Below are 144,179 nucleotides of genomic sequence, written 5' to 3'. Positions count from 1 at the left end.
TCCTCCAGAAACTTGTCCAATCCCCTTTTAAAGGCGTCCAGGCCAGACGCCATCACCACATCCTGCGGCAAGGAGTTCCACAGTCCAACCACATGCTGAGTAAAGAAATATTTTCTTTTGTCAGTCCTAACTCTCCCAACACTCAATTTGAGTGGATGTCCCCTGGTTCTGGTGTTATGTGAGAGTGTAAAGAGCGTCTCCCTATCCACTCTGTCCATCCCCTGCATAATTTTGTATGTCTCAATCATGTCCCCCCTCAGGCATCTCTTTTCTAGGCTGAAGAGGCCCAAACGCCGTAGCCTTTCCTCATAAGGAAGGTGCCTCAGCCCCGTAATCATCTTAGTCGCTCTCTTTTGCACCTTTTCCATTTCCACTATGTCTTTTTGGAGATGTGGGGACCAGATCTGGACACAATACTCCAGGTGTGGCCTTACCATCGATTTGTACAACGGCATTATAATATTAGCCGTTTTGTTCTCAATACCTTTTCTAATGATCCCAAGCATAGAATTGGCCTTCTTCACTGCCACCGCACGTTGGGTCGACACTTTCATAGACCTGTCCACCACCACCCCAAGATCTCTCTCCTGATCTGTCACAGACAGCTCAGAACCCATCAGCCTATATGTAAAGTTTTGATTTTTTGCCCCAATGTGCATGACCTTACACTTACTGACATTGAAGCGCATCTGCCATTGTGCTGCCCATTCTGCCAATCTGGAGAGATCCTTCTTGAGCTCCTCACAATCACTTCTGGTCTTCACCACTCAGAAAAGTTTGGTGTCATCTGCAAACTTTGCCATCTCACTGCTCAACCCTGTCTCCAGGTCATTTATAAAGAGGTTGAAAAGCACCGATCCCAGGACAGATCCTTGGGGCACACCGCTTTTCACTTCTCTCTATTGTGAAAATTGCCCATTGACACCCACTCTCTGTTTCCTGGTCTTCAACCAGTTCTCAATCCATGAGAGGACCTGTCCTCTAATTCCCTGACTGTGGAGTTTTTTCAGTAGCCTTTGGTGAGGGACCGTGTCGAACGCCTTCTGAAAGTCCAGATATATAATGTCCATGGGTTCTCCCACATCCACATGCCTGTTGACCTTTTCAAAGAATTCTAAAAGGTTTGTGAGGCAAAACTTACCCTTACAGAAGCCATGCTGATTCTCCTCAGCAAGGCTTGCTCATCCATGTGTTTTGAGATTCTATCTTTGATGAGGCATTCCACCATCTTACCCGGTATAGATGTTAGGCTGACCGGCCTATAGTTTCCCGGGTCCCCTCTCTTTCCCTTTTTAAAGATGGGCGTGACATTTGCTATCCTCCAATCTTCTGGCACCATGGCCATTTTGAGGGACAAGTTGCATATCTTAGTCAAGAGATCAGCAACTTCATTCTTCAATTCCTTAATAACTCTTGGGTGGATGCCATCAGAGCCTGGTGACTTATTGATCTTTAATTTATCAATGAGGTCTGAAACATCTTCTCTTTTAACCTCTATCTGACTTAATTCCTCTGTCAGGAGGGGCCGTTCGGGCAGCGGTATCTGCCCGAGGTCTTCTGCTGTGAAGACAAATGCAAAGAATTCATTTAATTTCTCTGCCATCTCTAAGTCTCCTCTTATCTCCCCTTTCCCTCCCTCACCATTTAGAGGGCCAACCGCTTCTCTGGCGGGTTTCCTGCTTCTAACATATTTGAAGAAGCTTTTATTATTCCCCTGAATGTTGCTGGCCATGCATTCCTCATAGTCTTGCTTGGCCTCCCGTATCACCTTCTTACATTTCTTTTGCCACAGTTTATGTTCCTTTTTATTCTCCTCATTAGGGCAAGACTTCCATGTACGGAAGGAAGCTCTCTCTTCCATAAATCTCTATTCTAAAACACACCTCTGAGCAGTACAGAACAATAATGTATTGGCAAGTATGATATTCCCTACCCATGGGGCATTGTCCCAAGGGGGCAGATCCATGCAGTAAAGGATTAGGGGCTGACATGTCCTGCTGGATTACCTTAAAGAAACTCTCAAACTTGAGCTTGCAGGTCGTCTTTTATTAAACTTTCAGTCCATAGACCAGGGTTGGCTTCATCTTCAGTCATTAAGGTCACCCTCTTGTCAATCCCACCCCGTTTCATAGAATCATAGAGTTGGAAGGGAAGTACAAGGTTATCTAGTCCAATGCCTTGCCTGTAGCAGGAACTCCTCTTAGAGAATATCCAGCAAGTGCCTTTGCTTGAAGATCTCCAGTGAGAATTCACCACCTCCCTCGACAATCTGATCCACTGCCAAACCACCCTTACTGTCAAGAATTTCTTCCTGATGTCCAACCAGAACCTCCTCTCTTGCTGTTTGTACCTGTTGGATCTATTTTCCACAGTACCCTTATTCTCTACAATGCAACTCGCCTGGCATCTGTTCTTGTCTTTGGGCCCAATCCTATCCAACTTTTCGGCATTGGTGCAGCCACAATGCTGCCCTGATGTAAGGGAACAAATGTTCCCATACCTTGAGGAGGCCTCTGTGACTGTCTCCCCTTCCCAAATGACCTTGGTCCATAGACTGTCATGGGACTTGGTGTACCAAGATCTCAAGACTCGTTCTGAAGTCCCACATGATCTCTCCACCCTGTCCTTCTCTGTTGGCCCTGGGGGACTGGTGCAGACATAGAGGCCACAGCAAGAAATTTACTTTATGGGTGACTAAAGAAATATCTCCCATAACACAGGGTATACATGACCTTAAAGTCAAGCGCAATGTGAAACAGAGCTATAGGAGACCTTCTTAAAGGTTAGAAAAACGATGTTGAGTGGCTCTGCACTTCCCAGAATACACTGCTCCTATTGACTACAATAGTTGTCGATCAGATCAGAACAATGAGCGCTCTCAAGAATCAGTGCTAAAGGAAGCAGTGTTATGGGAGGTATTACTGATATAAAGGACAATTTAATAAGTTATGAATAAGTAGCTTTATTTTGAGACATACATATACAGAATATTTTATTTGCTGGGGTATTTGTAAATCTCTCTTGGAGAAAAACAATTGGTTTCCTTTGAAGGATTTTCTGAAACAGTGGGGCAATACACAACTGTTTTTTAATCCAACATATTAAATCTATGTGACCATTTCTGCCCTAGAAAGTTTTTATCTGTGGTGGAAGTTTTCAGCCAAACAATGTCCTACTAAGGATAGATGGATCTCTCTGTTTCCATTGATGCTTCACTCATTTTCCTTTTATCTGCATTCCACCCTCTTCTGCTACAAATCCTTCATTTTTTTTTCCAATTGCTCAAAATAAATAAATAAATCTCTATATAATAAATATTAAAATGCCTATTTTTCCCAAGTGTTTTTATGTATTTCTTACCCAACTAGCTAGTGTTATCATGTTTCACGGTTTTTAAAGACACGTTGTTTTCTGCAAATGTATAGAATGCAGAGTTCATAGGTATGTGTAAGTATTATACAGTTTGATTCTCTGGGAACGAAATGGAACTGTGCTTTCTCTCATCAGCTTAGGTGAGGGAGTTTCATTCTCTTCTAACCCAAGCTACAAGTCCTGCTTCTAATTAGCTACCTGTTCACTTTCGCTAGCAATTCCATACCCTATAGATTTGTATAGAACTTGAAAGTCGCAAGGCCCTTGACTAAGAAAGCTTTTAAGCTAAAGAGAAAAGACACAGATGAAAAAGTGGTCAGGAACTGAGAAAAACATCAATGAATATGGAGTTGGGGTGTGTCAAGAAATAGCGGAGAGAAGACGAGATTATGGCAAATCAGGAGAGGGGCTGTTTATGAGATTTGATCATGAGCTTGAAACAGATGGAGTGGCTTGATGGATAGAGAGGTGGATTTGAAAAGACTTGCACAAAACCAAGGTTAGACCACAAACAGCCTTGATAGCGCTGGCTGTCACTGTCTGTTCTACGGAGTGGCATGTGATTGTGTTTGCAGGCTGCTAAACAGCTTTGCCAGGTGACACAGCGCTGGATCTGAAGTGTGCCACTTCAGCTGCATACAGGGTGTACTGGAGTTCTTTCTGCACAAAGATGTTTTGGGGGGACAAATACTGCTTTAGGCGACAGCATAATGGCGTGCATTTCGAGGACAAGGGTGGGGAGTACATCTGGGCTTGTCATGTCCTCTGCTGCTGTCTCAACTAGTTCTTCCAGATGGCACAGAGATCGGATGAAACAGTATCACTCATCTTTGTCTCTCCTGCAAAAGTGAGACTTAGATGAATCACTGGTCATTGTTGCATGTGGAAGAACAGTTTTCCCACACTTTTTTCTTCTTCATTCATATTTCCTTACCCAAGATCATAGTGACCATAGAGGGCAAAAACTGGAAATAGACTTTAGGCTCTGCAAACTTGTAGCTGCCAGAATACAGTGAGAGCTCTCACAATGTTTCTAGGCGTACCCTTAGTCAGAGATGACCCACAGCGCACACGTCTGTATTTTTAAAGCATCCTTCCCTTTAAAGGTCACAGCCAAATCCAAAATGTTGTTTTTCACACTACACAGAGCAAAGGAATGAGCCCTCATTTCAAAAACTACTGAACAACATTACTGTAGACCACCAAAACCTGACAGTTGTCTGTCACTTGGAAACATGTTGTCACGGTGTGTACAATGAGCCTTAAGAGACTGGCTTTATCAAGTTGTCTGTTATGTGGCAATAATGGTGGTGGCAACTAGCGTTATGAGTGATGACGTTCCATTTTCCTCTACATAACTCAGCGCTGATTGAATTATTCTCTCATTAACTGTATTGTCTCCTTAGAAGTCTACATTATTATTATTAATTAACAGTATTTATATACCGCTTTTCAACTAAAAGTTCACAAAGCGGTTTACAGAGAAAAATCAAATAACTAAATGGCTCCCTGTCCCAAAAGGGCTCACAATCTAAAAATTCTGACAACAAACTCCCCCACAGTTACCTACAATACGAACACCTTCCAATAATTGACAAAGTCACTGTGAAAGTTATAAAGGGCCTTATAGTTATAAAGGGCCTTAAAGTTATAAAGGGCCTAAAGTTTATAAAGTTATAAAGGGCCTTAAAGTTATAAAGGGTACATTCTGACAACAAACTCCCCCACAATTACCTACAATACGAACACCTTCCAATAATTGACAAAGGCACTGTGAAAGTTATAAAGGGCCAGCATAGAAACAAAAATATGGGGAGCATCATTTCACCGTCCAGGGCAAACATCAAAATGGAATGAAAGGTGTGTGTCCCCACCTTCTAATTGTCAGTAAATGCACAAAAGTGATCACAGGGATTATAAGGCACATCTTATCAACAGTTGCACGCAATGAGCATGACAAGCGCCACCTAAGAGATAGGCTTTATTGAGTAGCCTGTTATGTGGTGATAGAGCACATGGTAATGAGCGTTAATGGTGAGTGACAGTAATGCCCTATTTTTCAGCAGTGATTGAGTTATTGCCCCTTTAGTTGTCGTCTCGCCTTGTGAATTTGAATGCATAAGCGGCTCACACACAAAACAAAAAGAAACAAACCTGCAAACAGGAAAATAGGAATAGATGGGAATACAAAAAGCCAGCAGGTGCTGCATCGTGGCGACAAGATTGCACGGTGAATTAGGAGGTCTCCGACTTTGCCATGGACTCACCAGGTCAGTGGTTGCCAAACTCTCCTGCAGTTCAGGAACCGCAGTAAGACTTTGCGGGGGAGGGGGGGGAATGCAACGACGCAATCTCCAGGATTGCGCCACTGCCAGGGGTGACATTCATGCTACTTACCAGCAGCAACAGCTTCCTCCACAGGGCTCCCCAAAGCTCAGAAAATGTAAAAATAGACACACAAAAAGTGTGTTGTGACCCATTTCCAGTTTTCGATTGTAAAGGTAGCACAAAGCCCCTGTCGTTCCTGGCAGTGGTGCAAAGGGGCAAAGACAGAGCTCCTCAGCTGGGGTGTTGCAATTCCCCTCTGCACTAGATGGACTTGGGCCGACCATGCCCTCCCAGCTCAGACTTATGTCTGCAATATGGGGATGAGATAAGTTACGCTGCAGCCCATTGGGGAATTATGGGCTGTGAAGGCCTCCTCAAGGTACGCCCTTGTTGCCGTGCTGTGTCTATTTGGACCTGTACAGCTATATAGTTGGAACAAGTCCGAATGGCAGATCGCAGTCAGGAAGGTGCTGCTGCTGACAGCATCACCTGTCTTTGATCTGCTCTCTTCCCTGCCCTGATCTCTGCCCATTCCTCTCCCTCCCTGCCCTTCCCCCCCCCCGCCAACTTCTGTTCCAGGACCTCTCAAAAGCTGGAAACATTATTGGGTTATTTGTTGCAAGAAGGGAGGACAACAAATGAGTGAGTGCTCCTACATTCATGAGATATTTAAATGGTATTTCAACATTTTCTTTTGCCAGTGCAGGACCAAGATGTAAAACGCCTCTGACTTGAGCTTTACAAAAAACGGAAACAAATTATAAATGGATTCTATTTGCATAAGGCTTTGTAGTGTGCCATCCTCGGGTCGCATATTCTGTCCTTTAGGTAGGAACTCAAAGGATTAAAAATTCTTCCACATATACTTATACAGAGAAATCTCCACATCTAGAAGTCTAGAGACCTTTTCAAATATGAGTAAACAGAATGTAACGTAAAAGTGTCTGCATGATCAGGATTTTTTTTCCCCCCATGGCTGCTGGTCACATGTATAGAGCATAAATTTGTATATTTTGTGCAGAGATTGAACCTTTTCAGATGCACATTGGGTGCAGCAAGCCTTACTATAGTGAATCCATGCCCCACATCACACATATGTTCAGTATACAGGTCCAACCTTGGTATACACAGATTTTTTATACATGGATTTGTCTCAACATGCATGGCCACTGCAAATGAGAAGGAATGTGCTGATCCCTGGAGAAGGGGAAAATGCATAGGCAAGGGGCCCTTTGCATTTCTAATTGCTGACTGCCTCTCTACAACTGTAAGAAAAACTATTTTTAAATCACAGTTGTAAAGGGACACACTTTTTAATTTTTTTTAATTGCTTTTATTTAACACATTTTATGGTATCAGCAGGGAGCCCCAGAATCAAACCCGTGTGAATGTCAAGACATGACCTTATTAGGAGCAATGGAAGGGCAAGAAACCTGGAAGTGGGTTTTTAAATCTATTTTTCCACTGTGCTTTTTTGTTTGCTTGTTTTTCCACTAGAGGTATATAACATGAATGTCTGAAAAAGGTTCAGTTGTTGTTTCTAGTCTATTTCTCTATCAGAAGGGATTTCTCTCTCTCTCTCTCTCTCTCTCTCTCTCTCTCTTCTATGAAGGAATATTTCATCACATAACCCCCACCTGCGGTCTGAAGTTATGTATATTAAATGTGTTTGTTTATCACTTTTCTCGTAGACTCAAAGTGGTTCACATAGGCAGGCTGAACCCTGTGTTTTTTCTGTGACTAGAGGTGAGAGAAAAGGGTGATAACGAAACAGAAACATAACTTTCTGCACTTCTTATTTTTGTAAAACAATCAAAACAAAAAAAAAAGCACCAAAATCTGCAAAAAAAATTTATTTACTTTTTATTTATTATTTAAAGGGAGAGTGCATGGGTAATGATTGTGACTGCATCTGCTGACACTATACCACCTATAACAAATACCTCATACACTTTTAAAGTGATTGTAATTATAGTGTAAATTTTGAATTAAAACACATCACACTGCTTTCTCTACTTCTAACATTTGGAAAACACCAGTATCCACAAAAAAATAAAATTGCTTTGTCCCACTTCTAACTATGAGGCTTTTACATATATAGTTCCATGGGAAATGTTGTGGAACTCATAATTAAAATCTCTGGGTATATGGGCCTTAAAATTTGAAAGCAACTAATGTTGTTTGATGAATCAAAGAACAATGTTTCATCACACAATCGCTGTAGATGTCATCAGGCATCCAAAGGCAAAGCTCCACCATTCCAAGGTGCATCAACTTCCTGTTCTCTCTTTTTAATTCATCAAACAACATTAGTTGTTTTTGAATTTTGTAGCCGGTATACCCAGAGATTTTAACTATGAGTCCTGTTGTTTCCGGCTACAATAACCTGAGAACCTCTATAATGTCATGGAATCCTCCATTTCCCCAGATGTTTACCTTCATAGTGCAGTCATCATCCTGGCTGCCGATTCTTGCATCCTCCAAGCTCTCACAGGCAGCTGCAAACCAAGCCTCCAACTCCCCCCAAACAGATATGCCAGTGGCTTCTCACATTCTCTCACAGTCTCTTGCTTCATTCCAAGCAGCCAATTCTGCTTAGCTTTTTCAGGCAAGGCAACGTAACCTCCAACCACAGCTAGGTTTTTCAAAGTAGCTAGTTACGTTAAATGTGCTGTTCGGTTGTATCTGTTCGTGTTACACACTACACACTGTGTTTATTATTCAATAGGATGAACCCTGTGTGTGTGCCCATCCTTAGGGTTACTTGTAAGATTTTCATCCAATATCTTACACAATGGCTCAACCCAGTCACAATTTTACCACTTTCAGAAGGAGCCAGGGTCCAGCTCTTTTTCCACCTGGTTAATTACAATCTCTTCAGATCAGACATAGTGGGTCATTTCTTTTCAGTATACTCTAACTGCATCCATTTTCTGCTTTCAGGAGGTGTTGATCTCAAAATTGAAATAAATAAATTATATAGTTTTCATAGAGAACAAATTGAGATAAACTTGAAGATTTTTGCTCAAGTTACAGACCAATCATATTGGGCTGTCCCATTGGTGGAACTAACGTTCCTCCAGTGCTCGCTGACTGCTTTACGGCAGTTGCAAAGCTCATTTCAGCAGCGTCTAAAGACACATGCTGCTGGAGCACTGGCAGAAAATCCAGAGCCTCCCTGGCTGTTCCCCAGAACATGCAGATGGAGGTAGGTTGGCATGGGATTTAGGAGGGGCTGGGGGAGGATGATAAGGGAGCAGGAGAGTGGAACAAGGCAGCAATGCAGCAGGGGAAGGGTGAAATGGGTAAGCAACAGGGCAGGAGATAGTCGGGTTGGGTCCAGGAAGGGGCTGTGTTGTCGGCAGTGGTGGCCGCCCAACCCGCCCCCTTCCCAGACCTGGTCCTGTGGAACAAGTCCACATGGACTTGCACCAGCAAATTTGCTAGCGCAGGTACAAGCAGGCCCCCACCCCATGCCACAGAGGTTTACCCCCATGTAAAGGAATGAGTGTTCCCTTACCCAGAGGATACCTCTGCCACTGTGTCCCATCCCCCCATATAGGATGCACAGTAGCCCTGATACAGGTCACGATTCTACAACTCCACTCTCTCCATCCCTATGGGAGAAAGAACTCTATATTTGCATCACAAATTTTGAATTGATGCCCCTCCACACACATCAGACAACACATCAAAATACAATAAAGGAAATCAGGAGACGTCGGTGACATTTGTTGACATTTTCCATACATGAGAAACAAGTGAACAGTGCAGCTGAATGTTAAAAGTCTTGGAAGTTAATGTTCCTTCTCATCACTGGGCAAGGATGGATGCATAAAAAGAATGTGTTCCCTAACAGGTACCTTCAGACTCCTCCAGGAAAAAAATCAGAAACATCCAATCGACCCTATTTAAAAATACCAAGAAGAGAACAGCACGCTCATTCCCATCAATTTCATGTAACCCAAACTCCAAATGAAGAATATTAGATTTTATTTTAGTCATTTGGTTTGTTGTTTTTTTCCATTTAATAAAAGGAATTCCCTCTCCCTACCTCCAGTTCTGGATCCAATCCTGTGTTTGGAGAATGTGAATGTGCAAGAGGCACTCTAGTAGAAAACAATCTACTGGATCTACTGGTGGATGGAAGGAGTAGACAATTCCTCCTTCATCTTCTCATTCTGTCTGGCAGATGACCTTCCAAAGACCACTCCCCCCCCCCAACACATTCACAGCAGGGCTGGTTTTGAAGCCTAGCTGAGGGCAATAGGTTTTCAGGAAGAGGATTTGCTGAAAAAATATCGGAAGATTCAATATTCCATCACACCCACCAGTTCTCCCTCAATGCCACCTGCCCTTACTTTAGCATTCCAAGGGAAAGATGAGGGTGAGAATACTGTGTTTCCTTATAATATCCCTGAAATTTGTTTGTTTGCTGCCTATGGAAATTTTGAGTACATGGCCTGAGGGTGGCACTTGAATATTTGGCCCACTACAAAGCCTTATACCCCAGGCATATGATTGTCACATCAGTTTGACCCAGTTGTAGCCTTAGGTATCTTGGGTCAAAGCCATCAGCACAATCAAGTAAGAAGTATGGCTAGATAGAGTCTAAACGGGGTGTCAAATGGCCCATGGGCTGGACACAGCCCTCAGAAGCTTTTTATTTGATCCTGATGATAATTGGGCTCTCCCAGCACCACCATCAGCTGCTGATCTGCAAAGGGATGCCTTGGAAGAAGTTGCACTTTGCAAAAGGCAGCCTATGTTATAATTGGAAACCCCCATATCTTGGAAATATGAATAAGATTTGCATATTTTCTCTTCTGTCATTTGTAGCTCATGAGTTGCTAAGTGAGAACAAAGTGCTTATTTCTGATCCTCATCTACTTAATGACATCACTTCCAGCCCTCAGCAGGCACTGTATATTTGGCCTACTGTATGAAATAAGTTTGACACCCCTGGTCTAAGAAGTAGGTCTCAATCAGGCTGGATGAGTAAGAAGAATCTGCTGATGTTCAAACCTGATTTTCAAAAATTGAAATACTTGTCAGGGAAAATTGCATGACTGGCGATGAGTAATGAGGTTTTGAAATGGTAAGTGTTGGGTAGAGCTATTTTGACTTGCTTCTGCCTTCGAATGTTTTAAGGCACTTGCTGCAGTTATTTCGTCTTTCTGTTCCTTCTGCCTGTGTTTTGTCTTCTTGAAGGCTGGACTGAATTTTTCATAAAGCCTGAATTTTTGAAATTTAAAAGGCTGAATTTTTCATGACCTTATCAAAAAATCCAGGAAAATTCCCTCCTGCTTGGAGGCCACATATTATGTACCTCTTTTGTATCCTGTCTGAGTAAGGAAGAACATGCTAAAGCAGAAATGTGTTCAGCCAGATATCTGTTCTAGCAAAAAGGGACTTATTGAAGCTGAAGGTCAAGCTGAAAAGATGGACTGAGCAGAGTAAGAAGAGTAGAAGCCATAGTGGGATGTGTGACTTGCCCCTTCATATGACGTGATCACTGGTGCAATGACAAAGCAGGAGTAGAAGGCAAGGGGTACTCTTCTTCCTGAGAGAATCACCAAGTCTGACAGCAGAACAAAGAATATGGAGTTGCTGTTATGCTCCCTTGCAAATTATTTCTAGCTTGCTCCTAAATTCTACTCAGAGTAGACACCTGTCAAATGTCGGGGTAGTTAAATGTATTTTTGACCATTTGCAGCTCAATTCTGTGCAAATCTACTCAGAAAGTAAGTCCCACTATATTCAGTGGGACTTACTCCCAGGAAGGTGGATATAGGATTGCAGCTTTATTTAGTATATTTGTATCCCTCCTTTCCTCTGAGATGGTGCTTTTCAGTTTGAACACACCTGAAAGTCCAAACCAAAACATGGGATCCACCTTCAAGACTTGGTGGGTGAGGGGGTGGGGGAGTGACAAGCACACAGCTGTGGATCCTCTTCCTTTTCTTCTTCTTTTTTACCCACCCACTGATGGCCAATCAGTGGGTATTGCTGCGATATTATTCGTCCCCTTGGTCCCTTCCAGTTCAATTAGAAGGAAGAGAGAGAGAATGACAAGGCAACAGAATTGTGGAGCTTGGCCGCAGCAAAGTCTTCAAACCCATATTATCAAGTGGGATGTACAGGAGTGCCCCCATATCTGCGGGGGTTCTGTTCTGGAACCCCCCACGGATAGCTGAATCTGTGGATATGGGGGTGTGTGCCCCCCCAGAAGCGGGTTCTGAGCCCCGCAGAGGCCGTGCGTGTCCACCTGACACCGCTGCAGGCCTTAGAATGACTGTTAGAGGGGGGGGGAAATGTTACTTCCAGTTTTATTGTAAAACCGGACATGACTTTTTATTGCCTTATAAGACATTCTGAGGCCTGGGATAGCCCTCTGTGGGGGTGCACAAAGGGGTCCATGAATCCAATTCACAGTCACCTGAAACCACAGATGAAGGATCCACAAATAAGGGGGGCTCCTTGTAATTCACCTAGGACTTCTAGTCCTGACTGTTGTTCAGGCCCTAGCCTCAAAACAAAATGGCAGAAGCAACACTCCTTCAGTTCACTGGAAGTCAGATCAAGACGTGCTTCTGTGGCAGACCTCAGCCCTAAGTTAACTCAGCATGGACCATAGAGTACCTTTCCAGCATTTCATCCACAGAACAACCCTGCAAGACTAACAGTGTAATCCTTACATGCGCTGGAACAGGGAGGCCGGCTGGCCTGCTCCACATCCAGCTTGAGTTTGGGACTGAAAGCGGCTTAGCCTTGGCCAAGGGGAATCACTTCCCCTTACCCTGGGGAGAGCCGCAGCAACCCCAATGGGGCTACTTGAATGTGCGCCACCTAAAGAGGTGCTGCAGAACTGAGCAGCCTGGTGCTGCGCCAGACTGTCCAGGAACAGGGTCAAGATCCGGCACAAGTGACGAGTCCTTGCCCCACCCCCTGCTCTCCTGCCTCCTACCCATAGGACCGCCTGCTGCCCACCCTCCCCTTGCTCTGGAACACCTCCTCCCACCCTCCCCCAGACTCCGCACCGGCTGAGATAGGCCTGCATGGACTTACCTCTGTCCGTCATCGCAGAGTCTGGAAGCAGCCTCTGCAGGCCAGTGCACATCCTTGCGCCAGCCTGGCTGAACCTCGAGGAGGCACAAATGTGCTTTACAGCACGTTTGTGACCCTCCTGGTCTGGCGCAAGGGACTCGCACCTGCCCAGCATAATTTTAGGAATGTGCTCTATTTCAGCTAAGCGACTGGCCGAGGGTCACCCAGTAAGATTCATGGCAGAGTGAGGATTTGAAGCTCGATTTTCTAGTTCAAGCCCAGCCCTCTAATTACTACACCGCATCAAGTGGCTGAGCAAATTGCTCCTTCAGGTTCTGGACATTCCTAATTCTGATTGAATCACAAACCAATTTGTGCTTTAGATGACTCCATTCCTTGCTGCTGAGTTTTGTTTCGTGCTGCATTCTCTTCAGGTATGCATCTGGACCTGAGCAGCTTCTTCCCTTATCTCATCCCCATTGAGTGCTGGCTTCTTATCCAATACAGTCCTCCTGACAGGCTCTTATAAGGCCAGAGTGAGGGGCAAAAGTTGAGGGACCATTGTGAGACAGCAAATTGGCTACACCGATGGGAGGCTGGTTTAGCAGGAAGCTTCCAGAGCTCCTTGAGTGCATTGCCCTGTTGATTAATCTCTAGTGTGCCCTTGACGAGCACTGTGGGACATAAATCCCGCCTACATTCTGTGAAGGATCCCCAGCTGCAGCAAGCCTGAACCGTTGCCATATATTTCATGCTGTGGAAAGCAGTTCTGAAATAATCTGACGCTGTACTGATAAAAAACACAGATCTTTCTTTTACCTTATTTTAATCAAGGGAAGGGGGGGAACCAGCCTTGGCCCCAAAGGCAGCAACAACAACTTATCATAGGAATGTCTATTTCCATGTTATTTCACAGGAAAACAATTGCTGATGTCAAGGCAATGGAGAAAACAGCAGAAATAACAATTTTTCTTGCCTGCGGGTTATGCAGGCACAGCTGGGGCATCTTCCTGAAGCAGATTTTTATCAAATATGTGGCATCCAGTGGCACCTTTACTTGGCACAATTGAGCAAGGTGGCATTATGGAGAGTCCGTCACAGTTTACAAGCCATGATGGGTACATGCAACTTCCTGGTTTTAGAAGCAGGCTACTTTGGAATGCCAAGTGCAAGGGAGTTGTACCAGGATGCGGTGGCGTCATGAGGTTTCATGTCACCTGGTGCGGGATGCCAGCGCGTCACCCCCCATGCAGTGGGCGGGGCAATACCCCAGGTGGTGGACATGGTGATGTACCATCACTCCACCCCCACTGGTTTTTTGGCTGTACCTTTTGATAGAACAAAGACAGAACACATTCTGCATGAAATGATGCATTGATTGATATAACATGATGGTATTATTCCTCCAAACTGTGATTTTGGTCACTAGTGGTACACACACACACACACACACCCCAGGGTGTCAACTTACTAACACCTTACTGGAGCAGTTCTCAAACTTTTAGCACTGGGACTCACTTTTTAGAATGACAATCTGTCCAAGACCCACCAGAAGTGATATCATGGTGGAAGTGACATCATCAGGCCAATTAAAATAAGTATATATAATTAGAGTAAAACAAATAATTAAATAAGCAGAAGCCAGCCCTGGTCCACCAAGTGAACTTCTTCTGTAGCCTACCTGCAATAACACCCCCCCCTTCAAAATCAGTAACGTTTTCAGTCCTACCCAGTGCCCAGTTCAATTTAAGAACTTCTGTTTAAACCAGATCACTGTCAGGATCCACCAGGCTTTGCAAGTCTCAAAAAGGTTCACCTTATCAGCTGAAGCCTGTTTTGATCCTTTTGGGGGGGGGGGGAGACTGCCTTCTGGAGCATTTGTTGAGCTCCAGTTCCATCAGATCAGGACCATTCTGGTGGCTTCACATTCCCCTTTGCCTGCCCTGACCACCAGCCAAGGCATGTCTGCTTACTTGTGAGTAAATGCGACCATGAAGCTTAGTTTCACTTTCCATAGGGCTCAATACATTTGTCTGCTTGGAGGAAAGGACTTCCCTCTCAGGTGTTTTTTGGGGGGTGCATTCATTGGATCAGGACCATTCTGGTGCTGTTGGATTCCTCTCAGGTTCACTTTCCATAGGGCTCCATGCATTTTTTTGTTCTCTAGTTTGGGGCCATAACTTTTGATAGAAAGGAGATATTTCATTCTGGTTTTTTGCATTGCATTACGCTCAACATTCCGCATCCAAGGGTATATAACATGATGGGGTTACTCCTAACCACTGCAATTTTAGTGTGTCACCCCCCAGTGTGCTTCACCCCCCCATGTGCATCACCCAGTGCGGCCTGCACCCCCTGCAACCCCCTAGTGACGCCACTGCCAGAATGCCAGTCTCTTGTTGTCTTGCATGCCCCCTGAGGTAACTGGAGGGCCCCTGTGAGATACAGGAAGCTGCACTAGATGGGCCTTTGGCCTGATTCAGCAGAGCTTATGTTCTTGGTACTGGGGGCATCCTCTTAGCCTGGAAGAGACTGCGTATTTGGCTCAGTGAAAGAATTTAGTAAAGTTGAGTTTAAAAATGACACTGAGGGCACAATCCTAACCAACTTTCCAGCACCAAGGTAAGGGCAATGCAGCTCTGAGGTAAGGGAACAAACATTCTCTTACCTTGAAGAGGCCTCCGTGATGTCACCCAGCTGCAGGATGTGGCACATGCCCCATTGGCACAGCTATGTCAGTGCAGGAAAATTGGTTAGGATTTGGGCGTAAGTTAGAAAAAAAACACCCAAAATAAACATTTCTGGTGGGTTCCACATGCTCAGCAGTGCATTTCAACAGTGACCAAGACTGATGGTCACTACACTGCATTAATATGGCAGAAATTAATTATCAAGGAATATATTGCATTTTGTGTGCTTGTCCATGTTGGCATCCTTCAGTCTCGGAAGACTATGGTGTCGCGCTCTGAATGGTGGTTCTGGAACAGAGTGTCCTCTCCAGTGCGCGAAGCCTGGGGAAAGTAGGTATGGAGGATAGGCTGTTACCCATGCAGCAAATCCCCCCTCTCCATGTCGCTGAAATGGTCCAATGGAAAGGCAGAAGCCAATACGGTTGGTTCCAGAGGCGTCACAGGAGTTGCCAGAGCGTGACTGTATACAGCCGCGAACTGCCTCAGGGACTCCGGCTCCTGATTTTTCCTCGAGGTTTTCTCCTGAAGCCTCTTCCCTAACTGGATGTAGCCACAAGGCAGTGGAGGTTTGGGATCAGAGTTTTCCTTCTCTCAGATGAGCTGCCTTCCCAGGCTGACGAGTCCCATCTACCCGGTGGCTGTTTAGTCGCCTCTTACGACAAGTACAGCCAAACTGAGGGCCTATTCTTATCCCCCAGCCAGATAATTATTAAAAATGTATTTATAAGCCATTTTTCAACAAGTGATGTCAGCTTAACTCACAGTCCAATCAAAGCCCCTGCTGCACCACTGCAGCGGACGCTGGTTCATGTCAGAGGGGGGCAGTCCCAGAGTTCTCCAAATAAGGGAACATTTGTTTCCTTACCTAGAGGTAAGCTTCTGCTGCCATAATGGGTCTAGACCTGTGCCAGCAATTGGAAGTCTATTTGGCAGCCTACCGCATTCACCAGCACCACCATTGCGAGCAATCGGAGTGGTGGAGCTGCAAGAAGAGGCAGCCAGGGTGACCCTGGCTCTCTTCCAAAAGCAAACAGATTGATCAGCCCTGCCTTCTTCTCCTTCTTGCCCACCCAGCAAGAAGGATGATGGGCGAGGAGATAGAGGCAAAGCCCCTCCACTTCCACTTACCTTTCAGGTTGTCAACTGCCATTTCTTCCCCTTTACTTCCGGCCCATTTGGTTTGCTTCTACATGGTGGTGGACGGCGAGAGGGAAGGTGCAGATAAGAGGACACAACTCTGAATGGTAAACTGTGTGTAAGTGGCAGATAGGCTGATGCTGTTCCTGCTTTTGATGCCCCCTGGAAGGGCAGCACATCTGCCACAACTAGATGCATACATAAATGCATGCTAGAGGCATGCTTTCAAACAAAAACACCCTTTGTCATCCTGTTAAAATCACCTCCTCTGAGTTATTAACCCTCCCCCCCCCCACTCACAGAGCTGTGTTTTCTAGATGGAGATGTATTTGTTTGGAAGTAAACCTCATAGCATGTCTTTGTGTGCACATCTTGTTTGATTTTTAATGACTGGTTTTTCTCCTTTTCACTCTAATTTGCATATTTTCTCTTGCCTGTAACTTTCCCTTCCTAAATACTATTGCTGTGGCATGCAGGAGTTATCTGTGTCCCTCAAATCACATGCAGTGAATTTGTGACCTGACCAAAAAAGCCAAAGAAATTAACCCCCCTGAACCTGGTATAAGACTAATCATCATGAAACTGCATTTGACCCCTTGATTTTTTCTGCCAACGTATGCAAAAATACATCTCTCCCGTGAGTTAATAGCCAATACTCTAATAATACCTAATTGCGGCAAGGCTTTGCTATGCTAGATATTGGAAAAATCTTTAATAGCATCTTCAGCTGAATGGAAGAACAAATTACATAATTTGGAAATAATGACTAAGCTAAAGAATTATATTTCAGTAAAGGAAGGTTTTAAGCAACAAGAATGCATTATACAAAATTGGTTACATTTATTAAATATTGGAGAATGAAGCCATGTTTATCGATAGATGTGATGTATAGCTTTAACTTATCATGACAGAAAATAATATGAGCATTTTTTTGTGAAAGATTATCAAGTAAAGTTTATAGCAATTATCAAGTAAAGTTTATAGCAATTCATTAGCCCTTCAGTCTCCATTTTTCTCTAGAGAATAATAGATATTTATCTGGAATATTTTTCTACTATTTTTGCAATAAAAAATAACATTCTGATCTTTCCCGGCCCCTGTACCATCAATATTGTACCATTAGTGCTGTTGTAAAAAGCACAGTTAGTTGTGTGGCCATATGGTGCAAGGGTTGTTATTTTATTTTTTTATTTTTTGGGGGGGGGGGTTGTTTTGTCCTACTCCCACTGCAGTGTTAAACAGGTAAACACTTTTACCAAAGTTTATCTTTTACAAAAGTTTATCAGGATCATGTTTGTAGCGCTTGCTAAAGCCAGACATTTGTTGTGACATTCCTTCCTTCTCAAGAAGCAGAGACTTGTTTCACTGCATATAACACGATTTTGGACCGCTGAGTCTAAGCACATCTGAACCTTGATGCTGCCTGAGTGGGAGACTTGTAGGGATGTACATAATTCCCTTGAGACATTTCTCTTATCAGAACTCATTTGGTTTCCCTTAAAAGTTTTCAAATGTTTCTCCTTGGGAGGAACTCTGAAATTTGCCTTGAATATCACCGTTTTGAAGTGTTGGCACCAACCCTACTGGGTGAGAACTTTATGTAAATGGCTTTGAGCTCTGGGCAGGCCTGATAAAAGCAACAAACGCACTTTTCCGTGAGAGGAATTCTAGGCTTAGTTTGGATCATTACTGAGATAGCAGAACATTGTGGTGACTTCTGAAGCCATTCACTAGTAGGAACTGCCACCTCACCCTTGCCTGTAACCACTGAGAGGTGGTGGTGGATACAGGTGCAATCTACTGCTATCTCTGGGTTTTACAAAAACATGGAGGACAGGTCTATCAATGGCTTCCAGTCATGATGGCTATGAGCTGTTTTCAGGTTCAACAGCATTATGCCTATCTCCTGTATGGGGAGAGTATTCAAAACTACATATTGGCCTGATCCTAACTGTGTCTAGCACCATTGGAACAAGGGTTCTGGCTGCGCTAGGCACTTTCCAGCATTGCAAAGCAGGACAGTCCAGAGTGTGTGGGCTGGCCACTGAAGGAAACAGCAAGTGGCCGGCTCCACACAGCAGTGGACGCTGGACACCCCCACCCCAAGGAGGATCACATAAGCATGGGAGGGAGGCAGGAGGTAGGAGCATGGGACAGTAATGAGGGCAAGAAGGAGGGCAGATCAAGACTGGGAAAGGAGTGGGTTTGGTGGCAGCAGTGTTCACTGAATCCAAGTCCCCATACTGGGCTCAGTCCGCCACGTGGATATCACGATATCACTGTCACAGGTCTGAGTAGACCCACCAGGCCAGCAGGCCAAACAAATGTTCTCTTGCCCCACGGAGGCCTCTGGAGGGCAAAATTTCCCACGAAATGCAGCAGGCACCACACTGGCACAGCTGCATCACCATGTGGGGAGTTACAGTGGATTGGGCTGTGTGGCTTCTAGTTGTGGTGGCGGCGGTGTTGTTATCATTATTATTATCGAGAATACTTATATACCATTTTTCAACAGAGAAAATCAAACTGGAAAAAAGTCATAACTAGAGATATTACCCAGTGGGGATCCTTTTGTCCGATACATCAAATGGATGGATAGATTCTTCTGATATGTGCACAGTCCGTAAAATGTTAAAATATGCCCCTCCTCAAAACAACAACAACAACACAATTCTAACATCCTTCTTGTCCATGGGTATCTGCTTGCATATATGGGGCTGAAATAGGGGACTGACTTAACCTCAATGAAAGAGGCTTCAACTCCCATAATAATAATAATAATCCCTTCACAGTGAGCCTGAATGGTTGCTTCCATACACCTCACACTGTGTCAATGAGCATTTAGATTAGCAAGTCATCTTGGCATGAAGAATGTGGGTGAGTGCACACTCTCTGTCCTCACATTGGCTAAGTGACCTCATCTGAATTTGTCAAGCTTCAATTTCCTGCTGTGGGAGCACAATTGGTTTTTGTCTCAAAAGAAGAAAGGTCAAAGCCCTTGGTTTCATTATCACTTCTGACAATTAACCGGCTGAGAGTTTTCTGAAATGGGAAATACCCCTGCAAGGTTAAAGACTAGAAATTACATGTGCCATCCCCTAGGTCATAAAAAAGCCCCTTTCAGAAGTATTTTTTTCTCTCCCCCTCTGCTCCCCAGGAGCAAATATCAGCTGTAAACCAACATGCCTTTGTCCTAAAAACCAAACACAGGCAAAGAAGCAAGGTGGCCACTCACTTTCATTCATTGCCACTATTCACCCCAATGGCCTAAAAGCACAAGGCTGAAAATCTTTCCCAAATGGACCATCATCAGCCCAAATGTGAGTTTGGCCTTCTGCATCCCTGGCACTGCTTTGATGACAATTGCTTCAAGCCGCTTTTAGAAAAAGAGTGATTTGGGGCATCATAATTCACTAGCAACACAATCTGATACCTCCTCAGAAGTCTTATTGTGTTCTATGGGGCTTACTCCCAGGAAAGTGTGTATAGGATTGCAGCCTAGATTGTGCAATTTCATGTGTCAGGCCTGCAGAAGTGACTTGTCTGCCTTCCTGCCACCATTACATGCCTAGGATTTACTTCTGCTAATCAGCAGGCATAGATCAGAGGAGTCCCATGGCAGCTTTCTCCAGCAGTGGCAGCTTTCTTTGGGGTAAGTGAGCAAACACTCACTTACACCAAGGAGCCTTTTCAATCCTCCACAGTTTGTGGATACTGTGCATACTCTTCAGTATGGCTGCAACCAGTGGCAATAGTAGTATGCAACACACCACTCAAGCGGCCTTGGGGAACCTGTGGTGTGTTGCATACTACTATTGCCACTGGTTCTGAAGGTTCAGGGGTTGTCCCAGCCAGGAGACTCCTTCGGTGGGCATAGAACTTGGCCAGCACCTGACTCAATCAACTCCCTGACATGTAGACTCTTGTTCAACAATCCAAGACACAGAAGTACCTGGGAGAAATGGCATAAAGGCTTGTCATGCAGCCAAATGTTACAAGCTGGAGCAATTTGCACGTTGTGTGTTGCTTTGTAGTCGTACTGAACAAGGGAATGACAAATGTAAAGCCATCATACAATGTGGATGATTTGGATTGCAGACTGTCCTGCTTTCGCAGATGGGCTTGCAGGAAGATGAGCTGAGATCCCCATCGCAACTTCCTGCTTCCGTGGACTGCATGGTAATTGTATAGGGAGTAGATGAGAAACACTGGCAAAGCTGGAAAGGGTGTGTCTGTGCAAGATGACTGGATGTGGATTGCAGCCACGTCACGCATTTCAACAGCAAGTTTGCAATGTCTTTGGTGCGTTCCAGAATTTAACTCGGGCAATGCTCCCAACATTAGAGATGAATACGGCCTTCAGAATTCAGGCCTGAAAAGAGGGGGAAGATTAATAACATTCGTCAGAAGCAAACGGGTGTGAGACAGTTTGGTGAGTGGGCACAACGGATCTATACAAGCAACGGCTGTTCAGTGCAAGGTGAAACTTCCCTCCTACTTGTTCCTGTTGGACTTGCCAAATGGCAACAAAGGCAGGAGATATGCACTGCAAGTACTAGCTGAATATTCACTCAGGAGCAGCAATAATGGTGAAAAAAGGACTCGGGGCCCAATCCTATTCAACTTTCGAGCTCTGTTGCAATTGCAGTGCAGCCGCGAGGTCAGGGAACAAGTAGTTCCATACCTTGAGGAGGCCTCTGACCACAGGATGCAGTGCACGCCCCATTGGCATGACTGCACTGGCACTGGAAAATTGGATAGGATTGGGCTCTCAGTTCACTGATAAGTTGCATTATTTCACATGTTTTTTTGCAGCCACACTGGTGTTTGCCAGAGCGAACACATCAAACATAGAGCCATGAATACCCAACAACTTGGCAAATGACCCTCTCACCTTCCTGCTGTGATGCCTGTACAGCTGTGAGTCAAGCACCAGAGCAAGAAGGGGAAAGAGAGAAGAATCCCTCATTCACAGTGCTATAGGGGAACAATAAGTCAGATAAGTAGGTGAGTGGAAGGGAGAGTGGAAGGGAGGGAGGGCCTTGAAGGTTCACTGGAAGGGGCTGGAGGGTGGATCAGGTCCCACTGAACCTCCTATTGCATGCATGGAAGTTATTTGCTGAGTTCTGAGAAAAACAGTTTGCTTTTCCAAGCCTAATCGCAAGCCTGGCTGGGAGTTCACCCATCAACCATTATTACAGGGCATTCCTGTGAATTCCTAGGGCATTCCTATATACAAGCAACATATTACTGTGAATTCCTAGGGCATGCCTATAGATTGGATTCCTAGGGAATTCCTATAGATTCCTGTGAAGGAATCTGTTCCTTCATCAGATTCAGTGGCAAGATCACTAGTGACTGAAGCCAGTGACTGAATCTGATGCTGAGGAGGTGGGAGCAACAAGGAGGGAGAATCCAATACAGGGCCAGAATCTGAAGGGCAGGGAGAACTGACCAGAAGTCTCCAGAAAGAATACTTTCAGAGCCTGACCCCTCCCCCCCCCCAAAAAAAGAACATCATCTGGACTGAACACACCACCACCTACAGGCAAGGTGGGACTTGATAGACAGGGAGAGATATGCATAACTCGAGGCCAGAAGGTTGCTCCTATTTCACTCTTTGGGCAGAGAGGCAGACTCTAGGAGGTCTGGTCTGAGTGAGTTGGTATTTAAAGCCTCAGCATACCTCTAACCCTTGTTGGAGCAACTCCCACAGTTCAGTGGAACTTGTGGGAAGGAATCTATTGGGAGTCAGCAGTTTTGGGACCAGGATGAGATCAATGAAGGAAATGACTCTGACAAATGGAGACCTTTTAGGTCATCATTCTGAAAAATAGTGAAATGGAGCATCAGCTTGACGGACACGCATTGAAGAAACCCACAGACAAATGGGCAGCAGACACAAAGGAAGGGAAGGCCCCAAAGCAAGAGGAAGAGCCACTGTTGAGAAAAGCCAGCTCCAAAGATGGAGATAGGAGAGGCAGGGTGAATGTGTAGGAATAAACTCCAGGCTGCTTAAAGAGAGGAAAATGAAGTTGGAAAAAAAACTGGAGTGATTCACTGGCGTGTGCTAGAAAACAAATCTTAGATGGGCAAGGGAGGAATAATAAAGCATGGAGAACAACAATATTAGGAATGCGGCGAGAAAATCCTGAGGTAATGGAGCCTGTTGTTTGCAATCTAAATTTAAATGCAGTATACAAAAAGCAGGCTGCTTTTATCTGGTAACAAGCGTCATTCTGTGAGTAGCTAGGAAGCAGGAACTGTGAAGTGAGGCCCAGCTTATTTTCGAAATCTATGAGGTTTGTCTTTACCACTTATTTTCAATTCCCTTTCACTCAAAGAGGTTTAGAGCACCGGCTGATGCATGTCTTCTCTGACATCAGTCCTATTTGACTCTGTGGGACTTACTCCCGTGGAAGTGTGTGTAGGATTGTGGCCTTGGTTTATTGTGGCAGCGGGATTCCACCACCTCCATTGAGTTTGCTGGCACCATGGAAATAGTACTGTCTGATATGGAATGAAGTTTGGGCTGCAGCTATATTTAGGGAGTGATCATTATCAAAGGCTGCAATCCTAACCACACTTTCCTGAGAGTAAGCCCCATTGAACAAAATAGGACTTGCTTCTGAGTAGACCTGGTTAGGATTGTGCCCAAAGTCTGGTCAGAGTATCTAAGGCTTTGTTTGCTTCTTTGTTTCTCAAAGTGTGGGTTGGGACGCACTAGGTGGGTCACAAGCCAATTTCAGGTGGGTTCCCATTCATTTCAATATCTTATTTTTAATATATTAAACTTGATGCTACCATGGTTTTTTCTATTGTTATACCAGACGTAGAGCAAGTCTTATACAGAAATACAGGTGGGACATTGGTATCCATCCGGATCTGTTCTCGGACCCCCTGTGGATACAAAAAAACATGGATAAGCAAATCTGCTATTTTCAGCCCCTTAAACCATCTGCGTGCGGCCTCTGCACACTTCAGAATGTCTTCTAGAGCAGTGTTTCTCAAACTGTGGGTCGGCACCCACTAGGTGGGTCACATGCCAATTTCAGGTGGGTTCCCATTCATTTCAATATCTTATTTTTAATATATTAGACTTGATGCTACCATGGTATGTGACTGCATTTGAGGAAAAGTTTCAAACCTGTACTTTTATCAAGCTACTGTGTAAAATTATTTTAACAATGATGGTCAATGGAACTTACTCCTGGGTAAGTGTAGGTAGGATTGCAGCCTAGGATTGTTAAAAAATTTTCTGATTGATGATGTCACTTCTGGTCATGGCATCACTTCCAGTGGGTCCTGACAGATTCTCATTGGAATGCCTGTGTCTAGACTACTGAAATTCCAATGTCTGTGCTGGAGCAGCTACAGTTGTGCTGAAGATGTGAGGTTTTAAATCACAATGTGCCAGATGCAGGTGTCCATGTTCCTTCTCCCACTTTTGTCTCAGCCCTGTGCAGAACCACAGCTGTGCGTTTTGTAAATGCACAGTTAACTAAATACATCATTTTTTTGTGAAGTACAAATTAAAGTGGATGGTGGTTCATGTAGGTTTTCCTAAAAGGGCCTCTAGTGGGTGAAAAAAAATCACCCACATCAATCAGGAAAGAAAGATGGGCAACCCAATCCTAACCTGTGCTGGTGTGATGGAGCTGCATAGCCTCCACTGTATCCAGCTCAGCTTAGAAGGAGGCTGGAGATCTTACCTCAGGGTACGGGGATATTTTTCTCCTTACCCCAAGTCAGTGATTTTCAACCTTTTTTGTCTCATGGCACTCTGACAAGGTACTAAAATTGTTAAGTTTTTTGACAATTGACAAGGCACATCATGCTGTTGGTGGGGGGCTCACATCCCCCAATGGTTCTTCTAATAAATGACCTTCCCCCAAACTCCTGCAGCACACCTGCAGACCATTTGCACATTGGTTGAAAATGGCTGCCCTAAGTAATGCCCCAGCCTGCCCAATGGGGTTACTTGGATCTGCACCAGCTATTCAGGGCCCAATCCTATCCAACTTTCCAATGCCGGTGTAGCCACAATGCAACCCTGATGAAAGGGAATAAACATCCCCTTACTTGGAGGAATCCTCCATGACTACCCCCCTACTACAGGATGCAGCGCATGCCCATTGGCACGGCTTCACCAGTGTTGGAAAATTGGATAGGATTTGGCCCTTATTTGCCACAAGTCTGAGCAGCCTGTGTTGGGCTTCCAGGCCCAGGAGGGAGGCTAGGATATTGCAGAGGCCTGCTCTGCTGATCCTGCCCCTGGGCCTGATCCAACCTCCCCTGCCCAGAAACACCCCCTTCCCCACCTCCATTCCACCCTTTTGCCACCCCTCCACTGCCTAATACTTCTCTTACCTCCACCAGTGGCTGTTTCTCTGGATGCAGCCTTAGTGGGGTGGCGCAGGCCGCCCTGCTGCTACTGCCTACGCTCTGGGTGTTAAAACATGCTTTACAGCATGTATGCGATACCTTTGACTGGTATGATGTACCATCGGGTTTGGATTGCACTGAGATAGACCCAAGCTTAATAATATCATCTTTTTCACTGTAGCAGTTGGGAAATAGAAGCGCATAGAACTATTTACTTGCATTAGAGCAAGCCTATGATAACAGGCCACCTGAGGAGATGAGCAGCAGGGAATTTGGGCTGGAATGAAGACAGTGGACACTAAATTGCTTGCAAAGGGGGAATCAGGGTCGGCTTGATGAGCAATCTCATGTCACACAGAATGCTTCCCTATTCTGAGGGCGGTCATCGCTTGATCCCATTGTTATTTCTGGGTAATAGAGATGGAAAATTGGTACGGCAACTTTTCAGAGCAGTTTGCTGAGGCAGCAACATTGCAGCCACCTTTAAAGAACTGAATAATATCCTGATTTACAACCTGGTGCTGTTTGGATTTTGAAGCTGATTTATTATCTCTAGTGTCACATGGGGATGGAGAGGAATGGTTCTGGGATAACAACAATGAACCTTGCAGTAGATGCTGTAATGTAAGAGTGGAAACCTGTGTGCATTCCAATGAATTGGGAGTGAGCCACAGAAGGGAAACTTGTGGCTTGTCTTACAGTGGTATGGTGTGAGGGCACTGTGCTATGCTGTGCGATGCTTACTTCGTAATCCATCCTCAGATTAGTTTACTTTATCCCTAATATCCAGATTCTGTGTTGCAGTGGAAGAAGGTTGGAAATCCTAAAGCAACAGTAGCATCACAAAGCAGTGGATTTTCTAATTCATCAGAATTCTTCAGGCTGGCCATTAAGGAAAAAAATGGGGGGGGGGAGAGAGAAAGCATGATGATAGATATGATAGAAACACCCCACTCTGCAACTGGAATAGGGAACTGATTTGCAGACTGATGCCTGTGATCTCAGATCACAGTAAGAAATATTGGGGGAAAAGAACAATGGCTACTCCCCATCAGCAAAATATAAAAGCAGTTCATTATTTGGATCTATCTAGCTAATCAGAACACACCAGTCCCTTGTAAAGCAGAGAGTGGAACTCATGGGTGTTCTCACAATAGCAAGACAAATTCTATTCCAAAATTATTTTTAGGTGGCATACTAAATAAAAAGGCAATAAAAGCCAAATCGGGTCATGTTACCCCCAGCATGTGAAGGGCATATTTTCCCCAAAGTCCCATCACTCAGTGGTAGAAGGTACTCTTCTTCCAGTTCAGGGATCTCTTTCCTAGACTGCTAAATTCAGTATCCTCCAAAGCAGGCAAAAAATGAAGGTAGTAGCTTGTGCTGGCCTATCTGAGGGGAGGGGGGAATCCAAAAGAAGCTGTAATTATGTTGCTTTGGGATTTTTTTTTTTTTTTTAAATACACAAAGCCCTCCACCTGCAGCTGTACTTTGGCTACTTTGATAATCCTATAAATATAGCTTCTGCTCCAGAAAAGACTCTTCCTCCCTCCCTCCCCACCCACCCACTCAGAGAGAGAGAGAGAGAGAGAGAGAGAGAGAGGAGAATGGTCTCTCTTCCCCCTCCTTTTCAGTTCTTGCTCATTTTATTTGTTAATTTCTATCCAGGCCTTTCTTCAAGAAGTCACTGCCTCCCCCACTGCCTCAGAGTGGCAATTTGGCCTCATAATGATTTTGTGAAATAGGTTAGGCTAAGAAATGGTGATTTGCCCAAGGCATCCTATTCAGCTTCATGGCTGGGTTGGGATTCAGAATCTGGGTTTCCCAATATTCTGGTCACTGCAGCAGACTGGCTGTGTTCCAGCACCACTTTCCCTCATGTGCTTGGAGCAGGTCTGAAAAGCAGTCAGGTAGTTCAGCTCTGCCAGTTGGAAGAGAAAATCCAGTTGCATGTCTACAAATGGGTCATGTGGGGATGGAAACCATAGCTGGAATGTTACAAATGACATTGGGTAGTTCAATCCTATGTAATTTCAGACATGGAGATGCAGCAGCACCAACAAGACCTATGAAGGCAGATCAGGTCCGGAAAGGGGGTTACTAATCAGTGGGTACTGCTGAACCCACCCCCTTCCTGGGCGTGATCTGCCTTCTTTCCCATCCTATCGCCACCCTGCTTAGAAATGACCTCTTTTTTATATCTCCTGCTGCACTACCAAGATATTCCACTCCCCTGCATTAAGTGTTAATATGTCTTTCTATACAAAGAACCTCCAGTTCAATGCCCCACTTCTTAATGAATCCTGAATTGTTCCTACACTGAATAAAACATGAGAAATAATAATGCATTTAATAGGGGGGGAAATCAGAATGGCACTAGAAAGCAAAATGAATATAAAGGGTAATATAAACACTCTTGGCAATAATAAAGATAAATAAAACAAGGAAATAGAATGTGAAGAACAGAATGAATTGGGTGACAAAGAAATGAGTGGGTAAACTTATTGGATGGGGTTAAGGAGGTCACTGGCTCTCATGTCTTTTGTTGCAGTGCTTCCTAAAAAGAATGAAAGATCTTTTGTTGTCATATCAATATCGTATATAGCAAAATAAATTTGTGAAGAAGGACATAATGCATTTATTCTACTATTTCTCTAATTATTGGGGCCATAATGTACCCATCTGTTGAGGCCTTGTGCAATGATAATATTTTTTGTGGCATTATTCCCAGTGAGGAATTAGCTTACCTTGCAACTTGCCAGCAACCTCTATATTGGGCTGACTTCAGTTATTCCCTGGTAGATTCTTGATAAAGTAGCATGAATTATCTCTGTAGGCTTGCAGCCATTTAGGAGTGAAATGTATAAGTCCTCTCCATATAACAAGAAAGTAGCCTTGAGTATCTTGGTTTCATCTGGAGGTTCTAGCTTTTGCCAGCTTTCAACTTGCAACTCTTTCCTCTCTTTAAACATTTTAAAGGTCAGATTCTTCAGAATGGCATAGGGAAAGAATCAGGCGCCAATGTGAGGGACAATCATTTGCAGTATTGTTAGAAATACTACAGAATAATATTTGTGCATATAGAATCATTTTTTTGCCCCACCTCCACAGGAGGTTTTTTTTTTACTTTGCCCCACCTCTACAGGAACTTACGACAGTGTATGCAAATGTTGGATTGGGGGGGGGGGCTTGAAACATGAACACCCTTCCTGAAAAGCTTCAGGCAACTTTTCTCAGCTTTCATGAGCAATTGAATTGCATAGGTTCAAACAACTACCTCTCAAATCCCCCTTCCTCCAAAGCAAAGTGCTCACATTTGGGGAAGGCAGTGTCTACAGCAGGGGTGTCCAAACCTTTTGGCAGGAGGGCCACATCATCTCTCTGACACTGTGTCAGGGGCCAGGAATAAAAAAGAATTAATTTACATTTCAAATTTGTATAAATTTGCATACATTTACATAAATGGAGATGGAGCTTATATGAATAGATGAAGGTCTTGCAATAGCTCAAGGCCTATAAAAGTCCTTACACAAAGCAAGACCGTCCTTTCCTTTGCTGCTTCTGCAGCATCACAGACATGAAACAGCAAGCAGTGGAAGGATCTCTCGTTCACAGTTCATGTGAGAGGTAAAACTGTCGCCCTTGCATCAGGCCAGCAAGGGCTCCAACAAGTCTCCGGAGGGCCAGAGGCTCATTGGAGGCTGGGGACTACCTGCGAGCCAGATTGGGAGTCCTCGAGGGCCACAAGTGGCCCCCGGGCTGGGGTTTGGGCACCCCTGGTCTACAGGAACATCTAAGACCACAGTGGCACCTTTTCCCTGATCGACATTCAGATTGGGTCTATTGGTCCAAGAATCCCCAGAGGGAAACTGACAGTATTTGAATCACTTCCACTTGAGGCCCTTCAGGTTGAATTATGAGGAAGCATTTCCTTTCCGCACAAGCATTCTTGGACTGGGACTATCACAGTTCCCAACAGGGCCTGGAAGTGTCCACCACTGCCTCAACAACTCTCAAGGGTAAGCACTTTGAGGGAAGTGGTAGAGGGAGGTGGTGATACCTGTGACAGTGGGTGCTTAGCAATCGAGCCTTTGCCAACTGCTTGATCACTGAAGCATAAACAACTCTAGCGCTGTTCAGACACCCAAGAGCAAGGGTGGGCAAACATTTTGGCAGAAGGGCCACATCCTCTCTCTGACACTGTGCCGGGTGCCAGAAAAAAATAATTAATTTACTCTTCAAATTTGAATAAATTTACATAAATGACTACATTCGAGACGGAACATATAAATGAATGAATTTTACTGAGCTTATTTATAATACACATGAGAACTATAGTAGAGGCATGTAGAACCACACGAGAACTATGAACTATTTGCCACACACCTCTTGCGCAGTGAAAACATATAGACCAAGCCAGAGGCATATGGAGAAATTAGTTGTTCAGAAGTAATGGGGGGGTTGGGGGGGCCTTAGCCCTGGGAAAAGCAGAAAACACATGGAGATTACAAAAGGCCTTGCTCCAACTCAGCCCGCAGCTTGCATCTGGTGATCGCGACCGGCAGTCATGGACCAGCACAGTTCCAATGGGCCAGAAGCTCAATGGAGACTGGGGCTCCCTGTGGGCCATATTGGGGGTCCCTGAGGGCTGCAAACGGCCCCCGGGCCAGGGTGCCCAACCCTGCCCAAGAGCATGGCAGGCAGGGCTTAACCACACAACACGTTCAGTACTGGCCTGTGCTCACACCTTCTGCTGACTCTGCAAAGGTTGAGACCTGCCTCTCTCATCCAGTTCTTCCACCCACATGTTCAGGATAGCCTCCCAATTGACTGAACAGTTTTTGTGCCCTGAGTTGTTCCCATGTCAGACTTGTTTAGAGCACATGTTTGCCAAATCTCAAGAGATAACCTTCATTTATCTAACTATACAGATAATTCCTTGCATGCATGAGGGAGGCTCAAGTGTATTTATATTACAAATAACCTTGATATTTGGTGTTGCTTTGTATCAAGTGAGGCCAATGATCATTTAGCCTAATACTGCTACTATTGACTGCAGACTGCTTTAATGAAGAAATCTGGCTGCTGAGGTCCTCTGACTAAAGAGGCTAGGAGTCTGCATTCATTTCAGGATGAATGAAAACGTGAACCAAGTCGGACCCTTTGGTTCAGTTTTCATCTATTCCAAAAGAAATGTGGGTCCTCTGCTTTGCTCTCACCATCAGGAATGGCTCTGATGGCAAGGGAGAGGTACATTTTGCAGCTGTCCTGCAAAACTTAGTGCTGTGTCCCCCTAGCTATGCTACAGAGTCTCCCCAGCCTTTTTTTATTATGAAAATGAACAGGTTCATGACAGTAGGGTCATAATGAAATTGACATGATTCTAAATGAATGAGAACAAACCCAGCAAGAGGTTTAATAATGATAAATATAATCCCAAAATGGATGGAAGAACAAATCATGTGTGCTGGTAAGAGAAATTCAGAATTGATTCTTGGACTTTGAACATGTAAGACCTGCATTCCTCCATTAAGCTGTGGCTACTTCCTTAATTCTTTGGTGAATTTGAATTAACTTTCAGTAACATCCAGATGTTAAAGGTGAAATTGCACAGTTTACGGAAAGCGATTTGTGAGTCTGCCTTTGGCATTGAAGGTCACTATCATTCCCTGGCAAAGTTTTCTCTTCCTCTCAACTTTATAGAGGACAAGAAAAATCACTGTTTAGAATTTTAAACTTGTACAACCCTTTTGATGTATTTTCTAGGTGTTTACACAAATACAAATATTAAGCTGTTTCCTTCCACAGAATAAAGCTGCTATAAACAACATTAGATGAGGGCAGTGGGGGATTTGATTTGATTATATATAGAAACGAATATAATGTTGGGCAACCTGTCATTACAGTAAAAGCAGGGCTTGTGTTACAAATACAGTGAATGTAGTAGCAACAATGAAAGTTCATAGGAAGGCAATTTAGAAATATACAGAGTGGCCACAATGACCCTACTATGCTATAATTGAAATTTAAATGGTTTCAACCCCAAATCCACACAATCTCATGCATAGGGACTTTGTGGCCACCCTGTACCTGTTGCTCCGTCAATTCAGATGATTACAAATAGACATGAATTTTTCAATAGGTCAGGGCTTACACAATTGAATGACCCTGGGGGCTGGGGATAAGAATAGGCGCTCAGGTTGGCTGTACTTGTCTTAAGGGGCGACTAAGATGGGACTCCTTAGATGGGTAGATGGGACTCCTTAGCCTGGGAAGGCAGCTCATCTGAGAGAAGGAAAACTCTGATCCCAAACCTCCACTGCCTTGTGGCTACATCCACTTAGGGAAGAGGCTTCAGGAGTCAACCTCGAGGCAAAATCTGGAGCCGGAGTCCCTGAGGCAGTTCATGGGTGAACACAGTCACGTTCTGGCAACTCCTGCAACGCCACTGGAACCAACCGTATTGGCCTCTGCCTTTCCACTGGACCATTTCAGCGATGTGGAGAGGAGGGATTTGCTGCATGGGAAACAGCCTATCTTCCATATCTACTTTACCCAGGCTTCGCGCACTAGAGAGGACACTCTGTTCCAGAACCACCATTCAGAGCGCAATACCATAGTCTTCCGAGACTGAAGGATGCCAACAACTCTCGTCCCAACTATTACGAGTCATGTCTTGTTATCCACTGGGGATTCTATTTGTAATCGACTGTTCCAGAACCCCCAGTGGAAAACAAAAAACTGTGGAAACCAAATCAGTGGAAAAATAGCTTTAAAGACCCACTTCCAGGTTTCTTGCTCCTTCATTGTCACCCTGCAATGCATTGGTATAGATGCTATACTGCATTCAGCCACTAGATGGGGTGAATAACGGAATCTAATGGAATGAAATTACCGTATTTGCCGGCGTATAAGACGACTTTTTTGCCCTGAAAAACATGCCTCCAAGTGGGGGGGGGGGTCGTCTTATACGCCAGCAAATACAGTATAATTACAGTGTGAAGGTAGGAAATTGGATTTTGGTGTTTTTTTCTCCTTTTTACAAGGCATTTAAAGGTGGACCTCAGTGGTATCAGTGATGAGTCAAATCAGTGGATGCCAAATCAGGTCCTACCCGTATTACAAAATCCCAGTACATAATTTATGGCCATGTCAAGGAGAAGGCTAGTCTAGCATCCTTTTAAAAAAAAAAACATATCGTTTAGTATACCGTTAATAAGGAAGCCCTGACAAATTACTCTTCCTGTCATCTTTCCCCTATTGATAATCTTTAGAACCTCATGGATGATCAAGGGAGAAGAACTCTCCTTTCATGCCATCTTCTGTCACTGCTATTAGAAAGCAAGTTTTATTTATTCATAGTTATTTATTTCAATAATTACTCTCCCTCCTTTCCACAAGAAAACAATTACACAGCGATCTACAGTCAATAAAGCATCATTTAAAACCATCAACATAAAAACAAAAAACTACACTAAAACCAGTTAAAAAAACCTAGCAATGTAAAACGAATGGTCATTTCACTGATGTGATAAAGTGGCATCCCAGAGGCCTATTGGAAAAAAAGAACACATTGAGCATCTGTTTAAAAACAGAAAGAGAGGAAACCATGTCACATCAGCCTGGGGAGAGAATTTCACATATGGGACCACCCCCAAAAAGTCCCTCTCACTGGCACCTGGAGAAAGGAAAGGGATGAGGTCTTGCAAAGAATGGGAACTTGCAAGACTTTAGGTAGGCCTACAGAACTTATCAAGTTCCTAGTGGGCAACATCATCAACATGTCAAGACCTGGAGTTTAGAATGAGATTTAAATGAGCTAATTCAAGTCTGACTCAAATAGAACCAAGTGGAACCAAATGGACTCAAATGGATCCAAATGGAATTAGTTCAGCAAGAAAAGGAGTACTCATTTCAAATCAAGGCAAGGGGAAACTTGCTCATCACTGCATAAGCTGTTGCTGTCTAGGTCTTTGGAAGGTGTCCTGATATTTCACTCAGGATGTGTGCAGCTTCTAGAGGTTCTATGATGACACTAACATAAATGATCACTGGAAAGAACAATATTACAGTCTTCTGCCTTCCAAATGTTTTATCCTTCAGCAGTACACAGTTGATATGTATGCACTTGGCAAGTCCATGGAATGCAAACCAGGAGAGTTTGTCTGACCAGGAGAAGTTGGCAGTGTTGGGTGGTTCCCTTATGAATTTGCCTCGCAGGATCTATAAGGCCTGCACATTTCTGCCCTGCACTGAACAACACAAACAGCTAAGACCATTTGGCTCTGATTTGCCATGTCCTCAGCACTGGCTCCAAGTCATGCAGCTGAGCATTGCTTAATTTTGCATCTTGCATCTGGGCACATCTCTGCACCACTTCAGGTCCAACTCTCTGGAATAAAAGAAGACTCGAGCACTTGCACTTAGATCTGGTTTTATCTGCAAGAAGCATATCCAGCTGAAATAAGCATTTCTAAGTAATCTTGGTAATAGCAAGAATGGTGAAGCCGCCTTATATTCTAAAGGCTGCCGTAAACGAAAGAGTAATTCGCATGAAGCCATTTCCCACTCAGCACCTGTTCCAAGCTTGTTGTTCAATTGGTTTTCGGTTTTTTTGTTTTTAAAACCCCGCACAGCTGCTATGGAAGAGACCATTTTCACAGAATTTGGAAAGCAAAGAGTTTTACTAATTCAGTAGATAGGGAGAAAGGTAATGGATAGCGAGATCTAGAATTCAGGAGAATATTTTGCAGGAACATTATATAGTAGTACTCCACATAAGGTTAGAAACACTTGTAAATAATGGTTCTCTTTGTATTTGTTCTTATAAATGCACTTCTATATGGTGAGATGAAACAAGCAAATAAGCACTGTAATTTTGCAGGAAAATAAATCCCTATTTTGCTATGCGGGGCATAGCCATTCCCGGGGGGGCAGCGTTAAGTTTTAACACGCTGTGTTAGCTGCCCCTTCCTCTTGCTGTTGGAGCCATTCCAGGCAGCAAGAGCCATGTGAAGGTGTTTCCTCTGCTTTTAGAAGGCAAGGGGGAGGAGCAGTTTACATGACACACTGAGGCACCCTGCAGAACGTAGCGCTGTGCCCCCCCTCTGGGAATGCCACCAATGCCTTTTGAATGTGTGCAGCACAACAGAAAGGCAATCATGGAATTTCTCTGGCAGAAATTCCTAGTGCCTGCAGTGCCTAGACCAGTCTATACCAGAGCTCTCACAATTCCAGATTACAATGACAAGCGATAAACTCAATAAAACATTTCTAATACAAAAATGCATAACTGTGGCAAGGATGGAGAAATAAATCTCCAGTTGAATACTTAATTCAGTTAAAAAGCTTTATGAAAGGGGGGAAAAAGGCCTCCACCTGACATCTAAGTATCCATTATAAGGGTTCGAGATGAACTTTCTTAAGATATGGATTCAATAACTCGGATGCCTTCCCTCAGAAAGTTCTAGAAATTATGGGAACTTCCTATACTTCAGACACTTACTGGGGACCCTTACGGGAGAGATTTTTGACTGAATGAATATAAATAAGAAGGAATATAAGTAAGAATACATTCCTTCAGTACCCAGGCTACATTGGCCTTTAATTGTCAAATTCAGTGCATTGTCTACCATTGTCTACCAAGTCATAACTGCTTGCCATAGCCCATGTTGTCAGAATAAATCTGAAGGACATGGTAGTGTTGGAGGGAAATGTTTGCAGCCACATGTTGCCATGAATACAGATTCTCCAGTGAATTCCTCCAGGTGGCCATAGACACTTCCCATGATCTTCCCCCCCCCTTCACAACTGACACCATCAAGTTTGCTCCTGCAGTATACATCCATATCTATTTTTTCCCCCCATTAATATATCTTCAGTGGGCTTTCCAGGCCCTCCTTGTGTTTTCATGTCTATTTGAAGCACTTCAGTTGCCATGGCAATGAAACTGCCAGTCACCCTGGTAGGGACCAAAGATGGTAACGGAAGCAAAAGGTGTCTGGATATAATTTTATTCGTGTTGATAATCATGACTGAATAAAAACTGTAGTTCATGTAATTAATGCTGTTAATTATCTCCTGTTGCAATTATGTCTGAGAGCCTCAGCCAAGAACGGAGCTCACACTGTGTTAATACCTCACAGATGCATATTAAGAGACAATCCTTCTACCTTCCCTTGAAGAGCTTACTATCTAAACAGTTGAGGCATGCAGAGGGAATGTGGGAGGAAGGATGATCTCTGGGGATATAGAACTATAGTGGGTTTGGAGTGCTGATCAACATGACAGAGAAACTCAGGAGCTTAATACCCAGGGGCATATGCAAGGGCCACAGGAGACATGATGGTGGCATCCGTGTTTGCTTAGGCACCTGTCTTAGTCACATAAAAAGCAGGGTTCGCCTGAGTTTTACGTCAGGGAGCTGAACCCTCTTACTCCTAACTTTTTCCATCACCCAGAGCTGCCATAACTTTTCTCCTAGTCCCATAGCCTTTCTTGCAGGACTGAAACCAGAATGGGGAATGAAAGGAGCTGAGTGTTGAACCCGAGACCGAAAAAGTGTGTGAATAGGATGCCCTTTTTATTTTAAACATCGGCAACTCCAGCCACTATTTTATAGGTGAACGCAGCAGATGGATGAACAACAAACATGGCTGCCATCATGATAGCTAGTTTGGCCCTGGAGATGAATTTCAGACAACCAGGAACCACCAAGCCTCCTTCACACAGAATCCAGCGCTCATTTTTGTACGTGGCAGGAGTTGAGAGAATGCCACACAATTGTGTCTGCAAGCCCCTCAATGCTGATAGTGTGTTCACAAAGCGCTGCCTCTACCGATGATGAAACTCCACCCTCTCTGTGACTGTTTGCAGCAATAAACACCGATAACGGGGAGAAATCCTCCTTCTAATAGCCATCCTGTAATGTCCTATGGTGGCAATTCTCCCAATGATCACCAAGGATTCTTTTGGGCTCAGAAAGAGTGGGCCTCACAAGCACATCAGTGACAGGAATTTATCAGTGTGACCATCCTTTTCCCCTCCCAACCACACCCCACCATCCAGGAACACCACAGCAGCCAAGCTGTAGCTAGCTTTGTGTAGCTATGCACAGAGACAGTGTGCTTCTGAACAAAATCTAGTGGGGTCTAACCAGAAGGAACAACCTTCCGAGCCTGGCTTGTGCTTGGTCACCTCTAAAAACAGAATGCTGTACTTTCATGTACCATTGCCAAATCTAACCAAGCAGGGCATGTTTTGGAGTTGAAGGCAAATTGTCTATCATTTCTGACCACAAAGCCTGCTTTTTTTCTGATAATTACCTTATAACTAGTACTAAGAGATATAAAGTGATTTCTAATATAAAGCTCCAGGAACGCTAGATGAACAGAGATTTTTTTTTTTAAAAAAAAAAACGTGGCTCAGAGACATTCTTAAATGAAATGCCACCTCTCTAGTCGTGTTTCTTTATGAGCAAAATTTGAATACAAAACAATTCTTTCTGCCTCTTAGTCATATTAATTCATGCCAAACCATGTTATAAGAGTACTAAAGAGGCTGTTTTTCACTTGGTACCGAGACAGGAGCCTGCCTTGATTTACAGACTTGCTGCAAGAATGCCACTTTCACAGCCTGATAGATGCCTATTAAATGCAAATCAGCAAAGTAGTGAGATATCACAGGCATAGTGAGATATCAGCATTCAATGGTGTGTTTGCTGGTGGGGAAAAAAGATAGATGGGAGGAGTTCTCAGGAAAGAGGCTCACTATGGATAAGTCTTGGGTAAGGGAGAGCCAGGGTGGTGTAGTGGTTTGGGAGGTGGACTTAGAACTGGAAGATCCAGGTTCAAATCCCCCTTAGCCATGAAGCTTCCTGGGTTACCTTGGGCCAGTCAGTCACCCACCTCACAGGGTTGTTGTGAAGACAAAAGAAGGGGAGCAATTGTGTACACTATCCTGAGATTTTTGGAGGAAGAGCAGTATAAAAATGTGAGAAATAAATAAATAAATACAGATTCTAAAACTTGCATTTCTCTGCTTTTAAGAAGAATTATCCCAGGGCAGTAAATAGGCAGATGTAGCAACCCACAAAGCAAAACTGCTCCTCCTACCAGTGGGGGCAGGTGACAGGTATGAAGTGGTGTCTAAGCTTATGGATGAACGTGATGTCTTCCTGCAGGTGGTTCATGTAAGAGATATTTGGGAGTCGGAGGAAGCAGATTGAAAGTGATCCTACTGGATTTCATTTTTTGCTTGCCTTTCTCTTTAGGGATTCCCAGCCATGATTCCATTAATAGAGTCCATATGTGGGTAGTTCAACCTAAAATTGAAATTGATAACTTCTTGATAGCAGGATAAATTCTGGTTTCAAACATGATGCTTGGAGGTGCATCATGTACCTGGGAGGGTGCAGCGGGGGGAGGAATGAGGAAGTGAGGAGATGAGGGTGGGCATACTGCACCTGCTAACCTGTGTTAATGACCCAGCCACAGCCAGGAAAAGCTCAGTCTTCCTTTCTCAGAGTGCCCATCCAGGGTTTCAAAAACAGCTTTTTTCATCCTCTCTAAATGTGTTTCCCCCATCCTTGGTTGATGTCTGTCATGAGCTTGGTGTCTGTTTCAGCCCACCACCTAGTGGCATTCCTGGAGTCATGTTGCCTTCTGGGTTGATGTGGGATACTCTGACCATGAAAGCCAGCATGGCCATAGCTCTTCTGAGGGATCCAAAGGGGCACCTTGTCCCGGTGATCAAGCTTCTTTTGGGGCAGACGCATCATACCAGCCATGAATGGTTTCATTTGTACTTCCATTTGTGTCATCACACTTCTGAAACCGTCTGTACTCAGAGAACGATGGCTGCTGTGGTATTTTCATCTTGTCAAAGGTGCTATTGATCCTTCTGTTGGCACTGCAAATAGCTCTCTCTTTCTCTCTCCCACGCACAGGAGACTGGAAAGCTCCTTCCCGAGTTCTTTCTTCCCTTACTAGACTTTTGAAGTTCATAGGAATGTCATACAGCCACCCTATCTTTGGTATTGCTACCTATTTCCCTTAATTGTGTTCTATTGCTTCTCCTCGGTTTTATTCCTCAATGTCAGCTTGCTCCCAGGAGTGCAATGAAACATAATAGCATCCCCCAAAACTGTAATTGGGGAAATGGAACACACTTAATGGAGATTCCATATTCCACACACATACACAAAAAAGCCCTTTTCAAACGTGGTTTTGCACTAAATGCTAGGGAAAGGAGGTGGGTAAAAGAAGCTCTGCTCATTACTAATTAACTGTATCCATCTTTTCCCCCCTCCAAATTGTTTTCTAAACTTCTTTTTTTATGTTTATAGTTACAGCTGCTAGGATAATGCACTAATTTAAGGCAGAATATAACAATGGTTTAGATTCCAAAATCCAACAGTCCATTAGTAATGGATCTATACAAAGCAAGGAGCTTTGCTAACAATGTTCTAGATTTGCATAAATGACATAGCTACAAAGGCATTCGATCCTTGTTTAGTATGGAAGGTAATATGAAGTTAAACTGACTTTTACTGAAATATCTAATACTGTATTTATTTGCAGGGCTTAACTAGCACATCTGTTGCGCTTTTCTCTGTTCTCCTCCTTACCCCAAAATAAATGCGGCTACATATGTCAACATATCAACATTTGTCAGTGTCTGCAAGAAGAAAATAACTGCTAATTGGGCAAAGCAGCACCTTTAAAAGTGGTGTCCTCTTCTGTTTATCAGAGGAAGAGCAACTGTTCCTCTTCTCCCAGCATGGCATCTTTTCCAGTGGCTGTTACTGATAAGTCTTTGGTATTTTTTTAATATATTGTGCGCCCTTTGGGGACAGGGAATCATATAAACCGTTTTGTGAACTTCTTCATCATCATCTTCACATCACAACAAGAACCACAACAATGTGCAGTATTATCTGACATCAATTAACATTGAATTACTGCCTGTGGCTACAATCCTATTTGCACTTACTTGGGAGTAAGCTCCATTGACTATTATGGGACGTACTTCTGAGTAGACATGCATAGGATAGGGCTCTGTCAGCCCAATCCTATCCACACTTTCCTGGGAGCAAGTCCCATTGACTCTAATGGGACTTACTTCTGAGTAGACATGCATAGGATTGGGCTGTGCGTCAGCTATTGTAAAGCATGCCACTGGCTCCAGAGGTTATAGATGTCCAAGTTATGGACAGCTGCTTTCATGCAAGTGCAGTGCATCCTTTAGTAATGCTTTCTTACAGGTACAATAGTGCTAGTGCAGGATAGGATTGGGTTGTCTATGTATAAGATGCAGTCTGACTACACTGGTTACACTGCCCTGGAAGCCCAAGTATGCCTGTTGCTTAAAGTCTCTTTGAATATGCATGATTCCTGATGCCATCAGAATCACAACTTAGGACCAGAACATGACATGCTTGAGATACAAAGGAATTATTTCTTGGTATCTCCTGGGACCAAGTGAGGCTGGAGGAGAAGGACGTACACAGCTCTTCCTGGTATGATTTGAGTTTTTCCATGCAAAGAGGGCTTCATTGATTTTACATTCTGCACTTTTGTCTACTACAGGTTGAGTCTACTTATCCATAGTTTTTCTATCTGCAGATCTGGCTCAATGTAGGTCTCCCAAATCCGTGTTGAGCCAGACTTGGCCGAACTTGAACCCTCTGATGGCAGGTTGTGCTGTGCTCTGGTCATATCTGGCGGGCTCTCTGAAGCTTGCAAAGGTTGCATGCATTTGCTTGCAGCCCCTGAGGACCTCAGAATGCCTTCTAGAGGCAAAAAAAAAAAAAGACTTTCCCTGGCCCTCACATGCCCAATCTTCTATGATCTTGGAAGCTAAGCAGGGTCAGGCCTGGTTAGTATTTGGATGGGAGACTGCCTAGGAATACCGGGTGCTGTAGGCTTATACCATAGTCTTTTGAGACTGAAGGTTGCCAACCACCAGAATGACTTTTAAAGGCATAAAAACTTCCAGTTTTTCTTGGAAAAACGTAAGTCACCTTTTTACCTCTAGGAGATATTCTGAAGTGTGCAGAGGCCACGGGCAGATGCATGTGGCTTCTATGGGCTTTAAAAAGCCCTCCAAAGGTGACCAGAGCAGAACTCTGGTTGCCTTCAGAGGGTTTAAGGGGCTAAAAATAGCAGATTTGCTTATCCATGGTTTTTGGTATCCACAGGGGGTCCGAGAACAGATTCCCCCATGGATACTGATGTCCTACCTTATTTCTGTATAGGCCTTGCCCTAGGTCTGGTATAACAATAGTAAAACCTGAAAAAATACTTACTTTGGAGTAAATCCCATTGAAAATAAAGAACTTACTTCTGAGTAGACCTGCATAGGATTGGGCTCTTCAGCAGACAGCATAAAGATGGAGAGAGGCATGGGTAATGGATCAACATAAGTAATAAAATAATAATGGAGAAGGAGAAGTAAAAGTAAAATGCAATGCAATATGTTCAGTAATCACTCACAGAACTAAATCTTAAACATAAATGTTTTTAGGCAGGAAGGAGAAGAAAGACAAAGGCGCTCATGATGGCACAAGCAGAGGAAGGAGAAAAGGGGGAGGAGCAAGATATAGGGAAATCAGGAGGGTTACCAAGGGGAGAGGCAGGGACTGAAAACCAGGGGTTTTGTGCCAGTGAGAGGGCACGGGGAGAGGAGAAAGCCCAGGGGAGAGAGGAGAATGTAGTCAGGAAATAGCAAAGTTCCAACTGCAGCATGAGACTGTGGCTGAGTCATGGTTCTCTACAGGTCATGAATTCACTTATGTGGTAGAAAAACTACTCTTCCACTGTTTGGTTTAAGAACATAACATAAGAACAGCCCCACTGGATCAGGCCATAGGCCCATCTAGTCCAGCTTCCTGTATCTCACAGCGGCCCACCAAATGCCCCAGGGAGCACACCAGATAACAAGAGACCTCATCCTCGTGCCCTCCCTTGCATCTGGCATTCTGGCATAGCCCATTTCTAAAATCAGGAGGTTGCGCATACACATCATGGCTTGTACCCCGTAATGGATTTTTCCTCCAGAAACTTGTCCAATCCCCTTTTAAAGGCATCCAGGCCAGTCGCCATCACCACATCCTGTGGCAAAGAGTTTCTCTTAATCAGCGCAGCAGATGCTAGAAGATTCCTTTATGCTACTAAACTGAGTGTTCCAATGGTTTGAGCAACTGCTGTGATGGTTAGGAGACCAGGTCCCAATCTTCAAGCATCCCCCCAAACTGTTTAAAAATAGACTAAGGGCCCAATCCTAACTAGTGCCTGCCCGCAGGGCGCAGTGGTGCCAGCTCTGCTGCTTCCTGCAGGCAGGCAGGAAACATACAGGTGTGGAGAGATAAGTGAAACAAAGTTTTACTTAATTACTGCCACACCATGGACCTCTGTGGGTCAACTCAGATCTATGCCAGCTCTACAGCTCCAAGTAGAGCAAAGGAGGCTACGTGAAAGTAGAGGATATCAGCAATGTCGTTGCCATGATACCTGCCCTCTGCCACCCCTCAATGCCCACAGGAGGCAAGCAACAATTCAAAGAAAAAAAATGTGTCAGTCAATAATTCCAGAATATGCCAGGCAACACTGAACAAAAGTTGCTTATGAAGTCACCTTGGAACAATTTGGGCTGGGAACAGGTTGTAACATGCTGCCATCGAGACTGTACTAGAAAATGAGTGGGGGGAGGGGTAGCAGGCTGTCCAGGTAGGAATTAGTGGGAAATTAGACTTGCCCTCCCTCTCCCCCACCCTGGTTTATCATACCTTTACCTTGAGGAGTCCTCCATGACTGCCCCTTCACATCAGGATGCAGCATGCGTCCCATTGGCTCAGCTGCATTGGCACAAGAAAGTTGGATAGAATTGGGCCCTACTCCCTTGTAGGGAAGCATAGAATTAGAACCTGGTTGTATGCATGTTTACTCAGAAATGATTCTCACTGAATTCAATGAGACTTACTCCAAGTGCCTAAGGGCCCAATCCTATTCAGTGTGGGCTGGCTTACCATAAGGCACATTTGCAGGCCCTAATACCAGTGGAGCGCCTGTGCTAACCCAGTGCTGGCCTGCGCTGGGCTAGCGCCGGCAGAGCACCAGAGCTCCACCACTTGGTGGTCGCGCGGAATGCTGGGCAGCAGATAGGTGGGGGCATGGGGGAGGCAAGGAGGAGGCATTCCGGGGTGGAGGGAGGTGGAGGGAGGTTGGGGAGAGGGTGGAGAGGTGGTGTGCTGGGGAAAGAGGGGGCAGGAGGGGGCAGGACCAGTGGAACTTTGCTCCATCGGATCCTGAGCCTCCGTGTCGGGCTGTCCGCCCGACATTGAGGCTCTGAATTCTACGCCGACCCTCAGGTCAGAATTAAGTAGCCCAATTGCCTGGAGGAAGGGGACAAAAGTCCCCTTCTCCCAAGGAGGCTGTGATAACTGCTTGGGGCACACTGGATGCAGCGGCAACCATTTTCTGTGGCTCTGCAGCCCTGCACACTGGGCAGCTCAGGATTGGGCTGTAAGTGTACAGGGGATCAGGCTGTAGAAGGAATTGGCTATAGAAGAGAAGGGACAGAGGTTTGATGAGTGGGCTTAAACTGAATACCCTGCCCCATCATTATAGCTGGTGGGATAGAAGGGAAGTGTGTTCAAGGAGACAATTTGGATCTTAGCAAGGCAAGAGTCAGGTGGGATGGAGTGACTAAAGCAGCCTCATCCGAGAGCTCCAGGATCCGATACAGCAAAAGAAAAAGGCTACAATTTTAAGCTTTTGCCAATGGAGCCAAAATGTCTAAGACTGGAATTTCTAAGAAATTGGATTGCTAGACAAATAATCCCAGATATTATGAAAAGGCCCGCTGCGTTCCTTGTTAAATGAGTGGTTCATTGTCCTAGCTTACCTCTGCTGAGAGTTACCATGGGGGAGTGAGGTATGGCCTTTTGCCGGAATCCATCTATGTAATAGTCATATAATTACGTGGTTGTTATCCCATCAGGGTCTAAAGGATTAATATTTGGTTATTTTTATCCTTCCAGCTAGCACTTTTGACCTAAACTTGAATTCCACACTGTGTATCAGGAAAGCATGATTATTACCGGGCAGTTTGTATTGCTTCAGATTGGGTATGGGCACATGCATGTGCTTGCCACTAAAATGGTGCTAGTATAAATACGAGCATATTGTATAAACAGGCAGGGCCAGCCCAAGTCCTCCTGGCATCTGAGGTAATATGCCAGATCAGTAGAGTAGCTAAGTGGGGCAGGGGGTACAAGGCCTCTGGTACCATCCTAATCATGATTTATTCATAAATTATGCCCCCTTACTTTGGAATATGCCAGTCTTTGCTCTTCCCACAGCCCAATAGGATTGGGCTGTTATAAAGCAAGAAAATGGAAGTGTATTGTGGGGGAAAGAATGGTTGCATTTGGCAGGTGGCAGTATTAAGGGGGGCAGTGTCTTGGCTCGCCTCAGGTATAGACACCCATAAAAACATACAGGTTGTAACTGCATTCAGTGGATAGAAAAGAACAATTTCTACATTTTTCTTTCTTTCTGAAAACAACTGTGACTTACAGCCTTCCTTATAAGTTACTGCATGGCGACATGGCTGTGCAGCTGAAATCAAAGCTCCCCACCCCCCCAAAAAATACAGGCCTGCGCCACTTGACAACTTTCTGCTTAATGACGGACCACATATATGGCGCTGGTCAAAGCACAACAAAGAGGCTCTTAATGAGGCAATCAGGTCTCCTATAGCTTGCAGCAGAGGGTCTGTTTACGCAACAAAGAGGTCCTTGATGCAAGCAAGAGGCAATTGGTCTCCAGTAGCTTATACATCCAGCTAGTTTCTGGTAGGGAGTGTCTGTTTACACATCAAAGGCACTAGATTGGGCTGAATGTTCGCTTAACGACCTAATCGCATAACAACAGGGATTGGAGAACGTATCCCCATCGTTAAGTGGCACACACTTATAGAAGGAATGTTGGTGGCATCATCTGTGAAACGTCCATGAGAAATCATTTACATTGTTACAACTATCTAAATGTACCTGGCATTCATTACTTTTCTACTCAGTAAAGTAGAAACCTCAAAAGTTTCTTGAAAAATTTTTGTTTGTTTTTTTAATGGAATGATATTGCTAGAAATACTTTGCTGAAAATACCTTTCTGATATATAACTCTTTTCCGTTCTTGCAGGCCCTTCGTGTGATTTACCATGGAAAAATTGCTCTGTGGCATCCTGGTGTTTGGAGTGGCTATTGTGGTCAACGCTTGTCCAAAATACTGTGTCTGTCAGAATCTGTCAGAGTCACTAGGGACTCTTTGCCCTTCCAAGGGCCTCCTTTTTGTACCATCAGACATTGACAGGAGGACTGTTGAATTGCGACTTGGGGGCAACTTCATCATTAACATCAGCAGGCAGGACTTTGCCAACATGACTGGCCTTGTTGACCTCACCTTATCTCGGAATACCATCAGTTACATACAGCCGTATGCTTTTGCTGACTTAGAAAGTCTACGCTCACTGCACTTGGACAGTAACAGGCTGCCCAACATTGGGGAGGATATTTTGAGAGGCCTGATCAACCTTCAGCACTTGATTCTAAACAACAACCAGCTGAGCAGTATATCTGATGAAGCTTTTGAAGACTTCTTGCTCACCTTAGAGGATCTAGACCTTTCTTACAATAACCTCAGAAGCATCCCTTGGGAATCTATAAGGAAGATGGTAAATTTACACCAGATTAGTTTGGACCATAATTTGTTAGATCATATCACAGAGGGGACATTTGCCGATCTTCAGAAGTTGGCCAGGTTGGATCTAACCTCCAACAGACTTCAGAAGCTCCCTCCTGATCCCATATTTGCCAGGTCCCAAACATCTCCCTTAACGTCAACTCCTTTCTCCCCACCTCTGTCTTTGAGCTTTGGAGGAAACCCTTTGCACTGTAATTGTGAGCTGCTGTGGTTGAGGCGTCTTGACAGAGATGACGACATGGAAACCTGTGCTTCTCCTCCAGGTCTAAAAGGGAGGTATTTCTGGTACGTCCGAGAAGAGGAGTTTGTTTGTGAGCCCCCTCTCATTACCCAGCATACTCACAAATTGCTGGTTTTAGAAGGACAAACAGCGACTTTAAAGTGCAAAGCCATTGGAGACCCATCTCCAGTCATTCACTGGGTGGCTCCAGATGACCGGCTTATTGGGAATTCTTCAAGGACTGCTGTCTATGACAACGGCACTTTGGAGATCCTGATCACAACATCCAAGGATTATGGAACATTCACATGCATAGCAGCCAATGCTGCTGGCGAGTCTACTGCAACAATTGAGCTGTCTATTGTTCAGCTTCCCCATCTCAGCAATGGTACAGGCCGGGCAGCCCCACCCAAATCAAGACTTTCAGACATCACCAGCTCCAGCAAGTCTAATCGTGGGGAGACCAAGGGGCCACCAGAGAGAGCTGTCTTGGTCTCTGAGGTGACAACTACCTCAGCTCTGGTCAAATGGACAGTGAGCAAGTCAGCTCCAAGAGTTAAAATGTACCAGCTACAATATAACTGCTCAGATGATGAAGTTCTCATTTACAGGTAAGTGTGACTGTCAGCTTCTCAGAAGAAAAATGATGGGGTGGCAGATGATTTGGTTGAATGGGCTGTAGTAGCTGCCTCTTTCTGAGTGATTTGTTATGGAAGACAAGAACTGATGGATGGCAATTTCTGCTCTCCTCTACCAGACAGGTAACACGTATTACAAAAGGACAGAAAAAACCATAGTATGTGGATAAAGCTGTTCTGTCCTTGATGTGCAATGTGGAGTAGTCATCCTGGTCCATAGGCTGGTTTTCACATGTAGACCATTACTCATAGCAAATGAAATGGTTCGGCCTCTGGTGGCTGAATAGGGCATCCTTTTTTCTCTGTTAGCACAACCCTGGCTTCTCCTTTGTTAAAGGCTGAACCCGAGTCATGTGGTCCCTTAACTTCACATTGTTCCCTAATGATTTATAAGGACTTGTGATGACAAGATGCCACAATGTGAGATTTTCTTCCTTTTGACGTAGGATGTGATGAAATGTGCACTGAGATTGCAACTCACTGCTGTATAGACCAGGGGTGTCAAACTCATTTCATCCTGGGGGCCACATTGGATTCAGGGCACCTACTGAGGGCTGAACTCCAAATGTGGCACCCGGAAGTGACCTGAACACAGGAAGTGATGTCACTTAAAAGTGATGTCACTTTTAAAAAGTTGAGGCTTCTCCCTCGCTCTGCTACCTCACCCTACCCCAGACCTCATTCTGCCACCAAGCATCCTCTGCCTCAGTCCATCCCAAACCCCATTCTACCACCAAGCATCCCCTGCCTGCCTGCCAGCCAGCCAGCCCCCCCAGCCTCCACTCTACCACAAAGCATACCCTGCCTGTCTGCCAGCCAACCCCCCACCCCTACTCTACCACAAAGCATCCCCTGCCTGCCAGTCAGCCAGCCAGCCAATCACTCCCAGCCCCCCCCACCCCGCACTCTTCCACAAAGCATACCCTGCCTGCCAGCCAGCCAGCCAAGACGCCGTGCGCGGCTGCTCCAGCCCTCAGTCACCACTTCCAGCTGAGGGCGAGGGCAGCTTGCAGCCGGAGGGAGGGCCGGAGACGCCATGCTTGACCCACCATATTCATTTGGTCTAGAGCTGTGGCTAAGAGCCTGAGCTAAAAATCAGGACTTCCCTGGTTCAGATCTCACCTCTGGCATGAATTCATTAGGTGCCCTTAGGCAAACCACTCCCTCAGCTCCAATACGTACTCATCCTACAGGGTTGTGATGAGGATTACATAGACATAATGCATGTGAAGTGCTGCAAACACTCAGAAAGTATGCAAATGATAAGTGCTCTTAGCCTATGTTACAGTGACTTGGACTATAGCCTTTCCTAAAAGTTGAGATGTTTTCCTCCTCCCTATCAAGGTGTACCTCAGCCTGCCATTGAATTTTGTTATTATAACAAGCCTGTGAAAGAGAGTACAAGTCCCAGATTCCCCAACCAGCTTCTAGCCTGTGGCCTGATTTCAACCACATTGCCCCCTGTCTGACACCTCAACTGCCTGTGTCGCTCACCCCCATTATTTTTGGGAAGTTGAAAAAGCAATTTAAAAGAGCTGCAAGGTAGCCACACCTCAACTGGAATTGCACTGCAGCTTTACCGCCCCTGTAGTGATTAGCAAAAATGAAAAAAGTCATTTGCCACCTGATAGACAAGCACATTTGTTTCTGCAAAAACTGCCCTGGACTACAGTTCACCTCATGCCTGATCCCATGTATATCAGTTCAGAATACCCATATGGTTTAAGGATATTTTTTCTTCCCAAGTAAGTCCTTTTGGGACTTCCTTCTGAATGAACATGTGTAAACAGCTGGTGGTCTCAGCTCCTCCTCTTTGGGTTTGCACAGCACTTAGGAGCACAGAATCTACAACTGAGCAGAGAATAAGCTGCTGCTCAGAGAAGTTCACTGCTGAATCCCTGCTGAACTGCAGAGTTTTTTATATCCCTTTGAGATACAAAGAATTGCCACCCACCTTTAAAACACAGACTGTGATCACAGGCACTTGAGTCTTCAATTCACACCACGTCATTTGGTCACACCTTCCTCCTCTGTAGAAAAGCTGCAATAGTGACCGCCTTGGCTTGGCTTGCTCATACGTTCTTTTCAGTGTTTTCTCTTCTTCTCTAAGTACGGCTCAGACATAAGAACATAAGGACAGCCCCACTGGATCAGGCCATAGGCCCATCTAGTCCAGCTTCCTGTATCTCACAGTGGCCCACCAAATGCCCCAGGGAGCACACCTGATAACAAGAGACCTCATTCTGGTGCCCTCCCTTGCATCTGACATTCTGACATAGCCCATTTATAAAATCAGGAGGTGGCACATACACATCATGCCAGCAGGATCTGGCAGAAATAAGTCATCTGGGCAAGAGTCAGCATTCCTGAGTCAGCAGTCCCGAGTCAAACACAACACCATCACCACCACCACCTCTGGTGATTACATAGTATGGCTTGGCTCCCTGTGAGCATAAAATTACACCTGCAATCCCATGCACAATTTGGGAGTGCATTCCCATTTAATTCAATGGGGCTTACTTCTGAGAAGACTTGTAGAGGATTGCACAATTGACTTCTTTTCCTGGATTATGGAAATCTGACCTCACTGGTATTATACATCAGGTGGCTCAGTGCTGACCCCCATAAAAGTGGAAGGCAAATTATGGCCAGGGGAAGCAGGAAACAATTATGGACACCCACCCCACTGTTGCCTCTGTTCTCGCCAATTGTCCACACCCCTATTTTTCAGACTACAGCTAATTGTGTCAACATCTATGGTCCTCCAATAGCTTTATTTTTGAATGTGTGATTTGTTCAGAGTTTTTTTTTTTTACTTCTTTATTTATTTTATTTTAATTTATTTTAATCCATCCCACTGAAGCAGAAATCTGGATTATGGAAAGTGAAACTGAGTTGCGCATGTGTGTTTACTCACAAGTAGGCAAACATGCCTCAGTCCACTTCGATGAGCAGGCTGTGAGGAACTGGAGTGCCACCAGAGTTGTCCCAATCTGATAAACGCAGGCCCAGAAGACATGTGAGAAGGAAGTTTCCTCTCACCAAGATGACAAGGAAAATGTACGGAATGTATAGAGCCCCATGGAAAGTGAAACTGAGCCACATGTGTATGTTTATTCATGAGTAATCGACCAAGCCCTAGCTCTTATCAGTGATTAGGTGAAGGGGAATTTAAGGCCACAAGAATTGTCCCAATCCAATGAATGCGGAGCTCAACAAAAGCTGCAGGAGGCTGTTCTCCCCACCATAGTAAAAGGATAAAAACACAAACCTGAGTGGCTGGTAAAGTGAAGCTCTTTTTAGGGCGCAATCCTAACCCCTTATGTCAGTGCTAGCATAGCGGTGCCAATGGAACATGTGAGGTCTCTTGTTATCTGGTGTGCTCCGTGGGGCATTTGGTGGGCCGCTGTGAAATACAGGAAGCTGGACTAGATGGGCCTATGGCCTGATCCAGTGGGGCTGTTCTTATGTTCTTATGCAGTTGGGTGTCACTCACAGAGGCCTCCTCAAAGTAAGGGAATGTTTGTTCTCTTACCTCAGAGCTGCATTGCCCTTATGTCAGTGCTGGAAAGGGGTTAGGATTGCACCTTTAATCTCATAAACTAAAGCTAGGTGGGTCCCGAAAGCGTGTCATTTAAAAAGTGGGTCCTGGTGCTAAAACGTTTAGGAACCACTGCTGTACGACCTCCATGATTTCAGAGTATCTCACACAATTAAGGTAAAAACAATATGAAACAACAGCAAACATGACAACAAAAGCAGACAAACAGATTAGTTGTAGCAGATCATACTAATTTGACAGCAGATGGGAAAGCCCGATAGAATGAAAAGGTCTGGTGCCAGAAAGATACCTAAGAAGGCAACGTAGACAAATGGTCACTTCAGCAGATAAGCCTCTCTTCCCAGTCATCACTGCCTCAACCCAGAAAGAGGCCCTAAACAAATCTTCCTGTGAAGACCTCAGTGTACAGGCAAGCTGATGGTATAAGCAAGCCTTGAAACAGCTTTTACATTTGCATGGAAGTCATTTATAAGTGTTACTTACTCCTTGCCACACTTACAAGGGCAAAGGTTTTTAGCGAGAACTGACTGTCCGATCAGTTTAAACCAGCTCTCTGTCAAAGCACCAGGTTTTGTTTTGGGGGGGGAGCACAAGGGGCAGGCGTTGAATTGTGGCACCCTGTTTTCCACACTAATTACTGAACCATAGTCTGTCAGTGGAGTATGGAGCAATGTGTCCTTAGGTATGTCATGCTGGTACATTACACACAAATAACTCTGCCATAAAAAAGATACACAGCACTTGTTGTGTGTAGTTCTGCATGCCAAATGATACTTCAGATTGTGTTTCTTAAATAGCATCCCTGTCTGACAATGCTTAGCAAACTACTTTGGATTTACGAAATGATTACACGAAGTCTCACTGATACAGAGTAATGGGCCTAGGGTCCGGGGGGGGCAGCGCAGAAACAATGCCATCTCATTTCATGCACACAAGCCTTTATTGATCCCTACAATGGGACCATGATCACTGACTTTAAAAAAAAAAATCATGTATTTCAACTTTTACTACATTTCTGCCTTCAGAAAAGCAACCAATGAGTTTCATGATACTAACTAAAACTAACACGTAATGTTGGGATTCATTGCAGGTGTTACTTTACTCTCTTTTTTTAAAGATACATGTAGAAAAAGTGAGAGTAATTCATCACTAAGGTGATTTTTTCATAATCCAGTTTAAAACACTGGCGAAGTTCCTTGAAAGGTTCACATGTGGAGAGAGTGGCATACCAAAGACAACTAGCTCTGGGAGGCACAAATATTTTTAACGCCCCCACTGGGTTAGCACCAGTTGCGTGCCTGCCATTGAGTGCCCTGGGGCAAAGCCTCTCTAAGACTCCCAACAGGGGCAGAAATTGCTTCCGGTTTGCTGGGAGGAGGTCGCACGAGGCTCTGTAAGCCGCTGGTGAGTGAGAGGAGGTGGATTTCTGTGCGGGGGGGCGGTGATAACCCATGGGGGGCGCCATCACGGTGCTTTGCCCTGGGCGCAGGGCTACGGAGGTCTGCGGCTGGTTAACACCCCCTGGGGGCCAGTTGCCCTAACACTGTCTTTCAGAGTCAGAGCCCAATCCTGAGCTTGGCGCTCTGGCTTTCCACCTGAGCACACTGTAGCAAACGTGCCGTAAGGCATGCCTGTGAGGCTTACTGCTGGGCCAGCACTGGGCTACTGCCGGGCGGGTGCCCATCCTCTGCTGCTCTGCAGTCTGACGGACCGCCAAGCTGCGGCACAGTAAGCGGGGGCAGGGAGAGGGACGGGGAGCAGGCGTTCCAGGGGTGGGGGAGGAAGAGAAAGGGTGGGCGGGAGGCGTGTCGGGGGAGGGAGGGAGGCGGGTCATGTGGAGCTCCACTCTACCGGTTCCAAGGCGTTCGTGTGGGGCTCGGCACCCTACACGAACGCCTTTACCTGACCTTAAGTGAGTAGTCCCATTGTGGGGCTGCTTCCCTTACCTGGGAGAAGAGGATGAAAGTCCCCTTCTGCCGAGGCGCCACCCGCAGCAGGCTGAGGCGCACAGGATGCAGCAGGAGCTATTCTTGGTGCTGCTGCAGCCACACACCCCAGGCAGCTCAGGACTGGGCTGTCAATGGCCAGCAATCATTAGCATCTATAAAAATCATATGTAAAATGGCTTGTGCGCTGACTTCTAGCAAAGGAGAGACAAAGCGCAATCATTGTACCTAACCAGCCTTAGCTTCCCACATCTTGAATGCAACATTTTTTGCCAAAACTATATTGCAGTCAATCCATGTCATTTAAATAATTAATACCCAAAATACATCTGTCAGATCGCTGTGAATGTGTCGAAATCACAATCTGGTCAGGGAAAAATAAAGATGTTGTACCCTGCACGCTGTACAGTGTGTGTGAGTGCAGCTTTCTTGCGGCTCTTTTCAGAAAATAGTCCCAATAAATAAATACATGACCATGGATGGCGGTAGATTGGAAGGGTTGTTTTTGGATTTGGTCAAAGAAATTATGTTGTGTCTGATATGCTGCATCTAAATGGCAACTCTCACTCAGCAAGGAACCCGGAGAATTTTCCAGTGCAAGTCTCATGAAAATAAAAAGAACTTCTTGGCAGATTGTGGCCCATAGGTTAGACGGGTAGGTCCCCCATTCAGTTGTCCTTAACAGAATGCCAAACCCTCCACCTAAGACCATTTCTCACTCTGTGCCATGATGCTAGGGCTACTCTTCCGCTTCTATTGGTTTACCCTCAGGGCTTAAGCCTGTGCTGGATATTGAGCTGATGACTTGGTGGATTCCAGGTTTGGATTTAGTCTGAACTTTGGGAGGGATAGTTCACCCTGCACATTCCTGATCTCGTCTGATCTCGGAAGCTAAGCAGGGTCAGGCCTGGTTAGTACTTGGATGGGAGACCGCCTGGGAATACCGGATGCTGTAGGCTTATACCATAGTCTTTCGAGACTGAAGGTTGCCAACCATGGCCAAGGAAGGGAACTGCACAGAGGCTAGCCGCACTAGCTAGGAAGGGTCCTTGCACCCAGAGACCAGAGCTGGTTAGGAGAAATTCTTTGATCCTCTATAAAAGCTTCTGGATTATCCTTGCTTTTCTTGCCTGGGCACCTAGGAGACATGCTTTTCCTGGTTACAAATCTTATTCTTGACACCAACAAATATTCCACATTTATTAATTTATTGAAAGGATTTATGTCCCACCTTTCCTCTTAAAATCTAAGATGCCCCAGGTAGTTTGCAACACATAAAATATAATAAATAAAATGCAGTAAAAACCCATAAATACAAAAATAAAATGTAACACACATAAAAAAGGAGCAAAATAAAAACGGGGAAGTGGCCTACTGATAAAAACTAAAGCGAAGATGATAACCTATTGCCCAGTCCTATCTGGGACTTGCACTGCTCGAACTGGTATTCTGACAGCTCAAGGCCCTTTGCAGCAGCGCAAAAGCTGGGACACTGTTGCGCATTTCCAAGCTGTTGTCACAAATGGCCAGAGGTGCAGTGCTCAGGAAACCCCCCTGAAAAGTTGGTGGTGGGGGTGGAGTGGGAGACATTCAAGGCATTCTAGGGTAGGGAGGAGAAGGGCATAGGGTGGGGAGTAGCCTGGAGGGAGTGATTCTCATTGACAAAGGCTCATGCCAGATCCTATCCCGTTTTTTCAGCCTGCTGCATCAACTTTCTCTCCTTAGACTTACATCAGCTACAGAGCTGAAATGGGTCTGTGCAGGCCAGGAGGCCTGCCCAGATGTAAGTACAATTTTTTTTTTACTTACCTATGATTGGCCTTCTGGTTGCCCCCTCTGCTCCTACCATTGAATGCAGCACATTCTCCATCAGTATGGCTGGACTGTCATCAATGGTGGGGAATGGATTGGGCTTTTTAGAAACATCTTCATCCCCATTGCAAGGTGGCACCTAAGGGTCGAGGCCTCTGGAAGGAGGAGTCCAAAAAAGTCCAGGAATGAAGCCTAGAGTCAGAATATAGCAAATGTTACCAGGATTGTCAAGGAAGAGGCACCAAGTTGTTGGCACCTGGTGCAAAGTCCTGTGTAGGGTGTCCTATGTAGGTGTCCTCCACCTACCTCCTGATAGTGCACTGGGTGCTTCTATTGAGGGTCCAAGTCCTGCCCTGGCCAGATGGGCTCTCTAATGGACATGGGTCCTCAGCCAGTGTCCAACCTGACTGATTCCTGACACCATTCCTGGGTTCAGTGTTTTTTGGGGTGGATGAACCCCATGCAAAAGCTGCTTATTCACATAAGATATTCAGCTTACAAAAAAGAAAATAAAAGAAAAAGACAAATGAATCCTAAAGTGAAATTAATCTTGTGTCTTTCTTTTTTTTACTTTTCCTGATTGGTTGATGGCCCCACATTTCCCCCTCCCCACTTGACTGCACAGAAACCGGGTTTGGTGTGGCTTTCCCATCATTCACTGAGTTAGTAATACAGTGTATTATTTTCAGATGCTGATGAGTTGCTGTGAGGATTTTATTGTAGCAGCATAAAGCATAGACCGCAGGTGGAGATACTTTATAGGCAGAGAGCAGAAGAAGACAAAGATACAATATTGACCAGTGAAAGAAGACATGGTGTCTCTCTGCCACCTGCTTCACCTTTAGGAAAGCTTTGTGTGAACACTGGTAATGTTTCTGGCAACCAAAACAGAAGAGGCTTCCATTCTAGCTGCTTCTTTCTTGTTATACTTTTAAGCTTAGTGCTGTGTGGCAGTCCCTTTGTCTTCTAGTAGCATAATAATGCATAGAACCATCAACACGACGTACATGGACCTTCTTCCATTAGGACAAGCTAGCCTAGTAAGGAAAATGCCAGAACGACGTGTGCTCCACACAGCCAGATACACAAGCAAGCTTTCCATTTTCTGCTTCCACAACTTGATAAATATGCTTTCAGGAGAGGTGAGAAGCTGGGAAGAGGAGGGCGACCATGTAAAACGGCCTTTTCCCCTGACTGGGTGTGCTGCCCTTCAAGAGTACTGGAAAAGTGGAACTCCTCTGGAAATTAACACCAGGGTGATATTTTGAGCCCAGAACTGCGCACTGAAAGATGTCATAGAGCTGGAAAGCAGTGGCAAAAGGGCAAACGGAAAGATTAAGGAGTTCCATAGGAGGCTAAAGCATTTTGGAGCTTTTTAGCTTAGGGGGGAAAGAGATGGGTGAGCTGGAAAGGGGATGATAGAGGTTCCTAAAATTATCTGTGGTGGACAGCAGAACTGTTCAACATTTTTGTGCAATTGTTGCAAGTTTTGTTTTTTCCCAAGTACCGCCTTTTGTGATTTGCTTCCACGAACACCACTTCTGCCACCAGAGATGGCCACTGTGCACAGGGATGGACAATTTACCTCATAGTTGAAGTTTCAGTTGGCACCCTCTTTCTCCACAGTGGGCCTTTTATGAAAGGCAGGCAGCTGGGATGTCTTGCCCACACCTGCAGCCATCTCCACCAACCGCCAGGTTGGGCTAAACTAGGCAATGCTTAGCATGACAACCAGGAGTTCCTGAATCATCAGGAGTGCCTTTCTGACCTTCATTCACTGAAGATAACTTCTAATGTGCAAAATACCATGTGTTGGAAAGGAAGAACATAAGAACATAAGAACATAAGAACAGCCCCACTGGATCAGGCCATAGGCCCATCTAGTCCAGCTTCCTGTATCTCACAGCGGCCCACCAAATGCCCCAGGGAGCACACCAGATAACAAGAGACCTCATCCTGGTGCCCTCCCCTACATCTGGCATTCTGACTTAACCCATTTCTAAAATCAGGAGGTTGCGCATACACATCATGGCTTGTACCCCATAATGGATTTTTCCTCCAGAAACTCGTCCAATCCCCTTTTAAAGGCATCTAGGCTAGACGCCAGCACCACATCCTGTGGCAAGGAGTTCCACAGACCGACCACGCGCTGAGTAAAGAAATATTTTCTTTTGTCTGTCCTAACCCGCCCAACACTCAATTTTAGTGGATGTCCCCTGGTTCTGGTATTATGTGAGAGTGTAAAGAGCATCTCCCTATCCACTCTGTCCATCCCCTGCATAATTTTGTATGTCTCAATCATGTCCCCCCTCAAGCGTCTCTTTTCTAGGCTGAAGAGGCCCAAACGCCGTAGCCTTTCCTCATAAGGAAGGTGCCCCAGCCCCGTAATCAGCTTAGTCGCTCTCTTTTGCACCTTTTCCATTTCCACTATGTCTTTCTTGAGATGCGGCGACCAGAACTGGACACAATACTCCAGGTGTGGCCTTACCATAGATTTGTACAACGGCATTATAATATTAGCCGTTTTGTTCTCAATACCCTTCCTAATGATCCCAAGCATAGAATTGGCCTTCTTCACTGCCGCCGCACATTGGGTCGACACTTTCATCGACCTGTCCACCACCACCCCAAGATCTCTCTCCTGATCTGTCACAGACAGCTCAGAACCCATCAGCCTATATCTAAAGTTTTGATTTTTTGCCCCAATGTGCATGACTTTACACTTACTGACATTGAAGCGCATCTGCCATTTTGCTGCCCATTCTGCCAGTCTGGAGAGATCCTTCTGGAGCTCCTCACAATCGCTTCTGGTCTTTACCACTCGGAAAAGTTTGGTGTCGTCTGCAAACTTAGCCACTTCACTGCTCAACCCTGTCTCCAGGTCATTTATGAAGAGGTTGAAAAGCACCGGTCCCAGGACAGATCCTTGGGGCACACCGCTTTTCACCTCTCTCCATTGTGAAAATTGCCCATTGACACCCACTCTCTGCTTCCTGGCCTCCAACCAGTTCTCAATCCACGAGAGGACCTGTCCTCTAATTCCCTGACTGTGGAGTTTTTTCAGTAGCCTTTGGTGAGGGACCGTGTCAAACGCCTTCTGAAAGTCCAGATATATAATGTCCACGGGTTCTCCCACATCCACATGCCTGTTGACCTTTTCAAAGAATTCTATAAGGTTCGTGAGGCAAGACTTACCCTTACAGAAGCCATGCTGACTCTCCCTCAGCAAGGCCTGTTCGTCTATGTGTTTTGAGATCCTATCTTTGATGAGGCATTCCACCATCTTACCCGGTATGGATGTTAGGCTGACCGGCCTATAGTTTCCCGGGTCCCCCCTCTTTCCCTTTTTAAAAATAGGCGTGACATTTGCTATCCTCCAATCTTCTGGCACCGTGGCCGTTTTGAGGGACAAGTTGCATACCTTAGTCAAGAGATCTGCAACTCTTGACATACCTCAGAAGGTATGTCCTCATGATATATGATTCTTTAGAACCCAATCCTATCCAACTTTCCACTGCTTATGTGGTGTGCACTGCATCCTGCTGTGGGGGGAGGGCAGTCATGGAGGCCTCCTCAAGTAAGGAAATGTTTGTTCCCTTTCCTTGGGGTTGCATAAGCACTGGAAAGTTTGGATAGGATTGTTCCCTTAGACTCCCTAACCATAGTCAGAATTCTTTTCCTTCCATAGGAAAGCAGACATGAACACTGCCAAAACCCCGCAGCGGCTTGGATCTGCTGACCATATTAACCCAGGTGGAAGACCCCACAACTCCTTAGCTGAAAGAATAGTTTACAAGAACAGGAACACATCATGTTATCTTTCCCCCAATTGATCAGTGGATAGTATAAGAAAAGGTTAAAGTTTATTCACAAGAACAGTTTCCACTAGGACTGAACCAAAAGTTCTCAAGTGAGAATGTTTGACTTAGAAATTTTGGATGGATAGATGGATGGGGATAAACCACAACCCCCCCCCCAATCTGACCTTATTGCATGCCTCCATATGTTCTGTGGCAGTGGCAGCCATGTTCCTCCTGAAATGTGGCATTCTGAAAGAAATTCTAGGGAAAAAATGGTAGCTGCAGTAAGCTTGGCCTCCTCTAGTCTTTTATGTGTCAGAATATCCTGTAACTTCACAGACGAGTTGCAGATTTGGGAACCTATTTCAATCCTAGCTAAGAAATCAAACAGACCTTAAGTATCAAAGCAACATGAAAATATGACAAAAGTATTCAGATCTATTTATGCTGAGGAATGATAGTCAAACGAATTGTTCGTTCTTCTACAATTTCTGTATTTTGCTTTCAGCAAAATCATTTCAGGCCAATCTTGTTTCCCAAGATGATACCTAAAAAAAAATACACTCTATATTCCAGTGGGCAGAATGTTCTGGAAATATGGGACCGCAAGTCAAAGAGAGAGGGAGAGTGTGTGTGGGTGGATGTGTCCGTCCCATTGGTTAAGCAAGAACCTCAACATTTTCTGGCTAAATTTATATTTAGCCAAACATTTCACTTGTCAAGCTTCATTATCTTTCTTCCACAATGCAAGCGAGCAGATCTTTCTTTAGCTTTGGCCCTGGGAAATACTGCACCTTTATTTGACAAAAATCTAATTAGTCATTAAATACGTCTTCCTCAAAATGTTCAATCATATTATGCGGCTGGATGCCTTCACACAAGGTTCTCAATATGCACATACACCCCTTGTTAAGCTGCCTGTTTTGGAATAGATAGTTTCTGTTTTCTAAGAATAGATAATTTCTTATCCTTTAACACACAATGGAAAATAGGAATATAGTGTAGCCAGAGCAATTAGTCTAATAGTCTATTTCACCTTTTCCCTGCAGTCTCATACTAATGCCAGAGAGTTAACTCATGAGTTACTTTCTAATGGCTGAAAATGGATGTATTTACCGGATGTATGCACGGGCAGCCCAAACCTACCTAAATGCCTCCACATGGATGCAGTGGGCTCAGTGCAGCTTGGCTGTATCGTATGGGGGAATTTTGCATCCTGGAGGATCTCCTTGAGGTAAAGGGACATCTGTCTCTTCACTCTGGGAAAAGTCCCAGCCAGTGCAATGGATTTACTCAGACCCCTTGCCAGCTAAATTGCTGGTGCAGGTCTGAGTGGTTTCATGTAGGTGGATTGGGCCTGAGAAGGGGACAGGATATAGAGCATGCTGCTGCTGATCGCACCCCTCTCCTTGGCTCAATCTGCCCTCTCCTGCCCTTTCTGCCTCCTGCAAGGTAACCAGGTACAGTGGAGGACACAGTGCCTATACCTTTAACCACTGTTTAGAAGAGGGCATTTTGGCAGGTGCAGCTCAACACTGAAGGGTTTAAAAAGTTGCACCTACCAAAATCCCCTCTTCTATTCACTGGTTAAAGGTATAGGCACTTTGTCCTCCATTGTATCTGGTCAACCTAGCCTCCTCCCTCCTCTGCCCCAGCCTTTTCCCTGTCCCTGCACTGCTTGGAGCAGCCCTTACCTTCTTCGACATGCTGGGTCCTGCATTGGAACCAGCGGGACGGTGCAGGCCTTCTTGCCAGCATTTCCTGTAGGCACGCTGTCGTAATGTGCTTTATGGCATGTTTGCGACAGTCTGCCTGGTGGACCGCTTACTCCACCAGCACAGAGCCACAGTGGGATTCTGCTAAAAGTTCTAATGAGTACAGTAATAGGAATATGACCAAAGTATTCAGATCTACATTCATCCTCAAGCATTTGTCAAGGTGGGGCAAGGAGATATGGCTAATGTATCTGGGATTTTACTGGCCATGTAAGAAAGGCAATGGTGTGGTTGCAGATTCCAGTCAATCTTTGAATCAAACCACCTGGTTATATATGCTATCCCTTTAAAACAGAGTGCGAACTAGGCCCAGAAGTCATTGCAGAGGCTGCTAAGCAGTGAAGCGATGAAAGCAATTAGGAGAAACCATGGGAACTTCCTTATTCTTGACCTTGGCCAGAAGTCATCATTTCTATGCTTCTCTTTGCCTCAACTGCATCCACCCGTACAAAATTAACAATCTGGTACACTTGGCCACCCTTGTTTCCATTTCGCAGGTGAAGAACTGAAACTGGGAGAGGCTGATGTACCAAAAGTCAAGCTGGGAGTCCAGGCCAAAAGGTCTCCCAAATTTTAGCCAACCTCATTATCTAAAGGATCACAACTGTTTCTATTAAGTGGGCAGTCATTAAATAGCAATGGAAAGAGCCGACCCAGAAGCCAATAAACTTTCCCTAGCCCACTGCAGAAATGAGTTGTAACTATGTGGCATGATTGAATTAAATATAATTAAAACAATTTTAAAAATCAATACAGACCAGGTGGGGCATGGAATGCCCATTAATTGCTGGGTATATGTGTATGCGAAAGGGTGTGTGCACGGGGAGGATTTTTCAATTGGCCCCTATTGAAAGGCAGTGGTGATGACAGAAATCTCATTCAAAGGCAGCGTTATTAGGAAAGAGACTCAGCATCAGGCCTAAACTCATGATGAACAAAAAAAGCAAAAGAGAAGGATAACCCTGCCAGATGTGCAGACTGTGTTTAAGGAGGAGTGACAGGATAATACCATTTTTGGCAAGGCTTACCTCTTTATCCTTGACAGCTTTCAGTTGTTGAGATACAGTTAGTACCACAGCAGTACCATCCAATCAGGCATCAAATACTATGTCAAAGAATCCTTGGCTTGTCAGATACAGCATCTCAACCAGACTTTCAGTGTTGAAGAGGCACAGGGCCAGAGCACTACTTACAGCTCATTTCTAATGAAGTTTCCTGGTCTTAGGTAGCATTTTAAACGTATGAAGTATTTTACTATTTTTCTTCTTCCACCACGGGAACTACTACATACTGATAGATACACATACAGTACCTGAAATTTTTGCCAAGTAATCAAGCTCCAATTCTCACTTGGCCTGATCTCCGGGTCAATCAGAGGGCAGAGCCTTTCAACTCTGAACAGTTTCCTTTCTCTACTCAGCTCAGGCAGGCACCTCCTTAGTTGCTACAGTTACTTTCCAGGGACATGCCAGCCAAAGTTCACCTTTTAATCTCCTTCCTTCTGCTGCAGCCTGGTTCTGCTTGGCAAATGCTTGCAAAGCAGGTCTGTTTTTGGAAACACCAGGATGGGACCCTCCTTCCCAGGCTACAATTCAGTGCACCATTACTTAAGAACACCACCCATGGAAAGCAGTGGGTCTACTTCTGTGTAAAAAGGGTTGCAAATATATGCAGCTGCATCTCTCTACTGTGAATTGCACACTCCCAGATATGTGTTATGGGTTGTATGTTGTATGTAGAGCTTCTGGCTTAACACACTAGACACCTTAAAGGTGGATTTGATTCATGGGTCTCCTGCAGTGGTTCCCAACCTTTTTCACTTGCATATCCCTTGGCTGCACATTTCCATAAATTGTACCCTTCATATTAGCAAAATGTTTGTAATAATACAAGCCCTCATCTCCACTCTATGAAAACCCAGACTTCATGTATTCAGCACAGTGTTTTCTGTTTTTATCTGTTTGAGGAACCGAAGACTCTGCCTTTGCACTGTTTTGCACCAGAAGTGTGCTGAGAAATTCTGGGTGATTGATCACTTTCCATATTATGTTTCAGCTTTTTTACTGTGCTGGTTTTCAATCACTGGTTCATACATGAATTGATGACCAAAAACTAGCTATTGGTGAGTCTTTCACAGTCAACTAGCTACCTTCCTTCCTGCCTTGCTCGTCCTTGCAAGGCATTCTGGAGCACAGCCTGCCTTTTTCTGCCATTATTCCATTCTTTTTCAAATACCCCTAAAGGTCCTGTTGAATGTCCCTGGGAGTACATGAATACCAGGTTGGGAACCACTGTTTTACTGGTATGTAGTTTACAGTGCACTTACTCTGATAGTAATAATAATAATAATAATAATAATAATAATAATAATAATAATAATAATAATAATAATAATAATATACAGTATTTATATACCGCCTTTCTTGGTCTTTATTCAAGACTTTATTCAAGGCAGTTTACACAGGCAGGCTTATTAAATCCACGCAGGGATTTTTACAAATTGAAAGAAGGTTCTCTCTTTCAAGAACCACCACATTCAAGCTGTTACACTCCGATCTGGTTTAACATTCTGGCCTCCATCCTCCCACGCTCCGAGCAGATGGAACAGCTCAGCTGCAGCTTGTCAGCTGCTTCAAGGTCGCACGGTGCCGATGGCCTCGAACTGGCGACCTTGTGGATGTTAATCTTCAGGCAAATGGAGGCTCTACCCTCTAGACCAGACCTCCTGCCTGTTTACAAAAGTGTTTACAAAAAGGTGGTGAAGACCAGAATTTAAAAAAGAATAAAAATGTATCTTATGATCTTTTACTATGTTTTTAATAAATTAGAGATTACAGTTCTTAGGTAACAATTAGTGGTAGGTTATTTTTCAGGATCTGGCCTTGGGTAAAATCAGAAAAAACTAGTCAGACACTCTCCTAAGTTTAATTCCCGACTTATCCAAGGGTCATAGAAAATTCCATGATTGTTGGCTCAAAACCTGCCCTCGGCTTATCTGTGGGGTCGACTTATATACGAGTGTCTGCGGTACTTAGGTGATTTCTTTCACTAAGTAAACTGCTTTATGAACTACTTTGTGACTACTTATTGGAAAAAAGATATACAAATATCATCTTTCTTTCTTGCTTTCTTGCTTTCTTTTTCACAGGGGGATTGCAGTGAGGAACAGGAATTTAAACCAGCCTCACATCTAACAAATTCAGAGCCCAATCCTAAATTGTGCTGAAACAGGCAGGCTGGCTGACCTGCACTGTATGCAGCACAGGGTTAGAGGTGAACCTGTTTCAACTCAGAGTAAGACGACTTATGTCCCCATACTCTGAGTAATGCTCCAGCCACCTCAATGGTACTACGGATCTACGCCAGCAAAATCGCTGGTGCAGATCCAAGCAGCCTAGTATAACACCAGGATGCTTGGGAAAGGGGCTAGGATCCAGCCTCCCCAAGGGTAAGCAAGTGCTGCCCTCCCCAGCCCTGCACTTCCTTAACCCCTCCGTTGCTGTATCTGGTGGGAGCAGGCTGGCATGTGTCCTTCAACCGGCATGACCTGAGTCATCACAGAAGTGCCTTATGACACTTTTGCAACACTCTCAAGCCAGCACAGGGGACTTGCACCAGCCAAAGTGAAAAGTAGGATTGTGTTCTCACTATCCTATTTCTCAATTTTAATCTGGGAGTGTGAGTTCATGTGCGTCCGCATGTGTTAGGAAAACACGAGCACCTCTGTGTTTGGCTCCCAAAGGGGTTGGGTTTTTTTGCACATTTCAAGCAAATGGTTCAACCACTCAGAAAAAGCTTGTCTTGAACTTTTGTGAGGGATCCAGTTGCTCACAGAAGCTCCAGTGAAATGCAACACTGCTGTGGAGGCTGGCCACCTCCCCATTTTCCTTTCCACAAAGCAAAGGGCTTTCTTGTTGGGGTGGGGAAGATGACATTTGGCACTTGCAAGTCCCCAGCAGTGTCCTTTCCCAATGAGGAGAGTTGGACTTTTAGATCCAGTCTCAGAATCCCCAATGAAAATTACATCATTTCTACCCAAGAGAAGGGCCTCAGAGCTGTTCATTTTCTTCTGGGATTCTGGAACTAGTAATCCCAGTCCTGATCCCCACCAGGGAAAAATGCCAGTGGAGCCCCTGGTAGTGTCAGCTGCTGACTTCTCTAACCCCAAAGGCAAGCATTTTTCTTTGGAGGACAGGGACCCAGAGGCAGCAGTGGCAGCTGTGGTGAGGGCATTACACTTTAGCCTTTGTGAGCAGTTGATTTCATTGCTCATAAACGCTTGAGCCTTTCTGAGCAGCCTGTATTTATTTGTCTTGATTCTGTTCGCAAGCATTCAAAGAGGGGTGCTCACTTTTTTGAGCATGTGTGATAAAATATTAGCAACATTTTGAGTACATTTATACCTGGCATTGCATTTCTCTTTTGGTTTGGTTTTGTTCTTGCCTTGAAATGATTTCACGTAAAGGTGGCATGTATGTTTTGAAGTCAATAAATAAATAAATGAACGATACTAGGTTTGGACAGATTTCAGTAGTGGATCTGCCATTCAGTGAAAGGGGCAAATGCCATTGGCGTGGAGTCTTGCACACCTCTAGGACCACATGGAAGCCTCATTGAGCAGTGGTTAACCTCCCATTCATTTGATGGGGCAAATACCCTGGGTGCATGCCTCTAGGACCTCACGGAAGCCTCTCTGAGGCTCCCAAAGGGGTTGGAAACTGTGCTTCCATTTTTCCATTTTTTTCTTGCAGAGGGGCACCATTGCGGACCTTTACCCTGGGCGCAGGGCTGGGGAAATCCACCACTTACAGATTTGACATGTTTAGCACACTGAATGGGGGGGGGGGGATAAAGGTGGGTTTGGAGTTACAGAAAAAAATATTTCCTAAGATAGTTCAGAATGTTTTAATCAACAAGTCAGAGAACCAAATGGCAGAATTCAGAATAAACCACCTACGACTGTCCCATGTCAAATTAGGCATTCACAATTTGCAGAAGGTACGCTTTCAGAATGGACACACAAAGGACTTCAGCATATGATTGCTTGATATAGAAATATCTTTGCACTTTACTGCTTCATTTATCCATTAGGTTTGCTCTTCAGAGAAGAGGTTTGCTCTTTGCATTTAAAGATGCAACTTTAAAAAAATCCAGCAGCCTTCTTATATGTTTTAACAAACTTGTCCTTTAAAGTCAGCACTGAAATAAAAATGATTCTGCTTTTAAAAAAATAAGCACTGCAGCCATTCTGCCTAGAAGGTAAAACTGTGAAGTGGCTCACACAGCATCACTTGTGATCGTTACTTGGAGAATGACACGCACCTCTGCCCCTTCTCCCTTTATACTCCATCTGGATAATGCATTCCAGCTCAAGCCAGTTTTAAACACACCACACAGTCTGACAGCCCAATTCTATGGGCTTTGGTTGGCAGCAGAATGCACATTCTGCTGCTAGAGATGACTGAAAAGTAGTTGTAAAGCACCTACCAGAAGCATGTTGAGCAGTGTGTTGACTGGTTGCCAGCAGGAAGCCTGGAGCCTTCCCACCTGCACAATTGGTTCTCCTGCCACCTGCTGGAGTAGATAAGATAGTGGGAGAGGTGGAATGGGTAGGCGGGGCAAACTTGGGTGGGAGGGGCATGATGGGGTGGGGAGACTGTAGGAGGGGGTGGATCCAACAGCAATGACGCATGCTGGATCCTATTCCTCATTTTTGCTGCATCCCTGCCCCCTTACTCTGCTTGGACTGATGCTAGTTATTCTTCCGATTTCAACACCTTCACTAGAAGTTAAATCTGAGTGGAACATGTGTGCAGGAGGGGGCGGGGCTACATCCTGTCAGAATGCACATGCATGTCAATATTTCTGAATAATAATGGGCCATACCATGTAATGTATATGGACTGGGGATCGGCTTGGACAGTGGCAGTCAGTATGTCAGTAGGTATGTTATCAGTGTATTGGCAACCTTCAGTCTCGAAAGACTATGGTATCGCGCTCTGAAAGGTGGTTCTGGCACAGCGTCTAGTGTGGCTGAAAAGGCCAATCCGGGAGTGACAATCCCTTCCACACCGGGAGCAAGTGCAGTCTGTCCCTGGTCTGTCTCCCTGGCTATGGGCCTTCCTTCTTTGCCTCTTAGCCTCAGACTGTTGGCAAAGTGTCTCTTCAAACTGGGAAAGGCCATGCTGCACAGCCTGCCTCCAAGCGGGCCGCTCAGAGGCCAGAGTTTCCCACTTGTTGAGGTCCATCCCTAAGGCCTTCAGATCCCTCTTGCAGATGTCCTTGTATCGCAGCTGTGGTCTACCTGTAGGGCGCTTTCCTTGCACGAGTTCTCCATAGAGGAGATCCTTTGGGATCCGGCCATCATCCATTCTCACGACATGACCAAGCCAACGCAGGCGTCTCTGTTTCAGCAGTGAATACATGCTAGGGATTCCAGCACGTTCCAGGACTGTGTTGTTTGGAACTTTGTCCTGCCAGGTGATGCCGAGGATGCGTCGGAGGCAGCGCATGTGGAAAGCGCTCAGTTTCCTCTCCTGTTGTGGGCGAAGAGTCCATGACTCGCTGCAGTACAGAAGTGTACTCAGGACGCAAGCTCTGTAGACCTGGATCTTGGTATGTTCCGTCAGCTTCTTGTTGGACCAGACTCTCTTTGTGAGTCTGGAAAACGTGGTAGCTGCTTTACCGATGCGCCTGTTTAGCTCGGCATCGAGAGAATGAGTGTCGGAGATCGTTGAGCCAAGGTACACAAAGTCATGGACAACCTCCAGTTCATGCTCAGAGATTGTAATGCAGGGAGGTGAGTCCACATCCTGAACCATGACCTGTGTTTTCTTCAGGCTGATTGTCAGTCCAAAATCTTGGCAGGCCTTGCTAAAACGATCCATGAGCTGCTGGAGATCTTTGGCAGAGTGGGTAGTGACAGCTGCATCGTCGGCAAAGAGGAAGTCACGCAGACATTTCAGCTGGACTTTGGATTTTGCTCTCAGTCTGGAGAGGTTGAAGAGCTTTCCGTCTGATCTGGTCCGGAGATAGATGCCTTCTGTTGCAGTTCCAAAGGCCTGCTTCAGCAGGACAGCGAAGAAAATCCCAAACAAGGTTGGTGCAAGAACACAGCCCTGCTTCACTCCGCTTCGGATGTCAAAAGGGTCTGATGTGGAGCCATCGAAGACAACAGTGCCCTTCATGTCCTTGTGGAAGGATCTGATGATGCTGAGGAGCCTGGGTGGACATCCAATCTTGGGGAGAATCTTGAAGAGGCCGTCTCTGCTGACCAGGTCGAAAGCCTTTGTGAGATCTATGAAGGCTATAAAGAGTGGCTGTCGTTGTTCCCTGCATTTCTCCTGCAGTTGTCTAAGGGAGAATACCATATCAGTGGTGGACCTGTTGGCTCGGAATCCACACTGCGATTCTGGATAGACGCTCTCTGCAAGTACCTGGAGCCTCTTTAGTACAACTCGGGCAAACAGCTTTCCTACAACGCTAAGGAGAGAGATGCCGCGGTAGTTGTTGCAGTCACCCCTGTCACCTTTGTTCTTGTACAGCGTGATGATGTTTGCATCCCTCTTGTCTTGAGGTACTCCACCTTCTGTCCAGCAGAGACAGAGGATTTCATGCAGCTCAGTGACGATGATCTCTTTGCAGCATTTTAGGACTTCAGCAGGGATGCTGTCTTTTCCAGGTGCCTTGCCAAAGGCAAGGGAGTCCAGGGCCACGTGAAGTTCTTCTAGGGTTGGTTCACTGTCAAGCTCTTCCAGCACAGGCAGGCACTCAATGTTGTTCAGTGCTTCTTCAGTGACTACATTTTCTCTGGAATATAGCTCAGAGTAGTGCTGCACCCAGCGTTCCATCTGCTGCGCCCGATCCTGGATGACCTCGCCTGTGGCAGACTTCAGAGGGGCAATTTTCTTCTGTGTTGGACCTAGGGCCTGCTTGATACCATCATACATCCCCTTGATGTTGCCCGTGTCAGCTGCTATCTGTATCTGGGAACAGAGCTGGAGCCAGTAGTCGTTAGCACATCTCCTGGCAGTCTGTTGGACTTTGCTGCGAGCAGTTCGGAGGACCTGCAGGTTGCGCTCACTGGGACAGACCTTGTATGCTGCTTGAGCTCTCCTCTTTTCCTCAATGACTGGTGTCAACTCCTCAGAGTGGGCTTCAAACCAGTCTGCCGCCTTGTTGGTCTTCTTGCCGAATATGGACAAGGCGGTGTTGTAAACGGTATTCTTGAAATGTTCCCATCTGTTGGATGCGTTTGCGTCGGCCGGGCCTGGAAGAGATTCCTCAAGCGCTTGTGCAAATTCCTCCACTTTTCTCTGATCCCGGGTCTTGCTGGTATCAATGCGAGGTCTTCCTTCCTTTTTCGTGTGATACAGTCGCTTTGTTTGCAGTTTCACTCTGCTGCACACCAGGGAGTGGTCAGTGTCGCAGGCAGCACCATGATAACTGCGTGTGATCTTGATGCTGGGAAGGCTGGAGCGTCTGGTGAGGATCAGGTCGAGCTGGTGCCAGTGCTTTGATCTTGGATGTCTCCAAGAGACTCTATGTTGGGGCTTTGTGTTGAAGAACGTGTTGCTGACACAGAGACCGTGATGACAGCAAAACTCTAGCAGGCGTTGGCCATTTTCGTTCATCCTCCCAGTGCCAAACTGACCTAAGCAAGTGGGCCATGAACTGTTATCAGCACCAACTCTAGCATTGAAATCGCCGAGGATGAACAATGGCTCTTTTACAGGGATTTTCTTGACAGTGGTGGCCAGGTCATCATAGAATTTGTCTTTGGCTTCTGCTGGAGACGACAGAGTCGGTGCATAAGCACTGATGAGAGTGATAGGTCCTGCTGATGACTGGAGCTGCAGGGACAAAATTCTTTCACTTCCCACAGTGGATTAAAAAAATCCAGCAGCCTTCTTATATGTTTTAACAAACTTGTCCTTTAAAGTCAGCACTGAAATAAAAATGATTCTGCTTTTTAAAAAATAAGCACTGCAGCCATTCTGCCTAGAAGGTAAAACTGTGAAGTGGCTCACACAGCATCACTTGTGATCGTTACTTGGAGAATGACACGCACCTCTGCCCCTTCTCCCTTTATACTCCATCTGGATAATGCATTCCAGCTCAAGCCAGTTTTAAACACACCACACAGTCTGACAGCCCAATTCTATGGGCTTTGGTTGGCAGCAGAATGCACATTCTGCTGCTAGAGATGACTGAAAAGTAGTTGTAAAGCACCTACCAGAAGCATGTTGAGCAGTGTGTTGACTGGTTGCCAGCAGGAAGCCTGGAGCCTTCCCACCTGCACAATTGGTTCTCCTGCCACCTGCTGGAGTAGATAAGATAGTGGGAGAGGTGGAATGGGTAGGCGGGGCAAACTTGGGTGGGAGGGGCATGATGGGGTGGGGAGACTGTAGGAGGGGGTGGATCCAACAGCAATGACGCATGCTGGATCCTATTCCTCATTTTTGCTGCATCCCTGCCCCCTTACTCTGCTTGGACTGATGCTAGTTATTCTTCCGATTTCAACACCTTCACTAGAAGTTAAATCTGAGTGGAACATGTGTGCAGGAGGGGGCGGGGCTACATCCTGTCAGAATGCACATGCATGTCAATATTTCTGAATAATAATGGGCCATACCATGTAATGTATATGGACTGGGGATCGGCTTGGACAGTGGCAGTCAGTATGTCAGTAGGTATGTTATCAGTGTACGCCAACTTTAATCTGTCGATGCTAGAAGACAGAATACATTACTTTTCTTAATTGTTTCATTCTGAACACAATTCTATCTCCTGCCACACTATAGAATGCAGCTGCACCCAAAGGCACATGCTGCATGATATTATGGCAAACAGGAGGTAAGTAAAACACATTTAACGTATTTGCTTATGTGGAGGTATGTTAAAAAAAACACAACCTTTTACTGACCTCTACATAGACCTTCAGGCCGCCTATGGGTCTCCTTGGACATATACAATCCATTCATTTTGGTGGCACATGTCAAGAAGGGAAAAGGGGCAGGCAGATTTTGGAAAGGGGCATAAGATCCAGCATGTGTAACTGCCACTGGATCCATCTCCTCCTTCCCCTTCCCTGCCCTGTTTCCTCCCCCAACATGCCCCATTCTTCCCCTCACTCTGTCCCCAAACTGCCTCCCATGCTGGTCTACCTGCACCAGATCAGGTTGTCGGTCATAGCAGTGTGTTGCAACGCAATGCTACTTGGGAAGCACCCAGGGTTTAGAACCTTGGTGCCTGAGGAAAAGTGCTAAAAGCAGAAGCACTCTGAGGGTTTTAAAGTTAGAACTCGAGCAGCAAAGAAGTCAGAGCAATGAGAGACACAGCAGACATTCAGGGAGTTGATGCAGGGAGAGCTGAGCCGGAAGCAGGATGGTATGAGATTGAGAGAGAAGTCCGTCTCCTCCGGCTAGCTTCCTCAGACTTTTATTCATTCTCAAAACACATGATAACACTAGGGAAAATTACTGAAGGTTGCTGAAATCTGCACTGCTAAGAAACCTGCTGGCTCTGGCTTGACCGCAATACACATTCCTAGATATGCACTTCTTCATAACATCCTCTGTTTACAGGCTCTGGGCAAAGATTCAGCAACTAGCCCACTCTGGTTTGCCTGAGTGGGGGGGGGGGGGAACCAGCAAGTTTGCTTGCCGGTTGCCATGTTACCAAGGCTAAGCCCAGCGCCTGTGTAGATAACCACTACACAGTGGGCCTCCAAAGTTGCTGGCCCTTTGCAGCAGTGTTTCAAAAATGGCTATTGGCGGTGCACTCCATGTGCATAGCTGATTAATGGCAAGGGGACTCTATCCTACTGCTGTAAATCAGATGTTGGTATTGGGCCATGTATGATGTAGGATGTTTTGCTTTTACTATTAAAAAAAATAGTTTTCTGAAAAAGAATTGACAAAAAAAACCAACCTACCTGCAGTAGCTAGGGTAATTTTAAACTTTTCAAGTTATGGTACTACAAAGATTTCTCTTGGGGAACATGTACTGTTATGATGGCTATTAGTTTCCATGTTCTGACAATGTGCTGCAAGGCATGAAATAAAGATAGTGTATATATCTAAGAGTTCTCTATCTACAAGCCAACAAGCCACACACATGGACAAGGATACCCAGAGCAGAATAATTAATGCAGTGGATATAGCTACTTAGCAAAACTGAAAGATTTGTGTTTGGCCAGCTGACAATCCCGTTAAGTCAGAGTACTTGGTTTTGCTGGAGGGAGCCTAATTTAAATCAATAGGAGTACATTGGCCAGAACTCAAGTGCATTCTGTTTACTGGCTTGTGAGTTGGACTAGATGTGAATTTCCCTTTTTTTTTTTTTTTTTAAACAAGCAAAGTTGTCTTCTGGACTATTTGTCATATGGTAGCATTGTGGGTTTCTGCTTCATTCTATTGTGCTCTGTATCAGAACACTGTGAACAGCAAGTTTTAGTTGCGCTCCTGATTTGCCTGGTCCTTCTCTGGGTGTGTTGGAATCATGCTTGTTGCCTGTGCTTGGTTTGCTGCTTGGAAATTGCGGTAGTGAGAAGAGAACACCCCCCCCCGCCCCCGCAGAGTTATGAGAAAGTTCCCTGAGATATTTTGCTTATGCTATAAGAATCCCTGAAACCTTCTCTTGAAATTCTGGCAATTGTTTCCCAACACTTTTGGATCCTTTCCAAAAAGATCATGAAATCTGGAAGATTTTCCTCACAACTTGGGAGGAAAATGGGGAATCTCACCAGAATAATAAAAAAGAACTCCAAGCCTTATGTGGAGTGAGCCCAGCACATAGGTCTCCTTTAGTCTTCCATTTGCTAATATCTAGGATTTATGACTTGACTGTCTTGGCTGTTTTCATAGTGCAGTCCTAGACTATGCAACAGTCTGCTGCTTTCTCAATGCACTAGTCAGTCTGTGCTGATGCATACTTGACTTCTGAAGCGACGTGGTCCACAGTTGCATCAGCATCCAACTTTATGTATTTTGGTGAAAAATTCTTTGCCACCATTTAGCTGGGTATCTTATCAAAGCCAGTAGATAGGAACATAAAATTCAGCTTTACAGATGTCCAGTAAATGATCTCTGCTTCCTTCCCTTCCCCCCTCCCTCCCCCCTCACTCTCTCTCTCACACACACACATTATTATTATTATTATTATTATTATTATTATTATTATTATTATTATTATTAACAGTATTTCTATACCGCTTTTCAACTAAAAGTTCACAAAGCGGTTTACAGAGAAAAATCAAATAACTAAATGGCTCCCTGTCCCAAAAGGGCTCACAATCTAAAAAGATGCAAATGAATACCAGCAGACAGCCACTAGAACAGACACTGCTGCGCTGAGATGGGCCAGTTACTCTCCCCCTGCTAAAGAAGGAGCACCCACTTGAAAAAGCGCCTCTTACCCATTTAGCAGGGGTTAATACACACATGCACACATACACACACAGAGAGAGAGAGAGAGAGAGAGAGAGAGAGAGAGAGAGAGAGAGAGAGATGTCAACTAAAGCTCTGGGTCTCTTGGGTACCATTTTGATGAGAATATATGGACAGGTGCTTGGTAAGTGTCTCAGGCTTATTGCCATTGCTGAATATCATTTGAGCGTATGTTGGAGACATTTAGGGTTCTTTACTCCGTCACTGTCAGTATGGGCAATGGAGACATTTCAGATCCCATTAAAGTTTCCTTGCTCACTTGCTACCTTTCCCAGTGTCACTTCTTTCCCTTTAAATGTATGTCAAATATGCAGGCTCCTCAAAAAGTGAGTACCTTTTGGCTGCACTAATGAACAGACTAGAATGTTGGGTCACAAATGAGCCCCCCTCATGGCCACAGCCACTCCTCACTGCTGCTTATACAAAATTCTAGTACGTTAGGAACATTAACATTAACACTAACATTAACAATATTTATATACCGCTTTTCAACTAAAAGTTCACAAAGCGGTTTACAGAGTAAAATCAAATAACTAAATGGCTCCCTGTCCCAAAAGGGCTCACAATCTAAAAAGATGCAAATGAATACCAGCAGACTGCCACTAGAACAGACACTGCTGGGGTGAGGTGGGCCAGTTACTCTCCCCCTGCTAAAAAAAGGAGCACCCACTTGAAAAAGCGCCTCTTACCCGATTAGCAGGGGTTAGGAATATGTGGAATATGTGGAAAGCAGGAATATGTGGAAAGCTGAATAGCTCACACTGCGAAGCTCATTTCGAGTTATTCTGCAATATCCACACAGTATTCTGAAGCTGTAGAACTGATAGGGTGGAGGTTTCTATACTGCTCACCCAAATATGATATATATCTATTAATTTGACATGGCACCATCCTGTGAATAATAATAATAATAATAATAATAATAATAATAATAATAATAATAATAATAATAATAATAAATGATGATGATGATGATGATGATGATGATGATGAGTATATTTCTCTACATCAAATAAGCAAAAGTAGCAGGCCCTTTCCCTGAGGAATTCATAATCTACTTTGCAACTACAGAGAGAACAAGAAGGAAGGGAAAGGAAAAGAGGTGAGATGCAAAAGTAACACAAAATCCCGATCGCCCAATTAAAAGGTGATCGGAGTTTGTTTGGCCTGCCCGGGACACGAGAGTCCCTCCCCAAGGGGGGGGAGAAAGGGGCTGGGTCTGGCAGCTACAGCAGACCTTTTAAAAGGGCACGAGACCCAGCCCTCTTCCTTCTTTGCACGTGGGCACTGTGGGAATACCCGCCCGCCCGCCCAGGAGGCAGTCTGAGTTTAACTGGTCACCGTTTGGGGCCGGGTAGGAATTTTTTGCTGCCTGCCAAGATTGGCTGAAGGACAGGCAGTTTTTTCGCCTACCCCAGACTGTTGTGGGCCAGGGGGTTACACTCCCCCTATTTGCAAGCTGCCATTGGTCACTTTAAGAGGGCAGGTGGTGCGGGTTAGGCGTGAATGGGACTTTTGGCATGCACCTTCAGGCGGCATAGGCAGGGCGGAACCCTATTTCAGTCCTCAGGGGCTCGGCGGCACGAGGATGTAGACGGGACCCTGGCCGGGACCGCGGGGCACACCTCAGAGGCTCAGCAGCTCGAGGTGGCGCAGTCTGCGGTCCGGCTGCCTTCCCCTTAAGGGATAGACATGGATGAGACATGCCACCCAGCAGCGGGGCGCGACTTGGAGTCAGGTGCATGCCCACCTGGAGGCAGAAGTTTCTGTTACCGCCCAGAGGTCCCTCCCCGCACCACAGGGGCTTTCGCTGCCTCGGATGCTGCAGGTCTCAGCCTCTGCTTCTCTTGCTAATGTGAAATAAAGTGGCCCTTTATCCCATATCTGTTGTCTTGAGTGTTCATTGGACAGTGCTGAAACAATGGCTATGCACTGAATATGTTCAACTCATGAGAAGAGAGCATGGGAGCATGCTGACTACCCATGCACACCCCATACCAAAGCACCATGTCAAGACTTCACACCTCCCTGTGCTTCTCCATTGCTTGCCTATATGGCTGATTTGAAGCCCTCTCAGTAAAACAGCCACAGGGAAGGCAAAATCCATGGGCAGCCCTATTGACCCGAGGGTCCGGGATGATGCCCTCACATCACCTTTGCTAGGGGAAGCTTTTGAAATCAGTTCCTGGGAATTGGTAAGGGCTTGTGGGGAGAGTTGGCTTATTTTCTGATCCTTGGGTTGACTTGAAAAATGAACAGAATTTTTTTTTTTATTACTTTATTTCTGAGTGAGTCCACCTGAGGCAAGCAGAGGCAATTTCACCCACCTCCCAGTTCTTGAACTCAAGGAACACAGACCCTCAGCGAGTTTTGTTTTTCTTGAATATGAAGTAGAAATAACCTCTTTGCAGATTTTTTTAAGGGGTACATGTGCACAAGAATTGAACTTGTGCATGTACAAGTGTAGAAATGTAGGCTTGGCCCTTGTGCTGGCATGTATGTCCTAAGTTTAAGGGTGGAGAAGAGGGCCACGATCCTGCCCTTCAAGTTTGCATTTTCCCCAGAACAGATATCCATCAGAAATGATCTATATGGCAAGTGACAACTGTTAAAAAAAAACTGTTCATTCACAACATCTGCTACACAATCAGTGTACAATACATAACATTCCATAAAGATTAATACTTCAAATGGGGATGAGGGGGGAGGGGAGCCAATGGTCTCCTTTATGGGCTTTGCTAATTTCAAATTGTGCAAATGCTAGTATGTTAAAACACCTGACATATCCATGGAAATAGTCAGGAAGTTGAAATCAAACACTCTTTCAGTAGAGCAGCTTCCAATGCTGCAAGTGTAATTGTTGGCCTTTGCGTTTGGGTGCCGCACAACGGGGAGAGGAAATGTGACAGATGTTGTGGGTAAGCACTGTGACGTTACTCATTCTGAATGTGCCTCCGGTCAGAATACAGAGCCTTTGATGAGTTAGATAAACAATTAGCGACAGCACTAAAACAGAGCATCACTAACATGCTTAAATAGTTACTACAGCGGAATTTTGACATCCAGAAAACATCCCGTGATATGTTGGCTTCCATGAGTATCACTCCTGTAGATTAGTTGCTGATTAACGCCAATGTTATGGAAAACATTGTTATGGTTTTTGTAAAATGTATGCCTAAGGCAAACTTTGCAGCTTGCGTCTAATACATAAACACCACCTCAGTTGTTTTCCAATTGGATGTTGTATTCGCATTTGGTGAATTAGGGCCCAATCTTATACCTTCCCAGCACCAGTGCCAAGTCCCAGCTCTGGGTGCCATTAACATTCCTTAAAGCACGTTTATGGCACCGGGAGAGCAAGGAGCGCCAGCACTGGGCCCAGCACAGGAGGCCAATGCTGGGGGGAGCGCCCGTGGTAAGGTGCACTGCCAGGCAGCGGTGCGAGGTTTCAGGGGGAAGGGGAGGACGGTTAACAAACAAACAAACAATATCTCCCTGTGGTGCCTTGAAGATGTCACCCTGGCACTGTGGTGTCCCAGAATAGGCGCAAGGGAGCTGCTGAGGAGATTCCTTTGCACCTACTCAGGAACATCTTCAAGTTGTGGTAGTGATGCAACAATAGGTCATGTTTAGTAACAGCAATAGCTGCATCTTTTCACTTACAAATTGTGTGCAAACATTTTCATAGGCTGATTCTCAAGATCTAAAAGCACTTGCATGGTAACCGTTTCTTGCAGGAAATTCTCGTATGCCCCTCACAGCATATTATGGTCTGCCATGCATGTGCATTATTGAATGTACACATACGGGGAAGACTCAGCCAATCTCTGCTTCCCACTATAGTATTCTCACATGTTTAGTATTGCTTTGGTATTATGACTGAAGTTTGAATTATTTTCACATTGGTTGCCAATACAATACAATATTGTTACCTTGTCATTCTCCAGTGTCCTGCTCTAAGCATAATCTGTATGGATAGGCAGTATATAAATAAAATGGCAATGACAATCTAGGTAAGAGATTGGGCACACAAGGGGAGAGAAAAGACTGTGATGCTGGTAAGAGACATGCTAGAATTTTTTGTCTGGCTTCATCTTGTCCAACACAGTTGTATCAAAAGGTTGAGGCCTTAATCCCAGCCACCCTGACAATTTATCTTCTCTCACAGAACAGAAACTGTGCAAACATTACGATCCACGTGCAAAGAGGAAGTGTGCTCAGCTCAGGCCCTGCCCTGCTCTGGCCTCCCACCATTCCCCCGCAGCGGGGGGAGGGGGAAGGCTCAAGTGTACATGGGCAGGCCAGACAAACTCTAATCCTGGGCTTGGCAGCATGATCAGCATTCATTTCATGCCATCGCATCAGTTCATCTAAAATGTGCGAGAGACTTCACCATCATATGCACAGTACACTATTGCAACCTATCCTGAATCCTGTGGTCAGGGAAGAAATTAAATATAACAGCATAGTCTTAAAAAAATTTATTTGTAAAGCCCACAGAGTTCAATGGGAACTATTTCCTTGTCAATTTGCTAAGAATTGTAGCTTACATTTTTTTGTTAAATTGCATGCTCAAGTAATCCAGTCAACATTGCAATTGTTTAAATATGCTTGAGACATGGAGCCTTTTTTTGATTTTACAGATTATCCTCCCTGGACTATAAAATATATGTGAAAAATATAAATCTTGAGAAATATCTAATATACATTTTCATAGGGAGAATATAACCATTGCACAGACTGTGATGCTGCAGTAATTCTTAATTTGTAGGCTTGCTTTTATCACCCTTAATAAGAAATACAGCAAAGTAAAACAGGCCTAAGTTATCATAAATCCAAAAGCTGCAAAGCATTTCACAGATGCACATTTCAGGAGATGAAGCATCACTTCTTTATCGCAATGTAGTTCCAGCAAGCTGGTTCACAAGGTCAACTGGTCATGTGCCATGCTGGTCAACATCCCTTGCCTTCAGTTAGATGAGAAAGCGCACACATGATTCAAGATGGTGCTGCCCATAGGAAGACTTTCCCATCCAACAATTTCAAGAGCTGCGTGATCATGTTCTCCCCAAAAATACACACTAAACAAGCAGAGGGTGAACAGGACTGCACCAATGGCTATGCAACCACAGGGCAAAATGAGGAGACAAATGGTGTAGGAACAGGGCAGAACAGGGCAGTGGGCGGGTGGGTTTGGTGGCAGTGGTAGCCACTGAATTCTAGCCCCCTTCCTGGACCCCATCCTGCAGTGCAGGTTATGTAAACCTGCATCAGCAGACACAGATCCGAGTACACCTGTCCACACTACAAAGGCTTACCCCAGGCAAGGACACCTCCACAACTGCCTCCCCCAAGCAGGATGCTGTGGTAGCCATTTTGACATTGGGTATCCATCACTGCTTTGGCAGGGTGGGGAAAATAGGGTTGGGCTAAAATTTTATGTTTTGCCCTCATTATAGCTGTAATGGAGCGAAGTTATGTGCTGTGTGTTTTTATGATGAACTCCTGAACTTTAACATTTACCACCACACCATCAGAAAGAAGTAATTATATAAGCTGTGTCAGCAGCTCTGATTCTTGCTTTCAATGTGGTTAATCCCCCCTCCTTATTTTAAGTGAAAAAAATTTCAAAAGCAGAATTCCTGTTGGATCAGGTGGAAGCATAAATACCCTGATTCACAAATTATTATTCTCATCTGACTGCAGAATAGGATAGATTCTGAAGCTAAACCCAACTAAGAACATAAGAAGAGCCCGGCTGGATCAGGCCAAAGGCCTATCTAGTCCAGCTTCCTGTATCTCACAGTGGCCCACCAAATGCCCCAGGGAGCACACAAGATAACAGGCACAACCTGCATCCTGGTGCCCTCCCCTGCATCTGTCAATCAGAGGTAGCTTGCCTCTAAAACCAGGAGCTAATTACACGCTGGGTGAAGAAATATTTTTTTTCTGTCTGTCCTAACTCTTCCAACACTCAGCTTTCGTGAATGTCCCCTGGTTCTAGTATGCGAGAGGGAAAAGAGTGTCTCTCTATCCACTCTGTCCATCCCCTGCATGATTTTGTATGTCTCAATCATGCCCCCCCTCAGGCACCTCTTTTCTAGACTGAAGAGGCCCAAACGCTGTAGCCTTTCCTCATAGAGAAGGTGCCCCAGCCCAGTAATCATTTTGGTTGCTCTCTTTTGCACCTTTTCCATCTCCACTATTTCCTTTTTGAGATGTGGCAACCAAAACTGGACGCAATACTCTGTATTACGCAAACTCAGTAATTACAAATGAGTAATGGCAAATTAAGCATTGCTTGAACCTCTGGAGGAAGCCCATCTGAGCTGAAATCTTTCCTGATTTATGCTGCTGGTTCAATTCTTCATCTGTACAGATCAATGGGATTTCTGACTGGCTGAGTATTCACACAGATGTGGGATAGAACAAATCTAGGTATTCCACAGAAACACACACCCTCCTGGTCAGAGCTGTCATTAATCCTAATAACACTGGTACAAACATTTCTGATAGCTGAAATTTGCCATCTGATAGGCTTTCAAGCTCTACTCAGCTGTCAAGATTGATGTAAAACATTTCCCATTACTTCCTAATTTTCAGGACGTTCCTACAACCCCGAGATCCCCTTCAACGCAGCTCAGGAATGGCCCTTAGAAAGTCACAGAATCCCCACTGTCTGAATCAAAGTCACTTTCAAGATCTCTGCCTGATGCAATTTGTCCAAATAAAGACATAGTCTTCACTGACAGTGGAAATAAAGGACTTTCTACCCTCTTCCTCTTGTTTGAAGGAAGGAACAAATGGAACTCAAACTGAATAACCATTTGGTTAGGTTATTCTGAAAATGAACGGATGGTGCATTAATGGGTACAAATGGGATTTATTTTTGACATTCCATTTGTTACCCTTCCATTTTCAGTTCTTTTAAAGTTAATAAAGAGAGTCCTACATGCTTCTTTTTCCCTGCTGCTTGTGGCAATGCAAACAGCATCTGTACAGGTTAAGTCTCAGTATCCATGAGGACTCCACTTGGATGCCAAAAATCAAGTTAAAGAAAACCCATTTAAAAAACAATGTCCTTTTGCTCAGTGATTTAAAAACAGCTTTGCTGATCTTTGTAGTGCAAGACAGAGGCATCAGGCAGTCGGAGACATGACCCCACACAGTGCGAGGAGGTGATAATCACTTGCATTCTTTCATGTGTCCAGAGGGAAAGGAAGGGTTGCTTGCCTCGGAGTGAAGCTGTTCTAAGCTCTTGGAGAGAGAATGATTGATGGATTGTCTGCTGGCTGCCCTTTCCCACATTAATGAGGTTATTGTTAAATGACTTTTTTCCTTTAAATTAGGAAAATTGATTAGGGTTTCCAAAATTAATTAATTTAATTAGGGTCTCCAAACCCTGGCCCAGGGGCCAGATGCGGCCCACAACAAGCCTTTATCCGGCCCGTGCCAAGCCTCTGGTCCCCTGCAAGCCTCTGGCCTGCTCAACTGAATGTGACCAGAGCTGTGCTCCAGTTGCATCTGGAGGGTGTTATGAGAGCCAGGGAGGCTATGCACCTCCCCTCATAATGCTTTCTGAGGGCCTAAAAACATCGTGTTTCCTGGTGTTCCTCAAAAACCGGAAGTAACATTTTTGAGCCATCTGCATGTCTTAGGCTTTCTGAGTCTATCTAATGTATTTATTTAAATTTTATATTTAAAATTTATTTATTTTTCTGGCCCTTTACACCATGCCAGATATTTGATGTGGCTGTCTAGCCTAAAAGTTTAGAGACCCCTGATTTAAAGGACGCTTCTCATCGTGCTGAGATAAAACCTCAGGTGAAAATTCAGTAGATAATTAGGTTATCCCTGTAATATGAAGTCCATGGTCAGTTGCTGGGCAGCCAATCCTGAGCTTCCTGTTGATCCAGGACTGCTGCAGTGCCAAAATGGCTGCTACAGCATCCTGCAAGGACAGCCACTGGTGGCTCCTTGGGTGGCTCCTTGGGGGCTCCTTTTGTCCCCTTCCCCCGGGTAAGACAAGTAGCCCTGCAATGGGGCTACTCGATTCTACAGCAGTCCTTGGGTTGCCACAGAATCAAGAGCCTCTGCTTTGGACCAGCGGCCCGACATGGAGGCTCTGGACGCAGAGGAGCAGAGCTCTTCCAGTCCCACCTCCCTCCCACCCAGCACACCTCCTCCCCACCCTCTGCCCATTTACCCCACCCCGGAAAGCGTCCTCCCTGCCTCCCCCTTCGCCACCACCAACCTCTCAATCACCTGGCAGTTTGGGCGACTGTGCGGTGACGGAGCAGCAGCTGACTACTGGAGCTAGCCCAGCAGCAGCCAGCACTGAGCTAGCACTGCTGCTGAACGGGTGCTGAAGGCTGCAGATGTGGCTTACAGCATGTTTGTGACACTTTGCACTGGCAGTGGACTGGCGCTGAAAGCTCAGGATTGGGCTCTCAGGCAGCAATTGGTGGGGGCTCCCAACTCTGTCTGCCTACTTGCCTCCACTGTGAGCAGAGGAAGCCAAGATAGGTACATCATTGGGTAGGGGAAGCACCAGGAGGTCTTGAGACAGCTTTGATGCAGCAACTTCCTGTTGGGGGCCATCATGAATACCCATACCTTCCTTAGGATGCAGTCACCTTGAATCAGTACAGTTAAAGAAAATGACTCCTTCCTATACTCTGTCATGGTGAGGTGATCGATCCCGAACAAAACATTGGTCTTCATCAGCATCCTGGCAGAGCGATAAGATCTTACTTAATAAGTAATCAAGTAGCATTTATTTCTAGTTGACAAGGCTTTGGGAAATATTGGTTAGCATGCTGGAAATACTCTCCCTACCCTCAAACCTTGCATGGCTTTTGGCTTAGTTTTTCAATCCTCATTTGCAACTGTAGCAAAGTTTTCAGTAAATGTACCCTAATATGGACCATGTTTGTCTTCCCCTCTCATGTTGTTCTTTCCCCACTGTCAGCTCCTGCAGAAAAGGGATCTGTCTATTATGCCTATGAAACTCTGAAAGGTGCCATGATGGCACAGTACAAATAATGTTTAAAAGATCTTCATGAAACTCATTGGGTGACTTTGGTGCGGTCACGCATTTTCATAAAATCGGGGAGGGGGGGGCTGTGGACACCACCATGTACACCAGCCTACATTCCTTGGAAGGAAGGAAGAAAGATACAAAAATAAGAACATGCTTTAATGCCAAGCTTCAGCTTTTAATATTTTCTTTTTTTTATGACTGTGATTCAGCAGCTAATTATTATAGGTCACACTGACCTGATTTTCAATATTTCCCAATGGCTTGTCCACAAGAAATGCATGCTAATTAATAAGACAGCAAGGCCAAGAAGGAATGCAGGTAACGTCTACATGTTAGGTTACTGACTGAGAGCAGTCGGTTTGCCGGAGAAGAAGCTATGAGAGGAATGTAGCAGGGAGAATGAAATGTTGTCCTGACCTTGAGAGACTGTGGAAGTATAGCAGTGGCTGATTCTGCATTATGAATAGTCTTGCCTGTGTGTGTATGTGTTTGTAGCCTCCTAACTCTTTGCTCAACTTGTATATTTGTAGATTTTTAACAATAAACAACATGTCTCTTTTCCTCTTCTACCACACAAGACCGATCCTGAAACATGCCTTTTCTGGGGCCTGGGCTGGTCCATCTGTGAGGCCAACTGAAGCCATTGCCTAGGCAGCAAATTAGTAGGGGGTGCCCATCTCTGACTGTACCTGCCTACACTGCCCCTCCTTCAACTCCATGGATTGGAAAAGGAAGAGGGAGACAGAGAGGATGAAGAAATGTGGAGGGGAGGAAAGTGCTGATCTAGAACACTGAAGAGTGGGGGGAACAGAGGCTGGCACATGCTCAGGTAAGAGGGCATGCCACTTGGCATGCCACCCCAGTGTCCAGGGGGTCTTAGGTTGGTCCTGGCTAGAGTTTTCTACTGCTCAAGGAAGTTCAGGATTCAAAACAGTGTGATATGGCACTAGTACTACAGAGTTCCCCTGCAAGTGACAAGTCTGACACCAACACATACAGAATGCAGTCAGTTCTCTTTATATGCAAATTCACTATCTTCGAATTCATGCATCTGTGAGGCTTTGCCTTTCTTTTCTGTCTAGATGCCAAAACCTCTTGATGGATCATTATGGTGAGGTGAGTCATAAGAACATAAGAACAGCCCCACTGGATCAGGCCATAGGCCCATCTAGTCCAGCTTCCTGTATCTCACAGCAGCCCCACCAGATGCCCCAGGGAGCACACCAGATAACAAGAGCCTCATCCTGGTGCCCTCCCTTGCATTGGCATTCTGACATAGCCCATTTCTAAAATCAGGAGGTTGCACATACACATCATGGCTTGTAACCCATAATGGATTTTTCCTCCAGAAACTTGTCCAATCCCTTTGTAAAGGCATCCAGGCCAGATGCCATCACCACATCCTGTGGCAAGGAGTTCAGACAGACCAACCACATGCTGAGTAAAGAAATATTTTCTTTTGTCTGTCCTAACCCGCCCAACACTCAATTTTAGTGGATGTCCCCTGGTTCTGGTGTTATGTGAGAGTGTAAAGAGCATCTCTCTATCCACTCTGTCCATCCCATGCATAATTTTGTATGTTCCAATCATGCCCCCCCTCAGGCGTCTCTTTTCTAGGCTGAAGAGGCCCAAACGCCGTAGCCATTCCTCATAAGGAAGGTGCCTCAGCCCAGCAATCATCTTAATTGCCCTCTTTTGCACCTTTTCCATTTCCACTGTATCCTTTTTGAGATGTGGCAACCAGAACTGGACACAACACTCCAGGTGTGGCCTTACCATCGATTTGTACAACGGCATTATATTATTAGCTGTTTTGTTCTCAATACCTTTTCTAATGATCGCAAGCATAGAATTGGCCTTTACTGCCACCGCACATTGGGTCGACACTTTTATCGACCTGTCCACCACCACCCCAAGATCTCTCTCCTGATTTGTCACAGACAGCTCAGAACCCATTAGCCTATATGTGAAGTTTTGATTTTTTGCCCCAATGTGCATGACTTTACACTTACTTACATTGAAACACATCTGCCATTTTGCCGCCCATTCTGCCAGTTTGGAGAGATCCTTCTGGAGCTTCTCACAATCACTTCTGGTCTTCACCACTCGGAAAATTTGGTGTCATCTGCATAGAGGGCAGGTCCTCTCCTGGATTGAGACCTGGTTGAAGAGCAGGAAACAGAGAGTGGGTGTCAATGGGCAATTTTCACAATGGAGAGAGGTGAAAAGCGGTGTGCCCCAAGGATCCATCCTGGGACCGGTGCTCTTTAACCTCTTCATAAATGACCTGGAGACAGGGTTGAGCAGTGAGGTCAGTGTTCCATATTCAGGAAAAGAGGTCAACAGTGCAATCCTCTACATGACTACTCAGAAGTAAACCTCATTGAGTTCAATGGGAATACCCTCCCCAGTAAGTGTGCATGGGACTGCAGTTGTAATTGTATGTTCAAAGGGAGCCAAGCCAACAGCTGCCTTCCTGCAGTATTACCATAGGAGAGGTGTTTCTGTTTCACTCAGTACTGCTGGTTCTTGCGAGATGACTTTTTTCTGCCAGATCCCGTGGTCTGAGCCTTACTTTAAAAATGAGAGAAAATACTGAAAAGAAAGTCTGAGCAAGCCACGCCAAGGGGGTCACTGTTGCAGCTTTTCTACAGAGGAGGGGGGGAGGTGTGACCAGATGATGTGGTGTGAACTGAAGACTCAAGTGCCTGTGATCACAGCCTGTGTTTTAGGGGTGGGTGGCGACTCTTTATATTTCAAAGGAGGTGAGTTTAGCAGAGATTCAGCAATGAACCTCGCTGAACAGCAGCATATTCTCTGCTGGGCTGTAGATTCTGCAGTCCTAAATGCTGAGCAAACCCAAAGAAGAGGAGCTGAGACCACCAGCTGTTTGCTTCCAGATGGAATTCTGTTGTGGATAACCCAGTGGTTCTCACACATTTAGCACCTGGATCCACTTTTTAGAATGAGAATCTGTCAGGAGCCACCTGAAGTGGTGTCATGGCTGGAAGTGACATCATCAAACAGGAAAATTTTTAACAATCCGAGGCTACATTCCTACCCACACTTACCCAGGAGTGAGTCCCGTTTACTAGCATTGTTAAAAGAATATACATAGTAGCTTGTTAAAAGTACAGGTCTGTAACATTTCCCCAAATGCAGTCACATCCCATGGTAGCATCGAGTTTAATTTATTAAAAATAAAATATTGGAATGAATGGGGACCCACTTGTAATTGACTCGTGACCCACCTAGCGGGTCCTGACACACAGTTTGAGAAACACTGGTTTAATCTGTACCCATTCCAATTGGATGCATGTTTACTCAGAAGGAAGTAAGTCGAAGTAAGTCCCACGGAATCCAACAAAACTTAAGGCCCAATCCTATCCAACTTTCCAGTTGCAATGCAGCCCTGAGGCAAGGGAACAAACATTCCCTTCCCTTGTGGAGGCCTCCATAACTACCCTCCCAACTTAGGATGCAGCGCACACCCCATTGGTACAGCTATACCAGTGCTGGAAAATTGGATAGGATTTGGTCCTTAGTCAGGAGGACAAAATACCCTGGAACTGTGGGGGGAAATTCTGAATTAATATAGATGGGATCAGCACCTTGTTTGCAATGGGGCTGTAAAGATGCAGTACAGACTAAGGGCCCACTCCTGTTCAAATTTCCAGCACCAATGCAACCTCAATGGAGCCTTGAGGTAAGGGAACAAATGTTCCCATACCTTGAGAAGGCCTCTGTGACTTCCTCCCCACCACAGGATGCAGTGCATACCCCATTGGCGTAGTAGCACTAGCACTGGAAAACTGGATAGGCTTGGGCCTTTAGTAGGAGTGTGGCTGCCTTGCAGCTCTTTCAATTGATGTTTCATCTTCCCAAAGCTTTTTGGGTGGGTGGGGGGGGGCGGAACACTGGTTAATAGTGTGTCAGATGGGGGGGTGTTGCAAAGTGGTCTCAGGCAGGAAGCTGGCTGGGTGATTTTGGGCTACCCCCTCCCTCCCACAGGCTTATTGTGAGGACAAACTTGTGAGTAGGGAAGTGCATGCAGATCCAATCCTTTGAAATAAATCTTACTTTGCATTCTTGATCATGTGAGCTTAGCTAAGGATAGGACATTACTTTGGGGGTGTATTTTGGATGTGGAGCAGAGCTGTGGGAGTATCATAAAGCATTTCTGCCCTTCAAAATGTACCACTGCACCACTGCTGACAAATATTTTTAGGGAGAAATATGGCAGAGAATGATTGTTTTCCGATTCCTAGTTGCAGATGATGGGATTTCTGCCATTCTAGTTATTCTTTTATTGTTATTTCATGACTCTACTTCTCCTGAATTCTTGTTTGACCAACAAACCAGTCCTATCTGAACATATATGCCAGGCCGTTTGCATGCTGGAATCCCTTACGCTACCCCGGTGGAGAGGTCGCTCTAGAGTGGAAAGTGGAAATACGAAATACTTACAGGAGTGTTGTCCGCCTCAGGGTCCCCTATGGGATACCTCTGAGTGGTGCCATCTTTGTTGCTGGCATAGCTCTGAGTTTATGCTGGGGGCTTGTTTGGCCTGGGACGTTGGTTTGGGATCTGGCAGTTGCTGGCTCTACCTACCCTGCCTCTTTCCCACACTGACCCCGCCCTTTTCCCACCTCTCTGCTGCTGGGGTTCTGCCAGAAGCCAGTCTGCACCATACTGCTGATGGCATGTGGCTTTCTACACAGTACAGCCACCACCAGTGGAGGGGCTGCTGTGATGTCAGGGCAGTCATTGCACTGGTGTATCTGGCAGTATGCCAGACTATACTGCCAAACTATAATGTTGAGCCAGAGGAAAATATCTAAAATTTATTTTCTTAATTACAGCATAGACAATTTGATAGTACTGATAGGTCTTACTTTTCCTAGGCTAGGACCTTTTCTAGGTCTAGACCTAAACCTAGGTCTAGTAAAGGTCTGGACCTTTTCCTTCCTTTGACTATTTGCATTTTTTCCCTTCCTTAATCTATTAGTGTATATGCACATCGATAAAACATAGTAAAAAAAAAAAGTAATGTTTGTTTATTTGGGGAACTTACATACCACTTCTCTCGATCAAAAGTGCATCTAGGTTTATGCTGTCTTTTACTGTTATTTGTACACGTTTGTATAACACCATTTAAAAAGAATCTTGACTCAACCACATGTGTCCAATCAAAACTTCATCCTTGTGGTGTTTTATCAGTATTCGAAACCACATGATTCTGACTAAGACACCATACAGACTGAATCTTGATGCATTCATAGGTAGAAAGAAGTGCACTGATGCTATCCTTTTTTGTAGCATTGATCGATGTGAACCAGTAACGGAGAAGAGAAGGAAAGGTATGAAGGAACTGAAAGTTGTTGTAAACTTGCTTTTTGTTAGCCACTTTGGGTGCCCTTAGTAAAAGAATGAATGGCAAGATGCAATTAAGAAAGAAAAATACAAACTGCTCACATGCCATGTTCTGTCCAAAATTCAAAAGAAGGGAACATCTGAAAGTTACTAATGTATTGGTTCTGCTCTGGAAATACAACTAGGTAATTTAGAGCTCCAGACTTGGGGAAGATGTATGGCTGGGCAGAATTTTGGAAACATCCCGTTTTGTACCCTTACAGGTTCTTCAAGTCCACAGAAGAATCAGTGGGTGAAATGCTTTGAAGTTTAATGCTGACCACAGTTTTGTAATGCTCCCTTTGGGCTTTTGAAATCAATCAGCTTAAAAAAAAACAGCTACTCCGAATTGCAAAACCTTAACAGAAGTCAATTTGTCAATCAATCATGTTGACTGAAACCAACAGAATCAATGAAACTAGATGCACTGTGTAAATGTGCTGACCTAGCATCAGGCTCTCTTGAAATTAAGTCTGAGCCAAAACAGTCTTTTTAATTTCAGCTTCTTATTGATGTCAAAAAGCACCTGCATTTTTTGCTGCTGACTGCCCTTTGTAAATTTTGTGTTTAAGCACAAAGGGTTAAAAAAGTACAGTCCCTTGACAGTCACACAGGGGTGTCATTCAGGGATGCTCTTGAGCTGTGTGAGTAAGGAATGCCACAATAATCCAAGAAATTCAGTTTCCAACCCAAAGACTGTAGTTCTGCTGGTGTTGACAATTATCTTCCTTTTGTTAGATTCTATCCAATTTCTATCTAGTTTCTGATAAGAAAAATGTTATCCTTGAAAGAAAATGCAGTCCTGTAAAGAGGAAAAATGTGGCTAGTGCAGAAACTATTATGGAAGTCAGTTGGAGGATTAAGCATCATTATGAAATTCGTATCAAATAGGCATTCCATTGAACATGATGTAAAAAAAGACATCTGCATTCAGATGCACTTTTAGGTGTGACTACCTGCTCTGCATGTTGGCAACCTTCAGTCTCGAAAGACTATGGTATCGCGCTCTGATACTATGGTATCAGACTATGGTATCAGACTATGGTATGGAAAGACTATGGTATCGCGCACATATGCTCTGCATATGTGTACCTATTTGGATATGTATTCCAGTGCTTATCTGAATGCGTATCTAATTTCTGCCTGTGGTTGGTAGAAGAAAGATTATCCATCAAACAGTGCAGGAGCACAAGAAGCTACCTTAGATCATTGGTCAAATCATTGGCCCATGTTGACACTGATTGGCAGCAGCTCTCCAGGATTTCAGACAGAAAATTTTCTCTGCCCTGCCTGGAGACCCATTTATTTCTTTATAGTGCTTTTCCTTTAAGGAGCTCAAGATTCCTTCTTTTGTCCTCACAAGACCCCTGTGAGGTAGGTTAGACTGGGTAGAGATTCTGGGTGTTGAAGAGGGATTAAGTAGATGCTTCTCCCTGAGCTACAGGCCCCTAGTTCCTGCACTGTCTCCAAAATGCATCAATATCCCACCCCAATTTGCATCAAATATTTTGTGTTTTTTGTGAATTCCTGTAGATTGTGATTAATACAAGTACTTCCGTAAAAAAGTAGATATGTGCTTTCAAAACCCAGTCCACCATAAGCAATGAGGCAGTGGTGCCAAAGTGACTCCTGCTGCATCCCACGGGGAAGTTTCAGCCTCTGGATGCCTCCTCTGGATAAGGGAACATTTATTCCCTTGCCCTAGGATATGCCTGTACTGAATTGCTGTGTCTTCTCAGACCTGCGGCAGCAATATTTGACCCAGAAAGGCAAATCAAGGTCAGGAAGTGGGTTAGGTTTTGACATGCACTGCAGCTGCCAAAACTGCCCTCTTCCTGGTCGTGCCCCATCATCCTCCCCACCCCATCGCTGCTCCATTCCTCACATCCTCGCCCCATTCCACTAATCCCTCACCTCCTTTCCACCATTTGTGCATACTCACCGAGCCCATTGTCTACTGGCATGCGTAGCTATCCAGCCACCACTTGTAGTGGCCAAGCTCTATGCTCCACTGTGCTGCCTTTTGCAATAGCCGGAAAACACCCAATGCCACCAGAACATTTGTTCTAGCGGCGCTTGGTGTCAATAAGATTAGGTCATCAGTTCCTCATGAAATTTGTTTAGCTATGCAACAAAACCTTCCCCCCCCCCCCATCCAAAGTGCAGATTTGGACTTAGTTTAGGTCAGAAACCATGCATTCATATTTCTTTGTGAACACAGATGGTATTTAGTTTACATGAAATATGGAACCCATGTCAAATAATAATTTCAGATCTCTTGAAGATACGGAGAACTCTGGTTGAACAGAATATTTAAGCCATCAAATGTATGTCACCAAGTCTCTCTCCATGTCATTAGAACTGTGGGAGCCACACCTTGGCATTCACATGAACATTGGCAGGCACCACCTATTAAGTATTGGAAATGTGGATTGTCTAAGCTGAGATGCCATAATATTTCAGAAAGCTCACTGGTTTCACTTGGTAGGATTTGCCAAAGATGCAGCGCCATTTCGTATGACCTTTCTAGTACAAAAAAAAAGCCTTTGGAATGTGACCAGTCCAAAATATATTCTAGGGCTGTGCACCTGATTTGGAAAGAATCACATTCTGACACAAATTAAGTCCATTTGGAATGAACTCTAAACAAAGCAAGATTCCTCCAAAGTCCCCTAAAGCAAAGCAAGCTATCAGAAGCAGTTTTGGATGGTTGGCTGCTTTGTTTGACTGTTCTCCCCCTTCTTTTCTTTGTCTTTCTCTGACTGCCTCAAGTCTTTTCCTTTCAGATATGGAAGGAGGCTTCCAAGCAGTTAGAAGGAAGTCAGACAAGGAGGCAGTGTGACAGACAGCTCTGAGCTGTCAGCAAGGCTCATAGCCACTGAATGAAAGGTGCTAACTGGTGCTTCCTTTCCTTCCTTTTCCACTCAGTGTGTGGACTCTTGGGAGAGAACTCACCAAAACGTGAATACATACAGGTTTTGGGCCAACTGTTATTTCTGCCCCATGTAACTTCATTCTTGGAATGCGGTTTGTTTCAGGAATTTTTGGTATACCTAGATCAATACGTTACATGGGCCAATACGCATTTTGCTATCTTAAAATTTAGACCTTGTCCTATCATGTCTAGTTTCACAGATATAGCATCATCCCAGTGGTGAATGGTTCAAGCAGTTTCCTCGTGAGGAAGCCTACACCGTGGCTCTCCAGAACTAGATATAATAGGGCAAAACTGATGCCACTTTTGAAATCGGCACCCCAAATTCATATAAAACCACCACAAATTTTGGGGAAAAAAATCTGACCCTCAATTTTACAGGCCCATGTTATTTTTCATTCCATTTCTCCTGAATTATCCATTTCTCTCTATTCAATTTTCTCATTGTGTGATTTATATATATTTTTTTCTCTATAAGTTTCTTGTCAAGATCTAGAACCACTCTTCCAATTCCTAGTTTAACCCAAGCTTCCAAGCATCTGTCCCTGTGTCCGTGTTTGGGCCCAATCCTAACAGCACTAGGCCACCGGAACACTGCTGCTAGGTGCTTTTCAGCAGTCCCAAAGTGCGACATGCTGGGGCCACTGAATGTATTTGCTTTAGGATTATTGAATCTTTACTGTTGAGAAAACGATGATAGCAAATAAGCATTTGCTTCAAAAATAGCAATGGGCCCCATCACTGTGCAGCATGGAACTAATTAGTAAGATAGCCAGAAAACTTCACAAGACAACAAGGCTGGACCTTCAAGTGTATTACCAATTATTTGCGCATCTGTTCAAATAGCCATGAAATCAATGATCCTGACACATAATGAATTTTTATTCAGTATCTTTTCCTCTGCTGCCACACAGACAATCAGCTTGCTCGTTAAATAGCAATTGGATTTTGTAAACCTAGCAGTGAAGTTCGACCATTAAGGAACAAGTCCTTCTCCACTGGAAAGGTGTTTGAGATAATACTAATTAAATATCCTTCTAATAAAACATTGGTATTTAATCACAACGAGCTGGAATTATGCCTTAATTAGCAGTGTAGCTAAGTGAAACTAAAGACCAGTGTCTTTGGGTACTGGCTGGTAGCTTAGAGTTGAATATGGAATCTCAGGAGAAAAGAGTTGTCTGCATTACTTCTAGCCTTTTCTAGCTGACGATAGCTTTGAGGTTAGCATGAAGTCATTAGTATTTTCTTTTGTAGGGTTCAGAAGAGGTAATCATAGGCCTATGTGTCTGGTAGTTGGCCCTGTCTTGCCCAGGATTCAGCTTTTCGAAGCTGAAAGGAGCAGGGCATGGAGCAGATTAGACACAGATTCAGCCCATTCTCTTTTTCTTTCTCCCTGGGTTCAAACCTCCTGAACACATGAGCAGCCACTTCGGAGTTGACCTCCAGTTTGGTTTTTCTGTTTTCAAAAACCTGCAGTTCATATTCCTGCTTCCTGCCCTGCCTCCCTTCTGGCTTCTTGTTGGAACATGGATAGAATGCAGCAGCAAGCTCCATCAGAATGGCAGATGCAAGAGGGCACCAGGATGCAGGCCTCTTATTGTCTTGTGTGCTCCCTGAGGCTTCTGGTGGGCCACTGTGAGATACAGGAAGCTGGACTAGGTGAGCCTTTGGTCTGATCCAGTGGGGCTCTTATGTTCTTATATCACCACAGCATTAGGGCTGTGCTTTTTCTTCTCACCAACTCAGCGGTTCATGCCAATCATTACCATGGTGATGGGCGATGCAGAGAGGGAGTGTCTCTTCTGTCCACAGTGTGGTATTTCCCCATGCAATTGTATTGGATTTGGGGGCAAGGTCTCAGCTCCCCAAAGGATATCAGGTTCAGACTCACAGTAGAGGTCAAGTGATTCTGTTTCATTGTGCTTCTTCATCCTCTGTTTGTCCCCTTGCTTATCCTGAATGTCCAAGATGTGGCACGTAAATGTAATTTCAATTTCATACGGCAAGCTATCAGATATCCCAACACTATGCCACATTGGCTAAGATATCTCCCATCCCTGCTTTGCAACCTCTGGGATTTACATTCACAGTTAGCAAGAGAAGACTACAAAAGATGAGCATGGCTTAGAATTTATTGAAGTACTAGGCAAAATAGCATAACCATTAATTGTTTATTTCAGCTGCCATTTGGATTTTTCTCTCTTCACCATGGTAATTATGATGCCGTACTTTCCTAGAAACTCTACATTTATCTGTATTAAGATGAATAAACATACATCTTCACGGCAATAATAAAAAGGATGATAAATATGTAGGACGATGATATTGGGGGGGGGTGATGTCTGGTTGTCCGTACTATGCACAAGACAGAGATTTCTTTCTTGAGGCTCGTAAACAGGCATTGCACATCATTTGTCTGTTTTCTTCTGCTGCTGAAGTCAATTTTGTTTCTCTAAAATAGATTTTATATGCTTGGATGTTAGAATAAAAGAGCACCTAGCTGACAGTAGTTGGGACAACGTGAAACTAGCATTCTTCAGGTTCTTGCTGCTGCATCAGTCACAACCCATGTGGGTATGCATGTGTGATGTCCATTCCTGGGGTTGCCTCCCTCCCTGGGTTTCCCCACTGCTTACCCGCCGTTCGAGCTGAAGTAGAGGCAGCAGTCCAAGTTCTGTTTATGCGGTTTAATTTGGTATTTCCGCTTCTCTCCTTTGTTTTAACACGAATTTCTCCTTATTGCCTGCCCCTGTTTCCTCACAGGTCTTTCACAGACTAGACGTAAGGGAGTGTTAGGTCTAGATGTCTCCGGGTACCAACTTCCCGTGTGCGGTTCTTTCCCAGGCCAGTCTAGCGTTCCTCCGGGGTGATAGGGCATCTCCTTTCCAAACCCTCCTCCTCGCCCCCTGAAGGGACTGGAGCCAGGCGCTCCCCAGGTCGCTTTTTTCCGGTGGAGTGGTGGAGGTGGCAATCCCCATTGCTGCCGTCGGCCACCAGGCTGCGGGCCCTGGGCGTCCGCCCCAGCCTCCCATCGCCCAGGAGGAGGCTGCCCTGGCTTCCTTTCCAGGTGAGCTCCTCCTGCCTTGCCGGGTCTCCACGGGCGCGTTGTCCCCATCGGGGTTTACGCCCCCGTGACAGCATGACAAGCAGCATGAGAATCAAAGAAAGGGTTACACTCTGTGTGAGACAAGAATCTGTACAGGCGTGATGATCGTGTTATAGTCTGGTCTGTGCCTATCTGCAGCATAGCTAGAGGGAGTGCCAAGCACAAAGTCTTGCAGGGAGCCTCCCCACAGTGTGCAGGTGGCCCCATGCCTTCGGAGCCATTCCGGGCAGGGGGAAGCAAAATGGAAGCAGCGTATGCCTCTGTTTTGCTCCCCCTGCCTGGAATGGCTCTGAAGGGGAGGGGCTGCTTGCACGCCACGAGGAGGCTCTCTGCAAGACTTGGTACTTTGGCATCCCCTCTAGCTACGCTGCTGGTACCTGGGGAAAGATTGTCTACCCAACAATCAACCCCAGCGCCCTGCAGTAAGAACACAGCATATATATCAAGTTCTACAACTGAGAGATCTCACACAGAGATATCTAACCTCTGGGCACCTTGGAGGTAAAAGTCTGGCTCAAGGAGTTGGTGGGCTACTGATATTAGGGCTGTTTCGGCTTCAGTGGTCTTTTTTCAGGTACTCTGTGCTTTGTTTAGGCCATGTCAGCATTATTATTATCTATATAATTGGTGTAAAGATGCCCACTCTCACCTCTGTTTGGAGACCCTGCCTATATTCTGCAAGCACCAGAAGGCCTTCTGCGTGGCAAGCCTAACTAGAAATGGCTTCACACATGGAGTTTTCTACATGTATAGCAGTATAGTATAACTGGATAGCAGTTCTCTACTGGAGCTGAGGTGTGTTTGCCAAGTTCCACAAAGACATGGGAAGCACTATACCACGCATAGAACTCTCTGTGCCCCCCAAATTTGTAAAATAGAATAGCTTCTGTTAGCTAACTTGACCCCAGTTACGGCTTGGGTGCAAAAAGAGAAGCAATACACAGTGTCTTGCCCAGGCTCCAAAATGTTTAACCAAATGACAAATCATGAACAGAGGAAGTGGCTTTTTGCCACTGATTTTTGCCCCATAGAATCCTTGGAGATTTGTAGGTGGAGTGACTCAGTCAGTGGATCTTGTAGTGCTAAGCAGATAAAGGTGCAGGAACTAGTTTGATGACCATTTCTACACTGAAGCTCAGTTGTGGTGTAAGTGAGGACCAGAGGTGTGAAATCTTTTCTTTATATCAGGTTGTTTCCCCCAAACTCAAGGTGGTGGCTGCAGCTACAGGAGACCAAACATGCTGTCCCAACTGGATTTGGAGTGGAAAAGTTTCACCTACATTTTAGAGGCATGAACACTCCATTTACATTTAAGGAATAAACAAGTCTCTATGCATATTTGGGGTGTTAGGGCACAATCCTAACGTGTACTTAGACACATTTGCACCTCCTCGGGAGGAAGGCAGGCTGGTGCTCCCATAAGCGCCAGCCTGTGGAGGCTGATGGAAGACTCTGGGCTGGCTTCCTCCCAGCGCCTTGTGTCAGCTCATCTGAGCCGATGCAAGGATGACAGGTAGGCAGCGGGAAGGCAGGGAGGAGGAGTGAGGGAGATGTTTCTGGGTGGGGAAAGGGCGGGTGGTGGGCGGCCCCAGGGGCAGGCAGGGAGAGGGAGGTGGGGCTGGGATCCGGCAGTTATGCCAGATCCCAACCCCTGTTCCCGGGGAGAACAGAGCGGCTTCAGGTTGCTCCGCTCTTCTCAGACTTGTGCCACCTCCAGAGGTGGCGCAAGTCTGAGGAGACCCATTGGGGCCAGCAGCCCTTACCCCAGAGGTAAGGAGAAAAGTTTCCCCTTGCCTCTGGCTAAGCCACTTATGGCCCCTATCCTGTGTTGGATATAGCGCAAGCCTCTTGGCTTGCCTGTTCCAGTGCTGGATAGGATTGGACCCTCAGGTTCCACAGGTACAGTAGAGAAAGGGGTATTGCATCGTTCAATGAAAAGTGTGGAATTCTTGGCCTATGGAGCTGTGGGGTCTTGCCATCATTCTTGTAAAATGATCTTGTTACTTGTGGTCTGGGCCTTTCCTCTCTAGGCAAGTGCCTAGAACCAAGTACAGGTCGAGACTCATTATTCGCGAGGGTTCCGTTCCAAGAACTCACATGGATGGCAAAAAAACTCACTATAGCAAATCAATTTAAAAAAACGAAGTTTCTTTGCTCTGGTGATTTAAAACAGCTTTGCTGACCTTTTGAAATGCACACAGAGGCAATCAGTGTCTCTTCAGGTGCTTAGGCTTCACTAGGAGGCAGCGATCCCTCCCTTCACCAGGAGCCCCAGCAAGGGGGAAAGAATGGAGAAGGTGATAATCGCTGCCATTTAGCCTTCTTTCACGTGCTCAGGGGGAAGGGAAGAGTGAAGCCTGCAGAGAGAATGATTGATGGATTGTCAGCCGACTGCCCTCAATGGCATTATTAAACTACTGTTTTCCTTTAATTTAAAGGGCCCTTCTCATCAGCTTTGAGATAGAAAAATCTGTGGATACTTAGGTTATACCTGTAATCACTTGTATGACTGCCTCTCTGCAACAGTAAAAAGCAGTTTTTTAAACTGTGATTTTAAAGGGGTGCATTTTTCCCCTTTCTCCAGGGAGTAGCACATTCCTTCTCATTTGCAGGGATCATTCGTGTTGAGTCAAACCCATGTATAAAAAAATCAGTGTATAACAAGGCTGGACCTGTACACCGGTGTTTGCTGCAGACCTTTAAAGTAAATAAACAGAAATAAAATATTAACAGCATAACAACATTTATTGCTGTTTGAGTTTTGGATACACAGGCTTCTCAGCAGTAAACTGGTTCTTTCCTAAGAATGTCAATGTGCCATCAGAAGCTGAGGATGACAGATGAAATACTTGCCCTCCCACATCCATAAAAGAAGGATAGGTTTCACATACTGCCGAGACAGCTTACTATTCAGGCCTAGACTCATGTGTACTAATTTTGCCTGTGAATAACTGACATGTGGCACAGATTTCTCAGAAGCATCATTTTGCATCAATGCAGCGAATGTAAGTATTGACATTCCTTATATATATATATATATATATATAAGAATTCTATATTCTTTATATATATATAAAGAATATATTTTATAGAATATAGAAGATATTTTTATATCTTATATATATATATATATATATATATATATATATATATAGAAGAATATATATAAGTATATATAGAAGAATATATATAAAGAATTCTATATTCTATAGAATATATATATTCTATATATATATATAAAGAATATATTTTTATAGAATATAGAAGATATTTTTATATCTTCTATATATATAAATACAGAAGAATATATATAAAGAATGTCAATACTGACATTTGCTGCATTGATGCAAAATGAGAAATCTGTGCCACATGTCAGTTATTCACAGGCAAAATTAGTACAGGCAAAATCAGTACAAAATTCGTATATATTAGTATATATATAATTCTGTGTTGGCTTTCTATTCCTGTGCAGCAGCCTTTCCTGATCAGAGATATCTGTATCTTTTGAAGAAGCTTCATACATTAGCTGCAAGAGCCTAGAAAATAAAGCAGTTGCCCTACATTTTCAGTTCTTGAAGTTTTCACTTCTGCTTCTGTTTCTGGGCAGAGTTTAATACCATCAGCTGTTACAGAGTTCCAATATTTGTGTTTCTTTCAATGCCATTCAATTCTATTGAATTCCAATCCCCTTTATGAAAATTGTTCAAAAACTGGTGTGCCTGTCCCCCAGCTGTTCCTTTCTGTCAGTGAAGATAATGTAATCCACATAACTGGAAAGCACATTGCACTGAATGAATATTAGGGCGTTGAGCTATGTTTCAAGAATAGTGGAGGTTCTGAAGGGAATTTTGCTGAAACTGTCGTATATCTATATTTGTACTGTGCTGTTCCTCTAAGGAGCTCAGAGCAAAGCACATAGGGGGTTCCCCCAAATTTTAAACTCACAAAACCCTTACAGAGAGGGCTAAGCCGAATCATTGACTGGCCCATGGTCACATTGTGAACTTTGTGATTGAACAGGGATTTGAATCCAGGTCTTCTCAGTCACAGAACAGGCCAAGAATCAGTGGAGAACCAAGAATGGATGTGGAAGAAATAACACTACTCTAAAGCCAAGGGTTTTATAGATTTCTGCCCAAGAGACTTCTATTGGATTGTTAGGTGGAGTGAATCAATGAGGAGGTCTTCTATTATTAGTCAAGGATCTCTGTTGCTGTGATGTAACTAAGGCATCTGACATCTAGGATATAAAAATTTTTTACACCCCCCCCCCCTTCAAATTCCAGAAGTATTTCCAGTGACTAATTACTTCTGGGTTATAGTGTGCTTGGAGCAGCTGTGTGCCGCTCTGAGGAGCCAACAGCCTTCTCATTTTTTTTTCCTTGAAAAGCTTTGCTGGGGGGGGGGGGGGAGCACAGGTCACCCAACAAATCAGTAACCAATAAAAAACCAGTTCCCAACCTGATGGCACTCACACAACTGAATAGGAGTTCTAGTATTAACTCTGATGATGATGATGAATATTTATGTATAAATTTTCAACAAAAAAGTTCATAAAGTGGTTTACAGACATAATCAAATAACTAAATAACTGTCCCCAAAGGGCTCAAAATCGAAAAAGGTGCAGAAGAACATTAGCACACAGCCACTAGAAAAGACATCATGCTGAGGTGAAAAGGGACAGTTCCCCCCTCCCACTGCTACCAATATAAGAGTAGTTGTTGGCATCCTTCAGTCTTGGAAGACTATGGTATCGCGCTCTGAATGGTGGTTCTGGAACAGAGTGTCCTCTCCAGTGCGCGAAGCCTGGGTAAAGTAGATATGGAGGATAGACTGTTACCCATGCAGCAAATCCCCCCTCTCCACATCGCTGAAATGGTCCAATGGAAAGGCAGAGGCCAATGTGGTTGGTTCCAGCAACGTCGCAGGAGTTGCCAGAACGTGACTGTGTTCAGCCATGAACTGCCTCAGGGACTCCGGCTCCGGATTTTGCCTCGAGGTTGACTCCTGAAGCCTTTTCCATAACTGGATGTAGCCACAAGGCAGTGGAGGTTTGGGATCAGAGTTTTCCTTCTCTCAAATGAGCTGCCTTCCCAGGCTGACGAGTCCCATCTACCCAGTGGCTGTTTAGTCGCCTCTTACGACAAGTACAGCCAAACTGAGGGCCTATTCTTATCCCCAGCCCCCAGGTACCACTGGGGTAGTACCACTTGAAAAAGTGTCTCTTTATCCAGTTAGCAAGCGTAACTGTATTATGATACATGGAAATGAGAGCTGACTCATTAGTATGAGTTAGGACACCTTATTGGTTCCATGCTTGTCATAATAGCATCTCATTGGCTCCTTACATTTATGGAGTAAGCAGGTCTCTGTGCACATTTGGAGTGATCAGCTCCATGATTCAATTCAGAAGGGGGAACATTGCATGGTTCAAGGAAAAGTGTGGCCTTCCTGGCCTGTGGAACTGTGGTCCCTTGCCATCAGTTCTGTTAAACAGACATATTATTGGTCCGGCTTTTTGCTGTCCAGGCAGTCACTTAGCACCAAGTACATTTAGATGCACGATTCCTGCACGTTATGAGTTAAACAGACTAAAGAGAACTAAAATATGGGTCATATAACATTATAAACATTCAAAATAACAACAGTATCAATGAAATGGGCCTATATACTGAGAATAAAGGCACAGACTACATTGCTTTGACAAAGGAGCCATATGTGTGGATGACATGCCATCAATATTGTGACACGTGAAAATAGATCCACAACAGAACACTCTTAAATGGCTGTGGGCCCAATCCTATCCAACTTTCCAGCAGCAATGCAGCCTCAATACAGCCCCAAGATAAGGAAACAAACATTCCCATACCTTGAGGAGGCCTCCATGACTGCCCCTTCACTGCAGGATGCAGTACACGCCCCATAGGCACAGCAGCATATGCGCTGGAAAGTTGGATAGGATTCGGCCCTGTGCCTCCAAGGTATTCAGTCTTGACTATATCTGGGGTCCAGACCTTCATGCACAGCCCTGTGTGCTACACTGAGGAATGAAACAAGAATGTCAGCTCAAGGCTAGGATCAACTCTGAGGAGACAGAAGAACAGAGAACAGCACGGCTACATTTAGCCAGGATTCACCAAGACTTTCTTATTTTCTTTCCATGGCAGGACTCAGACCTGGTCCATATGGAAAGTATATTAAAGACATGAGTGTCTTCATGCTTGTACAGAGCACCTCTTCTTTGCCGCTGGAGAAACACTTGCGTCTTGCGCACATCTGGGACGGAAGGAAAGAATATCCGTTCTGGGCTGCTTTGAACTTTGGCAGTTCTCCATCATAATGGGGAAAATAGGATATGAGGGAGAGAAACTAACACTCTCTGACAAGAACCATTGTAGGATAAAGACTAATGTGTAAGGTTTGGACATGGGAAACTGACATGCTGACCCCTACTCAGTAAAATCCTTCTTCAGCATTCTGCAACTCTTGCAGTTTATGAAAACCTCCTGTGCCCAAGACATTGTTGGTTAAATATGACCAAGTAGCCACCAAGCAGAATCACATTTCTGATCTCATATGCCAGCAAATATTGAAGGTCAAGATGTTGTACTGTATGCTCTAACTCCTTGAATCAGGGAAAATGTGTCTTTGAATCTCGCACAAGTAACTCAGCCGATTAATGTGGCTTCTCTTTCATCCTGCAGAAGACTCCTCAGAAGAGTGAAATTAAAAGATGCAGGATTTTATATTAAAATTAGTCATTCTAGAAGGGAGAATTTTAGCGCTCAATAAATTGCTTTTGATTAAATTACACCAACGAGGACATCACTGAGCGTTTATTCAGCAGCTTATTACTATGGGAGCTTCTCGCTTTGCAGCTCTTTGTATTTTCCTAGGCCAGACAGAATGCCAGCACTCATGGGATTTCCCCCCTCTTCCATAAATGCATTTATTGCCCACAAGATGGCACTATATGACATTCCTAGTGTCTAAAACAGGGATGGGCAATTTCTTGGAGGCTGAGGACTATGTAGCACTAATTGGATCACTGCCCTTTTTTCACATGTTAATAACAGTAAATCCATCATTTATATTAACAGTAAATCCATCATTTATATTAACAGGCGGAGTTGAAACTATCATTGACAGACATGCTTTCCTCTCTATAATATATATGGTTGTTACTTTCAGTACTAGAAAGCACCATCAGCAGTGAGAACATCATGATATAGAAAATGCAAACTAGTGATGACGGTACTCCTCACAGTCAGGTTAAAGACTGGGCTTCAAAAAAAAACCTATCCCCTTGCTCACAAGGGGGAAAGAGCTCAGTATAGGAGTCCAGTTCCAAGCCTGTTTGGGAGTCCATCACTGGGAGCAAAACATCTGATTTCTTCCACAACTATCTCAGAAATGGCCAGCACCCCTCCTCCCACCCACCTACCTGGCTCCCCCATGCCCCTCCCCCATCCACCTGTAGTGACAGCAAGAGACTGCAGTATGGTGTCTCCGTCCTTCCTCTCCCTGATTCCTGCCACACTTCGATGAGCCCTGTGACATGATCAGCAGCATTGACCAAACTGCACGTTCCAGCATCCCTTTCATCTGGCATGTTGCCATCGCAGCTGACAGTGTCAGACGCAGAGATGAGGGATGTCACTTCATTCTTTGGTGGCCATGGCCAGAGCACCATGAAAGGCAAGAGAATAGAAAGAGACTACATGGCAAAGTGGATGGACACTGGGAAGCAGGGTGAGTGACCTGGTTTATGTTCTTGTCCTGCTCAGAGTAAAGTTCAGGCTGGAGATGAACTGTGGGGTTGCTGTGTCTGTTGCAGCATTGTAGCTGAGCACACTGGCAAGGTTCAACTTCTAAGCTGTGCTTGGATATGCAAGACATCACATGTCACTCACAAGTTCATGTTTATGCCTTCTCTTTTAATTGTGCTCACAAGAGTCACAGGTACTCATGATGGCTTTCCCACCCATAGTTGTTTTGTGGTTCTCTGTCACCCCCTCTGCTTTGTCTTGCCCCCAGTCTATATTGAAGAAAGGGCTCCTCTTCCTTCACTCTCCTCTTCCCAGTTTGCTTTTATCTTGCCTTCTGTCACTGTTCATGACTTTCCCTTCTCTACCCTTTTAACCCCGCTAGTGTCCTCCTGCTGTCCTCTCGGTTCTGGTTTGTGCACCTTCCTCATTTTTCTCACCTTCTTCTAGCAGCTTCTTCCTCTGCTGCACTTCCTGGACTCAACTTCCCCACTTGTCTCCAAGCACTGCCTGCCTCCAAGCACTGCCCCACTGCCAGCCCTCTCCTCTGCTGGTTGATGACCACCTTCACACATAGCAGAAGAATATAATTTATTATTATATAAATATATATATTTTTTTTTCAAAAGCAGACGAAGGGGGGGCTTACTCTCTCTGTGGCTCCTGAGGGCAGGACTAGAACCAGTGTTGAAACTACAGCGGAGTATATTTAAATTAGTTATGAGGAAGAAAGCTGACCAGTTCTGGACTAGTCTGCCTCAGACAGTTGTGGGCTGATAGAGGGTTTCAGCAGAGGCTGAATGGCTATTTGTCAAGGATGCTACAGTTGCCTGCACTGAAAAGAGGGTTGGCCTAGATGACCTCCAATGTCTCTTCCAACCTTCACATTCTACATTGACATCTCACTTCCCATGAAGGGCTGTTTTAACAGCAATGGAGAAACTCTGTTTTGTGACATGGTAACAAAAATGGATAAATATCAGCTAGCAAGGTGGCCTTGCTGGGATTTCTGCACATAAGTGAGAAAGAACAGCTTACACCATTCCTTTCTATAATTACCGTAGATACTCACGTATAGTACGTAAAATTTTTGCCAAGTAATCAAGCTCCAATTCACCTGATCTCCAGGTCAGTCAGAGGGTCAATCAAGGTCAATCAGAGCCTTTCAACTCTGAACATTTTCCTTTCTCAAGCAGCAGGCAGGCAGGGCAGAGATCCTTTCTACGGCAACTGGGAAATTCCAGCCAAAGTTCACCTTTTAATCTCCTTCCTTCTGCTGCAGCCTGGTTCTGCTTGGCAAATGCTTGCCAAGCAGGTCTGTTTTTTGAAACACCAGGTTGGGACCCTCCTTCCCAGGCTACAATTCAGTGCACCATTACTTAAGAAAAACACCCATGGAAAGCAGTGGATCTACTTCTGAGTAAAAAGGGTTGCAAATATATGCAGCTGCATCTCTCTACTGTGAATTGAATTGCACACTCCCAGTTATGTGTTATGGGTTGTATGTTGTATGTAGAGCTTCTGGCTTAACACACCAGACACCTTAAAGGTGGATTTGATTCATGGGTCTCCTGCAGTGGTTCCCAACCTTTTTCACTTGCATATCCCTTGGCAGCACATTTCCATAAATTGTACCCTTCATATTAGCAAAACGTTTGTAATTAATAATACAAGCCCTCATCTCCTCTCTATGAAAATCCAGACTTCATGTATTCATCACAGTGTTTTCTCTTTTTATTTGTTTGAAGAACAGAAGACTCTGCCTTTGCACTGTTTTGCACCAGAAGTGTGCTGAAAAATTCTGGGTGATTGATCACTTTCCATATTATGTTTCAGCTTTTTTACTGTGCTGGTTTTCAATCACTGGTTCATACATGAATTGATGACCAAAAACTAGCTATTGGTGGGGCTTTCACAGTCAACTAGCTACCTTCCTTCCTGCCTTGCTGGCCCTGCAAAGCATTCTGGAGCACAACCTGCCTTTTTTGCCATTCCATTCTTTTTCAAGTACCCCTAAAGGTCCTGTTGAATGTCCCTGGGAGTACATGAATACCAGGTTGGGAGCCACTGTTTTACTGTTTTACTGTTTTACTGGTATGTAGTTTACAGTGCACTTACTTTGATAGTGTTTACAAAAAGGTGGTGAAGACCAGAATTTAAAAAAGAATAAAAATGTATCTTATGATCTTTTATTATGTTTTTAATAATTTAGAGACTACAGTTCTTAGGTAACAATTAGTGGTAGGTTATTTTTCAGGATCTGGCCTTGGGTAAAATCTATAGTCAGACACCCCCCTAAGTTAAACCCCTGACTTATCCGAGGGTCATAGAAAATTCCATGATTGCTGGCTCAAAACCTGCCCTCGACTTCTCTGTGGGGTCGACTTATAGGCGTGTGGCTGCGGTAATATTGCTTGCAATGCGTGAGCTCAAGCTGAGGGCTGCTGATGTCTCTTAACCAAGACAGTATGGCTAAATACTTTAATAAAGATGATAGTTAATAAATAAAGGCTGCTTTATATATATAATCTTTTTTCAGGGAGAGAATACTCTATGCAGAATAGTACTTTTTACAATTATGTGTGATTGGCATGCATCTGACTTGGGTGCCAGACTTTACACGTTAAACACTCCTGTTTTTCTCTACAGAGAATCTTTTGTTGAAGTTTCCCACTGAGCAGATTCCAATGTATAGGTATGCACCACATAATGACGGAGATAGCTTCTGAGAAACGGGTCATTAGGTGATTTTGTCCTTGTGTGACATTCTTAGTGCACAGTGCCATCTAGTGGGACAATCTAGTATAGCCTGTTGCTCCTAGGCTACAAACCTGTTCAAACCTTCATTATAATCTTATTAGGCCATTATCATATATGTGGTCTGTCATTGACTGGAATGTAATTATGCAGTGCATACCTGTAATCTGTATAGTGTCCTTAAGAATTGAGAACATGTGAAAATCTCCAGCTGAAAAGTGGGTCAACTCTACTTATGGAAGTGGAGCACTTATACGTTCTTATTGGGCAATCTTTTCAGCGTATCTGGGTTCTAATGCTGTCACAAGCTTCCCTGTCCACCAATACTTTTTCCATTTAATGGAAGGGTCGGAGATATGCCTTTTGAGCTGTTCTCTCCATTGAAGTGTATGGGGACAGCCACATCTGCAGAAGCTTCATAATCTTGTAAATGGTTTTTTAAAAAAACTCCTTAAATTAATATCTTCCAAAGGCAAGTTTCAACCATTTTAACCTAGCTATGTGTTGCATTAATGCTTAATAACCTCAACCAGTTAATAGCTTTTTATGAGTGCACTCAAATACCAAATTGTGGAATTCCCAATCATACATATTGCCGAACAGTAATTATCTCATAGTTCTAACAGAAAATTACCGTTGATATCTTTGTAATGGAAAAAGAGTGTCCTTTCTGGATGCCTTTAGACTTTGTTGGGAGGCACTTGGTTTCCACTGGTTCCTGAATAAATCATAGTTGAGAGTATTGCTGTAACTGATGTTAGACATCTTTAATGAGACTGGATAATGGTTGCTTAATTTCAGATACGTGGCCTGGATTCTTAGAAGTTGATGTGAATTAAGATAGTACTTAATTGGCAAGGAGAATGTGGTTCAGAAGGAAGAAAAGCCCAGAAGTAATGTAGATTTTGAGTTTGCTAACTGAGCTAAAGGGAGAGTGAGGACATAGAGGAATTGTGGGATAGTGGCATACCAACAGTGTGACTGGGGAGGTACATGACCCCCCTGTGGTAGAGTGGTGGTTTTCCATTGTCTCTGTTGAGAGAGGATGACAGAGCTCACCTCAGCAGACGCTGCGAAATCCTCCCGCCTGCCCTCGGCTCCAAATGGATTTTTTTTGGAGGTGAATTTTTGGAGGTGACGATCACACATGCACAGGGGAGGGGTGGCAATGCAGGTTCAGGGAGTGCCATCCTCCTCCATAATGTCACCCGACCCCAGATATCATTGAGGCCTGGCAATTCAACTGCTGTGGGATTGTTCAGAGGCCAGCAGACACTGGGATTATCAATCTTTTAGTTACGATATGACGCATTAAGGGCACAATCCTAGAAATGACTTGGGCCAGTGCAAGTCCCTTGCGCTGGCCCAGGAGGGTTGTAAACATGTTGAAAGGCACATTTGCACCTCGTCAAGAGGAAGCTGGGCCGGCACTCCAAGAAGTGGCAGCCTGCGGAGGTTGACATAAGCCTCTGCACCGGCTTCCTCTCTGAGGCTTGGTAGGCAAGGGGGAGGTAGGAGGGGGCAGGCGGGAGGGAGGCTTTCCTGGGCAGGGGGAGGGTGAGCGGTGGGCGGCCCCTGGGGCAGGCAGGGCTGGGATCCAGTAGTTATGCCAGATCCCAACCCCAGTTCCCAGGGAGAACGGAGCGGTTCAAGGTGCTCCACTCTCCTCTGACTTGTGCCACCTCAAGAGGTGGTGCGAGTCCGAGGATATCCATAGGGGCCAGCAGTCCTTACCCAGAAGTAAGGGGAAATGTTGTCTCCGGCTAAGTTGCTTATGGCCACTATCCTGCACTGGATACAGCACAAGCCTCCTGGCTTGCCTGTTCTAGTGCAAGATGGGATTGTGCCCATAGACACCATTTGAGGGCTCATGAGTCCAAAAGGATGTTTAGGGACAGAAAAAAGTACAATCAATAGCCCTGTTCATACCTTAACATTAGTACAAACTGTCTTTTATGTGTAAACAGACATTCACAAGTAACGTTCAGTGTGAATATAGGCATACTCTGTGCAGAGGACCCCCAGTTTAAAATTGGCTCCCTTTACAATCAACTCACTTTACAATAGACTACCCATCATAAGAAAGGGTTCACTATACAATAAGTGTGGTAAACTTTACGATGGGCTCCCAACTGCAACCAGCAGAACCTCCAAGGTGATAGATAAGCCAGCCAGCAATTGGCAAGCAAGCAGTTGATAGCATCTCAGCAAGTAGCAGCATTTTGAACATTGTGGCTGTGTGTATGAAGGGAAGGTTATAGCCAGTGCAGACACTGATGCAAACATGAGCCTCCTAATAGCATCTGAGCCTGTAGCAGAAATTTTAACATCATGTCTGTGTGTATCGAGGGAAGGATACAGCCTTGCGAAGTGCATTTTTTAATTTGGGTTCACAATATTTCCCCAATACAATGGTGTCTCAAGAATATATTGCCATTGTAAAGCAGGGGTCTACTGTATTCAGTTCCTGAGGTGTCCAGTTCCCCTTTTCAGATACAGTCACTCATGTGGAAAGTGTCATGTTGGCAACCTTCAGTCTCGAAAGACTATGGTGTCGCACTCTGAATGGTGGTTCTGGAACAGCGTCTAGTGCGGCTGAAAAGGCCGATTTGGGAGTGACAATCCCTTCCACACCAGGAGCAAGTGCAGACTGTCCCTGGTCTGTCTCCCTGGCTATGGGCCTTCCTTCTTTGCCTCTTAGCCTCAGACGGTTGGCCAAGTGTCTCTTCAAACTGGGAAAGGCCATGCTGCACAGCCTGCCTCCAAGCGGGCCACTCAGAGGCCAGGGTTTCCCACTTGTTGAGGTCCACTCCTAAGGCCTTCAGATCCCTCTTGCAGATGTCCTTGTATCGCAGCTGTGGTCTACCTGTAGGGCGCTTTCCTTGCACGAGTTCTCCATAGGGGAGATCCTTTGGGATCCGGCCATCATCCATTCTCACAACATGACCGAGTCAACGCAGGCGTCTCTGTTTCAGCAGTGAATACATGCTAGGGATTCCAGCACGTTCCAGGACTGTGTTGTTTGGAACTTTGTCCTGCCAGGTGATGCCGAGATTGCGTCGGAGGCAGCGCATGTGGAAAGCAGTTTCCTCTCCTGTTGTGAGCGAAGAGTCCATGACTCGCTGCAGTACAGAAGTGTACTCAGGACGCAAGCTCTGTAGACCTGGATCTTGGTATGTTCCGTCAGCTTCTTGTTGGACCAGACTCTCTTTGTGAGTCTGGAAAACGTGGTAGCTGCTTTACCGATGCGCTTGTTTAGCTTGGTATCGAGAGAATAGTGTCGGAGATCATTGAGCCAAGGTACACAAAGTCATGGACAACCTCCAGTTCATGCTCAGAGATTGTAATGCAGGGAGGTGAGTCCATATCCTGAACCATGACCTGTGTTTTCTTCAGGCTGATTGTCAGTTCAAAATCTTGGCAGGCCTTTCTAAAACGATCCATGAGCTGCTGGAGATCTTTGGGTAGTGACAGCTGCATCGTCGGCAAAGAGGAAGTCACGCAGAACATTTCAGCTGGACTTTGGACTTTGCTCTCAGTCTGGAGAGGTTGAAGAGCTTTCCGTCTGATCTGGTCCGGAGATAGATGCCTTCTGTTGCAGTTCCAAAGGCCTGCTTCAGCAGGACAGCAAAGAAAATCCCAAACAAGGTTGGTGCAAGAACACAGCCCTGCTTCACTCCGCTTCAGATGTCAAAAGGGTCTGATGTGGAGCCATCGAATACAACAGTGCCTTTCATGTCCTTGTGGAAAGATCTGATGATGCTGAGGAGCCTGGGTGGACATCCGATCTTGGGGAGAATCTTGAAGAAACCGTCTCTGCTGACCAGGTCGAAAGCCTTTGTGAGATCTATGAAGGCTATAAAGAGTGGCTGTCGTTGTTCCCTGCATTTCTCCTGCAGTTGTCTAAGGGAGAATACCATATCAGTGGTGGACCTGTTGGCTCGGAATCCACACTGCGATTCTGGATAGATGCTCTCTGCAAGTACCTGGAGCCTCTTTAGTGCAACTCGGGCAAACAGCTTTCCTACAACGCTAAGGAGAGAGATGCCACGGTAGTTGTTGCAGTCACCCCTGTCACCTTTGTTCTTGTACAGCGTGATGATGTTTGCATCCCTCGTGTCTTGAGGTACTCCACCTTCTCTCCAGCAAAGACAGAGGATTTCATGCAGCTCAGTGACGATGATCTCTTTGCAGCATTTTAGGACTTCAGCAGGGATGCTGTCTTTTCCAGGTGCCTTGCCAAAGGCAAGGGAATTCAGTGCCACGTGAAGTCCTTCTAGGGTTGGTTCACTGTCAAGCTCTTCCAGCACAGGCAGGCACTCAATGTTGTTCAGTGCTTCTTCGGTGACTACATTTTCTCTGGAATATAGCTCAGAGTAGTGCTGCACCCAGCGTTCCATCTGCTGCGCCCGATCCTGGATGACCTCGCCTGTGGCAGACTTCAGAGGGGCAATTTTCTTCTGTGTTGGACCCAGGGCCTGCTTGATACCATCATACATCCCCTTGATGTTGCCCGTGTCAGCTGCTATCTGTATCTGGGAACAGAGCTGGAGCCAGTAGTCGTTAGCACATCTCCTGGCAGTCTGTTGGACTTTGCTGCGAGCAGCTCGGAGGACCTGCAGGTTGCGCTCACTGGGACAGGTCTTGTATGCTGCTTGAGCTCTCCTCTTTTCCTCAATGACTGGTGTCAACTCCTCAGAGTAGGCTCCAAACCAGTCTGCCGCCTTGTTGGTCTTCTTGCCGAATATGGACAAGGCGGTGTTGTAAACCGCTTGGAAAGTGTATACATACTGTATGTACAGACACAATATATACAGACAATGTAACTTGTAAATAATTCGATTGTGGAATTCTGGATTCCTTGAAAATTTCCAATAGGGAGCATCAATGAGTTTCGCTTGCCTTAACTATCTTCCAGCATTTCTGTCATTGGAGACCCAAATCGATATCTATTAATGTTGACGCTGCCAGTAGTGCCTCCTACGAAGCAAGAACTGCCCTCCTCCATATTCATCAACAATTCTAGCAGTTCAACACATTTGCGAAACAAGGATTATTCCATGCACTTGTGAGTTTTTTCATCTTTTATACGACGCTCTTGCAAAACAACCGTTCTTTCAGCACATGACTTCTGTTACTGCCATGCCAAGTGTCCCACCACTGAGGCAATGGCCATTTGGACTATAGTAGTGGTTCCCAAACGTACCTGGGTCACCACGACACCCCCAAGGCCTCTTCTTCTTGGCTCAGAAGGTGCTGTGGGATCCCAGATGGTGGTGTCCAAATCTCACAAGATTTCACAAAATCCAAGTTGGCAGTGCCCGGGGAACAGGCAGGAGGGCCACCAGGGACATCCCACAGTGTCCCTGTGAGTGTGTCACCCACTTTGGGAACCCCTGGGCTATGGACTCAGAAGAATTATCAGTGGACATAGAAAGAACCTGTCCCATGGTAGAGTTCATTGGAGTCCAACACTGTGCATTCCTGTACAAGGTATGATCACCTTTAAAACATTTTCCTGACTCTTCCCTTGGGACACAGTTCCACAGTCTAATAAGTTTCGACATTAATTAACGTTCCCGCATGCACGGAATCTCACATGCCTGTTCTTTCTCTTTGAAGCTCAGGGGGAATGTTCATTATCTATATCTGTCTTGCTCACCATCTCATACCAAGCTTATCAATGTGCCTTTGACTCTCCCTTTTCTTTTTCCTTTGCCAAATGAGTTGAAGAGAGCATAATCAAATTAGGAAATAATAATGAGGCAACATGCACTGTGGATTCCATCTGACAAGATAAATTCTCCAAAGGACAGCTGGATGTTTGAGTGATGAGAAGACAGGATTCAGAAACACAGGGAGGAAGCTGGCTCTAATGATATAATTGTTCTATCGAAAGGCAGAATTAAGGCTTGTGTGTAGTAAAAAGAAGAAAGAAATTTAAAAGAGAACTTACACAACAATTTCATGGTTGCCCGATCTGGTGATTGTGGCTTGTTTGCAAATAGACAGATGAATTCCATTTGTCTTTGCAACTTAACAGTGTAATAAACTTGAAGAGAAAGCAGTTCCACGAGAATGCATTGAAGGGTTGGTACTTTGCATACGCTGATGACATCACTGATGCCTACATGGGGATTGCTGGGAGCAGGCCAAGCTTAAGACCTCCTGATGCCTGAGGCAACATGCCAGATGCTGCTCCCATTAACCAATGATGTTCCAGCCTCTGCTCCTCCTAATCTCCAATGTTCTCGATCAGGACTCTCCACCCCTCCATATTTTCTCCTCCTCTCTGTCCTTCTCTTCCTTTTCCAATTCAGGGAGTGGATGGAGATGATGGAGCAGTGGCGGCATGTAGGTGGACCGAAATTGGCACTCCTCCACCAATCTGCTGCCCGAGGCAACTACTACAGTTGGCCTTGTGGATGGGCCAGCCATGGCTGGCAGGGCCTCAGACTCATTGTGCAGACTGCAACAGACACTAAAGTCCATACCAGTGATGTCTTCAGTACACTCCAAGTTCTAGAAGACTTTAGCCAGATGTCATGGAGATTTGCACAACCCATTCTAGACCCACACAGAAACACTCCATAATTCAGTGAATCTTTACATAATTCTAAAGTAGGCTTGACCAATACACATCAACACTGATTCCAACACAAAATTTCAGCCCCTTCTGGAACTCGGGAGCAACCCTAACAAAATGGTGCTAGTGCCGTGTCAAAATGTATACGGAAATCTTATCTGTAGCAATAGGACTCTACTTCTGGTGAGAGTAGCCACCTTAGAACTTGTACATCATAATCTTTGGCATATCTTCTCAGGAATTAACCCCAGGGAGTTTAATGGGACTTATTCCCAGCTAAGTATGTATAGGATTGCAACCTTAGAACAGGGGCAGTTCATGGTGCACCACTTCCTGAAACCACCTCTCCCTAATTCTGCTACTCTCTCACCAAATTCCATGGCCCACCCCCATTCTCCTACTAGTGTGTGTGTGTGTAACTTTGTGTATGTGGCACTGAGGCATGCACCCACACAGTACACTCCCCCAGAGAACACCTTGTGCTCCCAGCATTCTCTCCATGGGCCACCAGAAGAAGTGACAATGGAGCTAGTCATTAGAGGAAGAAATAAGCCCTCCCCATCCTTTTCCTACGTGCTAATTTGTGATAATAGAATGGGACTAGCTATCAGGCAGGTGGTGGATCAGTGGAGGAGGCAGGCAAGCACAGGGTATGCGCTTGAGGTTGAATTTTCAACTTCATAGCTGGGCTGGCTCTACTTAGAACATAAGAAAAACCCTTCTGGATAAGACCAAAGGACCATCTAGTCCAGCATTTTGTTTTCTACAGTGACTCACCAACTCAGGAGATAAGGCATGCTTTTCCTTTGGCTTTTGCTCCCCTACAGCTGGAATCCAGAGATATAGTGCTTCTGAGCTGAAAGTAGCACACTGTCATCGTGACTAGTAGCTAGCAGTTATCATTATTACAAGAAGCTAATCTTCACTAAAGCAGATTTTAAGGTTAGGTGACCTAAGACTGAATTGACCCACATGCTGTTCTTTGCCATCCTAAAAGGCAAGTTGACCCACAAGCTGATCTTTGCCAATCCAGAAATCAAGATTGTTAGAATGATGCCAATGAAACAACAATACCAGGGATTGTTGTTTAAAACTTCATACCCCTTCTTGTGGGTACCACTGAAATTACCATGCTATGGGTATTATAATGTACATCGATTGTTGATCTGAGTGGACATATAGTTATTCAACATTATATAAATTTCGTGTACACATTTTGTAACATATATATGTTCCTGGGTTCCCTTTTAAGTGAATACGCATACAGCCATTCACACACAGAAAATATGCTTTTGCACAAACACTCATGTTTCGACAATGTACCAATAGCCCTTGCATCAGCTAGTCTTCTGCAAGTTGCTTTGCCGTCTATGCTGCCTGTTTGCCTTGTCTTGGTCTGCAGATTTGCTTCATCTCCATCAGTTGTCAATCGGCTACACAGCAAAGGGATGTGTTTTTCGGCCTTCACCACAGTGTCTGTATAAGTCGCCCATTAGGCCCACAGAGGCCATTTCATGAGACTATTTTATCACATGAATACTGAGAAGAAAAGTTTTCTCAAGGTGATGCGTCCACCTCAGAAAGACTCGTATGTATCTGTTCAGATCAGCAAACTCTGTAACAAGCTTCTGATTCAACACATGCTGAGGAATGATAGTTGGTCAAGCAAATTCTTCTATGATTTCTGTATTTTACTTTCAGTGAAAACGTTTTTGTTTCAGATCAATGTTGTTTCTTAGGATGATATTCTGTATTCCAGTGGGCAGAATGTTCTAGAAATATGGGCCATAAGTCAAAGCTTGCTTGCATGCTTTCTATTGGTTAAGCAAGAACTTCAATATCTTTGGGCTAAATTTATATTTGGCCAAACATGTGACTTGTCAAGCTTTGTTATTTTTCTTCTGCAATGCAAGTGAGCAGATCTTTCTTCAGCTTTGGCCCTGGGAAACACTGCACCTTTATTTGACAAAAATCTAATTAGTCATTAAATGCTTCTTCACCCAAATGTTCAATCATGTTCTGCGGCTGGATGCCTTCACACAAGGTTCTCTGCACATATACCCTTCCAAAGCTGCCTGTTTCAGAATATATAGTTTCTATTCTCTAGTTTCTTATCCCTTACCACACAATGGAGAATAGGAATATAGTGTAGCCAGAGCAATTAGCCTAATCTGTTTCACCTTTGCCTCCCTTCTAACATTAATGCCAGAACGTTAACTCATTAGTTACTCTACTGGTTGAAAACAGGGTGAATGCACATTAAGGTCTCATCAGGAATAGAACTGAAGTCCACAACAGGCCTGAGGATTAAAGGTTCCTGCTGGGTTTCCAAAGCTTTTCATTTCCTAATTTGCTTAATGATGCCACAGACCTAGTTAAAACGTTGCAAAACGCAATTTGTGCTGTGCTGAGCCCACAAGATCACATGATACGTTACTGATCTATGCTGAGAGCACTCACTAGGAGGCTGGGTTGGCAAGGTACAAAATCAAAGAGGAGCATTGGAATTAGCAGCTATATGGAAACATTTGAATTTCCGGTTATGTGATTCATTAGTGTCAGTGCTTGGGGCAAATACCAGATTAATCTTGCTGGACAGAGATTAATCTTGCAGACTTTGAAAAGTGATGATTCTCATTACTGACATCCACTAAAATCGAGTGTTGGGAGAGTTAGGACAGACAAAAGAAAATATTTCTTTACTCAGCGTGTGGTTGGTCTGTGGAACTCCTTGCCGCAGGATGTGGTGACGGCATCTGGCCTGGATGCCTTTAAAAGGGGATTGGGCAAGTTTCTGGAGGAAAAATCCATTACGGGTTACAAGCCATGATGTGTATGTGCAACCGTCTGATTTTAGAAATGGGCTATGTCAGATGCAAGGGAGGGCATCAGGATGCAGATCTCTTGTTATCTGGGTTGCTCCCTGGGGCATTTGGTGGGCCGCTGTGAGGTACAGGAAGCTGGACTAGATGGGCCTATGGCCTGATCCAGTGGGGCTGTTCTTATGTTCTTATTGGAGAGAGGCTTCCCTTGGGAGGTTCAAACAGGTTTCAGGGGCAGCACTTCAGAGGTTGTCTACTGCTGCTTCCTATTTTTCACAGTATGCTTATTGATTAGGATTAGAACCTATGCAAATAGATCCCCAACCATCCCATTTTTGCCATTGTATTTTTGGGTAAAGTGGAAGGATATGTTTGGTGGTGGTGGTGGTGGTGTGTGTGTATGTGTGTGTAAGAGAGAGATGGAGAGATATTTCTCCCCCGGGCCTACCCTCCCCCTGCCCTTCCTTCGCCCAGTAACGCCTCCTCCCACCCCTTCCCTACACCCCCCCACGCCTACCTTTGCCGCTTATGTCGGCATGCTTGTTCCGACACAAGCGGTGGTGCGGGAGCCGCAGCAGAGGCTTCTGCCTCCATCCAAGCGTCGGCACATCTGAATGCGCCAACGCAGCCCCCGCCTAAGGAGGCGCAAACATGCTTTATGGCATGTTTCCAACCCTCCAGGGCCACCTATACCGGCATAACTGCAGGCTAGGATTACGCCCTCAATGTTATACATAGTTACATGCTATACCCCATGCAACATGCCAAAGCCCATGTAAGTATTCCTTGTTATGAAAACAAGCCACATCTGGCAGCAACTGCACAGATTCTCTCTCTCTCTCTCTCTCTCTCTCTCTCTCTCTCTCGCTGTGCCTGTGTGGGTGCAGTGGTTGAAATTTTAATGATGTTCTTAATGGGTGACTTCTGGCCAGTCACCTTTAAAAGAAAAAGAAAAAAAACTCAAATGTGCTGGGAAGACTATGCTGTGATGTGAAACTACCCCACTGCCTTCTGTGTCCCATAGAAGAGTGTTGTCAAATAGTTCAAAAAGAAGCCCCACTACCACCACCGTCCGCACCAAGTCATGAGAAGCCTTCTGAAACCTTTTAGAAATTTGCCAGAAAGCATTGCCTTTGTTTATTCCCCCCCCATGAACCCCCCAACATAGAATTGGAGAGATCCCACCACAACTGAAACTCCCTCCCTTCCCAAAAGAATGAGAGTCAGCTCTGATTGATGGGAGCCTTTAAGAGTCTTCAAACCTAAAATCAATGCAGCCACATTTTCACTCTAGGATATTGATGACACTTTGATTATCCCCAACATGGGGAGTGGAGAGAGGCCACTTCAGTCTCCGCTTTGTGCCATCACATGGTGCAGTCTTTCACAGCTGCTCTGCCCTCCTAGCACTGTTAATCACAGAATGCAACAGGCCTGGCAGTGTCTTGGTGGCAGGGAAGAAGAAAAACAAAACAAAGCAGAGAAAGAACTTGCAGCTGGGCAGGATGTCGCCCCATTGCTTTAGCTGTAGATGGTGTTTGTTTCTCTGTAGGGTCTCGAGGCTTTTAACAAGCTGCAAATGAAGCAATTAGTGTGCAAGATTCAGCTCACTGGAACTTACTTGAAGTGAGGGTCTTGTGATGCTCAGTGGAGGCAAACGGCTTCTGTGCCAGGGAAGCTGGCACTACTTCTTCCAGAGTTTATGTAGTCATGAAATCTCAACCTGTGGTAATTGTGCAAAAGTATATAGACAAGGGAGGAAGCAACCAGGTTTCACACTGGTACCCAAACTCAGGGATACTGCCACCACCCTATCACATTCATGAAGGCAGGGCCGCTAGGCGCGCATGAACAGAAGGGGTATGTCTGGGTTCCCAACAATGGGGTCTATAAGTGATACAACCATGTGCAAATAGGAATGAAGCCCAGATTCCTGCTCACAAAGGAATGGAGTGGCCAAAATGGAAACACTGGTCTCATGGAACTCAAACCAAGCTTATTGCTCTAAATTGGTGCTCTATCAAATTTTTGAGTGGCTCAATTTTCATGGTAAAAGCTGCAATTTGGAGGAGAATGAAAATGTGTGCAGAAAATGCTCCTGGCCTCTCATTCTCATTGACATGTTCTCACTTCTAATGGTCACTTTCTTCCAGACTTGCAGCTTTTAGATGGGTGGGGCAGATGGACCATGTCCTCACCCATACTCCCTTGCACTAGCTACAGGGGTGTCCAAAGTTTTTGACAGGAGGGCCATATCATCTCTCTGACACAGTGTCGAGGGCCGGGGGAAAAAGAATTAATTTACATTTAAAATTTGAATAAATTTACATAAGTTTACATAAATGAATATATTAAAGATGAACTTATATGAATGAATGAAGGTCTTGCAATAGCTCAAGGCCTATAAAAGGCCTGGCACAAAGCAAGACCAGCCTTTCCTTCACTGCCACTGCTGCGTCACAGACGTGAAACAGCAAGCAGTGGAGGGAGCCCTCATCCCGCAGCTCACGCGAGAGGTCAAACAGTCGCCCTCACACTGAAAGCAGTTGCGTCGGGCCAGTGCAGGCTCCAACAAATCTCTGGAGGGCCAGAGGCTCATTGGAGACTAGGGGCTCTCTGAGGGCCGCATTGGGAGTCCTTGAGGGCTGCAAGTGGCCCCAGGGCCAGGGTTTGGGCACCCCTGCACTAACATGTTGTGCAGAGAGAGACATCTGCATTCAAATATGCATTAAAGTGCATATCCTCGTATGGCCATTATCCTCTATGCTGCATTACATTCAGTGGGAATCACATTTGCACGAGTTTCCTAGCACAAGGAAGCATTGGCCCAGTTGCCTCAGAAAAACGTGCTGCATTTCTTCTTTCCTCCAACCCCTGTCCCTGGTGGGGAAATGGTGGCAGTCAAGGGCACCCCCTCCCGGAAGCTCTGCCACTTCAACCACAAATTAATTGGTTATAAGTGGTAAGAAGCCTGCTGCTTTACCATGCTGTAAGGTCAGCCCTCCCTGTTATGAAAACAAATGCATTTTTGAATGAACAGAACAGCATGTATACCATATGCTTCATTCAGAATCGTTTCCCTTTGGTGTTGTAATGAACAAACAAGGACCCAAAGGGGCCCAATTCAGAGCCATTCTCCATTCATTCCGCAGTGACTGCGCACTCCTAAAAATACGTCCCTGGGGAGTAAGCACATCACCTCTGCGTCGCACCTAGCAGGCCATTGCCACTAAATGCATTTTAAATAGCTGTAGTAGTAATAGAGGATTTAGCCTTTGCTCAATAAAATAATGGCTCATCAAGAAAGAGCACTGGAATTGAAATAGCTGATTAAGGCGCTCACTTGTTTATGCTTGAACACGTACAAGTACTTTAGGGAAATTCACCTCTCAGTGAGACCAAAGTAAGGGATGAATCAATGTGGCATGACCATGAGTAATGTAGAAATGCAAGCTAGATCAAGAAATGATCACAGCAGCTCACCATGCTGTATCCTCTCCCATTCATTTGGGGCACCTCAGAACAGGTGCCAGTATTACTATGGCCAGCATGTATGTGCAAATAAATGCTTCTGTTGGTAGTCTCCTCATAGAAGATCGTGGCTCCTTTGTCTTGACTAGGATATCCACATTTTTTGAACCATGGAGGAAGAGCTGTGATTGTCCACGAGTCTCCTCCTCCAACTGCTCGTGTGAGTAGATTACTTACATAAGCAGCTATAAGCCAGCTAGAATAATGTTCGTAGTGGCAGCTAAAGAAGTCTATTGGCTTGTGATCGTCAGAGCAACTTTGCCGGCCAGTTCTGTGCAACTGGGCTAGCAAATGTGGTACTTGATGATATTTTTTTGTTTGCAACTTTCAGTCTCGAGAGACTATGGTTTCGCGCTCTGAGTGGTGGTTCTGGAACAGCGTCTAATGTGGCTGAAAAGGCCAATTCGGAAGTGACAATCCCTTCCACACTGGGAGCAAGTGCAGTCTGTCCCTGGTCTGTCTCCCTAGCTATGGGCCTTCCTTCTTTGCCTCTTTGCCTCAGTCTGTTGGCCAAGTGTCTCTTCAAACTGGGAAAGGCTATGCTGCACAGCCTGCCTCCAAGCGGACCGCTCAGAGGCCAGGGTTTCCCACCTGTTGAGGTCCACTCCTAAGGCCTTCAGATCCCTCTTGCAGATGTCCTTGTATAGCAGCTGTGGTCTACCTGTAGGGTGCTTTCCTTGCACGAGTTCTCCATAGAGGTGATCCTTTGGGATCCGGCCATCATCCATTCTCACGACATGACCAAGCCAACGCAGGCTAAAAAGAATCTTACCATGGCTTGGACCCAAAGGCCTTCCTATGAGGCTTTCCTCCTCCAGGGTTGAGGGACGTTCCAGAATGCCTTGGAAAATTGACATTCTGTAGAAGCCTGTAGTGGAATCAGTGGAAGTTGGCAGGGTTGTCTTGAGGACTTTTAGATTTCAGTCTTGGTATGAACTGTGTCTTCTCCTTATTCTTCCATAAGGTTTGGCAATACAAAATACATACTATGATATCATAACTATAAGAATCTTTCTCCCCTTGTAAGCAAAAGTCAACGAAATGGAGCAGAGGTGGAAAACATGATGTCCTGCCATGCATTTGCATTATTAAGCATTATGGGGAAGGGAAGGATCATATACGCTTTCTTTTTCAGTGGCTGACACATGGAGTTCTAGGCTCATATACACTTTTGTAACTTAAGTGCTGTTCTCCTCCAGCCACCCAACCCCGCATAGGTACACAGCTCAATCCTACCTAAGTTCCCATGCGCCGATGTAGTGGCACTGGCATGGCTTGTGCTGCATCCCACAGAGGGATTTAGCAGGCAGAAAGTCTCCTCTGGGTAAGGGGACATTTTTCCCTTACACCAGGGAAAGCCCCAGCCACTACTATGGGTCAACTCAGACAAACACCAGAGATATTGCTGGAGCAAGCCCATATTGATCTATGTCAGCATTCAAGCCCAGGAAGGGGGAGAGGATATGGCGCATGCTGGCACCACCAATCTTGCCCCTTCCTGGGCTGGATCCACCCATGCCCCACCCCCATTGCATCCCTCGCCAGCCTGATTCCACCCCTACTCTGCTCAGTGCAAATATTTCCTTCCCTGACAGGCACTGCTCCTTCTGCTGGAAAAAAGTTTAGCCTTCCTGCTGGTGGTCCTGGATGGTGCACTGTTGCAATGTACTTTACAGCATGTTTGCGGAGCATGTGCTCCTCCAGCACAGAGGTCTATTAGGATTGGGCCAATGATATGCTTGGAGCAGGAAACTTCTGTGCATCCACTTCAGCTATTGTTAACTTTTATTGTGTGACACCATGTAGTCAAAGCCACACATCTCAGGGGTCTCCACCTGTCTCCCCCCCCCCCCCAGTATTGTAGTATGAAACTTTTAAAATAAAAATCTATATTTCCCAGTCTGCTTGAGTTGCTCAAGCCATTTGAGGCAGAGGTGCCAAGGGAGAGGACAGGCTGGCATCTTATTGATACCTGATCAGTGGTGAGAGGAAGGCGGGAGAAGACAGAGAATGCCCCACTAGAATGAGGGGCAGAAAGTCAATGTAAAGGAAGGAGAGAGGTGACAGTGGTAATGTTGGAGGAGAGGTTGGGTAGGGTTTGGTATGGAGCAGGGGTGTCCAAACATTTTGGCAGGAGGGCCACATCATCACATCACATCACAGGAGGGACACTCTCAGGGGCCGGGGGAAATTTACATTTCAAATTTGAATAAATTTACATATATGAATATATTAGAGACAGAACTTCTATGAATGAATGAATTTTACTGAGCTTTTTTGTGATATGCATGAGATCCAGAAAAGGGGGGGTTGTTAAAATAATTCCTGACACATATAACACACCTGTTCCCTGGAGAAAGTACAAAACAAACTTAAGAGGAGTCAGAGTGGACTCCTTCCCCCCCCCATGCAGGAGCATGTTTTTACTCTCACTCTGCCCCCCCCCCCATCCTGGCAACAAGCAGCAGCAAAGGAACACAGTCAGCCAGGGAGCGTGTGGGCACCTGCCCCCTCAGGACAGGAGTTTGTTTCTGCTCATTCACACAGAGAAGGGAGCTGCCTGTGTCCCCCTCGCAGTCCCTCCCCCTTCCCCAGCCTGCACCCAGCACCAAACAAACTTCGAAGCAGGCAGAGAGCTGTGTGTATTTCTCCCTTCACAAATGGACCCCCCACCTTCCCCCCTCTCTGCCAGCAACCCCAACAAGCAAAAGCAGTAGGTTTCCTCCCCATCCAATATCCCATGAGTTCTTCCCTGCAGCACCCACCTCCAACACCGAGCACTCACAGCCCAATTGGATCCACACTTTCCTGGGAGTAAGCTCACTGACTCTTTGGGACTTACTTCCGAGTAGACATGCTCTCCAGCTGCATTCAAACATCCCCGGGGACTTCTCCCCTGCAGTGCCAGCCCCCGACCCCAAGCACACTCACAGTCCAACCGGATCCACACTTTCCTGGGAGTAAACCCCACTGAGTCTGATGGGATTTACTGCTGAGTAGACATGCTCTCCAGTGGCATTCAAACATCCCTCGATTTCTCCCTTGCAGTGCCCGCCCCCCAGCACACGCAAGCAGCACAGACTCAGTTTCCCCTCCCTCCTCAGTGCCTGCCCCCCCAAGCCAAACTCAAGCAGCACAAACAGACCCAGGACTTCTCACCCCCATCCCACACCTGCACTCAGCTGCAGCCTCCCCAAACTAATGGGAGGGTTGCGGATGGGCGGGGCTTCTGCTTTCCTGTGAGTGCTTAGCCTTTTCCTCGCTGTCAGTGCGAAGAGCACTGAGGGCTCTGGCGGGTCTCCAGCAGGCCGAGTGCCCATTGGAGATGGGGAGCTACCTGGGGGCTGGCTTGGGGCCCTCCGCAGGCTGCAAGTGGCCCGGGGGCCGGGGTTTGGGCAGCCCTGGTGTAGAGTGTAGGTTGAAAAGAGAAATAGTGTTCCTTATAATCTCAGGATATCTGTGATGGCAATTTCACAGATTGTAATCATAGAATGCAAGCACAGCAAGACAAATGGAACAGCACCTTTCGCTCCCTGTTTTATGATCCAAGGAACCAGCAAAGGCCTTTACACCCTCCTTTACACCAGCAAAGTCCTTTACCCCAATTCCTCCTGGAATTCTGTAAGGCTTATGTGAGCTGGCTAATTCGTATCTTAGATGAAGGTGGTGTGAATTAAAAAAGGATTAAAGTATGATTAATCCTGAGCAGCTAGTTTCACACCAGCTAAAGCGAGAAGGTAGTCCTGCTGCTCGTTTAATCCTGGGGTGTCCTTCAGTTGTCAGGAAGAAAAGACTTATTTATTCTTCCATGCAAAAAAAAATGGAAATTTCATTCATTGATTTTGGTCCTTCTTTCTTGGAGACAGTGTGGCATCAGGGAAGGAAGGTAAGAAATGGGAGAGGAGGGGAGAGGACACAGCGAAGTTGGAACTTCGAACTCAAGGGACGTGGTCCAGGTAGTTGATTCTGATCATGGATAACATTCTAATGTAATCCACCACGTGCCCCTTTTATGCAAATGCTGTGCTGTTACAAAAAAGAAAAACTGCATTTATATCACCTGCAGCTTGTTTGTTAAATGTCATTCATATATACTCGTATAATAACTTAGGGGCAGTTTCAGTTCTCCAGTCTTCAGGAAGTCGAAGTTGAAGCTGAAGGTTAATGTTTACAGATGACGTTCAGTTGACTGTATTTAGAATCTGCTCTTCTTTCAGCTGAAAACCGAGAAACGTCACTCTATCCTGCATCGGTTCAAGCCACTAAGGGGCACAATCCTATTGGTACCTGCCTAGCACCACTGGAACAAGCATTTCAGTGGTGCTAGGCACTTTCCGGCTGTCACAAAATGTGATACACCAGAGTGTGCAGCCTGACTGATGCCACCAGCAGTGAGCGGCAGGGTCCACACACCAGTGGACACCAGATGTCCCCAGAACAGGTAAAGTCACGTATGAGGAAGAGGGAGAAGGCAGAGCAGGGCAGCCACAGGGACAGGAAGGAAGGTAGACTGGGACTGGGAAAGGGGCAGATTTGGTGGCAGCATCAGCATCCACCAAATCAAAGCCCCCTTCCCAGGCTCAATTTGCCTTCTTTAGTCCACATGGACTTGCACCAGTGATATCACCAGAGCAGATCCAGTTAGACCCACTGGGCCAGCAGGGGCTTATCCTAGGGCAAGGGGACATGTTCCCTTGCCCCAAGGAAACCTCTGGAGTTTTGGCCTCCAGGATGGAGGATGCAGGATGCAGCAGGCACCACATTGGCACCACCGCGTTGCCGTGCAAGGAGTTACTGTGGATTGGGCTGTAAAATGACCCCAACTTTAGAAGAACCATCCGTAAAACTGCCATATGTTGAGCTGCCAAGAATAACGTGCCATGTCATGCTGTTGATTGAGCTGTTAACCAGCTAACAGATTGGTGAATACAAAAGTATGACTGGCAGAATGCTCCTGCTTCTTCCTTGTTGTCTCTTAGTGCAGTCTACCATGTCCTTTGCTTATATGAGCAGACACTGCAGACGCAGAGTGGGGAGAGGAATGGCCTTAAGGAAGCAATTAAGTTAAGCCATTGGGAGGAAAAGAGAAGGTTAAATCTGTCAATCAGGTCTGGGACTAAGTGACAGTGGTGGTGGGGGCAGTAGGAGTGGGAGAAGGGAGCAGCAAAATGGTTTATACAGTGGGAAAAGAGAGCCACGCTTTTATTTGTGTGCTTTGCAGCAAACAGTCTATCTGCTTTATAACAATTTCTTGAGTTGACCCTATGATGCTACATAACCTGAAATTCAAAGTGAATTTGGAGATTCCTCTGCAGACAGTCATTCAAAAGGGGAATCAAAAGGAATTCAGTAATGTTAGCAAAATAACAGCCCCCTCCTATCCTTTCCCCTGCCATAACACACAGCCACACCAAAACAGGCTGCAGTGCATGTTATGACTGGGTGGGGCAAATTGGGAGGTTTGGGGGAGGTAAGGAAAAAATTTTCCCTTACTCCTTTATAAGCCCTTCAATTGTCAGTGGGTCTCCTTGGTCTGCTCAGCGCATGGTTGAGCTGTGGAACTCCTTGCCACAGGATGTGGTGGTGGCATCTGGCCTAGATGCCTTTAAAAGGGCATTGGACCAATTTCTGGAGGAAATATCCATCACGGGTTACAAGCCATGATGTGTATGTGCAACCTCCTGATTTTAGAAATGGGCTATGTCAGATGCAAGGGAGGGCATCAGGATGCAGGTCTCTTGTTATCTGGTGTGCTCCCTGGGGCATTTGGTGGGCCGCTGTGAGATACAGGAAGCTGGACTTAGATGGGCCTTTGGCCTGATGCAGCAGGGCTGTTCTTATGTTCTTATGATTTGTGCCAGCTCTGCCACCCACCCCACTGACTTACCAACATCAGTGGGATTCCTCTTCACCCCTAAGCGTGCCTGGAGTCCTTCCTGCCATCTGCAGTGGTGGCCTGAAATCACACAGCTCTGCTCATTTCTCATCAGAAAGGCATTTATGACACCATGAAGTGCATTTTGCTGCCAGAACGCAAGCTCCGGTGGTGTTTGCACCAAATACGATTGGATCATAAGTCTATGCAGTCCAAACTCTTTCATGCCATGGTGGATCTCTTCACCTTCGACTCTGGAGGATAAACTGTATGCATAATTACATTCTCTGTGTTTGGTCGACCTGGGCAACTCAGTATATATTCTCCCATCCAATAACAGAACACTAAAGATGCAGGAGCACAGTGAGTAAGAACAGGAGTAGCTCTGAGTGGAAAGAGGAAGATGGTGAAGACTGCTCTTCTTATTCCCACAAAACCATATCATTTCTGTTCTGTAGCAGATGGGAATTAGCTTCAGGATCTGTGACACTACGAACAGAGGGCATATTCACAAATGGTGTTGTTAACCAAAAATACATCCTTGGGTCTACAGAAATGTGACCTCAAGCATTAGTAACTACACAATAAACTTCTCAACGAAAAGGTAATAACAGAACTTCTCAGCAAAGTGAGAATCACAGAATGTTTCTGTTTCCCATTCCTACCACTCCAAGTTCCCCAAAAGAGGTAGTGGTCCTTCATATCCAATGAGTCATAGATGACTTCCGGATGCATTGCTCTCTAGGGACTCTGGAAAGAAAGAGAGAGGGAATTGAAAGCACAACAGAAGTCATGTCAGTCAGCCACCTGAGACAACAAGAGAGAAGATACCCAAATATGGAGTTTGGAAGTTAACAAAGAACTTTGATAAAGGGAGGGTCAACTAGGCCTTTATATAGGAATGCCTGTCAGACATGAGAGCCCAGTGGGCAGTGGTGTCACTAGGATTTGCGTCACCCGGTGTGGGATCCTGCGCATCACCCCATGCAGTGGGCGGGGCAACGCCCCAGGTGGTGGGCGTGGTGATATACCATCGCCCCGCCCCCACTGGTTTTTTGGCTGTACCTTTTGTTAGAACACAGATATTTCAGTGTGGTTTGTTTCATTGCATCCTGCATGAAATTACTCATTGATTGATATATACTGTAACATGATGGCATGATTCCTCCAAACTCTGATTTTAGTGATTTTGAAAACTTGTAGAGTCTCTCACACACACACACCCCGTGTCAACTTGCGAACACCTTATTGCAGGTGCAGACCACACTCCCCTAGCGATGCCAGTGCCCGTGGGAGGACATTTTCAGTGGTGACTGCTTTGAAGAATGCATAATTCAGCACATGGCCACATCAATAAGTAAGATTTGACTTGGTCCACTTAAAAAGAAATTTTGATTAATTAAATGCTGGCGAAGTGCTGCTTTATGCATATTAAAGATAACAGTGGATTAAAAATGCCCGCTAAGCTTATCCCTTTCCTCCCTTACATCTGAGTGTGATATCAGACAAGGAAGTCCCAGATGGCATCTCGCGGTAATACTTGAAAATACAGTGCAAAAGGCAGAATATACCCATGGTCTATGTTTTAAAATACTAAATCATGGAACCCAAGCTCACTTGTCTGAGAGCTGTGCTTGAGAGCCACAGAAAAGACACAGAGAGCCCAATTATATCCCTATCCCTGCTGCTGGAAGTAGCATTCCAAAAGCGGGGAGCACTTTATGTTCATTGTGAATGACCTGCTGGCAGCATGTGGAACTGCTCACTACTGGCCTGCCAGTGGTGAGGCTGGGTCAGCTCTGCGCAGAATGTGACATGCTGATGAAGGTAAGTTGGGGGGGGGGGGCAGTTGGGGGAGGGGGAGGGCAAAACGAAGGCAGAATGGTGCAAGGGAGAGTGGATTAGGTGTGGTAAAGGGACAGATTTGGCTGCAGTGGCTGCCAAATCCAAAACTCCTTCCCTGACCCAAACTCATAGCCTGGGTCCATGTGGAGCTTGTAAGAGCCCAGTCCTATGCAATTTTCCAGGGCTGGTGCAGTTGTGCCAGTGGGGTGTCACTGCATCCTGTGGTAGAGGGGCAGTCACTGGGGCCTCCTCAAGGTATGGGAACATGTGTTCCCTTACCACAGGGCTGCATTGTGGCTACACCAGAGCTGGAAAGTTGGATAGGATTGGGCCCTAAATCAGCACTTGGGGTGAAAATGCTAAATAGGCCACTGTAAACCCAATCAGTGCTCTCAGAACTTTTGATGGGTCAAATCCATGTTTTCAAAGATTAAGAGTCTAGCAGCCAGACTTGCAAAATGAGGTAGGGTAATTAAACTTTCTAATCAAGGAAGGAGACAGAATGTCTCTGACAAAGAGTGAACAAAGTCCTTCTCAAGCAGACTTGCTTCATGGATTACAATGTTGTCAAAGCTTGATCGGTTTCATAGCAAGGAAGATTATTGCTAGAAAATAGTGTGAAAAAGATGACATTTGGTGTTTATTTCAGAATTAACAAACTCTCTCTGGGTAAAACTTTTGTTTATTGAGTGGCAAGAATACTTTGTAACTTTTTAGAAGTGTTGTTATAAAGGAACATTTTCCATACAAAGCTCTTCAAAGTCAAGCTTTTAACCAAACAAATTAATCATTTGCATTAATTCAGACTTCTAGGAAACATTCCCTAATTCTTTCCCCAAACCACCACCACTGCCACTCTACCTGCTCTAGCAGGGCATCAGGGAGCTACTGTTGAGCACGCAACACCTCAGGACATTTGAGTCGGTATCCCCAGCATTCATGATGGACAATGCGGCTTTTGTGCCACTAACAGTGGTGGATCCGAGCTCTTTTGCTGGCATATGTCTGAAGAGTCTCCAGGGCAGTTCCAGACCTGGAAGGGAAGATACCAGATGGCGTGTGCAGCTGCCACTCAAAGATGCCCCATCCCACCCCCGGCCTGCCCCAATCCACGCCAGTCTACCCCCACCACCAATTTACCAGCAACAGCAGAGGTTCTGCAGGCCACTGTGGCCCACAGAATAGCCTTCCAGCCTTTGAACTGATGGCAGCTCTGGTACACCTGCTGCACCAGTGGACCATGGGATATGATGGCAGATCATGAGATCCACCACTGTATCCAGTGAATAGGATGGGGATTTTAAACATATACTGTACTACTACTTAGTTCCACTTATGTTACATTCACATTCTGCATATTTTTTTACTCCTTTAACATTATGATGTTGTTGCTGTACCAGATGCAGTGACTGCTAGACCATTTCCAGACACAGGTCAAAGTGCTTGTCATTCAGGGTCCTAAATGGATTGGTATCAGAGTAGGAAAAGGACTGCCTCTTCCCATAGGAGCTTTTCTGTCCCTTAAGAACTGTCTTCTTAATCAGAAGTTCATCTGATGGTAACACAAGGAGGCCTTTTCTGTGGTGACACCGCCAATGGAACTCCCTACCACAGAATGTAAGAACAGCCCCTTCAAGGCCGGTCTACCAGCTCATCAATAAGCTTGGGGGTCTTCCTGGATTTACAGCTTCTCCTGAATGCCCAGGTGTCAGCTCTGGTTAGAGATGCCTTTGCCCAGCTTCAGCTGGTGCACCATCTGCGGCTACATCTGCCTCAGACGGCTCTGGCCACAATGGTCCATGCCATGGTGACATCAAGCTCAGACTTTTGTAATGAGCTTTATGTGGAGCTGTCCTTGAATATACTCTGGAAGCTGCAGTTAGTGCAACGGCTCGTGTGCTTGTTGAGAGTCATTGATTTGACTCTCCAACTGCTGCTTCAGTTCAGTTCTGGCTTCTGGTTCAGTTCTGGGCCCAATTCAAGATGCTGGTTTTCACCTTTAAAGCCCTTTACAGCGTAGGACCAGCATATTTGAGAGACCACCTCCTTCTGTATAATCCAGCTCACCCTTTTCAGTCATTTGAGAGGATGCTTTTGGATGTTTTGCCATTGTGAAAGGTTAGGGGGGTGGCGGCCAGAAATAGGGCCTTCTCTGTAGTGGAACCTGTTTTATGGAATTCCCTCCCCTTTGAGTTGAGAACTGCTTCTTTGTTAGAAGCTTTCCAGCAAGGTCTGAAGACTTTCCTATTCCAAAAAGCCTTTGGGATTTTTGGATTTTTAAGGGTATGCTTGCTGATTACAAACTGGTGCTTAATTTTTATTAAGTATTTAATGTTTTGTTTTTTTTTACCACTGATGCTGTTGTTGCTGCTGTTCGCCTCTAGTTGACTTTGAATCTGGTGTTTTGATGAATTTTATAGTTTATGTATTTTTAATGTATATGTGTTCTTAATGTGCTGTGAGCCACCTTGAGTGCCTTTTGGGGAGAAAGGTGGGATATAAATTGAATGAACAAATAAAGTTAGCTGAAGCGGTCACCTCAAGCAGCAGATTGATGGAAGGCACCCATCTCTGACCACCTACTTGCGTCCGCTTGCCCTCCTCCTCCTTCCACTCCCTGGATTGGAAAAGGAAGAGGGGAACAGAGAGGTAGAGGAAGTGAGAGGGCAGCATATGGCATTCCACCTCAGGTGTCAGGAGGACTTGGCCAGCCGGCCACAAGCAGTAAAAAATTCACCTTTGCCTCCTAGGTTTTAAAGTTCTTAATCTGTGGTTCCTGATTTCTGTTTGCTTCTTTACTTTGACTGCTGTATTCCTGGTTTGGATAGTTGCTTGAATGATGTTCTTGTTGTATACGGTTGCTTTTATTATTGTTCACCACCCTTGAAGTCTCCACTTTTTGGCAGGGAAAGCTGGGATATAAAATGCTTAATCCACAAATACGTAAACTACATTTTAATCTAATTTGGCATTCTTTTTTTCTCTCCCTTGAAGGATGATTCCGGCTACCAACAAGGCTTTTGTGGTGAACAACCTGGTGTCTGGAACGGGCTACGACCTTTGTGTTCTGGCCATGTGGGACGATACTGCCACCACACTGACTGCCACCAACGTTGTGGGCTGTGCCCAGTTCTACACCAAAGAGGACTATGCCCAGTGCCACTCAATGCACAGCCACTTCCTGGGCGGGACAATGATCCTGATCATCGGAGGCATCATTGTGGCCACTCTTTTGGTGTTTATTGTTATACTCATGGTCCGGTATAAGGTTTGCAACAATGCCCCAGAGAAGATGGCGAATGTCAGCAATGTCTACTCACAAACCAATGGATCCCAGCCTGTCCAGAATGGGGTCCTGCCACAAGTCAACCCCAAAGTAGTGATGAGGAATGAGCTCATGGAGTTTAACTGCGAGTCTGCACACAGCAGCATCTCCTCTTCTTCTAGCTCCGTGAATAGTCGGGACTGCGATGGTTACAGCCTCCAAAGTGAGCAGGGCACATTGTCCAGCAAGTGGAGGCCTCCATCAAGGTCAAAACACAACAACATTGACCGGCTCATGGGAGCTTTTGCCTCCCTAGAACTGAAGTGTCAGAAAAAGGAGGACACCATAGACTCCAGAACTTCAACAGTGGCCCGTCACTCCGACAAGGAGCCACTGCTGGGCCAGCAGGAGTCCAAATTCCGTAGCCTCCTCATGTTACCGCTGGAGGGTAAAACTAAACGTAGCCATTCATTCGACATGGGGGACTTTTCCACCTCTCAGTGTTGCAACTACCCCAAAAAGATCACAAACATTTGGACAAAACGTAGCCTGTCAGTGAATGGCATGCTTTTGCAGTACGATGACAGTGACCTGACAGGGGCAAAGGGGACTTATGGGAGCTCAGAGTGGGTAATGGAAAGCACAGTGTAAATAAGAGTTGCCCTCCATTCCATTTGCAGCCCCCCCCCCCCAAGCACAACCAAGTCCATGATTGTCAAAAGGCCATAAATACCAAGAGAGAGGAAGAGAAATACATACTCAGCCGTATATTGGTCAGTAAATATTAAGATTTTTTTTTTTTTTAAAAGGGAGATAAGGGAGATTTTGAAATGCTAATTGGTGTGTGTGCACAGAGCTGATTAACAGCCCCCTACACATTTGCTCTGTATGTATGAATGTCTCTATGGAAATGTCCGGGAGCATTCAGTGTTTTCTGCCAGCCTCCTGGTGGACTGTCAAGATTAAAAGAGGATTAAATCAGGTTAAGCAACATATTTTTAATTCAAAGGGTAATGCCTTCCCTCTCCATTTGCTTGTTCTCCGAGAAGAGCACTCCTGTGGATATCAAACTGGCAGAAGGATCACCCCAGCTGCCCTGTGGTTCTCCCAGAAGGACCTGCATAAAGACAACATCTGGAGAGAGCATGTGCAAACCATCTTCTCAGCTTAGTTGCATAGCAGTATCAGCAACATGTGGAAATTTTTCTTGCAGTTGTTTGGCTAAGGATTTTTTCCCCCAGGAATTATAAAAAGGGTCTCTGTTCTTTCTTTTTCATTTACTTTTCATTTTCCACACCAAACATTTTTTTTTTTTTGGGGGGGGGGGAACGACATTGATGATATCAAAACAAGACCTGATGAACTGTGCAATACTTGTCCTCTTCCTCTTCTGATCTTTACATCCTAAGGAAAAAGGAAATCTAGGGGTTATTTTTATTTTTTTACTCTCCCACCCCCATATCCATTTTGTTCATGATCTCCTGTTTGTCAGTGTCATCAAGGCAGATGGCAGCAGATATTGGCCAAAAGTATAAGGGAACTTGAGGTCAAAGATGGGGCAGGAGAGGGGGGCACCTGGTTTTTGTAAGGAAAGCTGCTCTGGCAACCTCTTCTCTTCTGGCAACCAGTCTCTTCTGGCCAAAGTTGTGCACTCATGCTCTGTTCAACAGAGCAAGGAAAATGCAGACTCGTGCACCATTGTGACAAAAAGGTCCTCATCTGCTCAGTTCCACAAAACGGCATATCACCAAGTTATTCCAAAAAAGGGCATGAGGTTGCAGATCTCGAGTCATGTCCTGTGATTGAATGTTTGCTGGTGAGAATGATTCTAATGATCCATGGAAAACAAGGAGCATGGCAGGACTGGTGGCTTCCCAGTGAGGCTGTCCCTGCAGCTTCTGACCTTGTCCCTCCCGCAATCTCTTTTCCTTCTGTCTTGCCAAGGTCCCTGCCAACTGAGATCATCCATGATGGCTTGATCACCTGATCACAGAAGGCATTTCCAGAAGTGTCACTACAGTACCTGGAAATGGCTGTGGATGTAAAGCCCCCCCCCCCAAGGACCCCAAACATTGTTGTGAATTTGCAGCCTCTCCAGCCATCAGAGCAATTGCATTTAATTCCAATCCATTTCCTGTTGTTCATTTCGTCCCAAGGATCTGTCCACTGGGAGCCCCGCTTTCTGATATGGCACATTATTTATGATTTTGAAGGGGTGTGTAGAGAAAGCTTGTAAGGCACAGAAGAAACACACACAAAATCTCTATGTATTTTTTTTAAAAAGGAAAGCTCAGAGATATATTGTGACATGGCTGTGTATTTGATCTTGTTATTCGTCATGTTTCCTATTTGGAGTTTTAGAAAAGGACATCCCTGTGATCAAGATATTTTCTTTTTCTTCCTCTTTTGCTACAAAATGTACAGTAAAAAAAAAAGTATTGGGAAAAATGAACCTTCTTTCTTTCATTTATTTTAATGGGCTGTTTTGAATGCTAGATCAATAATATATATATTATTTTTGTGTGTGTATTTGGAAAAAAAAAATTGTACCATTCTTTCAAGGGGTAAATACTTCCAGTCTACAAAAAAAAAGACATCCTTTCTTTATAATGGTGAATGTGAGGCCTTCAAAGACAGAGCAGGGACCTGTATATTATTGTCAAGTACAAATGATAGAAGCTGTGGGCTATCCTTAGAGCTAATGAGGTTTGCCTATGTTGCAAATCATCTCTTCTGAAATACAATATTTCAGGTCTAGACTGAAGGTCAGAGTGATGGGAGTGCCTGCTCTCCACCTCTGTCACTCTTCCTCTTCTTCCTCCTCCTCCTCCCACTGCCTGGATTCAAAAAGGAAGTGGGGAATGGAATGGAATGGTGGAGAAGAGGACAGTGGACTAGAATAAGGGTCCCCAAACTTTCAACTCCCATGGCTGCATCACTTGGTGCCCAATCCTGAACAAGGTGCGCCGGCTTACCACTGGTGTGCATTGTCACAAATGTGCCATAAGGCGTGTTTGCAGACCTTTACTGTGGGTCCAGCGCCAGAGCTAGCCCGGTGTGAACTCGCACTGGGCCAGCTCCACTGCTGGGCCCGCGTTCCGCCACATGGCAGCCGCCAAGACTCCTCGGCAGTGTAGAGGTGAGTGGGGGTGTGGGGGGAGGCGGGGAGGAGGTGTTTCAGGGTGGAAGGAAGTACAGCAGGGAGGGATGGCAGGGGAGGGATCGGGGCAGGAGGAGGGCGGGACTGGTGGAGCTTGGCTCCACTGAATCCTGAGCCCCATGTCAGGCCATGCAGTCTGACATGGGACTCTCTGATTCTGCGCTGCCTCAAGAGCCGCTGAAGAATTGAGTAGCTCCATTGTGGGGCTACTTCCTTTACCTGGGGAAGGCGACAAAAGACCCCTTCCCCCAAGGAGCTGCCATGGGTTGTCCAGTTGCGCATTGGATGCCGTGGTAGCCATTTTGGCACCGCGGCAGCCCCGTGCTCCAGACTTGCTATTCTGCCCATCTTGCTATTCTGGTGGGCCAGAGCAGGTCAATGGTAGACAATACATTCTGGACATCGTTCTGAGAATTTTCACAACAGAAGAAAAATATTGGCAGTGCTCTCTCTCTCTCTCTCTCTCTCTCTCTCTCTCTCTCTCTCTCTCTCTCTCTCTCTCTCTCTCTCAACTGAGCTCTCAGCAAACATGACCCACCCAAAAATTACTTCATTCAGCAGAAGGCACATAGCTGTGGGTGAGGGTGGAGTGAGCAGAGGAAAAAGTGGGAGGCCTATGTAATTACTATATCAATGAACTCAGACAGCAGGTCAAAATGTGTTGGTGGTTGGGGACTTCTATTATGTTCTAGCTCACTGCTCCCTTTTCCTCTAAATTACATTTTCCATTCCATTCTATTCTCTTCCCTTTTGAATTCAGGGGATGGAGGAAGGACCATAAGCAGTAGCGACTAGTGTGTTACCCAGGAAATGGGCAGTATAAGCAGGTGCTAGGAAGTCTTGGGTCAGCCCTGTGAGTTTGCCAAGTATCTTTTCACTGGCCACCCTGCTAGCTCTCTGAGCTACAAGCCTTGGGGGAAAGGTAAGTGGTCAAACCAAATGGTCATAAAGTCTGGTAAGAAGGAGACTGGTCATGGCTCTTGTTTCACAGGTCAAAGAGGCTTTCCAGTGTCTTGGGGACCTCTGGAAGGTTCAAAAAGGAAAAAGGAGACTCAAATAAAAGAAACAGACATCACTGCTGCAGACATTTCAAGTTTGATGACAGTCAACAGATCTTAGGAATACATATTTCGGTCAGTAAATTACACACTGCCCTGGATGGCATCTGTTAACCAGGCAATCCCAAATTCCCTCCTCTACACAAAGGTCCAGGAGCCTTAAAGTTGGAGTGTTGGCTACCCTGATCCAGAGACACTGAGAACCATGAGAATTCCATTTTCTTTTGGGGTACTGTTGACCATCCCCACCTTTCAGTTCCATGTGCCTGATGTCACCACTCCTTGATGTAGGAAGTTAAGAAAAGGCCTCTTTCATGCATACTTCATGCAGCACGGAAGACAGCTGACCTGTATAGCAGTTCCCATTCACTGTAATGGAGGGGGGCCGCATGTGCAAAGGGATGCATTGCTCTGTCAAAGTGAGTGGGGACTTTTTCAGGAGTGTACACATCTCAGTGCAGAGGACTCTAGATAGGAATAAAGGTCTATTTTGTTCTTGTTGTTTACTTTTGTATCAGTTTGTGTGGCTACTATATCAATAAGTAAGCCCTGCGCTTGTTCAGACTTACACTTCAGCCAACTGCAGCTTTCCGCACCAACAGATGATCAAATTGGGGTTTGTCAGTTGTCACTTTCCATAAAACAAATTGATCTTTTGCCAATTCAAATGTTTAGGGATTTCATTTAAAAAAAAAAAAATCAGTAGCTTCTCTACATGTATCATTAATTCACATGGGAGCTGAATTCCTTCATTGTGCAAATGCCCAGATGACAGCACTGCCTGCTTTGTTAATTATACCCTGATTTAAATTGCATGAAAGGCACTTAAAGTATTTTGCTTAGCATTCTCCCTCCTCCGCTATCATCTCTAGTCACTAGATTATCATTAATTATATTGATATGTTTATTTTCAACTTGGCAGCTGGGTGCTTCTTGGTCAACCTTTAAGTTAATTAAAAATATTAGAAGAGTATATAAACTGCATTGAAGAAGAAAAAAAGATTCAGTGCATTCCTTTTTATGAAAGAGGGAAAGTGGTTCAGCGTTTCCATAATGAAGATCAGCACATGTTGCTGAATAGCTGGGATATGAGCCTTCCCCTTGCTGTGGCAATTCACATATGAAGAGATACTAACAAAGGGCTTCACAGAGCTTCCCCCCCCCCCTTCTCTGTTTCGTGCACATGAAGACAGCATGATGAGCCATTACAGGGAATAGGAGGTCTGCATGAGCTTTTCATAGCTACCTTCAATACTCCCACTCAGTTCCACTGAGTGGCACAAGGTTTGGAGATCACAGAATTGAGTAAGGGGAATGGCTGGAGAGGGCTACTGAAGACAAGCATGAACCTTCCATTTCCCAACTGCCATAGTGCACTTCTTCCAAAGGTAGAGGGGAGAAACTGGTCTCTCCTGAGCATTATGGGGATAACTCTGTGAGTGTGCATCATTTGCATGGATTAGGATCACGCCTCTTTGCCAACAGAGCCCTTTGCCAAGACCCACATCCATAAGATCTTAAAAAAATAGGCAGAAATTTTAAGCCAAGATGTTCACTCAGTTCACAGGAGGCAAAGTGTGTGTAGAAATGGTGGGTATTTGGCAAATTTTTACAGTGGGGCAAAATTAGGGAGCGTGAAATATACTGACAGTGGTGGTGGAATAAATAAGGTGAGACGGGTGAGTGGTTTGACCCCTCTTCTATCCCAAATCTCCCACATTCAAGCCAAAATTGAGAACTTCCAGCTCAGTCTCAACCAGAATATATTGAATTATTAGCTTCTACTGCTTTTCATTTAGTATGGCTGAAAGGGTTGACCAAGTTGAAGCTGATGGCTTAACATTGCTTATAAAAGATGCATCCCTATGATTTCTGAGGTGGTGATTGCTATAGGTTAGTGATCTGAATATTTTGTTCTTAAATATCAGTAGTGGAAGCCTCCTCTAAGAAAGACTTCATAGAAGTACTGCTAGCAAGACAAGACTAGGCTGAATTGTTCTCTCTGTATAGCTTCGATCACAAATGAAAGGGGTAGGGGATTTCCCCTAAAAATCATTTGCCTTTACTTGTTTGTTTTGTGGCTGTTTGCAGCTATTCACAGCTATAATATCTTTGACATCTTTACTGTTGCTTCAACTGTTGCAAATACTGTTGCTTTAAAAGCATTTATTTCAAGACTTGAGCTCTTGAGTTTTCCTATGCTCCTTGGAGCTCTTGAGCTATCCTATCCTCAAGGAGCTATCCTCCTTGAGCTATCTTGGCCAATTAGGAATCATGTACTGGACGCTGTGACAATATGGTGCTACATACCCAACCAATTTTCTTCTGGGCTGTTGACACTATGAGCAAAATAAGACTATTTTATTATTATTATTATTATTATTATTATTATTATTATTATTATTATTATTATTATTATTTAGAGCAACACTTCCTATGCCGGTATTATGGGAATCCTATCATAATCAGGGATCAATGTTTTACAGCCTTTCCAAATTGATCAAACACTTTTGGAGGCCTTCTAAACTAATCTCCCAAACTTACCAGGTTTCCTCTTCCAATGAAGATTCTTCATGCAGATTGCAAAACATCTTCCAGCTACCGATATTTTTATTACTCCTTAGACAGTACAGTACTGAGCAAGATGAACCAATCATCTGTTTCAGTTATAAATATTCCATGTACTCAGTTCAGATGCTCAGTTCAACATTTCTGACAAGGTCGATTACAAGGAAACCAGTGTAAGCACTGGGTGATTATTTTGTATGCAATAAATTATGTAAGCTAGATACACATACTCCCTGAGTTACAGATTTCCGACATGGGTGGAGTTTCCACACAAGCACAATGTGGCTGAACCTGATTCAATATAAAGGGGAAAATATGCTGAGCATGATGGGTGGTAAATCTCCTGCAGGATCACTCAACAAACTACAGAGTATCACCTCCTGCACAAGTGCATGTGAATTCCAGATTCCTGAACTTGCTTGTCTCTTTGCTGATGAAATGACCATCCAGACCGGGATACCAGTGCATCTTGTATGTGTTGTGTCCCTAGAAAATGCTTCTCCATGAATCAAGATGCATCTTAAGATATATCTGGCGGAGCAATGTAAATCCATTTATTAAAGGCCTTTTGGTTATTTCTGAATCCAGAGGCCACTGAACATCAGAACAATAAGAGAAAAATTACTATAAATAGCATTTCTGTTGCATCTGTTCCCATTACTTTAAAACCTGAGAACCTACTTGCCAAGATTGTGTTTGCAGATTACATGTGTCTGACTTCTTGTTGCTTCGGCTGTTTCTGATTATTTTTCCCAGCAAAACAAACATGATAAAGAATAACTTGAGACTGCTCAGTTTAAAACAAGATGCTACTCTTTGCAGAAGGTACAGCTCAGTCCAATTAAAAATCCTTCTGTCTCTGAAACTCTTCCCCAGCACCAGCTGTCAGAAGGTCTTTATATATCTCACAGTACCAGATGCTTGCTCTCTTGGTACCACATGTGTGGCAACAGTTGGTAAATGCTACTCCTGCATATGACTGTATGTATATATCTGATGCCACTAAGACAGCCAGCATAGCACCAGGGGTGTCCAAACTTTTTTGGCAGCAGGGCCACATCATCTCTCTGACATTGTGTTGGGGGCCAGGAAAAAAAAAAAAAGAATTAATTTACATTTAATATTTGAATAAATTTACGTAAATGAATATATTAGAGATGGTACTTGAATGAATGAATGAAGGTCTTGCAATAGCTCAAGGCCTATGAAAGACCTTGCACAAAGCAAGGCTGGCCTTTCTTTTGCTGCGGCTGCTGAATCATGGACATGAAATAGCAAGCAGTGGAGGGAGCCCTCAGACTGCATATCACGTGAGAGGTCAAACAGTAACCCTCATGCTGAAAGCAGTTGCGTCAGGCCAGCACGGGCTCCAACAAGTCTCTGGAGGATCAGAGGCTCATTGGAGACTGGGGGTTCCCTGTGGGTTGGATTGGGGATCCACGAGGGTCACAAATGGTTCCTGGGTCTGGGTTTGGGCACCCTTAGAGGCACCCTATAGAGGCTAAAGCAGTGGTTCTCACACATTTAGCACTGGGACACACTTTTCAGAATGAGAATCTGTCAGGACCCACTGGAAGTGATGTCATGACCAGAAGTGACATCATCAATCAGGAAAATTTTTAACAATCCTAGGCTGCAATCCTATCCACATTTACCCATATTTTTAACTATCATTGTTAAAAGTATACACACAGTAGCCTGTTAAAAGTACAGGTCTGTCACATGTCCCCAAATGCGGTCACATACCATGGTAGCATCAAGTCTAATATATTAAAAATAAAATATTGAAATGAATGGGGACCCACCTGAAATTGGCTCACAACCCACCTAGTGGGTCTCGACCCACAGTTTGAGAAATACTGGGTTAAAGTGTAGAACCAGGACTCAGGAGACTCAGATTCAAATCCCCTCACAGCCATGGAACCCATTGGGTGATGCTAAGTCAATCACTATAGGGTTATTCATCTGTTCAGCCAAAGCTAGATGTGATCATTGTTACTGACACATTCCATTCAATGCACCTACAAATCTCTGTACAGCATACACAGCCTGCTGCATCTGTAAAAATGAACCTGGGTACAGTCATTCACACAGAAATGTGTACCAGATATAGACGGCTATACTTGGCTCCATAGCTGAGCTGTGTACCTGGCTATAGCATAATATAAAACAACCCAGTCTTTCATAGCATACATAGGAGATAACTCTGTACATCACCCTGAGCTCCTTGGAGAAAAGATAGGAGGTAAATGAAGTCAATAAGACTTGATTCACACATGAAACAATCATATAATGACTTCAATTGTGTATTTTTTTAAAAATATGTACATGCATATAGTTACACACGTGTAATATTCAATGCATGTACAGCAGTAGACTCAATTTGTAGTGTCTATTTCAATGGGCCCAGTTCTCATATTGTCATTTAAATAAATGCATTTGTACTCACAGACATGTGCATACAATATAACATGTGAACGCTTCCATTGATTGAGTAATCATAGATCATTTGGTGTGCTCCCTAATGGTCAGACCATGGAGCAGATAGACAGAAGACTCCAGAAGAGTCTTAGTAGTGGGAAGCAAGTGCTGGAGAGTATGAAAGTTCCTGGATTGCTGTCCTTCACCCCCAGGAGATTAGCACTCATTCAAGGAGACTCCCAGAGTGTCCATGAGAGTTGGCAACCATGATTTTAATGCATAGCTGTCTCTCTCAAGTTTCACCAAAAGCGAGTGTTAGGGTTCTAAAGTTGAATTTAGTCCAGTCAGGGTCAGTCCAACCATAATGAAATGATGTAGCTCATGTTGAGTAGTGGGTTACAGGAAGAAGCAAACAGTGGCCTTTCACCCTAAGTCTGCCACCATCACCCTCCAGCCTGCCATCCACAAAGCCAATCCACTTCCTGTTCAATAAAAGCAAGCTGGAAGCAGAACAGAAGCCAACAATCTGGCTTTACTCCCTTACCTTGGTTCTTCCTAATGCAGTCCCATTAAACAAAACAGAAGGTACGGGACACACTTGCAGGAAGTTCCTGATCTCTTTAAAGGAACTGCACACACAAAAAAGGAGTAAGTTGAAGCAGTAGGGGGCCTGATGGCCACCTCCAGCATATATTTTTGAGGGGGAGCGGCTGCCACTAACCAGGTGTTGGGAAGAGGATTATGAGGCACTCCCCAGTTGTCCCCCTTGTTCCCCTCCTAGCCTGGTGGACTAGAAGGAGGAAGCAACTGTGTCGGTGGTGAACACCTCAGGCACTGTTTGCCCTCCGACTATGCCTGTAATATGTGAAAGATCCACAGCCTTAATAAGGAAAAAAGTTCTATATGTGAATGTATACAGGCAGTTCTTGATTAATTTGGTCTTGATTAATGTGGTCTTAATTTGCATGTTTCTGAGATATAAAAATTTGAAAATGAAAAAACGGATGTCTAATTTAATGCTGGAAATTTTTGAAATAAAGGTATCAATTATCTGCTAATTAGTTGCTAATGAGAAACCCTGTTAAATGCTGGCAGCTTTCTGGGGGGGGGGAATCTCCTCTAAAGCCAGAAGATTAGAGAGAGAGAGAGAGAGAGAGAGAGAGAGAGAGAGAATGTGTTCAATGAGTTGTCCCTCACTGCTTGCCACTTACTCTCACAGCCCAATCTAACCTAAATTTTTTCACAATGATACAGTGGCATGGACATGTCCCATGGGAATTTTTTGGCTGCTGGAGGTCTCCATGGAGTAAGGGAACATTTGTCCTCTAGCCACAGGGCAAGCTGCAGCAGCTGCAATAGTCAAATTGGAAACTGTGTCATCAGTATCGCTGGCACAGGTCCACATTGATCTGTGCAGGTGGATCAAGCCTGGGAAGGGGCCCAATATACGGCATGTGTCGGCATCGACAATCCCCCTCCTGGGTCCAATCCATCAACCCCCACCTCTGTCGCCACCACATTCTGCCCACCCCCTGCTCGGTTCAGGATTTACGAGCTTCAGCGACTTCAAACTTTGGTCCTACCCCTAAAAGGCAGCATCACCTGAGAGCCACAAATGGTTGGCAGAAGTTAAAAAACTCTCATTGATGACAATGAAGAGACCAAAAAGACAAACAAAAAAGATCCATTCCCCACACCATGCATATAGCTGCAACAGAGCCTGACTAAACACAAACACTACAACAACTTTAGTCAGGGCACCAGAATTGTGAATTCATGAAGTTAAAGAGAGAAAAGAAATGGCCATATATATATTGGTATGGGCAAATGTACCATAAGCATAAACTCTGATGATTGACTGAGCAGTAAGTGCAGCAATGAGGACTTGTTTTAAACTAATCTCTGCTACAGTATAGTGATTACACAGTACAGAAGAAGACTAAGGATTCAGCTCATGTGAACGCCATTTCGTATAAACCCGTCTTCCTCTTCCTTCCATCCATATGACTTGTAGCTATCTTGAGAACATTGCCTGCAGAGGAGCTATGCAGGCTCCTGATGGAAAGGGAAACGAAAGGCTCAATCCTATCCTCATAGTATGCCAACATACTCCATGGCTCACTGGCATGGCAGCCTCTCTGCCAGTCTGCCAGCATGGCATCAGCAGCACAGAACAACCACCAGGGGGGTTCTACCAGAGGAGGGGTGGGGATTGGGCAGGGATTGGGCAAGGTTAAGGTTGCAGTTTGTGTCTTGCTGTCTTGTGTGCTCCCTGAAGCATTTGGTGGGTCATGTGAGACACAGGAAGCTGGACTAGATGGGCCTTGGCCTGATCCAGCGGGGCTCTTCTTATGTTCTTAAGTCCTTGCTTTCTTATAAGCATTGACTAAATGTTAGTTATTTTTTTCCTTTAGATTGACTGTGTTCCTTGAAATTATTCATGTGATCCCCCCCCCCCCAAATGCTTTCACTGCCTCTACACAGAGCATGGCTCCCTTGAACAATTCCTTTTGCAGAAATAAATGCTTCTGATCTGCTGGGATTGGACTATTTTGAAAGCCATCAACTTATAATTTATTAATAGGCTGAGTTTTCCATTTCAAGATTAACAGTACTGGAATATTTCCACGCCAGGCAGTTAATTACTGACTATCATGGTTTATGAATCAAGCCACAAGATGCATCCCTGAGAAGGAGCAAAGAATAAAGTGGTTTGGGGGGGATTTTTAAATTTTTTTTAAAAAGCCATTTCTGCCCAATATTGCAAGCTCTTGGTTTTAGAGGAAAGCTGCCTCTGATTGTCAGATGCAGGGGAGGGCACCAGGACGCAGGTTGTGTCTGTTGTCTAGTGTGTTCCCTGAAGCATTTGGTGGGCCACTGAGAGATACAGGAAGCTGGACTAGATGGGCCTTTGGCCTGATCCAGCAGGGTTCTTCTTATGTTCTTACTTCCTCATCCATGCATTTCCTCTATGTATGGAAGAGGAACAAGTGAGCAGGAATTCTATGGCCGATGTATGGCTGCTGTCAAATATGACAGTCATGCATCTTCTTTGTCCCCTACCAGTACTGGATAATATATGATGTGTATATGCAAAGTATATGATGTGATGTTATTATGCTCCAAGTGTTTTCACTCCTGCAAATGGGAGCTAATGGAGTGAAACAGGGAAAACTCAGAGCACGATGATGTTGCCCAATACGTTTTGCATGACTTGACATTGGGGAAGATAAGAAATGGAGCTGCTTGTTTGTACAGGAGTTCCAGCTTCAGGCTGTGGGAACTGCACATTTTGCATGCAACTGCAGGTTGTTCTTCCATCCGCCTAAGAAGGTTCTCTAAGATAGGTTTCGGTGATGGCAGTGTAAGGAAGATGATCAGTGATCACCACCATGGGATAAGTGGACCCTAGAGTCGAGGCGGAAAGGTGTATAAAAAGGTGTATAAAAAATTTGTGCATATCAAAGTTGGACCTGTAGGCTGTAACTAACCAAAGCCATTTCATTACAATTCTATGAACACTTGTCCATAGACTGAGGGATCTATTGGGGAGGAGAGAAGCTGCCAGCTTACCAACAACCCACCCACCTATCCCACCCTCTGCAATGCATCAATTGCCACCTGGACTCCAGGTGATGTGCAATGGCAGAAGAGATGTCCCAGATAAGAACTTTACTCTTGTTTTGGATACCTTTCAACTTGTGGATGCTGAGGATATGGAAAGGATATGAGAAATATTTTGTCCATATTCATTCATTCATTCATTCATTCATTCATTTAACTTTTCTAGGATGAGAGGAACGGAGACATCCTAGGAAAGGAGAATTTTGTGTGGTGGAATGGCAGTTGGAAAAGAGGGGAGGACAGAGACAGGCCAGGCTCTGAGGGAAAAGCTGCTGAGCAGATGGTTGGGAAGAGCAGGAGTACATGAGAAACATTCCCTGAAGACCATCCAGAAAGTGGCCCTGAAGAATAAAACTCCTGTAGAGAAAGTGTTCATACTTACCTCACTGTTCTAAAATTTATGCTCATTTTTTTAAAGAAATCCTTCTGTGTCAGAGTTCTTTGAGGGAGGCCAAGTGCTAACCTGACAAATCCAGTGTTAGAGAAAGTGGCCATGATAACATCACCAGGTGACAAAAGGGGGTTTCTAATTCCTTTTGTGTGACGCCACCCAACACCAAAACCTGGGTAATTCCAGTTAAAAATCCTGGTTTCAGAAAGGCCCAACTCCAGTCTAAGGTCAGAGGAAAAAAGGGAGGGTACTTACAGCTAGAGATTTCCCAGAAGATCTAACTTTTCTATATAATTCATTATTGTTTTCCTTTACTAGAAAAGGCATACATTTCATACATGTTACAGTTCTTTCCCTAAGAAGCTCTCTGGCCTATGGAGAGAGTCACGGGGTAACCATGCAGTTCACCAGTTTGCCAATTACTGAGGACCAAATCCTATCCAATTTTCCAGTGCTGGTGCTGCTGTGCCAATGGGGCGTGCACTGCATCCTGTGGTGGGGCGGCAGTCACAGAGGCCCCCTCAAGTTATGGGGACATTTGGTCCCTTACCTTGGGGCTGCACCGGTGCTGGAAAGTTGGATAGGATTGGGCTTTGTGTTGCCAAGGGTAGGAAACAAAGAAAAATTACCCCCCAAATATCCTATGTCATGAAATTACATGTGGATTTAGTATTTGTGTGGAAATACGCAAAAGGCCACTACTGGTACCCCAAACGGCCACATGCCGCTGTAAGGCTGCAGGTTCCCCACCCGGGTCTATATAAATCTAAAGAGAAGCTAAACCCCAGATGGCTTAACAGATTTCACAGCCTGAATTGTGTTTCCAATGTTCATTGATGAAATCCTGTTGTTAAATTCTGTGATTGATTATTTCAATTAGAAAGTGTTTGAATTATTCAGGGAAACTGAATTATGAAATAACCTGAGTCCCTTTTTTATAATTGTATTAACCAATCTCAATCTGCAGGAGTGGATTTATGACCTACAAGGGTTTGCCAAGCACCATCGTCTCTCTCCAAACCCCTGTGTGAACAATGTTTTCGCCTAGGGGGTGTTGGCAATTTGTTCACTCTTCATTAGTGCGTCTGAAAAACCCGGTTGGGTACAACACAATGAAAGGAGGAGGCCATTCAAAATGAGCAAGCTAAACAGCCGTGTTGGCGTCATTTGGTTCACATTCACAAACGAGGGTAAGCGCTAAGATCTGATTTTTTGGAAAAAGTCAGCAGAAAAAAAGGTCACTTTCTAATATTCCCACTTCCAAGTCAGTCAAATGTGCCACCGAAGATAAAGAGACAACTGGTTTATTGCAACTGGCACTAATATGACTGACATCCTCTATAAAGCTTCAGGTTAGGCTGCCTGAATAACCAAGCTGGATCGCATTTCTGCCAGGTGATGAGAGTTTATTCACTTGAAAACACCCTGCGTAGTTCCTTGACAGTGCTAACTTCCCATGGCTGGGGGCTGGCAGCTGACATGCACAGATGCATTCTTGTTGGCCAATTGGCTGGCAGCCCAGCCAATTAGCTGCGGGGGTGACAGCAACCTGACCATGAAGCTTTGAACTGGCTTTGCTGGCAGGGTGGCTGTAGAATTGGACTGCTAGATAACATGGACTTGGGGGGGGGGAATAAGAGTGCTAATTATGCCTGGAACCAGGAAGCATGTCAGTACTGGGGAGGGAGGAGGAATGAAAGATCTGGGTTGGAAGCAGAGGATGAGATTGGTCTGCCTGTAATGGTGGTGGGATGTCAGCACACAGTGGGGTGGGAGTTTAACTTCTGAAATCATTTTAATAAGACATAATTAAATTAAACCCCAAATAAGCACCAGTCATTTCAGTGGCTTTCCAGGAAGTGGACAGAACACTGGGAGCTGGGAGTCAAGTTCCTTTTTGGATAGAATATCACTTGCCTGTGTGCTCTCCATCAACAGGGTTTTTTTTCCCCACCCTTTCCGTTCCTCCCAGAATGAATTGGGCTTTCTAGGTCCTCCAACAGAGCATCGGTAGAGAGGCCCTGGAACCTGGGCTTAAACATCTTTGCTGTTTAACAGATTAAAGGAGATGATCACCAATCCAAGTCTGTTTCGTAGGGAAGAAAAAGCTTCATCCCCACCTCAGCAGTGCCCTTAGAACTGAAGGGCAAGGGCTCCTTCCACTGGGAATAAATGAACTGCCTTTAATTCATAACTTGTCAGTGGAAAGGTGCTTGCTTCAGCACAGAACTGGGTTAATTATAGCTCTAATTTACACCACCTCACATTGTCGTGGTGAAAGGAGTGACACTTCTAAGGAATAACGAGCACGTCTACACGGGCAGAGTAATAATTATGAATTGAAAAGGTTACAGCAAAGAACCCGGGGAAGCTAAGTGGCAGCTCACATTCCGCTGGGTACAATAAGGCCAGGATACCGATGCTGTTCTTACAATATAAAATAACATTAGTATGACAATTAGAGCTTAATGGTTTGTAGAGGAAATGCAAGGAACCTTTATGAAAATATCCCAATTGCACTGCATTTTGGCTTGGTAGCATTCCTCTCTCTCTCTCTCTCTCTCTCTCTCTCTCTCTCTCTCTCTCTCTCTCTCTCTTACATACGGGACACCAAAGGTAGCTAACAACAGGACAGACAAAAGAAAAAATTTCTTTACTCAGCATGTAGTTAGTCTGTGGAACTCCTTGCCACAGGATGTGGTGACGGCATCTGGCCTGGACGCCTTTCAAAGGGGATTGGACAAGTTTCTGGAGGAAAAATCCATTACGGGTTACAAGCCATGATGTGTATGTGCAACCTCATGATTTTAGAAATGGGCTACGTCAGAATGCCAATGCAAGGGAGGGCACCAGGATGCAGGTCTCTTGTTATCTGGTGTGCTCCCTGGGGCATTTGGTGGACCACTGTGAGAGACAGGAAGTTGAACTAATGAACCTATGGCCTGATCCAGCATGGCTATTCTTTAACAGGGACAGCACTCAAACAGTCACCTCAGGCAGTAGATTGGTGGGGACACTCATCTCTGTTGGCTCACTCACCTCCACTGCCCCTCCTTCCCCTTCCTGGATTGAAAAAGTAGGAGGGCGACAGAAGAGGGAAATGTGTGGAGGGAAGGAGAGTGATGAGCTAAAGCTTTGGGGAGTGGGAGGAGCCACTACATCACTGTTTGGGGATTTGGGATGGGGCTGTAAATAGGTTCTTCATTCATCCGTTCTTCCTCCTCACCTCACATAGCCTATGTGATAGATTTTGCTGTCACAGACTCTTGTTTAAAATGGGCAATTGAAAAACCTCTTATACTTCTGAAATTTCACCAAATCACCGGAAGGAGGCATTTGCAATATCCTCGAATGCTTGGTATCATCTAATTATGATGGGGAGCACAGGAGGTAGAAACAGAGAGAACTTGCTCTACAGGGCAAGATTTTTAACCAGCTGTATCTTAGCCATTTTTCATCAGATTGTTTTGAAATATGATCAGGTTTGTTGAGATGGTGGTGGTGGTATTGGCAAATATTTCTATACCATTTTTCAACAATTATAACCCTTAAGAGTTAGCTCCATGCCAAATTTTGGACAGCTTGGACAAATGGGTTTAATTTATGGCCCAATCCTATTGTGCCCTCATTCCACTGAATTCTGAGTTCCTGCAGCACAGCGGACTTTACGGTGATCGCAAAATGCAACCCGCCATCCTGCACAGCTGAGTGGCTGCCACAAATGGTGAATGGCTACAGCTCTGTGCCAGCAGCCTCCAGAGAAGCTTCAGCACTGGTAAGTCAGGGCAGAGGGTGGGAAATGGGTGTGAGATGAAAGGGGAGAGGAGGACTGGGGCAGAGACCGGAGCAGGGAGAGAAGTGTATGGAATGGGGGCCTCAGTTATAGGTGGCAGTAGCTCTGCCCATACCTTTCCCCCTTTTCTGGCCTCGATCCACCTACCCGCGTCTACTCAGCAAAGTAGCTGACACAGAGCTGAGCAGACCCATCAGGGCAGCAAAGACTTGCCCCAAGGGCAAGGGAACAAATGTTCCCTTATCTCAAGGAGGCCTGTGGGACCCAAATCTCTCCTATGGGATGAAATGTGCACTTGATTGGCATGACTGAATCAGTGGGGGGGGAAGGGAGAGACACTATGGAACAGACTGCCTATGACATAGAAGGAGATAAAATGGTACCAGACACTGACAATATAGGCACAACTACAGAGCTACTAATGGCTTCAGTGGCTGCTGTTATCACCATTAAGGTTTTTGGAGGGGTAGGCTTAACTACACTTCCCCACAACTACCAAAAGCCGGTCATATGACATGGGTGTACAAGAGAACCTTCTTCACCAAATCAAACGTCTGTTTGAGCATCTGCCTCCTCCATGCTTGTTCAGTGTGTCTGGATTCACTGCTCCAGCAAGCCTAACATTATTGTAGGAATGATTTCCATTTACCTCAGGTGTCACCTACAGCTATATGATATTTCACTCCCCTCTTGGCACCGGCATAGCATTCTCAGCCTTCCCCATTTCCTGAGCCATTAACTGGATAACACTTTGACAATCCTGATATGGTGACAGGGTGAACGAAAAAAAAGTTTAAAGTTAACTAACCTTTTTTTGAGGGGATTATGAGTAATAGGATGAGACAAGGTGGTGAGAACGTACTTGGGCAGCCAGCAAATGGGGTATTTCGGTTCATGTCACATCATTAGTTTCAGCGGCATAAGCCCTGACAGAAGTGTGCTGGCGATTGAGGACAACGGAAGCGTGCGCATCAAGGAGGCATGCAGGAGCAATCTGTTGTGAATGAAACGAGATTAAAGGCACATTGACACTAAATCCTTCCCTGCTGCTTGTGTGATGTTAGTTTACACTGGTGCTGGCTAAGGAAATGATCTGTGCTGAAATTTCTCTGAGGAAAAACAGGCTGTCCATGGAAAAGACAGGAAAAGTTAGGAAATTTTTCTTTACCCAGCACTGTGGAACTCCTTGCCAGAGGACGTGGTGAGGGTACCTGGCCTTGGTGCCTTTAAAAGTGAATTGGACAGATTTTTGGAGGAAAAGTCCATCACGTGTTACAAGCCATGATGAATATAT

At 45.0% G+C, this 144,179-nt stretch overlaps 1 protein-coding gene across 1 annotated transcript; it reads left to right on the top strand.

Annotated features, from left to right (window-relative positions):
* Window positions 1-44,180: 44,180 nt before the first annotated feature.
* Window positions 44,181-126,521, top strand: LRFN2 (leucine rich repeat and fibronectin type III domain containing 2). The gene is made up of 2 exons (XM_066611626.1): window positions 44,181-45,553; window positions 125,600-126,521. Exons 1-2 carry the CDS (start codon window positions 44,181-44,183, stop codon window positions 126,519-126,521), a joined length of 2,295 nt encoding a protein of 764 aa, XP_066467723.1.
* The last annotated feature ends 17,658 nt before the right edge of the window (window positions 126,522-144,179 follow it).

This window comes from Tiliqua scincoides, chromosome 1 (assembly GCF_035046505.1).
Source record: "Tiliqua scincoides isolate rTilSci1 chromosome 1, rTilSci1.hap2, whole genome shotgun sequence".
NCBI lineage: Eukaryota > Metazoa > Chordata > Lepidosauria > Squamata > Scincidae > Tiliqua > Tiliqua scincoides.
This window is presented reverse-complemented; position numbering and strand designations above follow the sequence as displayed.

Excerpts from the sequence above, each read along its gene's own strand:
- LRFN2 (XM_066611626.1), top strand. The coding sequence starts at position 44,181 with ATGGAAAAATTGCTCTGTGGCATCCTGGTGTTTGGAGTGGCTATTGTG. Across the intron at positions 45,554-125,599 it reads GATGAAGTTCTCATTTACAG|GATGATTCCGGCTACCAACA; the intron begins GTAAGTGTGACT and ends TCTCCCTTGAAG.